General features: G+C 39.1%; 3 protein-coding genes and 1 pseudogene across 6 annotated transcripts; 2 read left to right on the top strand and 2 right to left on the bottom strand.

The window, feature by feature from the left end:
• The first annotated feature begins 18568 nt into the window (after positions 1 to 18568).
• LOC107777754 (peptide chain release factor 1, mitochondrial) lies at positions 18569 to 25930 on the top strand. Of its 4 annotated transcripts, none has more exons than XR_012706553.1 (3): positions 18569 to 19971; positions 20065 to 20222; positions 25709 to 25930. XR_012706553.1 is itself a non-coding variant. In XM_016597886.2 (2 exons), exon 1 carries the CDS (start codon positions 18670 to 18672, stop codon positions 19945 to 19947), a length of 1278 nt encoding a protein of 425 aa, XP_016453372.1. In that variant the 5' UTR covers positions 18569 to 18669; the 3' UTR covers positions 19948 to 19971; positions 20065 to 20309. The 4 variants fall into 4 exon arrangements, 1 of the variants encoding a protein (XP_016453372.1); XR_001646258.2 differs by lacking the exon at positions 25709 to 25930 and adding an exon at positions 21023 to 21386; XR_001646259.2 differs by lacking the exon at positions 25709 to 25930 and adding an exon at positions 21029 to 21386.
• On the bottom strand, positions 21895 to 23684 carry LOC107777742 (uncharacterized). Its single transcript, XM_075247443.1, has 4 exons — positions 23414 to 23684; positions 22662 to 23321; positions 22455 to 22573; positions 21895 to 22356 (listed from the first exon to the last, which is right to left on the bottom strand). The coding sequence occupies exons 1-4, from the start codon at positions 23682 to 23684 to the stop codon at positions 21895 to 21897; spliced, it is 1512 nt and encodes a 503-aa protein (XP_075103544.1).
• A 28491-nt stretch (positions 25931 to 54421) lies between the features above and the next one.
• LOC107771016 (uncharacterized) lies at positions 54422 to 83097 on the bottom strand (annotated as a pseudogene).
• A 37800-nt stretch (positions 83098 to 120897) lies between these two features.
• Positions 120898 to 124627, top strand: LOC142178114 (uncharacterized). The gene is made up of 7 exons (XM_075247444.1): positions 120898 to 120971; positions 122301 to 122742; positions 123012 to 123124; positions 123248 to 123428; positions 123782 to 124069; positions 124148 to 124288; positions 124409 to 124627. Exons 1-7 carry the CDS (start codon positions 120898 to 120900, stop codon positions 124625 to 124627), a joined length of 1458 nt encoding a protein of 485 aa, XP_075103545.1.
• Positions 124628 to 144179: the final 19552 nt, after the last annotated feature.

Genomic DNA, 144179 nt, shown 5'->3' on the forward strand with positions numbered 1-144179 from the left:
GTCTCGTATGTGTTTAGTAGCTTTGGATAGGTTAGGGGTAGTATTTATGGACTTATTGGTATGATTGGACGGGTTCTTAGTTGGCTCGAGTAAGTTTCCGACCACCCAGAGCATGTTTAAGTTGGAAGATTTTGCTGGTGTTTGGTGTGCTTCGCAACAGCGGAGCAGGTCTCGCGATCGCGGAGTGTTATTTCGGGATGATTAGATTTTCTCTTCGTGTTCGTGATAGGGCAGTCGCGTTCGCGAAGAAGGAGCTGGGAGTTGGAGGTTTGGCCTTTGCATTCGCGAAGGCAGGGTCGCGTTCGCGATAGGATGAGTAGGTAAGGCATCACGTTCGCGGGTGGAGCTTTGCGATCGTGAAGAGGATTTTTGGCAGAAGCATATTTGTGCTTCAAATATGAGGCACGTGCCGCGTTCGTGAAGAGTACCCTGGCAGACTATTTTAAGTTGAAATTTCGGAATTTTAGCTCATTCTCTCATATGATGAACCCTGGACTTGGAGAGAAGTGATTTTTCAAGGAAATTTTCACACAAGACTAAAGGGTAAGTTATTTCTACTCATTTATGGTATTATTTGAAGAATCGATATGGATTATTAACCCCTAAAATGTGGAATTTTGAGATAAATTTGAGGTTTTTGCCTACAACTTAAGAGAGTAAAAATTAAGGTTTTGAGATATGATTTGGACTTGGATTTGGACACTAAATACATATTTAGACTCGTGGGACTATGGGTAGTCGGGGTCTACCCTAGACTCAGGTTTTAACAATGTGGGTCCGGGTTGACTTTTGTTGACTTTTAAAAAGTAATTAAAGATTAAATCTTTATTGTTTGGAATTGATTCCTATGATGTTGTTTGACATTATTGAGTATTATTTGGTTAGATTCGAGCCGGTTGGAGGTGATTTCTTAAGAAAAAGCAATTTTGGAAAGTTGATTTTGATTGTTAAGGTAAGTATCTTACCTAACCTTGTTGTGCGGGAATAACTCTTAGGATTTGACCTTATTTGTCTAATTGGAATGTGTGGAAAGCGAATAATATGCAAGGTGACAAGCATATATGCGGGCGCTATGTATGATTCTTGACCAGATTAGACTTTAGGCTTCTATTATGCCTTGTTTGGATTAGTGTTTTAAAAGGCATTTCTGGGACTCGCATGGGGCTCGCCCCTGGGCGGGGCACTTGCAAAACACACTGGGGCTCATGTATGTGGCTTAGTTCTGTAAGGCTTACGCCCCAAGCGCCCGACCGTGTGCCATAAACACGCCTAACGTCCAACGCTCGGGGCTCGCCTAACAGTTCTAACGCAAATCACGTGTTAAATTTCCTAATTAATATCGTTGACCTTCAAAATTCTTTAAAAAATTAATGATAAAAGTTCTATTCATCGATATAAATATGAAGATTGAGCATAACTCTAATAATGAGACATGATATTGCGAATTTATATCTTCACTTGTAATTGGTCGTGTCTTAGTTCATTTGTCCGTCCTTGTTATACACTTTTCTTAATTTGATATCTTAAACTAATTTATATTTATTCATGAAGGAGTAATATTTTAATTATTGTACTAATAAGATTTTATTAATTATTTACTTTTAGGAAGGTAAAATGTGGAGTTTGATCATTTTTCTTAAAGAAATTGTAAGTTTTTAATTATTTGAAAGTTAAAGACGTTATACATGATTTGTATGCATTAGTTATACTTAAGAATCATGCTGGATATTATTCTTCTATAAGTTCCTTTAATTTTCTTTTAATTTTTAACTTTTAATTTATATTTTATATTTTTTTGTGTTATTATGTTATTTTATTAATTTATAAATTAAAATTTTTAAAGATCCATGGGGCTTACGCTCCCCCCCTCCCCCCGCCTCTAGGCTTAGGCATCGCCCCATATCAAGTAAAACGCCCCGCCTCATGCCCCCGCCTTTTAAAACATTGCTTGTAAGTAGCGTATAATAGATTGTTTGACTAGTGTTTTGTGGGGATGGAGCATATATATTTCACATATTTATAGTTTTCTTCAATTTTTATGTAATTTTACCTGTTTATAAATATTTATTGTCATTATATTATTTTATAAAATATTAAAAATTAAATACTTATAGGGCTTACGCCTCGTTGAGACATATGTAAAACGTCTCGCCTTACGCCCACGCCTTTTAAAATACTGGTTTGGATTATGTGCTTTCTATGATTTATGATTTAATCAATTGTATGACTACATAAGCTTATCCTTTTATGCTAATGATCATATTTAGGATTATTATCTCCTATTTGGACAAGATGGGCTAGTTGTGATATTATGATTATACTTGATTTAGACGTAGTCATATTTCACATACCATGCACCCATCCGCACTTCATCATTATTATGTCCTTGTAATCTTTATTGATTAATTGTGAGTATATACCTTTTTTATGATGAAATGTTATTTCGGATTGTTATAATGATAGTACATATGGACATATTGAGCGGATTGATTTGGAAATGAACGAGGTCTTTGCCGTGCGGTTATGAGGATATTGTTATAATTGTGGCACGAGGTCTTGTCATGCAGTTATGATGATATTATTACTGTTTTTGCATGAGTATTATATTGTGTAGCGTGTGAAGTTGGATCCATCCCCTAAGGTTGCTCTCTCATGTTTCTCTCTTGAAGGCGTACACATGGTTTTATGATAAATTGAAAGATGTTGATTCTGATATAGAATCTGATGATGGTGAGTTATGAGCATAAAGATGAAACCTTTGACCATGCAAGTGAATCCTTTATGCATTGTTATGCATTCTATATGCTTTCGATGTTGAATTGTAATATAATACTCGATGCCTCTGTTATATGTTGATGACTTGTTAGTCGAGAATAAATTATCCATGTTGAGTTGATATCTCTTAATATGATATTCGATGATATTGCATCTTTTGTTATAGACTTTTTGTGGATAAATATGAACTGCACATGTTTATTTGATTAGTGAGTATCACATGACTTGAACCTCATTACTACTTCACTGAAGTTAGTCCTGATACTTACTGAGTACACGTCGTCTCATTCTCATATTACACTTCTACACATTTTATGCAGATTTGGGCATTGGCAGCAGAAGACTTCAGGAGCGAGCTTCGTAGCTGTCAGAGGAGATCCGAGGTAGTGCTGCATGTTCGCTCGCAGACCCTTGGAGTTCCATTCTCCTATCTTTCATATTGTTATCTACATATTCAGACAATATTGTATTATTGAGAGATTTTATTTGTATTTCGTTTTCGAGCTCATGACTCCATGCTACCAGGTTTGGAGGAATTTGATATTGTAGTATCTTTGCTATGTATTGTTGAAGATTTATTCCACTATTTATGCTATTTTAGTTAAATTATATATCGTTTGTTTGATTTGATTTATGTTATATAATGGCTTACCTAGTCTTGGAGGTTAGGTGCCATCATGACCATTTGTGGTATTTTGGGTCGTGATTTTTTGACCATTATTTAGCGGAAAATTTTGGAAAATAGCCACTTTAACCCCTCCTATTAAAGTTTAGTCAGTATTTAAAAAGATATTTGTATTTAGCCACTCTTTTGATACGAAAACATATTTGGATAAAAATAACTCCCCCAACAAAGATATAAAAAAACTCCAGCAACGACTACTGAACTATAAAATTTATAAGTTCAAACTCCAGAAATTGTTTCGGGAGTTTAAAATTCTCGTATATGTGATACCTTAGCACTGTATGCTTGAGTTTGGAAGTCTAAGAATGAATCATGGGGTTCGAAACCTTTATAGGAAAAAATTCAACATATGGTGCTGGAATTCATACAATTTTTTTGTTTAAAATTCAGCAAACAATAGCAGCAGAGTAGTATTTAAGATTGCTTCTTCTCCACGATCGTCTGTAAAGCACTTGAGAATTATTGAACATTTTTCTTTCTCGTCTTCACTAGTTAAGCACCCAGTTCTTTATAAAATGTAGAACTTTTAAAGAGTTAATTGTGAAGATATTTTATGAGGTTCACGTTTCTCCAAATTCTGAATCAAGGGTTCAGATTTTAGCTTTTAAGGCTTTGGATTTCCTGAGAAGTGTCCAGTTTGTCATTAGAGAAGTTTATCGCTAGAACTCGTCGAAACTCGGCAACAATAAGAACTAAATGAACTACTGCAAATGGAAGAGGGACAAAAATAAAGCATTAGCATAGTGTAAACTCAAATCTAAAAATATTATGATACGAACATTGAAGCAAAATAACAAGAACGCAAATAAAAGGATAGAAAGTAGAGATTTGACAAAGAACTAATTAGGGAATTGAAAGAACACTTGAAATCTATCTCAAATATTGACGTGTCGTAGAAATGCGGCACTTTTGATACTAATTACATAGACTTTAGCTCATCTTTTAAAGCATTATAAGTCATTTCTTATGTAGTTTTGGTGTTTTGCAGCAAACAAGACTTGAAGAACCAAGAGCATGAAAAAGATGACAAAAACCCATGGAAAGGCATAAATGCAATAGGTTTATAATCGCAAAAGTGATGTGCGGACTGCAGACCCATCACAGAGTGAAACAGACCACCCCACTATCTGAGAGTCAAATCTGCGATTCATTTTGCGGTCGCACAACTCCTATGCGGACCGCATAGTGATCGCACAAATGCAGAAGGGTTTCCAGCAAAGATGATTTTGTGGTACGATATGCGGCCGTGAAACCAACATGCAGACCGCACAACCAAAATGTAATGAACAACTGGAAACTCTGTGATCAGATCTGCGGTTAAAAAAGGGAGATGTGCGGAGCACGAATGCTTTATGTGGCCCATTATGCAGTTGCAGATTTTATCTGCAGGATCATTTTTGTCACTTTCTGTCCACGACTTTTGGACCATTATAAATAGAATGACTAGGGTTTTTGTGAAACATCTTGTCTGAAAAAGAGGCTATACTTAGAGAATTGAATACATAATTATTTTGGAAGCTTTTGAGAGAGAATCCAAGACTTTGTCCTCTTTGTAAGCTTTATGACTTTATTTATTACTTTGTTCTTGTATTCTAGTATGAGTAGTTAACTTTAAATACTAAGGTTGTGGACCCTAAGTGGGTGTAATGTTAATGGGTGTTTACCATTAAATATATATATATAATGGTTGGTTGATTTTTATTCATTTCTCATACTTCATTTATGGTTGATGGTTGCAAACATTGACTAGTGTCATTTTACTCTATCTTTACTTGGAAAAGTGGGTTAGGGTTTGGTAGAATTAAATAGCAAGAACTCAAGGTTTTAAATCTTGTTTAATAGAATCGCTTAGGGATAAGTGGTGTCTAGTTGGCATAAATTGGTTGTTCTTAATTGTAACTCTTTTATATTTGGAAAAATCATAAAGAGGAAATACTATTAAAATCGCCCGATTGGGTAATCATAAAGGGTCATTGTGTATTTAAATATTTATGTTAAAAATATTGGGTAGTCATTTAGGAACTATTTGCATATCAAAAGGACCTTTCATTAGAAATATATCATATTAACACCGATAGCATTACATTCCATTGATAGGGACACAACCTTGGTTTCTTAATCAAATTAATCAAATTCTCTTAACAAAATAGCTTTTCTTGACAATTCACAATTACAAAACTCTTTTTAAACTAACGGAGTAGAACTATGGCTTAAGTCAAGTTTCACGCTACTCAAGTAACCTTTTCACACCTATTCCATGTGGGATTCGACCCCAACCTAGTTGGGTCATTATATTTGACGTCGACCGCCTTACACCATTTATATAGGTATAATTTGAGCGTATCAAATGCCCATTCAATCAAAAGTTAATTAACCCTAGACTATAGGATAACCCTCAAGGATAAGCAATCCCCTTGCCAGTTCACCTTAACAAGTAATCAACCAATATAGGAATTCATTCTAAACACTCTCAATGAATTTTCATTCACAATATCAAAATAAGATAAGTCTAACATGAGAGCCTTAAGGGCTATTTATACTAGGGAGCTAAATATTATAAGTATAGCCACCAAATATAATATAGTCTTTAATTATTGGCGATTGCACATGTAGCCGTCTGGTTATGAAAGTAGCCTCCAATTAAAATCCAAATTGCTCCATGGCTATCTAGATTGTATCATCCTCTCTCCCTTAAAGAACTTTATCCTCGAATTTGGACCTTTAAACAAAAGAAAGAGAGCTTCCATTAGTAAAATTTCAACTTGGACATAAACAAGTTTATGGTAAATTCAAGCATCCAAGACGATAAGTAAGATAAATCTACCATTCAAACCAAAATCTAATGATACACATGGACAAAAAAGAGCATAAAAGCTAACTAAAATATGAAAATTATCATGAAATACCTCCAATCTACACACCAAGTGTGACCCAATATAAGAATTGTCAAGAAAATTATTAACTCTCATAACTTTATCAAGTCCAAGCATAAGCATAATCCAAATAAATAAGTCATTCTTGAATTCAAGTCGACATGAGAAATTAAGAATATGAATGGTATGTTCAAACAAAACAAGTATCTTGGCTTCACCAATATTGTCATTCAAGATAGATTTAGCATGCTTTTTCTTAAACTCATCACACCAATCCACATGAAAGTTATCAATTTATTTTAAACTTAAAGCACTAGTATAGTGGAACAAACTAGCTCTATCAAATATATGAGTTGAAAAGGTTAGAAAGTTTACACCAAGTAAAGAAATTTCTTCTTTTTCAAAAAGTTTAGCTTCCAAAACAATCTCATTAGTAATCTCAAACGACTTCTCAAAAATGGAACCTTTGATTGGTAAATCCAAACCAAACTCAAAAGCTTCTATCTCACAATCAAAAAAGAAAGAATCAAATGGCCTAAAGCTTAAAACTTTATCACTCAATTCACCTTCAAATAAGCAATCATCACCAATTAAATAATGATACTCAAAATATAAAAGTATGAACAATAGGAATCAATGGATCAAACTCAACAAAATCACATAAAGATGCAACCCTTATGCTTTCCTCAACCTCAATCAATGCCTCTTCATAAGCAAATAGGTCATTCAAACCATCAAAACAACTTGAATCATTATTTAGTGTAACTTCACAACTCAAAGAATCAATTTAATCAATAAATGTATCCAAACTATCACTTGAAATATCACTATGCTCATCATAAGAAGAAAGAGTATTAGGCTTAGCAATCATAATGCACTTCTAAAGATTCTATTTTAGCTCCTTGAAGAATGGAAGAATCTTCACTTTGGGCTAGGGTAGATTCGGTCACCTCACTTGGAGTTCTTTCTTGAAGACTTCCTCTTGAATTTTTCGTCAATGGATCTACACAATATGCCAAACAACTAGCAAGAAAAGCATTAGTCATGAAAGAATTATAAGAAGAATGTTACACACTTGAACTCTCTTGTTTTCTCTCTTCTTTCTTTTTATTATTCTTTTCAATCTTTTTCTTTTCCTTATTTCTTGGCTCTCTCACTCAATTCTTTCATATGCCTATAGTCTTACTCTCTTGAAATGGAGTCAAAGGAGTAAGGACTATTTTTTTTTATTTTCTTCAAAAGAATATTTATTAGTCCTTCCATCATTTAGAGAATCCTTGTCATATTGCCATGGCATCCCCAACAATAAATGACATGCTTGCAGGGAACCACATCACAAAGAATATCATCAACATACTTTCCAATTTTGAAACTCACCAAGACTTGTCTAGTCACTTTAAGTTTACCACACTCATTAAGCCATTGGAGTTTATAAGGACGGGTATATTTTTGAGTCTTCAAGTTCAACTTGTCAACCATAGAAGCACTAGCAACATTAGCACAACTACCACAATCAATAATCAAAGAACACACTTGATCTTTAATATTACACCTTCCATGGAATAAATTCTCTCTTTGGTTCATATCTTCCATCACTTGTGCACTCAACACTCTCCTAACAACATACAAAGGTAAATTAGGAGTGTCATATTCTACTTCATCTTCACATTCGGCCTCCTCTTCTTTACATGATTCTCTACTTTCTTGCCTTTTATAAGCTTCTTCCATAAGGATTATGGTTCTTCTATTAGGACATACACTCATTTTATGATCATATCCTTGACATTTATAGCACCTATTAGAGTTAGAATTTTGGAAATAAGGTTTAGAATTGTTACCTCTCACCTTAGCCTCCACCTTTGGTTTGCCTTTGCCATTTTACCACTTGGATTCAACTTTTGGCTTGTTGTCATTAGAAAGAGATTGCCAAATTTTCTTGTTTTTGCTCCATGAAGTTTTGTAACTTTTGGATTCGCTCTCTTTGAGTTGCCTCTCTTCTTGGAGTTTATTTTCAACCTTGATAGCTCCTTGTGGCACCTCATGTATAGTAATAAATTTGTGCAAAGTTATTTGGCTAGAGATTTCATGCTTAAGCCCCTACAAAAATCTAGAAATCATGAGTCTTCCATTATCATCAAGATTGGCTCTAACCTTAGTTGTCTCCAACTCTTCAAAGTAAGCTTCCAAATTTGAAACCACCCGACCGGTCATTTTGAGTTCTAGCATGTCATCCGGCGGTTTAAGGCCATGAGTAGCTTCACTTCGGATATTATGACTTGTACATGTGGTCGGAATTAAAATTCGGGAAGTTCGGAGTTGATTTGGAGAGAAAATTTTAATTTCAGAAGCTTTAAGTTAGAGAAATTGATTAAGGGTTGATTTTGAGCAAACGACCTCGGAATCGAGATTTGAAGGTTCCAACAGGTTTGTATGATGATTTTGAACTTGGGCGTATGTCCGGATCGGGTTTTGGATGAACCGGGAGTATTTCGGCGCTTATTACGGAAGGTTGGCATTTGAAAGAATTTCATACATTTGGGTTGAAGTGCATTTCAATATTATCGATATCCGTTTGGAATTTTGAGTCTGGAAATAGCTTCGTATGATGATTCTGGCCTTAGGAGCGCATCCGAGAGTGGATTTGGAGGTCTGTAGGTCATTTTGGGGTCATTTGGCGAAAGTTGAAAATTTGGATAATTTTGAGAAGTTTGACCGGGAGTGGACTTTTTTATATCGGGGTCGGATTCTGATTCTGGAAGGTAGAGAAGGTCCGTAATGTCAATTATGACTTGTGTACAAAATTTGAGGTCAATCGGACGTGATTTGATAGGTTTCGGCATCGATTGTAGAAGGTTGAAATTTCAAAGTTCATTAAGCTTGAATTGGAGGGTGATTCGTAGTTTCGATGCTGTTTTGGCGTAATTTAAGGCCTCGACTAAGTTTATAATGTGTTTTGGGATGTGTTGGTATAATTGGTTGAGGTCCCGAGGGCCTCGGGTGGATTCCGGATGGTAAACAGATCGAGTTTGGGCTTGAAGGAAGGCTGGAGCTGCTGTTATCTGGTGTAACCGCACCTCCGAGGTTTTGGCCGCAGGTGCGGAGCCGCAAAAGCGGCCGGGAGGTCGCAGAAGCGAAGTCCGCAGGTGCGGACCATTTGCCGCAGAAGCGGATGCGCACCTGCGGTGGGATTTGGCGCAGAAGCGGGCTGGGCAGCTGGGGGACCTCCGCAGAAGATGAACTTTTTGCCACACCTGCAGAACCGCAGAAGCGGTCCACTGAGTGCAGGTACGAAGGTCGCCTGGTCAGAATACATAAGTTAGCCAAATCAGGTTTTGCCTCATTTCTCTCGTTGGAGCCGGCCTTGGAGGCGATTTTTGGAGTGCCATTTTGTCAACCTTCATTATGTAAGTGATCCCCAAACATTATGAGTTAAATACATGGTTTATATATAGATTTAAGCATGAACTTTTGTAGAAATTTGGGGTTTTGAAGAAAACCCTAGAAATTGGTATTTTTGAATTTTGACCACGAATTTGGGCATGAAATTGAGAATGAATTATATATTTTAGTTCGTAATGCTTTGGGTAGTGATTATCTCCAATGAATTTTGGAATTCGGGCACGTGGGCCCGAGGGTTGCTTTATCGATTCTTCGAGCGAAGTTGGAAATTGTTATAAATTAATTTATAATTTGCGTTTGAGTATGTATTTATGGATTTACACATTGATTGACTAGTTTTGGAGCGTTTGGCATCGGTTTGAGTTGTTGGAAAGGCTTGGGAGCCGGTTATGGAATTTCGGAGCGAGGTAAGTCTCCTTTCTAACCTTGTAAGAGGGAATTAACCCCACAGGTGAATTGATTTAATATGTTCTTCTATTTGTAAGGGCTACGTACGCACGGGGTGACGAGAGTCTGTGCATAGCTACTATTATGCTTATGTTCGGGTAGTCTAGGACCCAAATCATGTTATACTTGCGATGTTTGCACCCTACTTGTTAATTTAATTGCTTAAATTATATCAAAACTTGAAAATAGAATTTTTAAAAGGTTAAACTTTATTTTCTTGACCGTTAATGAGATTGATATTTCCTTGATTAATTGCCCCTTAATAAATCTTGAATTGATTGTTTTAAATGTATTTTTCTCTTTTGTGGAGCGGGTCGAACGCTTCGGTAGCAGATAGATGCATCTATGGTTTGCGCCGTTCGACCCTCGGCAGTGCACAGTTTAAATATTTATGTTGGATCGGGTTGTACGACCTCGGCATGACTTGCACATGATAACTCTTTAGAACTAATAATATTTGACATTGCTTCATTAGCTTGAGATATAAGTTGTTAAATGATGAGAATAAAATTCGGGAATTTCTATTAGTAAGAGGATTGTTCATTATTTCTGGTTATTGGGTTTTCAGCTATATTATGAAAATTCATGCTTAATTATAACATCGACATTTTATTGTTAGCCCATAGGAAGTGTCGGAGTCGACCTATCGCCACTACTTCTTCGAGGTTAGACTGGATACTTACTGGGTACGCGTTGATTTACGTACTCATACTACACTCGCTTTAAATTTTTGTGCAGTTACATATATGTCTAGCGTCTTGTGAGCGCAGAGGCGCAGTTATTACGAGGATTTAGGTGAGTTGCATCCCATGTTAGGATCCGCAGCCAGCAGAGTCTCCTTTAGAGATATTTATAGACTTTTCCTGTTCAATTTGTATTCGGGACAAATGCTGTATTTTATTTTACTTCCTAGTTGATGCTCATGCACTTGTGACATCGGGTTTTGGGGGTATTTATGGGTTGTTAAGTATGGTAGTTGTGGAAACATTTCCATTTACTCTGTAAATTTTATCTCTTATTATTTAATTGAAGGAAATTATGATTTCAACAATACTAAAATGAGTAATTAAGTTAATCAATTATTTTTGGCTTGCCTGACAGCTGTGTTAGGCGCCATCACGACCTTTGATGGATTTTGGGTCGTGACAACTTAGTATCAGAGCACTAGGTTCACTTAGGTCTCACGAGTCATGAGCGAGTCTAGTAGAGTCTTACGGATCCGTACGGAGACGTCTATACTTATCTTCGAGAGGCTACAGGACAATTAAGAGCATTTCCCTTCTTGATTCCTCATTGTACAATTTGATTCCTTTAAGGTTTATGCCTACATTCCCTTCCTATTTAATCTTATATGACATGAAGCGCTTGTTATTAATTTGGAATCAAGGAATTTTAATGGCACTACAAATGTAGTGCAGAATGTTTCTCCATGCATATTCGATTGGGCTAATATCGTCGCCTTATGAAAGGATGTTCGGTCATCTCAGCTCAGTAGCTGTATTTCTGATGGTTTTGGGGCTATGCACCAATTGCTATGATGTTCATGAGTTGTTATCGCACAATATTGATATAATTGTAGGATACTTGTCTATGTGTCCGGGTAGTGATGATTTGAAAGGAGGTTTTGTCTCAATGCATGATTCAGAGGTTCAGTGTTTTATTTCCAGTGGAGGAAAGGCAATTGGACTAAGAATGTTCAGGTTTGGGTTGATGGAGTAACGAAACTTGGTATTTTCGAGCATAGTGGAATCTTCATCTATGATGTGGTGTTGTCATCCTTGATTGAATGTGTTAAGTTTGCCGGTGTTATGGCCTTCTTCAAATCGCCTTTGGGGCAGAGTATTATGAATGGTGCCGGGGAAGCGGCTGTCAGAGGTCGCAGTGTGCTGTGGTTTAGAATCAAATCGGTAATCCTAATGTTGATGGCTCAAGGAAGATGATATTCGGGGAGGTTTAGAGTTGGTGGCGATCTGTTGGTTCAGGTGCTACAGAGATGAATTTTGATTTAAGGCAACAATTGGCAGTGAAGGATGAGGAAGGACATATGGGAGGTGTCTTGCAGTAGTTAAACTTCTAAAAGGCCAAGTGTAAGGAAACAAAAGTCGAGTAGTTGCTTAAAGGAGAGGGTTTGACCAAAGTGGGAGAGTGGCAGAGTATCATATGGGTTCTGTGGTAGGATAGCTACACGCCTTGAGGAAGGTTTAGAGTGATTTGGGATTCATGGTGGACAGTGACTAGGTCTACGGACTAATTTGGAATATTGGCTACTATACTGAGGAAGATTGGATATGACAGGATGGAGTTGCTTAATATAAAGAGGGAGGCAACATGAATTTAGATTGGAATGTATCGTTGCACCTTTAGCTGATGTCCATGAGGAGATAACGGACTTGTACAGCTGGTGAATGAGCACGAGCTCAGGATGGTTTATTAGTTTCGTGGTAATTGTACTCGGTGCAACGTTGTTGGAAGATGTCGGCATGGAATTTCTACAGGTGGGTTATCTCCGGTGAGCAAGTTAACGGTTGCGTAGTGTTGATGAAGCTTCTGCGAAGAATTCTACTGGCTACCCGGTAAGAGGTCGAACATGTGAATATGGCTAGTGATTCGGAGCGTTCATGAAATGGTTAACAGGAAGATTTCGAGGAATTTGGCGGGTCGATTGCGCAAGGTCATGTCAGTAAGGAAGAAGGAATCTTGGTAGGTTCCAGAGTTATGTAATGGTAGCTTCAAGCTAAGTGGGAGAGCCTCACTGCCTACAATTGGATTGTATGGTTGTCTAATTGTGAGGTTTCTGGTTATCGGCATATTGGTGGGTTATTACGACTAAAGAAAGAGAACATTAGTGGTGATTTGAGCAAAGGATTTCAGGAATGTGTGCTACAATTGGCCTTATCGATTCATGTTCAGGCTTTGGGAAGACTCATGATTTATGCTTCGTGTAGATGTGATGTACAAGAAAGGTGATTCAGCCGGGTGCTTCTTTGAGAGGGCGTTCATGTGCAAGCAGGGCCTTGGAGTTTGATCGTATTTGGGAACAAGTCAGATTAGGTGACTCTCAACAACGGTCCTAGTGGATTCAAAAAAAGAATTGAAATACGGTGCTTAAGGATTTCGAGTGCGTAGTATGGCTAAGTATCTAGCATTACAGCGGATTACGAAAAGGGGCTTAGAGTGCTCTATGTTATCTTCGGTATGCGGTGTAGCATTGGAGGAAAAGGGAGGAAATAACTTCGAATTCATAGAGGAATTATCATAATGGGTGTACCAGTTGAAGATGCAAATGTGCGCCCAAGGAGGGTATGAGATGGTTCGTGGGTTTTGAGACAATGTGGTCTCGTGAAATGGGGTCATTCGGGATGAGTGTCGATTGAGTTCGATATATTTTGAATGGAGCCATTGTTATTTCTAAGGAAAGTCTAGAGTAAATTAGCAAAAGTCAGATCGGTTAGCAATGGTTGAATTGGCATGATGGTGGCAATGGTTAGTTCCTTCAGCGTGTAAGTTATACATGTGATTGGGGCGGTACGTGTGAGTCTTGACGACCACCATGATTTGATTGAATTGGAGGTATTCGATTATTATGGCATGTTATGTGTAGATGGATCCTAGAAGAGTCATGGTGGTTTCGACCACTACTTGGGGTTGTATTTTCTGCGGTTATGAGAATTTGGTCGCGTGTTGCAATGGTTCTCCTGAAATGAGCTAAGTAAAAGGTTTATATATGATGAAGTGTTTATCCTATTAGTGGTTCAGGAGTTATGGTGAAATTCTTGTACTGTCGTGTATTGGCATGTTAGGTGCAGTGAGCGGCATGGGAATTGGAAGTTGAGGATCAAGGTTGCGATTCGGTGTTGACGAGAATGTCACGAGCTCGGATGAGCAGGAAATAATTAAGATGTTTAGAGTAAGCTGGTATTGTCTTCAACGTCACCTGAGACCGGTGTCATGTGTAAGAGGTTTTGTGTACTGATTTGTGGACTTTCGATTCGCTTTACAACATTGTATAGCTGGTGGTATGGATGTGCAGTCTTTGTTACCTGGTGCGGAAGGTCGTGGGAGTGTATCCCACGGGAAGATTGTATAAGTGTGACATGTAGTCACTTGATTGATTAAAGATTGAAACCAAGTATGGAGATTTTGGTACCATCGCTAATGTGAGAGTTTAGGCCTGAAAGGCGCTCTATTCAGTTGGTTGTGAGTTGTGGAAGTTTGTTCCGGATTCGATAGTTGCTCTTGCGTGTCATGGGAAGAGGGTCATTGTGGATCCTTGAGAGCTTATTTGCCAAGCATGGTATAATCAAAATCGGTTTGAGGTCCGTTGAGGGGTCCAAATGTAGATGTTTACTCTACACCAGCCTGGGTGTGTTCATTCAGCATAGCATTCCTTATGAAAGAGTATTCGGAGGTTGGATGTTAATTCCGTCGTCAGCTATTTCATATAATACTCTACTGTGTCGTGTGGGTTGTGAGGCGATTTGATTATTCGCACTCGTATTGAGATTCTGTGTAATTGTGGTGTTATATGAGCAGAATTGCTCTCGAGATACATGTCATTTATCGCACCTTAGTCGTGCTTGAGTTTTGTAGCATATCGCACTATTTGTCTCCCCAGGGATGGTATTATGCACTTGACGTGCTTGTGGTCGACATTCGGGTATTTTGCAGGCATGAGCATTCTAGCTCGGTAAGTATTTCCTTACAGATTATTATGTGTGGATCGGGTGGAACGTCACCACGGGTATGCTGTTTGGATCGGGTGGCACGCTGCCACTGGTATCATGGTTGGATCGGGTTGCACGCCGCAACGGTATCATGTGTGGATTGGGTTGCACGCCGCAATAGAGGGATGTGGAGTACAGTTCCCCATATCTATTCTAGTGTGTTTTGTTCCTCATTTTCTGAGGAAGGTTCATGACATCTTTTCAGTTGTTTAATTAGTTATGTGGGTTGAGTAGTTCTTTCCAGAGTTCATTCTTCCTTATGTATCACATTCGAGTTTGTAGCTTGGTGGCACATTGTGGCATCATGCGAGACTTTTGGTAGTGTTTGAGGTGGCTTATTGCCTAAGAATCTTGTACTGGGTGAGACGAGATTATTGGACTTGAAATTAGTGTGACCAGATTTATATAAGGTGCATTAAAGAGAAGATATCGTTATTCAGTTCAGAGTAAGGTAATGGTTATTGTCAGGAGGAGAGACTCCACGAATCGTTTATTCGGCAGGTAGTTATGAGTGTTACCCATGTTTTTCGTCATGGCAGTATTGCGAGAGTTGGAACAGTACTTATAGGTATCATGAGGTGTGTTGTGGGCACCAGATTCATGAAATTGCAACTATTATGGTCCGGGGATATTATTATGGTTATGTGAATTATGCGGTGCAAGGTGTGAATTCAGCAAGGGTATACTATCATGTTTTAGTACGGAGTCTGGTGATTGATACGGTGTTCGTGTGTTAGAATCTGGTATCGTGGAGAATTTCATATGTTGCAATTTGGCTCTAAGGCTTATTTGACTAAATAAAAGAGAGGAATTTCATACTGGCTCGAGCTAATGTGACCAACTGAGTTGTGATAGCCCGGTTAGGTGCACGAGGTATTAAATAGTAATTTTGGACAACTCAGAAATAGTTCTTAGGACGATCGAGGATGAACGTATGTTTAAGTGGGAGAGAATGTAACGACCCGATCTGTCATTTTGAGTTCTAGCGCGTCATTCTGCGGTTTGAGGCAATGAGTAGCTTCACTTCGGATATTATGACTTGTACATGTGGTCGGAATTAAAATTCGGGAAGTTCGGAGTTGGTTTGGAGAGAAAATTCTAATTTCAGAAGCTTTAAGTTAGAGGAATTAACTAAGGGTTGATTTTGAGCAAACGGCCTCGGAATCGGGATTTGAAGGTTCCAACAGTTTTGTATGATGATTTTGGACTTGGGCGTATGTCCAAATCGGGTTTTGGATGACCCAGGAGTATTTCGATGCTTATTACGGAAGGTTGGCATTTGGAATAATTTCATAAATTTAGGTTGAAGTGCATTTCAATGTTATCGATGTCCGTTTGGAATTTCAAGTCTGAGAATAGCTCCGTATGATAATTCTGGCCTTAGGAGCGCGTCCAGAAGTGGATTTGGAGGTCCGTAGGTCATTTGGCGAAAGTTGGAAATTTGGATAATTTTGAGAAGTTTGATCGGGAGTAGACTTTTTGATATCAGGGTCGGATTCCGATTTCGGAAGTTAGAGTAGGTCTGTAATGTCAATTATGACTTATGTGCAAAATTTGAGGTCAATCGGACGTGATTTGATAAGTTTCGGCATCGATTGTAGAAGGTTGAAATTTCAAAGTTCATTAAGCTTGAATTGGAGGGTGATTCGTAGTTTCGATATTGTTTGGCGTGATTTGAGGCCTCGACTAAGTTCGTAATGTGTTTTGGTATGTGTTTGTATAATTAATTGAGGTACCGAGGGCCTCGAGTGGATTCCAGATGGTAAACAGATCGAGTTTGGGCTTGAAGGAATGTTGGAGCTACTATTATCTGGTAAAACCGCACCTGCGAGGTTTTGGCCGCAGGTGCGGAGCCGCAAAAGCGGCCAGGAGGTCGCAGAAGCAAAGTCCGCCGGTGCGGACCATTTGCCGCAGAAGCGAATGCGCACCTGCGGTGGGATTTGGCACAGAAGCGGGCTGGGCAGCTGGGGGACCTCCGCAGAAGCGGAACTTTTTGCCACACCTGCAATACCGCAGAAGCGGTCCACTGAGCGTAGGTACGAAGGTCGCCTGGTCAGAATACATAAGTTAGCCAAATCGGGTTTTGTCTCATTTCACCTATTTTCTCTCGTTGAAGCCGGCCTTGGGGGCGATTTTTGGAGTGCCATTTTGTCATCCTTCATGAGGTAAGTGATCCCCACACATTGTGAGTTAAACACATAGTTTATATATAGATTTAAGCATGGAAATTTGTAGAAATTTAGGGTTTTGAAGAAAAACCTAGAAATTGGTATTTTTAGATTTTGACCACGAAGTTTATCATGAAATTGAGAATGAATTATATATTTTAGTTCGTAATGCTATGGGTAGTGTTTATCTTTGAAAAGTTTTGGAATCCGGGCACGTGGGCCCGAGGGTTGCTTTATCGATTCTTCGAGCGGAGTTGAAAATTGTTATAAATTGATTTACAATTAGCGTTTGAGTATGTATTTATTGATTTACACATTGATTGACTAGTTTTAGAGCGTTGGGCATCAGTTTGAGTTGTTGGAAAGGCTTGGGAGCCGGTTATGGAATTTCGGAGCGAGGTAAGTCTCCTTTCTAACTTTGTAAGAGGGAATTAACCCCATAGGTGAATTGCTTTAATATGTTCTTCTATTTGTGGGGGATACATACGTACGGGGTGACGAGAGTCCATGCATAGCTACTATTATGCTTATGTTCGGGTCCTTAACTTCATATGTGCCGTGTAAATGTTAAGGACATGGCATCCTTCACTTCATGTGTGCGGTGTAAATGTTAAGGACATAATGTCCTTAACTTGTATTTGCACCTTCTGTTGTTAAATTTTAGGACCTCATGTTCTTAACTTCATATGTGCAGTGTAAATGTTAAGGACATAGTGTCCTTAACTTCATGTGTGTAGTGTAAATGTTAAGGACATAATGTCCTTAACTTTATGAGTGTTGTGTAAATATTAAGGATAAAGTGTCATGTATTTGCACCTTCCGCTGTTAAATTTTAGGACATCATGTTCTTAACTTCATATGTGAAGTCTAAATGTTAAGGACATTGCGTCATTAACTTCATGTGTGCAATGTAAATGTTAAGGACATAATGTCCTTAACTTGTATTTGCACCTTCTGTTGTTAAACTTTAGGACCTCATGTCCTTAACTTCATATGTGCAGTGTAAATGTCAAGGACATGGTGTCCTTAACATCATGTGTGCAGTGTAAATGTTAAGGACATAGTGTTCTTGACTTTATGACTGTTGTGTAAATATTAAGGACATGGTGTCCTTAACTTCATGAATGATATGTAAATATTAAGGACAAAGCGTCCTGTATTTGGACCTTCCGTTGTTAAACTTTAGGACATCATGTCCTTAACTTAATATATACAGTGTAAATGTTAAGGACATGGCGTCTTTAACTTCATGTGTGTAGTGTAAATGTTAAGGACACTATGTCCTTAATACTTACACAACACTCATGAAGAAAGGGTAACAACATCTTTTCGTATTAATTTTAATAGAGTAGTGACTATTTTTGCTCAGCATTAAAAATACTAAATAAAAACTAAATACCATGTTAAAAAATGGCTATCTCACGCCATTTCTACCATCTTGAACCAGCATGCTTTAACGCTAATAACTTGGATTGGGCTGACCTATTCGGCCCATCTCTATTTCAAACTATTGTCTCTGCTGGGAAGAGCAGTCAGAAAAGAGGGCAGAATAGGAGGGTTCTGAAACAACAATTGTAAAGAAAGAAAAGATTCATAGAATGAGGAGGAATGGTAACCTGACCATCCTTGGATCAATAAAATCTTGGAAGTCACTGTTGGATCTAAAGAGGAAGGACCAAATATCAACTGCTGCACTCTCTACATCGAGCAGAAGAAGAATCCCAACTGTTTTCAATCTTGTTCGTTTATATTCTACAGAAGAGCTGCAGCAGCCTCAATTATCTGTTGACCTAATTAAAATGATGGAACAAAGATTATCATCAATTGAGAACAGAAATCTTCATCTTCAGCGTTTTCTAAATCAGCCAGAGTTAACACCTTCTGAATATTCAACTGCCAACAAAGAGCTCAAGAAACTCAGAGATTCAGTACATCTCATAACCGAGTTAAGGGCAAAACAGAAGGAGATTCAGGAACTGAAATCGGTAATTTCCGAATGCCAAGATGACAAGGACATGCAGAAGATGGCTTCTGAGGAATTGAGTGAAGCCACAGAAGGAGAAAAAGAATTGCAGCTTCTCCTTCTAAAATCATTACTACCCAAAGACGATGCTGACGAGAGGGACTCCATTCTCGAAGTGAGGGCAGGAACTGGAGGGGAAGAAGCTTCTTTGTTTGCAATGGACATATTCAAAATGTACGAAAAATATTCTGCGAAGAAAGGTTGGAAATACGAGGTTCTAGAAATAGCTGAGTCTGATCTTAAAGGATACAAAGAAGCTATTGCCTCTATATCTGGATCTGGTGTGTACGGGAAACTAAAATTCGAGAGTGGAATTCACAGAGTTCAGCGAGTGCCCGTGACAGAGAAAGGTGGACGCGTTCACACCAGTGCTGTCTCCGTTGCAATTCTACCGCAGGCAGATCAGTTAGATGTGAAATTGAGGAATGAAGATTTGAGAATTGATACTTACAGGTCAGGAGGATCAGGAGGTCAGCATGCGAATACCACAAACAGTGCTGTGAGAATCACTCACGTGCCATCGGGGATAACTGTTTCCATACAAGACGAGCGATCCCAGCATATGAACAAGGCCAAAGCACTAAAAATATTGTGTGCAAAACTATATGAAATCGAGCGACTCAGATTTCAGTCGAGTAGATCAAAACTTCGATTAGAGCAGATTGGCAGTGGGGACAGATCTGAACGGATCCGCACCTATAACTTCCCTCAAGGACGGGTTACTGATCACCGTGTTGGCATTACAACTCATTCCATAGATGATGTTATGCAGGGAGAGGATTTGGATACTTTCATTGATGCTCTCCTTTTGCGGGAGGAAATGGACGCGATTGCATCCTTCAGCTCCACCTAATGTTAGCTGTCAGCAATCTCACTGGTTAGTGGTGGTGGGATTGTGCATTGTTAAATTGTTGTTTCCATTGTGCTTCAAACTGTTAATTAGAGCAACAATTTTTTTTTTCCGATGAAGCTACCTGTCAAATACTTTAGATGGAGGGAAGTTTTTTAGGTAGGGAAGCTGGAAATAAATGAAGTGCATGCTATGTGCGCGGCAGGTCCTTTTATTTCTTTTCCTTGGTTCAGCCTCCAGATTGGGCTAGAAGATCATCTTCTTGACTTTGTGTTCATGTGAGTACATTTCAACTCATTCATTTGTCGTTTACACCAGAACATGTTTATTTGTTAGTATATACTTATGTTGGTTACCTGCTCTTATACCTAAAAGAGGTTATCATCTGCTATATCCTTGAATCTGAGTGCTAAGAGTTGTTGAAGTTTTGATGTTCAATCAGTTTTCTTTCTTGCTTATAATTTTGGGAAGAGTACTGCAATCAGTCTTTAAAGTGTTTGATATGCAGTTCTATGTCTATCTCTTGTGAAACTTTTTTGTGAGGAACGGAACAAAGGGAAAAATGATATACAGACTGCTAGTTTGGAGAATGAGGGTGTGGTTCTTACACATGCTGAATCATTTTAGTATGTACTTCTGTTAATTGTTTGATTCTGGTTTATCCATTAGTCATTCCACTGAGTTTTTCCTTTTTGGTCAATGATAGATTCTTGAAATTTTCTGTGCTATGAATGTAGTCATCCAATACTAGTAATTCGCCTAGGCTTTTGGCTGGAAAATTTGTCAAATCTTAACGTGAATACAGGCACCAGAAGACGAAAGTTCAACTGAACTCCATGACTGCTAGTCAATCAATTTTGAGTGTTCCTCCAAGGAATAAAGAGAAATAAGTAGGACAAAGTTTAATCTATCATCTGTTGTCTTGAACCCTGTTCTACCGGTCTAAAGTAACTCGAGAAAAGTTGAGAATGCTAAAATCTTAGGCTTTTCTAGTGATGGGAATTGCTTAAGAAATATTTAAAGTCAAAAGATATCCATCAGGGGGAATTCAAAGTTTCTAAAACAGAGTTCATTCTAGTTACAGGGTCGCCAGAAGGTAGGAGCTTTTTCCAGGAGAGAAAGATTGAGGGTTTGGAGCAGCTTCTCGAGTGTCCGTTGATTCAACCTATGGCATGAGAAGATGGCAAACTAAAATCAAGGATAAGTTTGATATCAAAGAGATCTAAATTCATCGAGCACTGCAAAAGTATGTGCAATCGAGTAGTTTCTGACAATATACCATACTAGAATAGTCCAGTTAACTCCATTCACTTGCTTGCGATTTTTTAAGTATTTGAGACTTGACTCTCGTTACAAGAAAATGAGCAACTAAGAGAGATGATGTGGATTCATTGTTAGACACCATAGAGGTTCTTGTAAGAAGAACAAGGACATACTTTTTGCTCTTTTTGATCTGTTATATGGCTACTAGCACAGTCCTTTGTGCTTAAGATATATAAGATTGTTAACCTTCTCAAAAGAAAAGAAGATGAGCAACTAAGAGAGCTGCAGATGGAAAAAGAGTTCTTCTCTTTCATCAATATAAAAAGAGGGAGCAACATTCTTTGAACACACTATCTCACTGTAAAAATATAACTTGCAAATTCTAATTTGTTAATCATCCATGCTTGATCAAACATCAAAACATGTCAAGACAATTCAATCTAGCCCAGTGATTTTAAGAGCGAGAAGCGCAAAAAAGCGACAAGGGCTCGCCTCGCTTCAAAAGCGAAGCGCAATTCTTAAAAAACATAATGTAAACCTTGCAAAGACACAATTTAAAATTATAAATAATCAAAAAGTTCAATTTATAAACTTAAAAGTAGGTACTAGGTACCACCAAATCCTCCACAAACCATAGGACACGCAAAATCAAAGCTACTAAATTACTAGAATCAACATCTTATTCTTCTACTCTTCTTGTTCTTCTTCAAGATTGTCAAAATCTTGAATTCCTCTATTATCTTCATATTGCTCGTCATCTTCTTCTTCCCCCTCCTCTTCCTCTTCATGATCACTTTCATCTTCATCAATTAGGGATAGGGATCGACTTGTAGTAGCCACACTTTTTCCCTTCCTAATCGAGCTTGAACTTGAAGTATTCCCCCTTAGACCATAAGGATTCTCCCCAACTCCACTAGCAACCGCAACATCACCCCAAGTGAAATTAGAGTCGCCTTCAAATACTTCTTCATCTTCACAATTTTCGGGGACTCCGGTTAGCCACTCATTATCCTCATCAATATTGTCCAAAATAATTGGATCAATTAGATTGCGGTGGTTGTAGCGACGCCTCAATGCTCTATTGTATTTTATGAACACTAGAATATGGAGGCGCTTCAAGGTTAGTCGATTCCTCTTATTTGTATGAATCTGCAAACAAGATGTGTCAACTAATTAGTAGGAGTTGGGACAATTGAGATATAATTTACTTTATCTCAAAACACGAAATAATTCTTTTTATTTCTAACGTGTTCAAAAACGCCCCAGTTCCTTTTACATCCGGATGAGCTACAAGTTAAACTTAGAACTTTGATGGCGAAAGTCTGTAAATCCGGAGTCTCTACACCATATTGGTCCCACCACTCAACTATAGAAGTGAAAAAAATATTCAAGAGTTAATAAGTATAAAGAATACATTAAAGTTAAAGCTATAAAATATAAAAGCACTTGGTCACCTGGCGACTTCGTCTTTCTTTGTTTAATAGCAAGTCGGGGCTTAAAAAGTCCCTCAGCTGCCTTGTAAATAGCAAGTTGATCTACTATCTTTTTTTGCAAGTCTTCATCTGGGGTCAACTTGATAACAACCTCATGGAATCCTGTCCACACTTCTCTAGCCAATGAATTATTCTCATGCTGATCATAAAAGAGTGACGGGTTCAGAATAAGTCCAGCTGCATGCAAAGGTCTATGAAGTTGCTCACTCCATCTTGCATCAATGATCTGAAAGACCTTTGCATATTTCTGCTCATCAGTGAATGATGCTTGAATAGCCTCCTTAGCCCTTTCTATAGCTTCATAGAGGTAGCACATTGGTGGTTTTTGCTTCCCATCCACCAAACAGAGTACTTTAACCAAAGGGCCACCAATTTTAAGAGCATGAATGACATTATTCCAAAAAGAATAAGAAAGAATAATGCGTGTAACATCTTTCCCCGCACTTTCCTTTACAAATTTACTCTTGCTCCATTCCTCTGAAGTGAACAACTTTCTCAAATTGGATTTTTGCAAGTGGATACTATGCAAAGTCAAGAAAGCAGTGGCGAACCTTGTCTTGCCCGGTTTCACCAATTTTTTTGTCTGATGAATCTTCTCATCATATTCAATAACAAGGGCCGCTGAGAAATATAAGAATGTACCCTAACGCCCTGGCCAAAAACTGTAGAGAAGGGTTTTTCCTTGAAAATGTCCCCGAATATTAAGTTGATACAATGAGCCGCACATGGAGTCCAATAGAGATTCTTGTACGCTCCTTCCACCATGCCACCCGCTTTCACATTTTCACTCGCATTATCAGTGACCACTTGAACAACTTTGCTTGGGCCAATCTTTTCAATGGTGTTCTGAAACAATGTGAACATTTTGATGTGGTCAGTGGATGAGTCGCTAGCATCAGTGGACTCAAAAAACAAACTTCCCTTGGGAGAATTCACCAACACATTAATAATCATTTTCCTAGTTCTTGTCGTCCACTTATCCATCATAATGGAGCAGCCATACTTGTTCCACACAACTTTATGTTCCTTCACAATTTTATTAGTCTCCTCCACTTCCTTATTTAGATAAGGACCTCTGATTTCATGATAAGTGGGAGGCTTCATTCCAGGTCCGTATTGACCAACGACCTCAATAAAGTCTCCAAAAGTGTCAGTATAGTTGACACAATTGAAGGGGAGCCCATCATCATAGACCCATCGTGCAAAAGCTCTAACTGAACGATAGCAATTTTTTGTACATCTTTTCCACCGCTCTTTCCTTCCGGCTTCTTTGGGAAATAGCAATCTATAGGACCTTTAGTCCTACTCGTACCCGTCGATCCATGGCTTGAAGAGATTGCATCTCTTCCCTGTTTTGTTGGAAGTGACAATTCTTCAATATCATCATCATCGTCATCAAGATTGGTCACCAATGGTTGATGACTCATTTGATTTTTTTGCTCCTTCTTCTTTTCAACAAAATTCTTTATTTCATCCCTCACCTCCGGTGGGCATTTCGGACAACTTGTGACGTTTCTATCGCCACCAATAAGATGAAATTTAAAGCGATAAATTCTACCCGTTGTAATCTTGTTACAAAACTTGCATACAACATTTGTATTCTTCTCATTAACTCTATCGCCATATCGCCAAGCCGGGTCTTTATCTTTCGATCTTTGAGACATTTTGAAATCCCTATTAAGATATAAGAAAATACATAATCAAATAAACTGAAAATACATATAATATATATAATAATTAATTTTATAAACCGAAATACACATTAAAAAAATCAAATAAACTAAAATATAACATATATAATTTTCTAAAATGAAATACATATAAAATTAATCAAATAAACTGAAAACATAACATATATATAATAATTAATTTTATAAACTAAAATATAAATAAGAAGAATAAAAGGGGAAAAAAAAATAGAATCTGGACGGGTTAGAGATAAAAGGAAGAAGAAGAAGAAGACGCAGAAGTCTGAACAGTGTGCAAACTGGACTGTCAGAGATAAACAAAGAAGAAGGAAGAAAGAAGGAAAAAAAAAAAAAAAAAAGCAGAATCTGGACGGGAACAAGAAGAAAGAAAGAAGAAAGAAAAAAAAGAGAAGAAGAAAGGAGAAGAAGAAAATTACCAGGACTGGTCAGCAATGTCGATGAAATTGAACCCTAGGCTTTGGTCGACGTCGATTGAAGAAGAAAGAAGAAGAAATGGTCAGTTTTTGTCGATTTAGGGTCTGTTTTGTATAATAAAAAAACAGACCCAAAGTTTTTTTATTTTAAAAAAGGGCCCTCTGCCCTTTTTTAACGGAAGCGATCGCTTCATCGATTCCTCCATTGAAGCGTGCGCTTCCCTCGGTCGAGTCGCCTCAGGCAGCTAGAAGCGACACTGGGTCGCGTCGCGTCGCTTCGCGCTTAAAGCGACGAAGCGATCGCTTTTCTAAACACTGATCTAGCCTCACTTCAATGTAAGGGATGGATAAATTTTCCGTCACTGTTTTGAACATCTTTCAGATCTCCTCTGAAAATCACGTTGTAGAAGATAGAAAAGAGTTCGTCTCTTCTAAGGCGTGTGGTTCATTGGAGGTGTGAGACGTTTTGTGGTGAGATTGATGATATTATAGGTGTACTCTTGAGAAACTCTTTTTAATCAGAGGAACAAATGCTTCTTCATATTAGGTTCAAGGGTTTGAATATATGAAACCTTTGTTTTAACAATACTGTTCTGTAGGATCTGTTGGTAACAACAACAACAACAACATACCCAGTATTATCCTACACCATGGGGTATGGGGAGGGTAGTGTGTACGTAGACCTTACCCCTACCTTGTGAGGACAGAGAGGATGTTTCCAATAAACTGTAGGATCTGTTGGTAAGACTCGTATATATGAACAAAATTCTTTAAGGAGCCAGTTTGCCGTTCAAGGGCCAACTAATGTATATTTCATGCTGTATGGATTGCCTCTATCAATAATACATTTCTGAAGTGACTAACATAATACCAAGTTCATGTGTAGAGTTTGAAGCAGCAAGTACAAGGTATACACGATTTGATTGATCTTGCTGGCAGAGTGATATTTTCAAATATGCAGTCCAAGAAGACAAATTGATGGGGCATAGCACTTTTTTCCCTGTTATATCCATTTTTAAGTGTCTTTCTGTTTCAACCTCTTCTGTTTATTATGTTTAAAATATAACAAAAAAAATTTAGCTCTCAGTAATTGAACTTTGCTTTGCACAGAACTCAGAAGCAACAAATTCTATTATTCTTTTGTCTGCATTAATGGCATTGCACTGTACCTAGTAGCCATAGTAGATAAACAAATATGGTTTTGATCACTTCACTAGTTGATGCTGAGTCTACACTCCACATATATAAGCAAGTAATTCACCGGTAAGAGAGACGATATCCTGAAATGATGTATATAATTGCCATATGAAGGGATTACATTATACAAGCAAGAAGGAAAGTAGAGGGTTGGCTCCAAACGGGATTTCTCCAGTCTTAATAAAATAGTATTAGTAGTTATATATTATTCTCTAAAATGACAAGATATACATCCCAAATTCCGGAAATAAAACATATATGTATTGATATCCAAAGTCGTCATTTTGATCATTTCGTGTTCTTTAATCAAGTAGCTAGCAATTTATTTCCAAAACGTCAATAAGCTAGGCTTGAGCAAATAAAGTATAAGGTATATAATACCACATGAGAATGAATTGGAAAGAAAAGATACATCATTTGAACGAATGCTTTAACGATCAATACACATTTAGAACTGTCAAATTACTACTACTATATAGAAGCCGCTTGGGAAGCAGGTCAGGGTCGTCATACCTGCTTGCTGATCAGGGGACACTTTTGTCATTTCAAGATGATTTTGCTTTAGGGATATTGTACTAGATTGTTTTATGTGTGTACTTTGTCTGTATTTGACAAAAGAACCAGATAATTACTTTACTACATGTGGGTCCCATAACTGCTTGCGCCTACTCTATATGCAGCCTTTTGAATTTTTGACAGCCACATGACTGTTTTACTGACAGTTTATTTTCTCTCTCAGTCTTAGCTATTTTGGCAAGCACATGACTATTTCGTTGTGTCCAACAATACATATCAAAGTTAGTACAGGGATTGTGAGGAACAATTATGTTAACTCTGTTATAAATTCTTTGCTATACAACTTTGTTTGATACTATAATAAATTGTAGTAATACATTGCGATCGTTTTTCTTTCAGTTCACGATCTGCTCGCCTAAAAATAGTAGCCCAATAAATTCTATTTCATCTTTTAAGATCAACAAAGAAAATTCGATCTCAAGTCTTATTATTTTGTATGGATTTCTATACAAATTTATTTGGCTGAAACTGTGAGAGTATATGAAAGAAAATATGTTTAGTATTCTAGAAGATAAATTAATTATTTTCAGCGCAAAACTTGAATTTTAACTGAATTTCTATGCCAAAACTAACATTCAATAATATATGACTAATGTATCATTTCGGATGAAGATGAGAATCAACTCTTATCGTAGAAAACTCATTAATTTAGTTAGTTGATCATATAAGGTTTAAATTTCAGCAAACAAAATCCTAATATTATTACTCCATCCGTTTCAAAAAGAATGAACCTATTCTTTGACCATATATTTTGTAAATAGTGTTAAATATTTTGAGTCGTTAACTATTGTGACTTAAATTACTTTTTTACTTAGTTTTTAAATATGTAAGTTTTATTTCAAACAACTTAAAGAATTTATGTCCAAATTCACATTAAAAATTAGTCAATTTATTTCGAAATGCTTCAAACAAATTGAAACAAAGGGTGTATGAGTTTTCTTGTTCCAAAAGAAGAAAGTCATACTTGGTATCGTTTTTCTGATTTTGTTAAACTTGAAGTATAAATATAGATGTATGGATAAAGCAAATAGATTTATTTAAGTTTAGCAATAGAAAGCTTTTTATGAAGACGTCAATTCGAAGGTATCCAACGAAATTGTAGCGGTGAACACGTCGAGCTTCTAAACCAAATGTGTTGTGACCCTTTCGTTGTCATTTGAGGGTGCTAATCTTTGCACTAATACTGTGTAGTACTTGGATGTCCAAAAGTGAAGTAGTTATATTTAGTAGACAAATTGACATTTTATTAGTAGTAATTATTAATATATTAAATTTTAATTATTTAAAACCATAGACAGGTTTTATGTTATGCATCGTATATCTTAATTTTAATATGAATAAACAAACAATTGATAATTAACATAATAGTTTTCTTATTATCATATTTATCTTACTATAATTCACATAAAATTTGGTAGCAAACCAAAATATCTTAATTGCTTTAACTTGAGAATCTTTTCGACGAAAAATGTCACAATTCATTGCAATCAGATATTAATTAAAAAATATTTCACGTTAAATTTGACTTTACAATTCTAACCGTCAGTGAACTTATCGCACAAAGGTAGATTTCACATGAAGCCCCAGTTATTACAGTTACGCAAAAACCAGTCTTACTTGAAAATTTGAGATAACATAACAAAATCATATTCTTCTTTTACTATCCTGGGCCAAAAACATATTTGGTTTTTATATATTTGAGATGTAATTATAAATGAGAAACTCTAAAAACTTTAATACCTTAATTTTTTTCCTAAAAATGTATCTGCATTTTACGAGTACAATAAAAAGTAAAACACAAATTATTGGGCCCGTGCAATTGCATCTAGTATTTATACAAGCCCACAAGTTTCATCTAAACAGAGGGAGAAAACGAGTGCATGAAATTAAAATACGACGTAATTTGTACAACACTTCGCAAAATTTGATAGAAACCCAACCCTTTTTAGATCAATCACAAATTCTATTGGATCAGCTCAAGTAGGTGATATGCAAACAAAGAATTTTAAATTTGATTATAATGAATAAACATGCCTTCATGATATTTTGACTAAGAAATACATATTCTACGTTTCAAATATGATGCAAACCTTTATTTTTCCTTTCACATATTACGTCACAAAACTAAATTTAGTATACAAATAAAGAATATCTTTCATTTTGTACTATCATATAAATATAAATATTTTATCAAACAACCGCCAACAACATATATAAACTATGTGACTGCTACCAATTAGGCTGGAAAGAAGACAGTAAGCGCCGGATAAAGTGACTTACTTGAATGGTGAGCTATCCTATAAGACTAAGAAGCCGGGAGAGAAGGATAACCTCTTTGAAAAGGACAGAGCCGCTTGGCCGCTACTTACACATCTGGAGTTTCGGATTGAACTAGGAAACATAATTAAAGGGCAACGAAGGCCCTTAGATAGGACTTCATCTATGAATAGAAGAGATTTTCTTTCTAGTAGAGCTCATCACGACCATCATAACCTAACTCCAGGACTGCTACGGGCACTGATCCTTCTATTCAAAGTTTCCTTTCTCTTCTTGAATGTAGTTTGTCCTACAGCTCACTAAAGTGAAGGTTATTCAGTAGTGTAAGCAAGTCACTCTTAATCCTATAGTGAATTCAGATATACTGCGCTAGGAGATAATGAAAGTCATCTAGCTCATCTAACTCAATAGGCTACTGGTGCTTATTATGTTCCCAATCTATGAAAGAAGAGTTGAATTCTCCGAAAAAAGATTCGCCGAACAGAGAATAAGCTGTAAATCTTAGTTCTCGAAAGCGAGTGAATCTGTCTTCCTTATGGCTCTTTCTTCCCTTTGCTTTGGTTGTGTTGAACCGCGGTTAAACACATAGAAAGGGTTGTTTAGCTAATAGTAATAGTTCAAGCGGGTAGCAGTCTGAAAGCGAATGAGCTAACTAATATATAAGTATATAGAGCTGAGCGAGTAAGCAAGAAGAATATATTGACCATACATGCATTCCCCTTCTTTCATCACCATCGAAAGCGCTTTGTCCCGCCTATAAAAAAGTCCCCACCCATCTCTCTTACTTCAGAGAGCCGCTAAATAATGAAGTTCGGCATCTGCTTGAGCAGGAAGAAGAAAGGTTTGATCCGCTCGGTTTAGATAATTTTCATGGGCTAATAAGACGGTGTCTAGAATGGCAGCCAACTATCTTTCCGTAGGGATTATCATTTCCTGTCTGGCTCTCAAAGACTCAATATCAGAGGAAGTTCTTTTGCAAATTAGTCCCGCATTAGTATCTGAATTAGTCGAATAAAATTCTAATATAATAGAGTAAGGTTCAAGGCTCACTATCATAGGCAGATATAAAGTCCTATCTTGTAGTTACAGATGAAATAGATTTATCTTTCTCTTTGAGATCCAGTAGATGTTGAAGGTGCAGTTGGCTTCCATCGAGTAGATTTTGTTCTCTATTGTATTCCTTTTGCCTTCCCATCCTTATGTTGGCTTCGCTTCCACTGATCAAGTGAGAAAACAAGTCAGAAATTCTTTTCATTGAGATTGGAACAAAACTGATTTGGTTCAAAGAATTTCAACGCCAAGGTTCATTTTTTATTGAGCCCTAAGTCTCGCATGAAGAATTCTTGTTGCATCTTTATGATGAGATCTTAAATGATAAAATTGGACTAAACAAAAAGTGGAAGCTTATTATAAAGAAAAAGGGCTTGAACTCTCAGCTGATTCAACTCAAGCTTTTAGCTCTTCTTCTACTCTTCCTAACGCAACTCAGTGTCTTAAAAAAGTTTCTTTACCAGCAAGGGTCGGGATCAACTACTCTGCCATTCCTTTATTGACTGGTCTAATAAAAGAAAGATTTTTTAGAATCCTTTAAATCGTAAATAAAACGAGCCGAAACGTTTTAGCATTCAGAATGCTCTTATGTGTAGGATTCAATTCCAGTATAAAGATCTTCAATAATTCCAATTCCTAGAAAGCCTAGAAGTACTCTTCCTCTGGTGGACCCAGACTCTCTCTTATTAGACTTCTAAGTTCATACCAGATCCATGCCTATCTACACTAATAATTCATGAATTAATCCCAATCTCTGCGTTAACAAGGACGAGTATGGATGGATTTTGCTGTGGAGTTAAAAGAGAGACACAAGCATCCTTATTTTATAGAGGGGCTGAACAAGTCTACCTCCATTAACAAAAACAATGGAATACAGTGGAAGGGTACTTTATTCCGATATCTCCCCCCGAGGATGAGTTAGACTTCCCTATCCTTAAGGATAAAATAAGATCTCTTGCTTTGCCCACAAGCCCTACTAGCGTAGCAAGTCTGGTCGTGTCACGCCCAAAACTCGGGGAGTGCGACCGGTGCTCAACCGAGTGAATCCGGCCGAGCAAGCCTGTTAGATTTTCTTCTACCCAAACTCATCCATGAATAAAGAAGAGATGTACTCCATTAATCAAACTTTCAAAAGATTTCATTAACAACTCCCATTTCATATTCATTAGCAACTTCATTCATAATTTTTAAATTATTACAAGTTTGTAGATATAATAAAAATATTATTTTCCAAATACCAATATTTCTAGTTCAATTCTCCACATCAAACACTACCCACAATCTGTCTACGGAGCCTCTAAGTATAATAGAAGAGTAATATAAAAATGCCGGCAACAAGACCCCGGCTATACCTCAAAACACAATACATGAGAAATAAAAGATACTTGACCCCAAAATGAAGTGGGGCTCACCAAATCAGCTGAAAAGAGTGTACTGCTATCACTAATCAATGCCGCCTACTGTAGAACTACCTGCATCTATTAAAGATGCAGCGCCCCCGGCAAAAGGGACGTTAGTACCGTCGAATAGTACTAGTATGTATAGCTAAAAGTCCTCTTTCAAAATAGAATGCCCATATAAGAAAAGGCAACACATAGAAACAGCAAATCACAATCAACAATATCCAAATGTCCAGTTAAAACATAATAATTTTCAAAATACGAACTTCATATACAATTTTGGTTGGGAGATCATTAGCATCGATATACCACCGTCTTTGTTAGCACGGAGTCCGATCACGCCCGATCGGCTAGGCCATCTCCCCACGAACAATGTGGTTTGACATGTGATACGAAAGAAAGTTGTTACCAAGAGTAGTACCACCATGTGCGCAACATGGCATCCGATCTCCACCCGATCAGCTAGGCCGCCTTCCCACATATGTCGTGTGGGTCGACTTTTCCAATTCACTTGTTATTACCGGTTTCATCCCAATTAAGGGGAATAATATCATAATTTTTCCAATATTTTAATTTCATCCCAAATAAGGGGAATAATCACAATTCACCCCTACACCGACACGTGTAGTATCATGTGTGGGCCTTATGACCCACCCTTCCTCGGTTTTTCTAATGATGCTCCCAAAAATATTTTGGATTTGATTTGCACACGGAGGTAATATAAATATAATAGTACTCACATCAACATATTTCACATTGTATAAATTCTCATTAGTATTTCCAGTCATTCACAACGACAATATTTTCTTGGCTCATTTGGCCATTCACAAGATTCTTTATTCCTGGCACGATGGCCGTATTTCATATTCCACACTTTCACCTCTTTCAATTTCAAAAATCACCATCAAATATCAACATATAGAATATTCCTAAAATCACAACTTTAAGTTCATTAGAATTGAATAATTTAAGCACAATAGATTTCTTTCCGAGAAATGGAGTAAAATAATTGGCAATTGATGCGCAAGTTACAATCATCAACAAATAACACACCATTTATTATTGAAATACTTTTTCCCAAAAGGGGTAATACACAATTTTCATTCACGAATATCTAAGAAAGCAAAATACATTGAAAATACTCACAAAGCATAGTATTTGTTAAAACAGCCACATATGGCATGACTTGAGTACAAAGGCTTTTAGACAATTCTATTTTTGAAGTCATTTTAAAACAGTTGAGTCGAGGCTCATTTCATATTCTTTATCACATCATATCACTTCAATAGCACCATTGGCCACAAGTATAACCTTCTGTTATATCTCATACTTTTCTACGTTGGATTTGTCATAAAATAATTGACATAAGTTAAATAACAAGACTATTTTTGAGGTTATAAGAGCTTATGATATTTATATCAAGTGATAAGTAAGTATTATCAAGGTCAGGGGGTAAACGAATCGAAGAAAGCGAGTTTTGTTGATGTTTGATATTTTGGGATAAAATACGGTCCAAGCTGTAATACTCCGTATTTATGGACTAGTGTCATACAAGGTACCACACGATCATGATAGTAAGGTATATTTAGTATATTAGTATTTAAGTGAATAGAGACCTAGAAATTATTATGTGAATAATTGGTTAATTGTTGGTATAAAGTCATGGAATATGGAATTAGTTATAAGTGGATAAGTGTCATTCGTATGAATCCACGTGGAATCATGAGGATAAAGGGGGCTCATGACTAATCAACTTTATAAAGATTAAGGTGGCAGCAAGTAGGGAATTCAATATTGACTAGGAAAGTCTTGGAGCTAGGTGGCAAGATTAGGGAGTTTTGGTGGCTTAGTCATCAAATTATTGGGGTGGATAAGTAATTAAAATGTTTGGATAGGCTTGACTTGATAAGCCTCCCAACGTGGCAGCCAAGGAAAGCCCAATAAATGACTCTTAAGTCATAGAGCAAGATGGACATTTAGAAAATTGGTGGATAAGTTAGGTGGGAACATCACTCCCCACGTGGCAACAAGTGAAAATGAATCAAACATCCAAATGGTGACTCTTTGGTTTATGGGATTTGGTGGGGTTTTAGGGGAAATTGTGGGCTGCCACATGGCATGAAGTTGGCCAAGGGTGGAACCAATGTGCACATGAGTCATAGCACTTGGTGTGCCTTGTTTACACGTGACAATGCAAGCATTTAAGCCTTCATATTATACTTCTTTTGCAGTTAAGATGTAAGAAGGAGGTTGAAATCTTTCCTTCTATTATTAGGGAGTCTCTTACTTTAGAAACATAGCAAAAATATACATCCATGATACTCCATATGTCCAGCAACATGAAATATGCCATGATCATAAGAAGTGCTTAGTTCTTGTTCAAAGATTTCAAGGAGCAAAAATTGTTCTTGGAAAGCTCAAGTGAAAGTAGTTGATAATTTCTTCAAGTAAGGTATGTTAAGGTTATCCCTTATTTTCTTTTGGCATGATCCATATGATACAAACGAAAAGAGAAAACACACAACTTTCATAAATGACTCTATTCATAGACGTTCTAGGTGTGCCTATGTTCTTGATTCCCCATGTGTCCTACTATCATATCGTCTGTTCATGGGTCTCATGACATTTCAAGAGATCGCATTGACTTACTTCATTATACATTGCATTCATTTATACATATATATTTACCCATGACCATATGGCATTATATACGTGCATATTATATGTATATGGGATATGGGAAAATGTTACGTCGTTATATATGCACCACCACCTGATCAGCTAGTATACGTTGATGATTTTGCCCACAGTGACCAGGATGATATGATGGGATGCCCTCAGAGGCTTAATGATGTTATGTACGTACATACCTATGCATTATATGACATTTATATGCATATGCATGACATTATAAATATTTCATGATTTACAGAGCTATCCAGACTTACAGGTTGAGTCCTTTATTCCATGTTTCTTCCATGTCCTTCATATACTAATCTACATGCCTTACATATTCAGTACATTATTCGTACTGACGCCCTTTTGTAGTGGACGCTGCATTCATGCCTGCAGGTATAGATAATCAGTTTGATGAACCCTCATAGTAGACGAGGTTAGCATTCAACGAAAGATCGGTAAGACTCCACTTCATTCGGAGTGCAACCGAGTCTATAAGTCATCGTATCAGAGTTTTGCTATAGACTTATGGGTAGGCCGAGTCTCTGTCCCGTCCATGTTTTGATGTTGAATAATCTTAGTGGCTTTGCAGACACACAGGTTCATCATGTACAATATGTCAGAGGCCTTGACGGCCCATATGTATTCATGTTTTAAGAACAATGGTTCATTGATACAACGTTTGCCCACTTATAGTTATACATTACGAGTCATGGCCATGTTGGCCCATGATAGTTGCAGAAGAAAAAGAAATGAGTTACAGAGTGGTTCGCTCGGGCCAGTACGGCACCGGGTGCCAGCCACGCCCCCCAGGTTTGGGGTGTGATACCTTCACTCTTGGCACGTTGGCCACACTTTATATCCCCAATTCACTTATTTCACTTCTAACCATTTTTATAGAATATCAACAATAAGACGTTTCCAATCAAGACTTTAGGTACACATATGAGCAATTAAGAGTCTTAAACATATTAGGATTTTCTCACATAATTTGGCATCATAACCTTCATTTGAAACACAACTCAAAGACATAGCATTTTAATACACATATCATTCTTGAACACATTCCCAAAAGATAACATAATGTGATAGGAACATTCAGAACACGTTTTGAATATATAATTCTCGACACTTTGGTTATTCGGGACAATCGAATTATTGGGGACAACTCGAAACATAGAATAAGGAACTTGGGACAACCATATTTGGAACTTACGGGAACATCATGGAATTGAATTCTAAGAGAGAAAGTTTAGCCAACATACCTTGATGGAGCTCTTTAGCGATATTAAAATCACCCACTACTCTTACAACTTCAATATACATCAACATAATTCAATTGGACTAGTATTAGTAAATATTTCTAGGTTTTTGGTCATTTTGGCATTATATCAAGCACCTGGAGTGCATAGTATTCAACTACCTCTAGTAATGGTGTTTCTTCATCCAACAATACCTCCTTACCACCAACAAGAGATACTACGGCATCCTTTGTCCACTAACTACCTTCTTAGCACCTTTATAATCATCAATGAACTCACATCTACCAAATTTTACTAATTAACTCATTACAAAATCTCTACCATACCTAATAATCTAGTTTAAGTATTTATGGCTTCCAATCACCATCTCATAAGTGCTATTACTTATTCCTTGATCATTTATTCACTAACAATCTATGCATGTAGGTTTAAGGGCAAAAGATTACCTCTTGTAGACCAAATCTTAAAAATCAACTTTTGGTGTGTTCTTGAGATTTTGAAGAAATCCTATGGAATCTAATACAAAACCTTGTTGTAACTAGTGATTGAGAAGTGAAATCATCATAAAAACACACTTAAAAACTCACCTTAGATGTGTATTTGAAGCCTTGGCCGGATGGGTGGTGGAGAGAAAGCCCTAGTCTTGAAGAAATGACTCAGACCCTCTCTCTACCTGTCCTTGGGGTTATTTAATGGGCTTCTATGTGCGCGGCCATGCACCTGGGAAGGTGGCCGCGTATCTGGCCGCGCACCTGAGGCAGAAAATCTCAAATATGCGCGGCCGCGCATCTGGGTGCGCATATGACATAGGTCCAGTAAAATGGCCATAACGTTCTGTATACATATCCAAATGACGAACGGTTTGATGAATTGGAAAATAGACTCAAAGGGATTTAATTTGATAGGTTATAGTCATAAAAATCTTCATATCTTTAGAGTTATGATCGTTTGAAGTTAGGTCTTGTGCGAACTCACTTGAAACTTTATCCCATCATATAATTTTCAACTTGACTCAGCCTTAGGGATCTTCTTAGACCATAAACCATTCTTAATGAACCTCATACATATATTATCATGATCAATTGATATCATTCAAATTATCAGTCTTTTTCATGCCCGAATTAATATAATTAGCACCCGCCAATCTTCTTAATGGTCTTAAAACACTTCAAATTTTTTCAGAGTGTTACATTCTCCCCCACTTAAGAACATTCGTCCTCGAATGTTTTACAAGTCATTATTAGGCACAATATTATCCTCCTTTCACCTTAACCACCATCTTTAGTCGTTCTTGATTTCATATAGATCTTAGATATTCTTCCAACATTTCAACTTCCTTAAGACCCCAAAATTTGGCTAACTCCCAAATTTTTCAGAAATTTCGGCAGAGTGTCCTCTGCAATTGGGCCTAACCACCTGCTAGAGAATCACAAAAACCAGTCCTAACAACATATACATGAACCAACAACACAAAATAATATTAAAATAATGCCAACTGTGGCCTAACGAGCAGTATACTATAAAAAGGAACACCTTTAACATCAACTATACAGTTGATGCATAATTCATAGAAGGTAACTCTTAGCATTTTCGTAGAACACAACTTTATAAATACATGACTATTCCAACAAATGAGGGTACTTCTTCTTCATTTCTTCCTCGGCTTCTTAAGTGGCCTCTTCAACCTGCTGGTTTTTCCATAACACTTTTACGGAGGCAGTTTCTTTATTTCTCAACTTTCGGACTTGCCGATCAATATTAGAAACTGAAATCTCTTCATAAGTCAATTTCACATTAACCTCAATAGTCTAAACCGGAACAATGAGTGTCGGGTCTCCAACTACTTTCTTCAACATAGACACATGAAACACCGAATACATGGAGGACAATAATAGAGAAACATCCTACTCATAGTTTGGCCTATTTCCTTCAAGATTTCACAAGGCCTAATGTGACTACACATACTTTACCTTCCTTAATAATTCACCCAATATATTCATAGAGAAAATCTTGAGAATAACCCATTCACTTTCTTCAACTCTAAATCTCTACACCGAACACCCAAACTAAACCTTCAGCGACCTTCATCAATTATTCTAAGATGCGCTAGCATGAATATGACCATAAAATTTCCTATCCAATATATTTGATCACGGGATGATGATTCTTCTTTGACATGTTTGAACCTTCAACCCCTACATGTTACTATAAATAGGAACAACGAGGTCCGAGATTTGGCTGGAATTATTCAAGAATCCATCAACATGCCGAGAAGGGTATTTTAAGAGGTTATATTCTAAGAGACACGAGGGTGACCACCAATAGTGCTGCCATGATTAATCATTGTGACGAAATCATCGATTCAACAAATTAAGCATAGAGTTGCCTAGTAGGCATTTATAATGTAGGGAAAATCAGTTTAACTCGAAATGAGAATATTCTGGCACCCTGAATGTGATATGGGTTTCAAAATACATATAGTTGCATTACGCTCTTAACATTAACTAACACAAGGAATAGATATGCCACAAGCCCATGAGGATGAAAAAAGAAGTTGAACACTTGTGAGATTATTATCATTCTGGCAGCTTAACCCCTTTCCGATAGTTGATCCTATATAAGATAACTAGAGATGCGACAAACTTGTCTTCCAAATCAATATACTCATGATATGTGCCAAAATCTGGAAGTATCTAATTTCAACCTTTCACGAGTGAAACCACATAGCTGGGACATCTTAATATTTGGGATGAAATCATAGAGAAAATAAACACTTTTCTATGAGATAGACATGTTTATGGCATAATAACTCTCAGGCTGCAATACCAGGCCACTTCATGGGCAACTACAATATTAGGAACAAAGTGAGTTACTCACTGAGGCATGATCTAAGTGAACATTAAAGTCATACTGAGATGGGCAAACAAAAAGATCTTCCTGTGATGAATTTGTGAAAATCTCAAATTTTACAGAAACTTTTATACGGACAAGTGACCCCTTTCAATTGACATCTACACATATGATAGGTGCTGATATATGCTCTCATGTTACTTGTCACGACCCCATTTCATCATAGGCCGTGATGGCGCCCAACACCGTTGTTAGGCAAGCAAACACTGGTAGATCTAGTGATTTTCACTTTTAATATGTTTGCAAAGTGAATAATTTTCCGCATTTATAAAAGTTTTAGAAATTTACTGCTGTAAAGTAATTAAACAAAAGCAACTGAGTGCAAATCAAAGACATAAAAATAAATCTAAAATCATAAGTCTACTAGTGTGTGCCAAGACCTGGTGTCACAACTGTGTGGGCTACTAGCAGAATATACAAAAGAATACTAGTCTAATGTCTCAAGGAAATAGATAGAAATATAAATCCAAAAGAGAGACTCCGGCTGCTGCTGAATGGCTCGGAAGGGCCGCTCACCGTGTAGTCTTGAGCTAGAAGTCAAGCGTGCACGCCAGACTGGTAACCAGATGCACTTGCCTCAGATCCTGCACATCAAGTGCAGAAGTATAGCATGAGTACATAAACAACATGTACCCAGTAAGTATCTAGTCTAACCTAAAAGAAGTAGTGACGAGGGGTCGATTTCGACACTTACTAAGGGCCAAAACATAATAATGTGAAGTTCTAATAAAGCATGTAATGTACAATAATAATAGAGCTCAAAACAGGAAGTAAGTAAGAAAATCCTTCTTTCAAGTAAGAATCAAACCATTTCTTTCATCTATTCCTTTCACCTTTAAAGTCCATGAAGCATTTTAAAATATAAAGAGGGATTTCGGTATCACTACGCACGAGTTATGCCGAGGACATACGGCCCGATCCAAATATACATAATAATATACTGTGCAGTGCTGAGGGTCGAATGACCCGAACCAAATAATAATCAATAAATCCTGCCGAGGTGAACGACCCGCTCCCATGAGAGTAGTGGAAGTTTACCCCGCTCGCGGAAAATATTTGCGAAGCGGTTGAACATATAATTTCTCAATTTATCGTAGTATTCCTCAATTCCTTTATAAAAATAAGAAATTCAACTTGGGGCTTTAAATATTGAGACCTTCAACTTTCACTTTAATCCAATAACTAGTAAGCATAAACAAGCAACGGTATCAATAAATCATGGTGTAAGCCTAGATCTACCCGGACATAAGCATGAATAGTAGCTACACACGAACTCTCATCACATCGTTCATGCGTAGCCCCCACAATATGAAGTACATGTTGATTTAAGTTCACCTATCGGGTTAATTCCCTCTTACAAAGTTAGAAAAGAGACTTACCTCGTCTCAAAGTCTACTTTCTGGTTCAAGTCGGTGTCGAATATGCGCTCACACCCTCAAGTCGGTGCCGAATCAATCCAAACTAATCAAATAATATACAAACTAATCAATACGTGCTCAAGAGTTTGTATTCCAACTATTAAAGAGGTTGCCCAACCCTAAATGCAAGATTCTAAAAATTCACCCCCATGCCCACTTGCCCGGATTCCGGAAATGTTCGAAGAAAGTTGTTACCCATAACCTTGGAAACATAAATATATGATTTTCACTAAGTTCCATAACCATTTCCGTGGTAAAATCTCATTTTTATTAAACCCAAGGTTTTTCATCTAAACCCATAATTTCTACCAATTTTCACGTTAAAACCTACCCATAATCTATGTATTAAACTCATATTAAGTGGAAATTACTTACCTCACAAAGCTAGGTCGAAATATCCTCCTTGAAAGCTCTCAAATCGCCCAAGAGTGGATGCAAATGTGATAAAAATGGCCTACGTCCCGTATTAAATGAACCCTCACTGCTCAACGACTTTCGCACCTGCGGTGCTTTGGGCTGCATCTGCGGTCCCGCACATACGGCAAATGCCTCACACATGCGCCTTTCCATCACCTGGCCGGGCACCGCATCTACGGAAAAGGGGGCCCGCTTTTGCGAGCCTAGCCGCACCTGCGACCATAGCTCTCGCACCTGCGCTCACGCAAGTGCGCCTAATCTTCCGCATCTGCAGATTCTGGGCTGCCTTCCATTTCTCGCTTCTGCGGCTCGTGGCTCGCACCTGTGAGCCCGCACCTGCGGATGGCCAAGCGCAGGTGTGATTATGACATATTTGGGAGCTTCAGTTGTTGCTCCAAGCTCCCGACTTGGTCCGAGCCTCGTTCGATTGACACTTGGGGCCCCCCGGGGCCCCGCCCGAACATACCAACAAGTTTAGAATCATATAGCGGACTTGGTCAAACTCTCGAAATGCCCGAAACAACATTAAAACTAAGAATCGCACCCCAAAACCAATTGAATCAAACTTATGAACTTCAAGTTCTTCTATTCACTCAAAATGCGCCAAAACGTACTTAGACTACTCGGATTGACACCAAATTTTGCGTGCACCAAAAAGAACTAGGAACAAAGTGAGTTACTCACTGAGGCATGATCTAAGTGAACATTAAAGTCATACTGAGATGGGCAAACAAAAAGATCTTCCTGTGATGAATTTGTGAAAATCTCAAATTTCACAGAAACTTTTATACGGACAAGTGACCCCTTTCAATTGACATCTACACATATGATAGGTGCTGATATATGCTCTCATGTTACTTGTCACGACCCCATTTCATCATAGGCCGTGATGGCGCCCAACACCATTGTTAGGCAAGCAAACACTGGTAGATCTAGTGATTTTCACTTTTAATATGTTTGCAAAGTGAATAATTTTCTGCATTTATAAAAGTTTTAGAAATTTACTGCTGTAAAGTAATTAAACAAAAGCAACTGAGTGCAAATCAAAGACATAACAATAAATCTAAAATCATAAGTCTACTAGTGTGTGCCAAGACCTGGTGTCACAAGTGTGTGGGCTACTAGCAGAATATACAAAAGAATACTAGTCTAATGTCTCAAGGAAATAGAAATAAATATAAATCCAAAAGAAAGACTCCAACTGCTGTTGAATGGCTCGAAAAGGTAGCTCACCATGTAGTCTCGAGCTAGAAGTGAAGCGTGCGCGCCGGACTGGTAACCAGATGCACCTGCCTCAGATCCTGCATATCAAGTGCAAAAGTGTAGCGTGAGTACGTAAACAACGCGTACCCAGTAAGTATCTAGTCTAACCTCGAAGAAGTAGTGACGAGGGGTTGACTTCGACACTTACTAAGGTCCAAAACATAATAATGTGAAGTTCTAATAAAGCAGGTAATGTACAATAATAATAGAGCTCAAAACAGGAAGTAAGTAAGCAAATCCTTCTTTCAAGTAAGAATCAAACCATTTCTTTCATCTATTCCTTTCACCTTTCAAATCCGTGAAGCATTATTAAATATAAAGAGGGATTTCGGTATCACTACGCACGAGTTATGCCGAGGACATATAGCTCGATCCAAATATACATAATAATATACTGTGCACTGCTGAGGGTCGAGCGGCCCGAACTATATAATATATCAATAAATCCTGCCGAGGCGAACGACCCGCTCCCATGAGAGTAGTGAAAGTTTACCCCGCTCGCGGAATATATTTGCGAAGCGGTTGAACATATAATTTCTAAATTTATCGTAGTATTCCTCAATTCCTTTCTAAAAATAAGAAATTCAACTTGGGGCTTTAAATATTGAGACCTTCAACTTCCATTTTATTCCAACAACTAGTAAGCATAAACAAGCAACGGTATCAACAAATCATGGTGTAAGCCTAGATCTACCCAGACATAAGCATGAATAGTAGCTACGCACGGACTTTCATCACATCATGCGTTTATAGCCCCCACAATTAGAAGTACATATTGATTTAAGTTCACCTATATGGTTAATCCCCTCTTACAAGGTTAGAAAAGAGACTTACCTCGTCTCAAATTCTACTTCCCGTTTCTAGAATGTGCTCACACCCTCAAGTCGGTGCCGAATCAATCCAAACTAATCAAATAATATACAAACTAATCAATACGTGCTTAAGAGTTCGTATTCCAACTATAAAAGAGGTTACCCAACCCTAAATGGAAAATTCTAAAAATTCACCCCCGGGCCCACATGCCCGGATTCCAGAAATATTCGAAGAAAGTTGTTACCCATAACCTTATAAACATAAATATATGATTTTCACTAAGTTCCATAACCATTTCCATGGTAAAATCCCATTTTTATTAAACCCTAAGTTTTTCATCTAAACCCATGCTTTCTACCAATTTTTATGTTAACACCTACCCATAATCTATGTATTAAACTTATATTAAGTAGAAATTACTTACCTCACAAAGCTAGGTCGAAATCCCCTCTTTGAAAGTTCTCAAATAGCCCAAGAGTGGATGAAAATGTGATAAAATGGCCTAAGTCCCGTGTTAAATGAACCCTCACCGCTCAGTGACTTTCGTACTTGCGGTGCTTTGGGCCACATCTACTGTCCCGCACCTGTGGCAAATGCCTCGCAGGTGCGCCTTTCCATCACCTGGTCGGGCACCGCATCTGCGGAAAAGGAGGGCCGCTTTTGCGAGCCAAGCCGCACCTGCGACCATAGCTCTCGCACCTGCGCTCACGCAGGTGCGCCCAATCTTCCGCTTCTGCAAATTCTGGGCTGCCCTCCATTTCTCGCTTCTGCGGCTCGTGCCTCGCACCTGACTTGGTCTTTTAGTTCGTGGATCGTGGCTCGTACATGTGCTCACGTAGGTTAGATTATGAAAGATCTGGGAGCTTCAATTGTTGGTCCAAGCTCCCGACTTGGTCCTAGCCTCGTCCGATTGACACTTGGGCCGCCCCGGGGCCCCGCCTGAACATACCAACAAGTTTAGAATCATACATCAGACTCGCTCGAACTCTCGTAATGCCCGAAACAACATTAAAACTAAGAATCGCACCCCAAAACCAATTGAATCAAACTTATGAACTTCAAGTTCTTCTATTGACTCAAAATGCATCGAAACGTACTTAGACTACTCGGATTGACACCAAATTTTGCGTGCAAGTCTTAAATGACATTACTGAACTATTTTCGGTTCAGAATTCGGTTTAATCCTCGATAACACCAAAACCCGCTCCAAACCAAATTTAAAGAACTTCAAAATTCTTCAAGAACCAACTTTTGATATTAAGCGCCGAAATGCTCCGGGTCACCCAAAACCCGAACCGAGCATACGCCCAAGTCCAAAATTATCATACGAACCTATTGGAACCATCAAATCCTAATTTCTAGGTCGTTTACTCAAAACATAGACTGAAGTCAAACTTAGCCTTTTAAGGCCATCTTAAGGGACCAATTGTTCCAATTTCAACCCGAACCCTTCCAAATCTCAAACTAACCACCCCCGCAAGTCATAAAAAAATAAAATCACATTTGGGGAGTCTTATTTAGGGGAACGGAGTTTTAGAAAGCAAAATGACCGGTCGAGTCGTTACATTACTAGACAGTGGAAAGGTTCCATGATATTACTCACAAAGGAGTAAAATATATGTTCCAATCATAGGAGCCACATACACCGGAGAGAAAAATAGTGGCTCAAGAAAGATCTCAACACTAGGCTGCTTTACATTAGATATGATACCACATAGGTAAATATTATGATGGTGTGTGCATAGGCACATGTGAGCAGATGTTATCGATTTGAATCAAAATGTTTTGTAAGAAATTCATCAGGTATAGTCCCTTGTTTAGAATTTAGGGAAGCAGTGGGAAGTATTAACCTAGGGTTATAACCCAGTTCAAGGAAGTCATTATAGAACTCAATTCCTCAAGAGGTTGTGAATAAGAGAATTGTGATCAAGAGGCTTCACGAATATTGCATCTCGTTCAAAGAGTAGGTACATGCAACATTTTGTGATTCAATGTTTTGGTTAAGACCATATTTATGTAGGTCCCTTCAATATGGATGTACATATACAACAAGGAAAATAATGCGGTGTTCATAATGATGTACTAAGGAGTGACTTACTTGATGACTTAAGATTGACAGGGTAGTACCTTAATTGATACCCCTCTACTCCACATCCAAAACATACATTAGTACCATAGCTCCATACCCCTGAATGACATCTCATACACTTCATACAACGAGGATGGGGTCCGCTAAACTGACTCGCCCCACTTACCTAATATTTACCATTTTGCATACATCATAAGCATTCCCCTTAGTCTTCCTCCAAGCTTTCATGACAGGAGTAACAATATCTGTAACAACTCGTTGTATGGACTTTTGGAATTGCCCAAATCTACCAACCCTAACACGTTTCAGAGCATACTCACAACATGACGCACAATATTTTTGCCTACATATCGGGCAGACCGAGATGGGTGTATCCAACCTAAGGGAATTTGTTCTTCTTGTGCCCCCCTCTTTCCACAATCATAACATATTTCAAGAATCATCCAACATAAACCCGAGTGGCTAAACCCGAGTGGATCTTCTTTCATATCAAGCATTCCGCCTTATTGGTTCCAATAATCCTCTTTCATTTCTTAGGTGCTCTCACCACATAATCCGGTGGCGCGGTAACATTAATAAGAACAATGACACTTCCCTTAGCAACTGGTTCTTTCATTCCCTCATCGCTTCCTCGAATCCGTGGGTTACTCATATAGAAAATGATACATGACGAGGAATTTAGCTTCCTATCTTGAGCTCTATCTCACGATCTGGAGTATCAAAGAAGTGTGAAATTCCTAAATGTCCAATGAGCCTCCTCATTATGGATGTGGTCGACAATACACCGATAAGAAGGACTCTACTAGACACGGCTCCGAGACATCCTAGGACACTTTAAAACCTTAGGCTCTGATACCAAGTTTGTCACGCCCCAAACTCGGGGAGCGCGACCGGCACTCAACCGAGTAAACCCGGCCGAGCAAGCCTATTATATTTTCTTCTACCTAAATGCATTCATGAATAAAGAGGAGATGTACTCCATTAATCAAACTTTCAAAAGATTTCATTTACAACTCCCATTTCATATTTATTAGCAACTTCATTCATAATTTCCAAAATATTACAAGTTTATAGATATAATGAAAAATATATTTTCTAAATACCAACATTTCTAGTTTAATTCCCCATATCAAACACCACCCATAACCTGTCTACGGAGCCTCTAAGTATAATAGAAGAGTAATATGGAAATGCCGACAACAAGGCCCCGGCTATACCTCAAAACACAGTACATGATAAACAAAAGATACAAGACCCCGAAATAAAGTGGGGCTCACCAAATCAGCTGAAAAGTGTGTACTGCTATCACTGAACAATGTCGCATGCTGTAGAACCACCTGCATCCATTAAAGATGCAACGCCCCCGGCAAAAAGGACGTTAGTACTGTTGTATAGCACTAGTATGTATAGCTAAATTTCCTCTTTCAAAATAGGATTCCCATATAAGAAAAGGCAACACATAGAAACAGCAAGTCACAATCAACAATATCCAAATGTCCAGTTAAAACATAATAATTTTCAAAATACGAACTTCATATATAATTTTGGTTGGGAGATCATTAGCACCGATATACCACCGTCTTTGTTAACACGGAGTCTGATCACGCCCGATCGGCTAGGCAATCTGCTCACGAACAATGTGGTTTGACATGTGATTCGAAATAAAGTTGTTACCAATAGTAGTACCACCATGTGCGCAACATGGCGTCCGATCTCCACCCGATCAGCTAGGTCGCCTTCCCACATATGCCGTGTGGGTTGACTTTTCCAATTCACAGTTATTACGAGTTTCATCCCAATTAAGGGGAATAATATCACAATTTCTCCAATATTTCAATTTCATCCCAAATAATGGGAATAATCAAAATCCACCCCTACACCAACACATGTAGTTTCAGGAGTGGGCCTTATGACCCACCCTTCCTCGGTTTTGCTAATGATGTTCCCAAGAACATTTTTGATTTGATTTGCACACAGAGGTAACATAAATACAATAGTACTCACCTCAACATCTTTCACATTGTATAAATTCTCATTAGTATTTTCAGTCATTCACAACGACAATATTTCCTTGGCTCATTTGGCCATTCACAAGATTCTTTATTCCTGGTACAATGGCTGTATTTCATATTCCACACTTTTACCTCTTTCAATTTCAAAGATCACCATCAAATATCAACATATAGAATATTCTGAAAATCACAACTTTAAGTTCATTAAAAATGAACAATTTAAGCACAATAGATTTCTTTCCGAGAAATGGAGTAAAATAATTGGCAATTGATGCGCAAGTCACAATCATCAACAAGTAACACACCATTTATTCTTGAAATACTTTTCCCCAAAAAGGGCAATACACAATTTCCACTCACGAATATGTAAGAACGTAAAGAATATTGAAAATACTCACAAAGCATAGTATTTGTTAAAACAACCACATATGGCATGACTTGAGTACAAAAGCTTTTAGGCAATTCTATTTTCGAATTCATTTTAAAATAGTTGAGTCGAAGCTCATTTCATATTCTTTATCACATCATCTCACTTCATTGGCACCATTGGCAACAAGTATAACCTTTACTCTTGGCACGTTCGCCACACTTTATATCCCCAATTCACTTATTTCACTTCTAACCATCTTTATAGATTATCAGCAATAAGATGTTTCCAATCAAGACTTTAGGTACACATATGATCAATTAAGAGTCTTTAGTATATTTTGTTTTCTCACACAATTTGGCATCATAACCTTCATTTGAAACACAACTCAAAGACAGCATTTTAATACCCATATCATTCTTGAACACATTCCCAAAAGATAACATAATGTGATAGGAACATTCGGAACACATTTTGAATACATAATTCTAGACACTTTGCTTATTCGGGGAAATATCGAATTCATTGGGGACAACTCGGAACATAGAATAAGGAAATTGGGACAACCATACTTGGAACTTTTGGGAACATCATGGAATTCAATTCTAAGAGAGAAAGTTTAGCCAACATACCTTGATGGAGCTCTTTAGCGATATTAAAACCACCCACTACTCTTACAACTTCAATCTACATCAACATAATTCAATTGGCCCAGTATTAGTAAATATTTCCAGTTTTTTGGTCGTTTTGGCATTTTATCAAACACCTGGAGTGCATAGCATTCAACTACCTCTAGTAATGGTGTTTCTTCATCCAACAATACCTCCTTTCCACCAACAAGAGATACTACGACATCCTTTGTCTACTAACTACCTTCTTAGCACCTTTATAATCATCAATGAACTCACATCTACCAAATTTTACTAATTAACTCATTACAAAATCTCTACCACACCCAATAATCTAGTTTAAGTATTTATGGATTCCAATCACCATCTAATAAGTGCTAGTACTTATTCCTTACTCATTTATTCACTAACAATCTATCCATGTAGGTTTAAGGGTAAAAGATTACCTCTTGTAGACCAAATCTTAAAAATCAACTTTTGGTGTGTTCTTGAGATTTTGAAGAAATCCTATGGAATCCAATACAAAACCTTATTGTAACTAGTGATTGAGAAGTTAAATCATCATAAAAACACACTTAAAAACTCACCTTAGATGTGTATTTGAAGCCTTTGCTGGATGGGTGGTGGAGAGAAAGCCCTAGTCTTGAAGAAATGACTTAGACCCTCTCTCTACCCATCCTTGGGGTTATTTAATGGGCTTCAACGTGTGCGGCCGTGCACCTGGGCAAGTGGTCGCACATCTGGCCGAGCACCTGAAGCAGAAACTCTCAAATATGCGCGGCCGCACATTTGGGTGCGCATAGGACACATGTCCAGTACAGTGGCCATAACTTTCTGTATACATATCCAAATGATGAACCGTTTGATGAGTTGGAAACTAGACTCAAAGGGAGTTAATTTTATAGGTTATAAACCATATAAATCTTTATATCTTGAGAGTTATGCTCATTTGAACTTAGGTCTCGTGTGAACTCAGTTGAAACTTTATCCTATCATATAATTTTTAACTTGACTTAGCCTTAGGGCTCTTCTTAGACATAAACCATTCTTAATGCACCTCATACATATATTATCATAATCAATTTATATCATTCAAATTATCAGTCTTGTTCATACCCGAATTAATATAATTAGCACCCGCCAATCTTTTTAATGGTCTTAAAACACTTCGAAATTTTTCGGGGTGTTACAGGTCGCTGTTGTGTTGTTCGTTCTAGTGATAAGCTCCAAGCGTAATTCTGATTCTAAATGCGGTTTTTTGTTCTGGAATGAATTTGTTCTAAAGAAAGACCTGCCTGTACTGAAGATGGACTGGTTCACGGTAATGAATGGTGATATCGGTCAGGGCAAGCAACCACTCGTTCCTCCAACCCTTGTTGCAACTGATAGAATCAAAAGATAAGACAGTTCCCGCCCTCAGGTCAGGGACTATAGCTAACTGCATCGGATAAAATAGCAATTCCTAGTCTGAATCCTGGACCTGGTTCACGCTTGAAAGCAACAATTCTTCTTCCAATTTTGTACATCAAATTGTGTATATAAAGAAGAGTTCATCCTTATTCAAAGAAATAAAGTCACATGACCCCTCAAGATAGAGGCTTTAGTCATCATTAGAATCCCGGAGCGGGCCAAATTACATAAAGAAAGGTGACTTATTTCAAAGTGGTTCAGGTAGCTCTTTTGGACTGAAAATCCTTGTGTGGTTCGAATCCACATCCACTTCACAACAAAGAAAGAGAATGCGGGGTAGAGGAATTGGTCAACTCATCAGGCTCATGACTTGAAGATTGCAGGTTTGAATTCTGTCCCTGCCTAATCAGTGGAACATTGTTCACCGGGATAGAAGGCCGATCCCAACGTGTCTACAAAATGAGGCTAGTGTTCAATCTTGGTTGGTTCCACCTATTTGCAAGGTGATGACACCAGTAGCTGTTACGCACAAATGACCATTTCTTAGACTATTTAATTCCAACTTAGAGCTCCTCTCCTTACAGTCAAGTGGCTTTCACTTCTTCTACTCTAAACTACTGTGTGCCTATTTTCTGCTTTTCACAGTCAAAGTCAAAGGTTTGTTGGTGGCAAGATCGGCATGCCTTCTAGTTGTAGTTGACTTTAAGCGCACATGAACTACCCATAGTTGTCTATTTACGAGCTTGCACTCAATAGTCAATCAATTTATTTTTCCGCTTTCTATCGCACGCTTCAACTATTTGTTTATATAGTGTGTGAAGTCTAACTAATGGAAAGTTCCTATGAATTAGTCCCAAGAAAGCGGCCGTTCACGTCAGGAATAGAGTCCGTTAAGGATGTACTTGCTTTTCCTTTTTTTTCGTCAAGATTGGGTTGGTGTTCAGTGTACTCTTGTGATGCCTATGCTTTGCAAGCCTACATAGGGTATAATATAAAAAAGAATGCATTGGATGGATACCCGAGCATTGAGAAGGAAGGACGCTTTCAGAGGCGAAAGGCCATAAGGAGATACCGTCTGTGATCCATGGATCTTCGATCAGGAAACCGTATCCAAGCTCCGTGTCTAGTCTGCGCTCTTTGGAATTTTCAAACTTAGTAAACTAAAACATCTTAGTAGCTAAAGGAAAGGAAATCAACCGAGACCCCATTAGTAGCGGCGAGCAGGAGTGGATTGGGAGTGTGAAGAAAAACAAACACGAAGCTTCGTTCCTCAGCAAAGTGTTCACTTCTTTTTCGCCAGGTTTCATTCGATTTGTTGTGGATTGTATGATGGAAAAACCAACAAGCTACGACTTCAAAGCTTACCTTATTTAGAAAATGAAAAAGGGCTTTTTTTAATAGATGTTGAGGTTGAGTAAGAGGGGCAGAGCTTGAAGAGCGAAGCGAGCCGCGCTAGCCTAGCAATGTTTTTCAGCAGCAAGCTATGGTCTAATGACCCCCTAACCTAGGTTGGGGCAAAAACTCCAAAATTCAAAATGTTGGTTAGGGTTTCAAACCTTTCTCTAATAATAAGGTAAACTTTCAAGCCGACGCCCTTTAAAGGAGTGGGGCGCAGTGAACTGTAATTATGAAAAGATTGGAAGATCTGGCCAAAGAAGGTGATAGCCCTGTAGATTTGTTCCCATGGTTCGATCCTTCCCAGTAAAATGCGACGTGTTTGAATTCTAAGCCTAAGTATTCCTCAATGACCAATAGCGTACAAGTACCGTGAGGGAAATGCGAAAAGAATACTATTTAGGGAGTGTAATAGAGAACCTGAGATCCGATGCAAACAATCAGTCGAAGGAGCGGAGCTTAGAGCCATTACTTTATGTAAAATTCACTTACTCTAACGACATACCTTTTGCATGATGGGTCAGCGAGGAAATGGGAACCGCGGCTTTAGCCATTAGGTGTAGGCGCTTTCCAGAGGTGGAATCTTCTAGTTCTTCCTATTTGACCCGAAATCAATCGATCTAGCCATAAGCAGGTTGAAGAGAGCTCTAATAGGCCTTAGAGGACCGAACCCATGTATGTGGAAAAATACGGGGATGATTTGTGGCTAGGGGTGAAAGTCCAACCAAGATCGAATATAGCTAGTTTTCTGTGAAATCTATTTCAGTAGAGCGTATGATGTCGATGGCCCGTGGTACAACACTCAATGGGCTAGGGTGACCTCAGTTTTCCTTACCAACCTAGGGAAACTCCGAATACAGGCCTAGTTCATTTGTATAAATAGACTTTTTGGGTGCTAAAATCCAAAGTCGAGAGGAAAACAACCCAGATCGTACGCTAAGGTCCCTAAGCAATCACTTAGTGGAAAAGGAAGTGATCGAGCGATGACAACTAGGAGGTGGTCTTGGAAGAAGCCATCCTTTGAATAAAGCGTAATAGCTCACTGGTCTAGCTCCATGGCACCGAAAATGTATCATGGCTCAAGTGATTCACCGAAGCGACGAGACCTTGAAAGATGCTTTTTTAAGTGTCAGTAGTGGAACATTCTGTCAATTGGGGAAGGTTTTTGGTGACAAGACATTGAGATATCAGAAGTGAGAATGCTGACATGAGTAATGAAAAATCCTGTGAAATACAAGTTCGCCTTCCAGTGGAAGGTTTTCTGCATTCAGTCAATCTACACAGAGTGGATCGATCCCTAAGAAACCCTCGAAAGGGCTGTCATCTAATGGGTACATGAAAGTGACGAAGTTGCTTTGACTACAGACCCATGCCTGTCTATTCGAGAGAATTGGATGATCGGGCCGAGGGCTGCCCCCTCTTCCCCTCACCCTCTTTTTCCTAATATGAACCTTGAGTCATCAAAGCCTTTCGGACTCGAACTGTCCAGGTCGCCCTACGCGACTCGCACTTCAAAAGGCAAAACTCTCGGTCGTAGTTTGACAACTTATCTTCAGTGGCGGCCTTTAGTCTTTTGATTATAGTAGGGGTCGCGAGAGAGTAGAGCGTATCGCCCTACCATAGTCATGAGTCTGTTTATAGTCGCGACTGTTGTCATAGTCAACAAGGTTGAAACTTCCAGGAAAAAACTTTGAATTGGGAGGGCGATCCTCCCAGTGAACTGACCGTACCCCAAACAGACACAGGTGAATGATAGAGTATACTAGGGCGCTTGAGAGAACCATGTCGAAGGAACTCGGCAAAATGACCCCGTAACTCAGGGAGAATGGGTGCTCTCCTATCTTTTGATTAGGAAAGCTACACATAACAGGGGTTAGCGATTGTTTATTAATAACACAGGACTTTGCTAAGTGGTAACATGATGTATAGAGTCTGACACTTGCTCGGTGTTGGAAGGTCGGGAGGAGAAGTGTTATAAGCTTTGAATGGAAGCCCCGGTAAATGGCAGCAGTAACTCTAACTGTCCTAAGGTAGCAAAATTCCTTGTCGCATAAGTAGCGATCTGTACGAATGGTATAACAACTGCCCCGCTATCTCCGACATGGACCCAGTGAAATTGAATTCTATGTGAAGATGCGGAGTACCAAAGGCTAGAGGGTAAGACCCCATTCACCCTTAACTATAGCTTCACAGTGACAACCTTAATCGAATGTGTAGGATATGTGGGATGTGGTGGCACACAATGACCAATCCTGAAAGATCACTCTTTCATCTAAGGATGCCTAACCGTCGCACCGATCATTCGGGGGGAGGCGGGACACTGCGAGGTGGGTAGTTTATCTGGGGCGGATGCCTCCTAAAGAGTAACGAAGGTGTGTGAAGGTAGGCTCAAGCTAATATTCTGCTCGTGAGCGTAATGGTATAAGCCTGCCTGACTGTGAGACCGACTGGTCGAACATAGACGAAAGTCGGCCATTTTGATCCGGGAGTCCCGTATGGAAGGGTTTTCGGTCAACGGATCAAAGGTACGCCGAGGATAACATGCTAATGACTCCCAAGAGCTCTTATCTATGGAGTCATTTGGCACCTCGATGTCAACTCATCATATCATGGGGTTGAAGAAGGTCCCAAGTGTTCGGTTGTTCGCCGATTCAAGTGGTACGTGAGTTAGGTTTAGAACATCGTGAGACAGTTCGGTTCCTATCTACTATTGGTGTTAAAGGGAGAACTGCGAGGAGCCAACCCTAGTACGAGAGGACTGGGTTGGGCTAACCTAGGGTGTACCGGTTGTTATGCCAATAACAGCGCCGAGCAACTAAGTTGGTATGGAAGAACTGCAGCGCCGCGGGAAATTCTTTTCTATACAAGTTCTCGGACGAGGTTTTTAAATAGAACTTCGATAGGTGAGAGGTGTAAGCACCGCGAGGTGTGAAGCAATATCGTACTAAATAAAACGACTTTCACTTTCCATAATAAAAATGAAAGAAAGTTAACGTATTCCTGAAATTGCAGTCAGTCTCGCTACCTCTTTAGTTCTCGCCCCCTACTTGCTCATTCACAATTACTACCATAAGAAAGTCGCCCCTATCTCTAAAGGGGCTTATACACTCCACGACTCTTATACACTCCACGACTTTCTTATGTTATGGGGTCTCGAAGACTAAATTTAGCTGCCAACCCTAGTCAGCAAGCTGAAAAACTTTCTCAAGAACATGGAGAGCGGAGAATCTTTTACGTGACAAAATATAGATAAAGAAATGAAAAAATGGGGGGGGGGGGTCGTGATCTATGTTGAATATTTTTTCTTAGATAGAATGAATGGAAAAGGGGTGCTTGTGTTGTGGTTTTCGTAGTTGCAAGAATTCTTTTCTTTTCGAGAAAAGGTCCACTCCTTCAATATCATGATTGGGTCGACTAGGCCAGATCATGAGTGAATAGAAAAACAAATTGTATATAGCTGTTCCAGCTGAAATACTTAGAATAATTCTACCACTTCTACTAGGAGTAGCCTTTTTAGTGCTAGCTGAACGTAAAGTAATGGATTTTGTGCAACGTCGAAAGGGTCCTAATGTAGTGGTATCGTTTGGATTGTTACAACCTCTAGGAGATGGTTTGAAATTGATTCTAAAAGAACCTATTTCACCAAGTAGTGCTAATTTCTCCCTTTCTAGAATGGCTCCAGTGGCTATATTTGTGTTAAGTCTGGTCGCTCAGGCCGTTGTACCTTTTGATTATGGTATAGCATTGTCAGATCCGAACATAGGGCTACTTTATTTATTTTCCATATCTTCGCTAAGTGTTTATGGAATTATTATAGTAGGTTGGTCTAGTAATTAGGGGGAGACCGTTCGGTCTCCTATGATACTAGGACCAATAGGTTCAAAATGGGTTAGTGCCGCATGTGTTGAATGATCTACTCTACACAGGTGTGGGCTTATAGGGCTAGGGCTCATAAACCCTTTCTTTCATTTATCAATAAGGCCCTTCCCTGATCGATCACTTTTCTGGGCCGGGATCGCTAAGTGGAAGTAATAAAGAAGAAATTTTTCTCTTCGCACCTCAACTAAATAGGAAGGGTTGATTGTCAAGCCGCTCTATATATAATAATAAGAAATTTCTTTCTATTTTATATTATTATATAATTATAAGAGAAATGGAAAGATTCGCTTTCTTTTAACCGGCTCCTTTTTCTTTGTCAATGTTACTAAGGACCTATAGGTTTGCCTACTTTACTTATTAAAGATAATGAGAATGGGTTATTCAAAAAAAGAAAGAAAGAAAAAGGCCCTACTTAGTTGATTGACAATGACAAAGGCTTGCGAAACTATGTAGGGCCGGAGGCCCGCAGCGAATCCATAAATATGAGGAGCATGCCGCAATAAAAACATGGTCCCCTATGCATTTCATATTTTCCTTAAGGGACAAAAAAGTACCCCCATCATAGTGAACCTCTCCTTGTGATCAGGATGAGGTAGATGCCTCCCAGCCGGGGGGTGGATCGAATCGGGGTTTTCTTAGGTCGCCACTGACCTATAGTTATCCTTAAACTTCCATGATTGGTGGAGAAAAAATGAACAAAAGTATGCTCGCTTGCTGTCTTGTTCTCTGTCGCGAACTGGGATCTCTCGCCAACTAGGTCAGATTGGAGGAAGATTTTATGAGAATATATTCCCCATATTCAGGGACAAGGGGCGGAACGACCTCTCGATCTACTTACTACAGCCCAGGAAGAAAAACATCATCTAGGCGTTCCCTGTTGCTCCGATCTCCCCTACGCCTAGGACGTTGTCTGGGCCAAGAGCCATAGTTAGTTTCTATTTCCATTTGGTTCTTTCTTCCTCATTGTTGATACTGGCAAGACCCAGCCAGATGATGTGTACTGGTTGGTAGTGAGAGGACTCTTTATACTTGCATACCTAAAAGAGGGCACTGATTAAAAAAGAATCATTTGATTTTCTTTCTTGATCTCCCTTAGCAGCGGGAAAGGAGTCTATCTATTTGCCTAGCTTTGGTGGATTTCCCCCAATGCAATCCACAAAAATTCCACGAATCCCTTGGTAGATAAGTCCGACGACTCAACAGCAGTGCAGAATTGAGTTTCTTGTATGGTGGATCTGATCTATAGTTAGAGGGTAATACATACCAAAATGTTCGAAGAAGGAAGGCGCATAAGAGTATATAACCAACATACCGTTATGTATAACCTATTCACATTAGTGAAGCAGTTGGATGCATAAGGGAAGTGCACGTTTGTGAGACCTTAGTCAGGATGCATAAGTGAGTCAACCTACGAGTACGGAAGAGCATGGTACCGCTACCCCTCTCTAAGTAAAGGTAAGATTCTTAGCCCTGCAGATGACTCCATCTAAAATACAATATGGACAGCTATTTTCGGCTGCTCGTTTTGTATCTTGAAGAAAGAGTAGGCTTAAGTAATGTAATAGGGGTCAGGTCTATAATAGCTATACTATTGCACTATTAATTTAAGGCCTCCGCCCGATCTCGAATGCACATATTTTTAGGTTCATCTTCAATTGATGTTTTCTTAACCTTTCAAAGAGCTTGCGTAAATTTTTGATGTGGTCGGTTCTTTCTTTTGAAAAGACTACCAAATCGTCCACGTAAGGCTCGCATATGTTATGTAGGAGGTTACTGATAATTTGTGTTATCGCTCTTTGATATGTTGCACTTTCTTTTTCTTTTTTTTGGGCATTACTTAGATGTGAAACTTGCAGATCTCATAGGTTGTAATACGTTTCTTACGGGGGGAACAAAATCAAAGAATATATAGACTAGTAGAGAGCCTCTATGTAGTTCTCTATCTAGGGCGATCGATCTACATCTTTCCCCAGAGCCCTTGGGTTGTGTCTCGATCTCCTATGTGGGAAATATAAGGGACTAGTTCCTATAGAGATTCCCCCTGGTCTTATTCCACGCTTTATGACGAAAGGGGAGTCGACGTGGCATAAAGTGAAGATTGGGGGGAGTAGAAAAAATTCCCTTATGAGGTATTCCGAAAGTTTAACCTAGGCAACAAAAATGGGGCATGGTACTTCAACTAGAGGAGCGACCAGTTGGTTCACCAAACCCCGACCAAGCGTCACACATTCTCCAGGTCTGAAAGGATCCAATGCCCAACTATCGACTCCTCTCGGAATTGCGTTATCAGAGCTGAGCTAGGAATGGCTGTTAGTGGACACCCACCACTTTTTACCAGTTAGAGAGACCCTCTTTAATAAATTAAGAAAAGATGTTCACGGGGGCCAGAAAGACTCGGTCATAGGAATATAGAACACCTACGTGCTGGTAAACAAAAACCACCTCATCCAGATCAGAGTAAACAAGAATGTCGAATCAAGCCGCCCTTTGCCTTGAAAGAATTCACACGCGGCCACCAGCTTTCCCAAAATAAGGGGAGATATACTGCTTACTGCTCACGAAAATATCCGACCTGTACTATAGTCAAGTTGTTCACCTATCTTTCTGATCTCCTTTCCTTCTGTTCATCATATTTTAGGCTTTGACCTAGTGAAAAATGGGGTTGATGGTGTTGGCTAAAAAAGGGGGAGAGAGGAGAGCCTTAGGGTATGCTCACTTCTGCATTTTTGTTTAAATTATCGAGATTCTCAATCGCTCTTTTTAGTGGGGAGGAATAGTATGTGAATGGCGGTTCTTAGACGAGAGAATCATTCCTCTCTAAATAAAAAGAAGCTAGAATCTTTCTATTGATAGTGCTTTCACGTTTGCGCATAGAATGGTCTTTTGCCCTTCCATTCTGTTCTTACGGTAGTTGGGTCGGAATCTGTGTGACAGTTAGAAAGTTGTTTCAAATATTCTTTGCATCCCCAGAGAGATAGATTGTTTCCATTGTGCCTTGGTCGTCAAAAGGGTCACGAACAACCTTAAAGTACTGTTCCATGTCCGAGAGGTATTCGAACCTTGGCATTTCATATCCCGTTGAATGGCTGTGGTTCCGGGACTCAAGTTCGGAGTCGCCAGGTGAGACATTCGGTTCACGAACAGGAAACCTATCTCCACAGCAAGCTCCTCAATTTGACTCGGTTCCTCATGCTTTGGACATCACCACCTGGATTGTTGAGGCCCCATGAAGACGGCTCTACTTCACTGGGAAGACGCGGTACTCATTAGCGAGCGTCTGGTGACCAACGATTCCTGATTCCCATGCCTTTCTGCCATAGTCTACACTTGTCCGTCCAAATGGTCGACCTTGCCATCAAGTTGGGTCACTCGATCCTTGAGTGTTTCCTTAACAACAGCCACCGCTGACAGCACTCCACTGCTATCATCATGTACATGGTACAACAAGAAGAGAATTAGCAGAAATCGAAAGGTTTTTACCCAAACCTCCGCTCTGATACCTCCTAAAGCAAAATAGGCATGCGCATGGGTAGAGAGTCTACCTGAGTAGTGCGGTCCCAGGTAACGCCTAGTTTAGTGTACCACCTAGGTTCCGCCTTCTCCTTGCCTTGCCGAGTTTTGCTTCTGATCTCTCTCTGAGTCTCTAGTTCATTACCTTCTACTACTGATCTTCTCCCTCTGCTGCTACTTGAGCCATTGGATATCTACCTAAGAGATACTAGACAAGGTGCGAGAGGAAGGGATGCTGCTATTAATGGACCGGTGGTACCTCTGGGTCTAAGAATCATGGAAGACGTAATTGAAATATGCACCTAGAATTAAATCACATTGGTATAAAGAGCTGAAAAGGAAAAAGAGGAGGAAAGAAGCAAGGGACTGAGCGACGAAGCGAGGTTTGGAACCCTTCAATTACAAAGTGGAAGATGCCTCTCACAATGTGTAGGATTACTGCATTTTTTATATTTGACACTTCTATTTGATAATATATATAGGGAGTTGGGGAAGGTTTAAGGGGAAGGGAAGTCAATTTAAACATAATGCCACCATAATCCTATGAAAACGAAATTGGGTTTGTGTGTGTAGAATATCCTTGGAAGTGTCTATTCTACCAAACCAGGGGACGCAACCGTAGATCGAGCCCTGGGAGTCCTCTCCTCATGGCTCCCTACGTTGATATTGGAGGAATTTGCTCTCAACACGAGGGATATACAAGAAAGACCTGCTCTAGATCCCCAAGTCTCCATGGTTGTTCTTTTTAACATCTCTTTCTATTATTATAATGTAATGCTATCAGTCACCTCATACTACCCCCCATTACGCATCCTGTGTAACATCAAGGAAAGGGAAGGCTTATACTACCGCGGCGGGAGGTCGTCTCCCAACACATTCCCCCTATAGTTGATCTTCCACAGATTGAGGCATTTCTTTTGGAGATAGACATGTCAGCGGCATCAAGTGGATCATTTATGCACATGCTTAACTAAAAAAGAAAGATTCCCTTTTGTTACCGACCTTCTTCCCTTGACTGGTGTTTTAGGTATTCATATCCAAAAGGACACTTTAATCTTTCTTTAGAGGCCCGAATACTTCTCATTCTTGCCTTTTAAACTTCTTTATATCAAGGGATGTGGAACCATATTATCCTGCATTCCTTAAACCTATGTAGTGAGTCGTGTAGGTGGCGTGTTTAAATTAGGACCATACATTACGATTCTTTTCTACTCATCGCTAGCCAGTCAAGATGCTATCTCTCTTCTCCTTCATCACTCAACCATCAAAATATGGTATATAATTAACAAACTCATTTTTTGATATTTACTTAAACATATACTGAACCACCTATCTCTTCAATTTTTGGCGCTATCCTGACACTAATGAGCATCACTTAGGCCTTCATTCATGATACTCTGCTAGGATCTGCAGCACTTCAGTAGGCCCTAGGCACTAATGTGAGGTTAAAGTTTTAACCAATGCAACATACTATCCATAAACATTGTACTCCTATAATATAATAAGGCAAGAAAGCGGAAAATTTCAAAAAAGTAAAATGGAAAATGTGCCCCCTTTTGATTAGCCTGTTTCCAAGAGGGAGAAGGTCTTATGGCAATCGTAGGCATACTTAAAATCGGTTATTTGGACTGATCGAGCAACCTATGAACAGTTGCCACCTACATAACCTACTTCCCAGACTAAGGGAAGAAGGTATCGGATCACTTTTGAGAGCCGTTTTGTTAAACCAGTTCCTTTACTCTTTTTGATTGAATTACAGTCAGTAAAGTAATCTGGTGGAAGGGGTCCATAGAATAAAAATTGGTTTCTTTTTCTTTTTTCTATTTTTATAGTAGAGAAAGATTCAAAATTAAGGGTACGCTCTTTAGAAGATTTGCTCGAAGCTTTTATTTTCACTTGGTCGCCTGGTATCTTGAAACCTGTTTGCTTGCGGGGGCATGAGTGGAAAGAGCGCTTCACAAAAGAATTGTGTGGCATCGTGAAAGGTTTCCCATTGGGGTTTTCGACCCTCAAGGTCTCCACCTACTTGTGGAATGGGGGGTGGGGTGGGGTGGGTGGGTTCCTTGATATTAAGGTGTCAAGGCAGTCGAAGAAGCAACCGATGCTTTGATGATTCAATTGACTCCTTGATGCCAGTCCATGCTTGCTGTCATGCTCGCAAAAGCAAGGGTTTCGGTCAGTTTTACATGCTATTGGATTTGAACCAATGACTCTCCCCATATGAAAGCGATACTCTAACCGCTGAGTCAAGTAGGTCAAGCTGAGTCAAGTCACCCTATAAGAAAAAGCCGCACAACCAAAGTATCCCTTACTATAAAAGGGGGGCATAGCGCTAAGAAAGAGAAAGCGTTATCACTATACGAAATGAAGCAGTGGCTAGCACGCTAAGCTAATATCAACCAATGTTCGAATGTGGAGCCTTTCTTTCTCAGTCGTCTATCTTAATAAGTGGATTCTGATTCATGCAGTCGTTATCTGCTACATTGGTCTTTTCACTCCCCACTCTCCACCATAACAAAATATTTCCACTATATCTCAGGAGTAGTCAAAGGAAGTACGGCGGGTCCGAGTAGGAAGATATTTACTAAGTAGGGCATACAACAATAGATCAATTCAATCAACAAGATCTATTCGGATCAGACCAGGATGAATGGGATTGGTTTGACCTCTCACTCGGATGTAAGACTCCCGCCGCTAACAGATGTCCCATGCCATGTTTCATGAATAGCTATGCCCGAGAATGAATTGTGATATAGAGCCGAATAAGCCACTGCTCTATTCCCAACTCGAAATTCATAAAGGACTTTAAGGGAGATAAAATAGGAGGGGCCTATACCATACATCCTGCTGCCTTGGGACGACTGCACGTTACATCATAGCAGCACGACCAAATGGAGGTGGAAAGCCCTTGTATAGGTTGGGCGCTAGCTAGCGCCTTCCTTATACTAATATAAAATGTTGGGCCTTCCCCTTATTTATTAGTATTAGGCAAGTTGCTCGAGGACTTCTACTGGGAATGAAAGTTCCCTATTATAGGATCCCTAGTAAAGCCAATTTAATGATGGCCGCTTATCTGAGTAAGAAGACGATGGCTCCTATTATTGGTGAGCGATCTCCTCTACATGCTATCTTTGGGCGTTTTACACTCTTTCAAAGAGATGACTATTCAAACCATAGAATATTCGGATACCGTGCTTTGTTAAAATTCCATCTCCTGCACAAGACAAACTGAGCCCTACATCTCACTTTATGTGTTTTCATGAGTGAGGTTGGGGTACCCCTCTCTCAAAAGGGCTACAAGTGTTAATGTTCCTTTTACACTACGATTCCACCTTTCTCGACATGTCACCTTTTCCGAACATGTGCCTTACTATGGAGCTCGGGGCTTTGAGATTCCCTGTGATGGTAGACCATTATGTTCCCTTATATCCCCTTAGAGGGGAGGGGTGGATCTATTGAGGAGTTTATGTGAGACAACATCAGAATTCTCCGATTTAATAGAGTCAGCAAGATCCGGGTGACCAGAGTGATCAGTAGCTTGATCAGGTTAAGGGGAAGTTCCGCAGGTTTGTGAAGACAGATTCTCGTCACTCAGTTTTCTGAGCAGAGCCAACTGATTCAGTGGTCTCCCTCTCTCCCTATACTTTGAACCAAGACTCTTTTTCAAACTTAGGTTCTCTAGTTTCTATTATCAGAGTACGGATATCCACCCGTCTTCGTTTTCCTATTCATAGGTTTGTAGAAACTAAGTCTCTGTCTAATTCCCACGAGTCTTTTTTGCAATTTCATCCATCGTTTTTAACCTGACACATTTGCAGAGGCCATATATCAACCCTGCTGGCAGCTCTATGCAGAAAGAGATCGTAGCACTAGAATGGTTTGCTACTTGGGATTGAGTCTCTCTTCCTCTAGGGAAATCAATAGTGGGCTACAAGTGGGTCTATAAAGTCAACAAAAAGTTGATGGAGCTGTTGAGGGGTTGTAGGCTAGATTGGTGGCCAAAGGATACATACAAGAGTATTGAGTCGAACCCCTTTAGAGATAGAGGAAATATTTTGCCTAGCTTGGTGAATCTCATCCCCGCACAGTGAATTGCATTGCCAACCTTCTGATTATCTTCTTATCATTTTTCGTTGCATATTTGGGATACGTTTGGTGTTCAATATATTTTCTGATGTCAATAAACCATGGTTTACCATTGGGTGCCCTTTCAATGGCCAAAAGATCACTATTGAACATGCCAGGAGTCAACTCAAAAATTTCTATTAGGTTGCAATACACCAGGCTGCTTTTTTGTTCTATCATGATTTGGCGGACTTTCCCTCAGGAATTATCATGGAGGCCAGTATTGCCAATGCATCCTCGAACTTATTTTTTCTCTAGATAGTGGAGAGAAACTGATTTTCTTGAATTGCTCAGTCAGCTTTTCAAGATAAGCATGGTATGTCAAAAGTTTTTCATATTTTATTTTCAATTTCTTTTGAGTTTGGCAGATGATAAGCATCGAATCCCTAAATACTTCGATTTCTTGTATTCCCAAGGTCAAGGCAGTCTTTAATCCATGGATACATGCTTCATATTCTGTGGTATTCTTAGTTCCTTAAAAGATCCGCTTAATGGCAATGGGGGTGTGCGATTCATCAGGTGAAATCAACAATGCCCCTACTCTGTACCCATTTTGATTAGTCGTGCCATCAAAGTCAAATTTCTATTCCCTCCTCATCTATGACAACTATTTCCTCGTTTGGGAAGTAATCCTTAAACTCATGTTCCTTCTTGATAGGGTGCAAGGTGTTCTGCTATCGCCCTTCCTTTTTGGTTACATACGTGATGTCGAATTCAGACAAAAACAGTAACCATCTTGCGGTCCTTCCCATTACGTTAAGGCGGGTTTCTCGAACAAATACTTTTTTATATGTCCATGGAAGCTATTAAATGTACTGGGTAAGACAGCATGCAATGCCTCAATTTCCTCCTTACCCAAACCAAAGCCGAGCAGGTTTTCTCCAAATTGGTTTACCTGGTCTTGTAGTTAGTCATTTTCTTACATTGGTAGTATATGGACCTTTACTTCCACCTGTCTTCATCGTTTTAAGCCAACATAGACCCCATAGTGGTTTCAGTGACTGATAGGTATAGTAATAAAGGCTTCTTGGGGTTCTAGGCACTAAAATGGAGTCCTTCATTTTATCAAAAGTTTTCTGGCGGGCTTCATCCTATTTTCCTACTACATTTTGATTTAGAAATTTATGTATCGGCTCGCAAGTGGTTATACAAGAGAAAGTCAAAGTATGATGGGACTATTCATCGCTACAAGGCTTGCGTGGTAGCCAAAGGCTACAACCAACAATATGGTATAGACTATGATGAGACATTCAGTCCAGTTATCAAGATGGCATCAAGGGTGATTAGGTGTGACTTGCTTGATAAGGGAAAGAAAAGACGTCCCTCAAAGCCCCATTAACGCAAAACAAGTTGATTCCTACGTTTTTAAATTATGAGAAGCTCTTAGCTACTCAGCTATATTGTAGGCTCTAAAGGCATTACTTGACTGAAAGAGTGCTTATATTATGGGGCTTCCCTTTTCAACATCTGACTTATATACAGGTCAACATCGACTTAAGAAGCACAAAAAAAAAGTATCTACCTCGGGAGAGGGATGAGAGTAATCTTTTTCCAATAGGGTAGCTACCTATTGCAGGAGTTCCTGACCTGAAAGGACACCAGCAAGCTGCTACTGAATGTGAACAAAGTCAAGGAGATGGAATCAACTTAATAGAATTAGTTTTTTTATGACTGCTGAAGTGACCAAACGTAATGTTAGATTGATTCAATACCGAATCCCAGATCTCCAAAGATGACTAATAGTAGGGGCTGTATTTTTCGAAAAGAAAGATAGTGGCAAAAAGATGTTAATCAAGAACCGACGTCTCATGCCGACCCCGTCTGCAGTTGCTACTACACTGTTACATCCGGATAAAGTGACCCGGCTGGTGGAATAATTGCAATGCGACTATACCGCCTGCTGTTAAAGGGAAGAGAGTATACCAAGCTTGTCCCATCAGTCAGATTTGGTCCTCCGGGCAGCAACCCGACTGGTATACACCCCATAGAAGAAATTGGGCTGTGATGTGAGTAACTATACTCAACAATCATTTTCCAACATCGTTCCTAAGCCCTACTAACTAAAGGGGATGCGCATGTTTCGTTACACCTTTTCCTCAATTTAGCTATAAAACTAAACCATCTCGGTTAGGGGGAGGATGTCAAAACCTTACCCATAAATAAAAGTACATAGACCTGCTCACAAAGAGCTACAAGACAGCCAGAAATATTACTACTAATAAAATAAAAGTGAACAAAGCCAAACCAATATGATATTCAATAAGTCAACTTTTTTGAGAGAAAAAACCTGAATTTGTTGAGGAAGATATGCTGTAGAGGAAGACCTATAGTCAAACTGAGAATCGCAGCTGAAGTTTTCTAAAGAGTCTGCCACTTTATTGTTTTCTCTAAATGTATAGACAATTTTGAAATGGCCAGCCGAGAATTTCGATAAAATGAAGCTCCACCATGAGTCTAGGTATGGGTAAGTTTAGGGGCTTCTTTATTTTCATTGAAGCAATCAACAATGATTTTGGAGTCAATTGCGAGTTTACGAGCTTGATGAATATAGAGCGCATCCATAAGAATAGAATTAGTAAACGTCCAAGATGATCTGATGTCAAGAAGTTGAGAATAGTATTCCAGCTAGTCCGTAATTTTTTGAATAATAACAGCCAATTGAGATATTGGATTTTCTAATTTACTGCTATTGCCTTCCTTCTAGAGTTCCCAAACTGAAAAAATAGTAAGCATAGACGTGACATAGCCAACTTGGGATTTTCTGCGAGATCTGTTAAACCGCCGGGAGTGAATGGAATCCATTTGGAAGGATCTTATATTGAAAAGATGATCAAAATGGTTCCAAACATCCATAACAAGCTCACTCTTGATGAATAGGTGATCAATACTTTATTTATCATGCTCCGAACAGCACAAGCATTTGCTTGCTAATCTTATACCTTTCGTCTGAATTTATTCCCTTAACTGATTCTGAAATCCCCGCATACAAAGTCAAATAAGAGCTTCCACGCAACAATGCTAATGATTGTTGGAATTGCTTTATCCCAGACAAATTGAGTCCAAGCTTGAATGCCCGTTTGATTTCTTACCGATTCCCATCCAGCTTTGAGAATAAATGACTCACTACGATTCTTTTTCCATATCCCTCTGTCTTCCAGATGAGATGTGAATATACCACTATTCCTGATATCATAAACCACTATGTGAGGCAAAAATACTTTGATATCATTGAAAAAGCAGTTTTCATGTGTGTCAAGCACATCTATGATGTTGGAGAAATAACTAGTAAAGGAGTTGGCCTGGTCAATAAGAGGGAGTCATACTTTGGACTTCTTTTTTCAAAAGAAACTATCTGAAAGCCCCTATGGTTTGCTGCTTCCAAACCTGGTTGTCAGGACTTGGAGTGAAATCAGTTCTATTTTCAGCCAACCCCACCGATACTTAAGGGTTCAAAATGGTGGATTGGAAATGGAGCTAGCACTGATTTCTGGTTTCACCCCTGGCTCTCTGATATTCTTCTCATTGAAAGTACCCCCCTCTTATTGACCAGGTAAACTTCATACGAAAAGCTTTTGAAAGCCCTTGAAAATGTCTTGTAGTAGGAGGACCCAAAGCCGCTTCCTGAATAGGAAGGCACATAGTATCAAAAAATATTCAGTGAAGCTTTCTTTTATCTTCATCACCACCTCACCAAATGTTAGCTAACATTTTTTACAACTGATCAAGAACTCCCTTTGAAACTGGAATCCCTGCAAGAAGGTGTATAGGCATCGAGAAAAGAACATGTTTGCAAAATAAGCCGCCCTCCACTGGATACCAATGCTTTCATCTCCTACCACTTTATTTTATACTCTATCCAGAAGATGAGAATTTTTTTTATTTTTAAATAGAGGTAGTCCTGGATAAAAATATTAGGAATCAAAGCAAGGAAAGTAGCATTGATGGAACGGGGGATCGCACCTTCAGCGAAGAAAAAAGGTGACCAGTTGGATGTTTTTGAAATCCCAATAATATTTTCTAATTAAAAAGAGTCCGAAAATCCATCAGGCTTTAAAGGATAGGGGAGACCATTTTTTGGGTTAGTGCGCTGCGACATGCTAAAAAATTACCTTTTGAACTTCTTCCAAATTAGGAGGGCTCATAAGCATCTTATTATCTTCCTCTGTGACTAGAGAGGGGATGGTATCAAGGATCTCCTCTTAAAGCACTGAACCTTACGAAGAAAGTAATGTATGAAATACATTGAGAGCGTCCTGCCATACAGAGACAAGTTCTGAATTTGGTTCAAGGTGTTAATTCTCTATCTTTCTTCGCAAAGCAGAAGTTTTTTCAAGGTTAATATTGGCCGAATCTAATGAAATTTTCTTATCAGCAGACCAACTGTGTTCAAGAGAAAATTGGCCTTCTTCATTTTTGGGATTTCTATATTATGAAATAGTTCGCCAATTCAATGCTTTATTTGTCGAGTCAATCTTCCTGGAGAAGACTTGAAAAGGATTTCCCGAGCATGGTTGAGATCAATGTGAAAATCAGAATGCCGAATCTACATTCTTTGGAAACGAAAACCCCCAGGCCTATGAGTATTATTATCTTCTAAGAAGATTACTAGAGGAGAGTGATCAGAGGATACTGTAGGCAAATGGTCAACTCTGGTGGAAGCAACATGACTTTTATATAGAAGCGGGCAGTCTCCATTCAAAAGGATTCTGTCTAGTCTGGCCTAGATACAATATTGACCGGTTTTATTATTGCTCCAAGTCAATTTGCTTTCATTGAAGGCCCAATCAAATAGTCCAAATGAGAAAATCATATCTTCAAAGCTCATCACTTCAATAAAGGCATTGAAGTCAGGAGGCCGGCCCCCAAGTGTTTTCTAATGGATCCGCAATTACATTCTCCTTACTAGCCACGGGAAGTTAATGCAAGTTGATAGGTCCTTCAATCATCGAGTACACTATCGACTTTCCACACTTATCATGATAACATCACCGATCTTTGGCGCTTATGGGGGGACCTATCATACACATGCACCACTAGAGTCTTCATAAGAACTCTGGGGCGAGGACCAAGGTGAACCCGAATTAGCAATGAGAAGCGGTCAAATCAGTAGCAAAGGCACCAGGATAGATGGTTGGTTGAACCGGATAATACCTTCATGATCGATAGCTCAGTGAGGTACGCCACCCACCCTACTTTTAATGATAGATAAAAAAGGTGGGAGGGGGCTGAGGGATGGCAAAGGTACAAAAACAAAAACTACATGACATACGTACATTAAATGGTAGGCTATAATCTCGTGTTTTAGTCGCTTATTGCACTTTAATTTACTGCACTTTACTTGTGTTAAGCTTTAATTGGTAGTATTTTACACTTATTGCATATTTTATGCCGTGTAGGAATGATTCTGAGTTACGTAGATGTTGTGAACTAATTCAAGCTATTTGGAGCTTTGAAGTCCGAGTAAATACCCAAAGGATTAAGCCGGGATCATGTTCGGGGGTCAAAGATCACTTCTGGACGTCAAAAATCAAGGAAGACGCAACAACTGAAGAAATGCACTAGTGCGACGCATAAGGTAAATTTATGTCAGAAGATTGACAAAGTTCAGAGGATGGGTTTCTGAGGTCTAGCAGAAAAATACACTAATGCTAGGCATAGTGCGTGGCATAGTGTAGAGCATTAGTATAAAATTCTGTCAGACAAGCTAAGTTCAGAGAGTTTACGACCGAGACAATTGCACTAATGCGACACACTATGCGTCGCCCAGTGCGTCGCACTAGTGCATTTCTTCAGCTGTTGCTTCTTCCTTGATTTTTGACCTCCAGATGTGATGGTCAACCCCCGAACACGATCCCGACTTAATTCTTTGGGCTTTTACTCAGACTTCAAAGCTCTAAACAGCTCAAATTAGTTCCACAATATCTACATAACTCGGTATCATTCCTACACGGTATAAAATACGCAATAAGTGTAAAATACTACCAATTAAAGCTCAACACAAGTAAAGTGCAGTTAATTAGAGTGCAATAAGAGACTAAAACATGCAATTACAGCCTACCATCATAGGCCCATTACGAACAATCATTAAGGCGGTCTCCAATCTCGCTCGACTTGGGGCGATCACTTGAACAAGGCGGGATTGATCGATCTACATCAATAATTCTGGCTTCCATTCCCAGGAGCGCATCTACAGAATAAAAAAAGCACGCACCACACTCCTACTATACCAGGGCCTTTAGCTTTCACTGGGAAGAATAGATTAATTCCAACTAGATTTTTTCCCTAACCCTAAACAATGAATGATAGGCCGGCTTAGGATAATTGAAAACGAATTCACTTTCAGTAATCAGAGGTAGGTCAGGGGCCGGCGGTCATGCCCCCAGCTTCTTAAGTTTGGGAATTGTGCCAGAACAATGCTACGAGCTTCCAAAATCCAATGGGATCTTCATAAAGCCGATCATTATGAGTGTTACGATTCATTCAATTAGCAAGTTCAATCAATTCATAGCCTCTCGACCACAACCCATATTCATGCAAGGATTGGTAATTGAGGATCCATACAGAGTTTTATGAAATATCTTAGAGATCCAGGAACATATGCTTTCTTCAGGAAATATGAATACTTTATGGTAGGGACAAGAAATGTTTTGGCATTGAATTGGGTTAGGAAGAACAAGTTGTTCCAGCTCCGGGGAAAGGATTCATCTTCCAATTTTCTCTTCTTTCCAATATTTTTTATTTTAGCTTCCCTCATTCCTTTTATTGAGCATAATGATGCGAATCGGGCTTGTTGTATTTAGTATACATCGTCAAGCAGTTTCGCTTTCCCATACTTATGATGTGTTGAGAAGTTCATTGTTGGAACTGGGTTGGAACTTAAGACCATAAGCTCTAGATTTGGGGGATTCCGCTATAGCCGAACACAAGGGAAAAATCATTTTTTTTTTTACCGAAAATGATCATTTTATCAGGTAATGGATACATTATAAGCATTCCTTTAGTTCTGTATTATGTATAAGCCTTCCAACAAATAGAAAGACTTGTATGCATCAGGTTCATAGGGGAAAATACATTCAAAAGGGAACTATTTTAGCGGCACATATTCCAAATAAAGATCATCGCGTGGAAAACTCCTTTTTTGGGGGGTTGTCCCCACTAGTTTGCGAAAGCAATGAGAGACATGCTCCGTAGACCCCCCCCCCCCCAAGAGACTTTTGTCCCCAGTATTCTCTATGGGCAAAGGCGCTTAGGTGCGCTTAAAGTCTTATTGCCTATATGTTATCTTAAGACGACGTTGCCACCCCGTCTGCTTTAGTCTCAAATAGGGTGTAAATTGAGGTGAATAGACTGGACTGAACCTCCCTACGTCAAGAGATTTTGGCTCTTCACAAGAGAGCACCAGGTCGTAACACTGGAAGACTGCACCGTTATTAGTTATTATTAAAATGATATAATTTCTTTGTAGGCTTCGTCATCAGTGGCACAACCTACAGGCTAAGTAACACCTTAATGGGAGTATTTGTTTCCTCCTCGATAGTGTAATACCAAGACCAGTAAGAGAGAATGGACTTCATCCATTCGGACAAAACCCATGCCCCCCTAACCAGTCGTACTCTGACTAGGCTTCGAAAAACTTCGAGATCACCGAGTTTCTCGGGAATCGAGGGGTCAAGAGCCTAATCAGGTCTCCTCACCATACCTTGTTGATAAGAGGTAAAGTGTTACCAGTGGTTACGCTTAACTAGATCCAAAAGGGGAGAGGATACATACCGTTCGGTGAGTTAAATACGAGGAAATGCCAATTCCAGTGTCTCCTAGGAGGCGTCGTGCGTCGAGTATACACCCGGTACCTAAATTCCAGGAACAAGAGATATGGAACTAACTAAGGATCTTAACATATGACAGGAGACAGGAAAAAAGTCCTTATTCACTCCACATACGAAGAACCGCTTAGAAAACTCCAAAGCACCAACTGATGATACTAACGATTTCTCTAACGAAAATTGAATATTCAGTGGCAAAATTAGCTCGCGATAACGCTCAGCCACCCGCTCATCTGTGAGGATGATATTGTCGTGGAGGATAGAGTAGCATGTAAAAGGAACTCCTGGATATACTTGGGCTGCTACGAACCAAATCACCAAATGGTGAGTTAATGTGAAAGCATGCCAAGCTCCGTAAAAGCCTAACGAGGCTCCAAGTACAAAACGAACTCTATGTCGAGAAAGTCGACGACGAGAATTTTGAATTGTCAGAAAAGAGTAGTAGGCATACTTTCACAATAGTCTTGTCCACAAGCAAATCAATGTTCGACAGTGAAAATTCATCTTCGGGAACATGCTTTATTGAGATTTCAAAAATAGATGCATACGCGAACACGTCCATCCCTGTTGGGCACGAGGACGATGTTCAAAATCCAATCGGAATAATCTACTGCCTTAATGGAATCAATATAATAGTAACAAGACAACTGAAGAGAGGATGACATAGACAAGAATCAACCTCTTCCATGTGAGGTTTTGAGTATCGCAGAATCCGAAAAGCATTTTCTAAGTAAGATGATCTCGGCTTGTCCATATATAAATCGGCTGATCACTCCCTCCTATGTTGTAAGTGTGAGCAATGTCTGGGTGATAATTAGTCAGGTAGAAAATAGTCCCAATAAGTCTCCTTGCAAGTAGATGGGTCATCTAATAGCTCTCTTGCATCTGAGACTAATTTTAGATCTTATTCCGATTTGCATGCAGAAAGACCAGATTTTGACAATAAATCCAATGAATACTTGCACGGGGTTCCAAAACTCTTTGCGACCTCATCACTTTAATCTCCAGAAGAGACTCGAAGTCTCCTAAATCTTTCATATCAAACTGGGTTCTTAATATTCTTTTAAGCTCATTTATCGAAGCTATAAAGCCAACAATCCAAAGTAGATACATAACATCCCAAAACTGGTAGTACAAGTCATAAGCTCTATTGAGTTTACTAGAAAATCTCTAAGTAAAACTGTTCCGGAATAGAAATAAACAATATAAAGTAAAATTTTAGAAGGTGACTCCGAGGCATGCGAACGCGATATCAGGTATACCTTGAAGTCTCTACAGCAATACTCGATCAGCTATCTAATGATCAACAAGCTCCGAGGTACCTAGATCTGCACAAAATGCGCAACAAGCGTAGCATGAGTACACCACAATGGTACCTAGTAAGTATCAAGACTAACCTCGGTGTTGTGTCATGACTCAATTTCCACTAGAAGCCGTGATGGTGCCCAACGTCGCCACTAGGCAAGCCAACGATGAACTACCCATTTAATTGCTCATTTTAATATTTTTAAAGTCTTTGATTTTTATTTAATAAGGAAACAAATAGTAAGTGAGCGTAGTAATATAAAGCATAAACTAAACATGAAAGTAAGATTGTGAATTAAATAATCAAAACTCATGAGTGTCTACTAGAGTTTCCAAAATCCGGTGTCACAAGTGCACGAGCATCTAGTAGAATATACAAAACTCTCTAAGAACTACTGTCTGAAACAGAATAGATAGAAATGATAAGCATAACAAGAGAAGGCTCCGGGTGCTGCGGAAGCACGTCTGGACAAACTCCAGATGTACCTGCCTCAGAACCCACACAACATATGCAGAAGTGTAGCGTGAGTACATAAACAACGTGTATCCAGTAAGTATCTAGTCTAGCCTCGAAGAAATAGAGACGAGGGATCGATATCGACATTTACTGGTGGGCAATATACATATTGTACAAGAATATTAAATAGGCATGAAATACAACATCAATAATGGAATAAGAGGTAATAATTAAATGATCCTTTAACAAAATAACAATTAAAAGTTCTCAAATATCATAGGCTAATCTCAACAAGTAAGGGCCAACATGTATTTATAAATTCTCAAGTCATGAAAGATATATCAAGTATAATCGGACTCCTAGTGACAACACACATGAGTTATGCCGAGGTTGTACGACCCGATCCATAATAATCGTGTATATACACTACCGAGGTCGTACTACTCGATCCATGGATGCATCCCATAATATATATAAATATTGCCGAGGGGTTCGGCCCGATCCACAAGAATAGGAAAACTATTTGAATAAAGAATTATGTATTTACAACTCCAAGGTAAGCCCATAAAAGAATATAAATTGAATAATTAAGCATTCCGCCAAATCTCTAAGTTTAGTTATTAATACAAGCAATTAAACTAGCAAGTAGAGTTCAAATATTGCAAGTAATAGCATAATAAAGGCCAATGTCTACCCATACATAACATGAATTTTAGCTACGCATGGACTCTTGTCACTTCGTGCATACGTAGCATTCACAATTAGTAGCAATTAACAATTTAAACACCTATGGGGTTAATTCCCTCTTACAAGGTTAGGCAAGAGACTTACCTCGTTTCCAAGTCCACTTTTAGGTCCACAAATCACTTTAAAAGCCTCAAGTCGGTGCCGAACAATCCAAAACTAGGCAAAGGTTATACAAACTAATCAATAATTGCTCAAAAGTTCATAATTTAACTATTAGAGTGATAACCCAACCCAATTTGGAAGGTTCCTAAAATTCACCCCGGCCCTACGTGCATGGATTCTGGAAATTATTATAAATAATTGTTACCCACAACATCACGAACTCAAATATACAATTTTTACCCAATTCCATAATCAGTTTCGTGGTCTAATCTCATTTTTATCAAAATGAAGGTTTTTCAACAACTACTAAAATTTCCATATTTTTACATGTTAAAATCTACCCATAATCTATGTATTTAACTTACATTATATAGAAATCACTTATCTTCAATAGCTAGGTGAAAACCCCTCTCCAAGAAGCTCCAAAATCGGCCAAGGGAAATGAAAATGAGAGAAAATGGCATACGCCCCGTTTTAATAAAGCCACTACCCAGATTTTTCCTTCTTCGCGATCGCGACAATAGCCTCACGATCGCTAAGGCAAAGCGGCCAAGGGCTGAAAAATTTCACATCGTGAATGCGATACAAACCTCGCGAACGCGAAGAACAAATTTACCCATCCCAATTTTCCTTCATCGCGAACGCGAGGCCTTCTTCGCGATCATGAAGAAGGAAACCAGAACAACAGATAACAGATTTTTGAACTCAACTCTGGGTGGTTCGAAACTCACCTGAGCCACCCGGGACCCCGTCCAACTGCATCAGTAAGTCTATAAATAATATACGGACCTGCTTGAACCCTCGAAATATGTAAAACAACATCGAAACTAAGAACCGCACCCCAAAATCAAATTGATCAACTTATGAACTTCAAACTTCTTCAACTAACTCTGAATGCGTCGAATCATACTTAGACAACTCGGATTGACGCCAAATTTTGTGTACAAGTCATAAAATACAACAAGGAAATATTCCTAGGATCGGAATCCGAAACGGACATCGGTAATACCAAAGTCCGCTCCAAACCAAATTTAATGAACTAGAAAACCTTCAATGAACCAACTTTCATCATTAAGCGCTGAAATCCTCCCGGATCACCCGTAACCCAATTCGAACATACGCCCAAGTACAAAATTATCATACGAACCTATTGGAACCATAAAGTCCCGGTTTTGAGGTTGTTTACTAAAACTGTTGACTCAAGTCAAACTTGGCCCTCCTAGGACACTATTAAGGAACTAAGTGTTCCGATTTCAACCCGAACCCTTCCAAACCCAAACCAACCACCCCCACAAGTCATAAAACAATAAAAGCACATACGAGGAGTCTCAATTAGGGGAATGGGGACCTATAAAGAAAAATGACCGGTTGGGTCATTACATTATCCACCTCTTAAACAAACGCTCGACCTCGAACGAGTCTAGTATCATACCTGGAGTGCGGAATAAGTGTGGATATCTATTCCGTATGTCCTCCTCGGCCTCCCAAGTCGCTTCCTTGACTGGTTGACCCCTCTACTGGACCTTTACTGCAGAATTCTTCTTGGACCTCTACTGGCGAACCTGTCTGTCAACACTAGCAAGTGGCTCCTTCTCATAACCCAAGCTCTCATATAGCTGAACCGTGCTGTAATATAACACTTACGACCTATTGGCATGGTACTTCCTGAGCATAGATACATGGAAGACCGGATGAACTCTCGATAGACTGGGAGGCAAAACAAGCTCATAAGCAACCTCCCCAACTCGCCTCAACACCTTAATTTGGCCAATTAACCTCGGACTCAGCTTGCCCTTCTTCCTGAACCTCATGATACCCTTTATCGGCGAGACTTTCAAGAGAACCTTCTCGCTTACCATAAATGATAAATCATGCGCCTTCTGATCCTCGTAACTCTTCTGTCTGAACTGTGCTGTGCGAAGTCGCTCCTAAATTAAATTTACCTTCTCCAAGGCATCTTTCACTAAATGAGTACCATATAACCTAGCCTCACCGGGATCAAACCATCAGATGGGAGAACGACATCGCCGACCATATAAAGCATCAAATAGAGCCATCTCGATGTTGGACTGATAACTGTTGTTATAAGAAAAATCGGCCAAAGGAAAGAATTGATCCCACTGCCCTCCGAAGTCAATCACACACGCTCTTAGCATATTCTCCAAAATCTGAACTGTCCACCCCGACTGCCCGTCGGTCTGCGGATGAAAGGTTGTGCTGAGCTCTCCCTGGGTGCCCTACTTGCTCTGTACTGCTCTCTAGAAATGATAAGCGAACTGAGGGACTCTATCTGAAATGCGGCCGCACAATTCCATGCGTGGTCTTTACTTTTCTTCAGCTTGACGGAAGTGGAAATCTGCGGTTGCATAATTCTGATCTGCATCCGCACTGCTTTCTTTCTGCGGTCCGCACAATTCTGAGTGCGGCCGCACCTTGCTCATCTGCAGTCCACACAAATAAGAGTGCGGTCGCGTGGCTCTTCTTCTGCGGCCACACAATAATTGTGCGGTCCGCACTTTGTGATGTAGGTTCTTTGAACTTTTGCTCTGACCCAGCTTCTGCGGCCGCACAATTTATGTATGGACCGCACTTTGCACATTTCTCTGATGGGTATTTCTTCACAACCTACGGCCATAGATGATATTCTGTGGTCCTCACTTCTGAGATTTTGTGCCTGTTTTTGTCCTTGAGTTCAGATTACTCCTTCTTGAGTTGGATTTCATCTTGGGAACTCATCTTCTAATATTTCTACAATTAAACACATTTCATCAGCTTTAGGGAACATAATTAACCGCTTTTGGACTACAATTATTGTGCGGCCGAAGAAGAAGAGCCACACGGCCGCACTCACATTTGTGCGGACCGCATAAGAGCAAGGTGCGACCGCACTCAGAATTGTGCTGACCGCAGAAAGAAAGCAATGCGGTGGTAGATCAGAATTATACAACCGCAAATTTCCACTTCCGTCAAGCTGAAGGAAAGTGCGGACCACGCATGGAATTGTGCGGTCACAGAACCTTCGAAAGGGCATTTTTGTTCAAAAATTCCCGCTTTGTATAAATAGAAGAGTTTCACTTTTTTAGGTTAACTTTTGACATCATCTGCTACAGTAGACGGTTTCTTTTACTCTTTTAGTAGTTTTTGCTATTTTGAATTATTTGAACATAGATTTTGTCATCTTAATTATCAATATGGGTTTAATTATCATTTCTTCTCCTATTTCTTTTAGTTTTAGCATGAGTAGCTAAATGTTTACTAGGGTTGTGACTCAACCCTAGTATGTAAACGTAATGGGTGTTTGATTTATTGCTTGTTTATGGTTGGGTGTTTATTATCTAGCCTTGTTTTTGTTTTTATTTGAAGAATTAATGGTTTCAAACATTAATTCATGCTTATTTGACTTGGTATCTACTTGAGAAAGAGAGACTTAGTCCAAGAAAACTTGGCTAGCAAGAAATTAGGTCAATTGAGAGATTGATAAGCCCAATTAAAGGGTTGAACCTAGACATAGTAAACCCGACTTGAGCTTCTTATCAACTATTTTTTTCAATACCCATTTGGACTTGAGAAAGCCAAATTGGGAAAAATCACTCTCTGACCGAGAGGTATTGAGTGGGTACTTGAGTGTTGATAGCTATAATACACCCCGACCAATAAAATAAGCTTTAAAGCTTACAACCCATTAGGAAAACACCTAGGTAAAGCTCATAGCCCTAGGCCTTTTATAACATTTGAAAAATAAAAAAATCAATTTCCTAGGGTCAATTTTTTGAATCGCAATCGTAGTTTAATTTAGATTTTCAAACAAAACCAAATATTGCGGAAGTGCAAATTTAGATATATAAACTCAGACGCTAAGATATATACTACTAACACCCATTCATATAGCTCCCTGCGGAATTTGACCCCGACTCTTGTTGGTTATTACTATTGCATCGATCATTTTCATAACCTCAAAGAGAGGAGTGAAATTGGACAAGATCAATTTTTGGCGCCGTTGCGGGAGAGCTAAAAAACAGTGTTAGCTATATAGTTAGGTGTGTTTTTGGGATATCTTCTTTTCCTTCCTTGTTACTAACGTGTGAGTGTTATAGGTGCAATCATGGAAAACAACGATCTCGGAAACATAGACTTGGGGGATGTGGATATTGAGAATTCTCAAATGGATGAGGTCCCTCTTGAACCTCAGGCCAATAGACGAGGCCGACCACCTCAAGACAATGTACCCGCTCCACCCCCACCTCCACCACGAGCGGCTCCACACTAGCTGTTACCGAATGAAGGATATGTAAGTGCTATAGGCCCTCTCCATATTAGGGTGGGAAACTTCCAAATAACTAACATGATGCTCACTTTGCTCGAGCAACAAGGGTTCTTCACCGGTGCACCGGGTCAAAATGCATATAAACATTTGAAGGGGTTCGTAGATATGTGTTGGGGGAACAAACAAACAAACGTCTCCAAGGATGCTTTGAGGCTAAGGCTTTTTCCCTTTTCTCTACGGGGAAAAGCTTTAGATTAGTTGGAACGTTTGCCAAATCATTCCATTCATACTTGGGCTGAACTAGCGGAGATATTTTATTTCAAAGTACTTCTCTCCCGGGCACATGGATATTCTTCGGGATGAAATTCTAGCATTCAAGCAAGAGCCCAATAAACCACTGCACGAGATATGGAAAAGGTATAGAACAATGGTGAAAGAGTGCCCCAACAATGATATGACGGAGAACATGATTTAACAAACTTTCTATCGGGGAATCAATACCACCAACCAATGTGTAGTGAACCAACTTGCCGGTGGGAGCTTCATGACGACGCCCTATGCGGAGGCGTATGATATTTTTGATGAGATGGCAGATACTTCATCGGCATGGCAATCTAGAGCCAATGTTTCACAAGGTGATCCAAATGTGATTCTTCTTCATAAAGAGTTACATAACCATGGGCAAGCTATAGCCGAGTTGACAACCACCATGAACCAATTGGGAAAGGCTCAACTTCAACAAGTGCAAAACCCGAGGCAAGTCAATGCTTTGGAGGGAGTCAATATGATAGTAAACAAGAAAAGAATAAGAGGTCCACAAGGGCAACAAAGAGTGGACAATTTTTTATGCAAGATGATAGTGGATTTGATCAAGGTGATTATTACAATGATCAAGAAGAAGAGGTCCAATATGTGAACAACTTTCAAGGGCAAAGAAACAACTTCCAATGCCCTAGTCAACAACAATGGAGACCATCAAATAATCAAGGCAATTGGAATTCTAACAACCAAGGTAATTGGAATAGTGGAAACAATCAAGGCAATTGGAATAACAATAATCAAGGCAATTGGAGTGGAAGCAATAACCAATGGAATTAGCAAAACAATAATAACCAAGGCAATTGGGGAGACAACAATCAAGGCGGGTGGAACAACAACCAAGAAAATCGGAGGTCGGGTTTTCAAAGGCCCCCGATGAATCAACAACTGAGCAACCCACATCCTTATCCTTTTCATGGTCCTAGTACCTCCAACAATGAAATGAGTCATATTGAGAACATGTTCAAGCATATGATGGAGAAGAATGCCGATTCCGATGCCCAACTTGCTTCACACGATGGGTAGGAACAATACGGGGCATGCCATGGCCATTACTACAAGAAGTGAAAGAGGTGGGAATGCACCTACCTCAAGTCAAAGGCAACTTGTGGATGATGAGCAACTGGTAGAGGAAGAGGAGATCCCAAACAATGTTGTGCACGCAAATGAGGAAGTGCGGATTGATATTGATGACACGATTGAAGAGACTCAAGATGATGTGAACCCGTCTAGGGATCATGTGATTGACATACCGGAATCGGTAGTGCAAAAAGCTAAGGCACCATTGCCTAAGCCACCTCCTCCATATCCTCAAAGGCTTGCCAAGAAAAATGGCGAGAATCAATTCAAAACATTTATTGATATGATGAAGACTCTCTCGATAATGTTCCATTACTTGAAGCCTTGGAGCAAATGCCCGGATATGCAAAGTTTATGAAGGACTTGGTGACAAAGAAGCGGTCGATGAATTTTGAAACTATCAAAGTCACTCACCAAGTGAGTACAATTGTGCATTCGATGGCTCCTAAGTTGGAAGATCCCGATGCTTTCACAATACTTTGTACTATTGGAAGTGCGGAGCTTGCAAAAGCTCTTTGTGATCTTGGGGCGAGTATCAATTTGATGCCTTATTCAGTTTTCAAGACATTGGGAATTGGGCAACCAAGACCCATATCTATGAGATTACAAATGGCTGATCGTATAATGAAGAGACCGTTGGGGGGTGATTGCGAATGTATTGGTTCGAGTTGACAAGTTCATTTTCCTGACGGATTTTGTTATTCTTGATTGTGAAGTGGACTATGAGGTCCCGATTATTCTTGGTAGACCTTTCCTTGCTACGGGGAAGGCTCTTGTTGATGTGAAAGCCGGTGAACTCACCTTCCGGGTGGGTGATGAAAAGGTAGTGTTCCACATGTGCAAATCTATAAGGCAACTGAATAGCAATGAAGTGTGTTCGTTCGTGGACTTGGTAACAGATGTGATTATTGATGATGCAAGTGCTGCGATTAATGTGGGTGACATGATGGAGGCCGTCTTGCTAAATTTTGATGATGACGAGATGGATGGCTTCATGGAATATGCTAATTCTTTGCAAGGAATGGGGTCGTACAACTATGCACCCCAGAAACTTTCCTTGGATCTTGAGAATAGGAAAACTCCTCCTACAAAGCCTTCAATTGAAGAGCCTCCTATCTTGGAGTTGAAGCCATTGCCTCCACATCTCAGTTATGAATTCCTTGGCCCTTGTTCTACTTTACCAGTTATTCTTTCCTTTTGTTTGACTAACGTGCAAGTTGACTCTACATTGGCAGTGCTCCAAAAGAGGAAGAAAGCTATTGGGTGGACTTTGACGGATATTCGGGGAATAAGCCCTGCATTTTGCATGCACAAGATTAACATGGAGGACGATGCCAAACCGTCCATTGAATATCAAAGGAGACTAAATGAAGCCATGTAAGACATGGTCAAAAAGGAGATTATCAAATGGTTAGATGCTGGGGTGGTCTACCCTATTTCCGACAATTCATGGACTTCTATGGTGCAATGTGTCCCGAAGAAGAGGGGGCATAACTGTGGTCACCAATGATAAGAATGAGTTGATTCCCACAAGAACGATGACCGGGTGGAGAGTGTGTATGGACTATCGGAATCTAAACAAAGTCACAAGGAAAGACCATTTTCCGCTCCCCTTTCTTTACCAAATGCTTGATAGGTTGGCCGGTCGTTCTTACTATTATTTTCTAGATAAATATTCAGGCTACAACCAAATCCTTATTGCCCCGGAAGATCAAGAGAAGACAACTTTCAGTTGTCCATATAACACTTTCTCTTTCAAGCGGATGCCATTTGGCTTAAGCAATGCACCGGCCACTTTTTAACGGTGTATGATGGCGATCTTTACGAATATGGTAGATGACTACCTTGAAGTCTTCATGGATTACTTTTAGGTAGTCGCGGATTCCTTTGATGATTGCTTGGCAATTTTGGACAATGTATTGGCAAGGTGTGAAGAAACGAACTTGGCGTTGAATTGGAAGAAATGCCATTTCATGGTCGAGGATGGTGTTGTCCTTGGCCACAAAATTTCAAAGAAGGTCATTGAGGTCGACATGGCAAAAATAGAGGTGATTTCTAAACTTCCACCTCCAACATCCGTGAAATGCATGAGAAGTTTCTTGGGTCACACGGGGTTCTACTGGCACTTCATAAAAGATTTTTCCAAAGTGGTGAACCTCTTGTGCAAACTTTTGGCCAAAGATGCTAAATTTCACTTCAATGACAATTGCATGAGAGCTTTTCAATTGCTCAAGTTCAAGTTGACAACAACTCCCATCATCACCGCTCCTAATTGGAGTATTCATTTTGAGCTCATGTGCGATGCTAGTGATGTAGTGGTTGGAGCAGTTTTGGGGCAATGTATCAACAAGATTTTTCATCCTGTCTACTATGCTAGTAAGACCATGAATGATTCCCAAGTCAATTACACTATTACCAAAAAACAACTCCTTGCCATTGTGTTTGCTATTAAGAAGTTCCGCCCATACTTGATGGGTGCAAAGGTTATTGTTCATACAGATCAGGCGACACTTTGCTATCTTATGAGCAGGAAAGATTTAAATCCTCGGTTGATGAGATGGGTGCTATTGTTCCAAGAGTTTGATATTGACATCCAAGATTTAAAAGGGAGTAAAAATCAAGTGGCGGACCACTTGTCTCGTTAGGAGGAGGAGGGGAGGCCGCATGTTAGGCTTGAAATCAATGACTCCTTCCTCGATGAGCAAATCTTGGCTATTTCAATGAAGGAGGTTCCATGGTTCGCCGATCTAGCAAACTTCCTTGCGTGTGCAATCATCCCGGATGAGTCCTCTTCAAATCAAAGGAAGAAGCTCAAATAGGATTGTCAAGACTATTATTGGGACGAGCCTTACCTCTTCCAGATTTGCACGGATGGGGTAATTAGAAGATGTGTACCAGATGAAAAGCAAAATGTTATTCTTGAGGCTTGTCATTCTTCGCCTTATGGTGGTCACCATGGCGGAGTGAGAACGGCGGCTAAAGTTCTAAGTTGTGGTTTCTATTGGCCCACTCTTTACAAAGATGCAAGTGATATGGTGAAAAGATGTGAAGAATGCCAACGGGCTGGTGGAATCTCGAAGAAGAATGAAATGCCTCTCACTACCATATTAGAGTGATATCTTTGATGTGTGAGGTATTGACTTCATGGGTCCTTTTGTGAGTTCTTGTGGAAACACCTACATCTTAGTCGCGGTTGATTATGTGTCTAATTGGTTTGAGTTCGTTGCTCTACCCAATAATAAAGCGAGAAGTGTGGTGGTATTTTTGAAGAAGAATATTTTCACAAGCTTTGGCACGCCGCGGGCTATCATAAGCGATGGGGGGTCGCATTTTTGTAACAAGGCCTTTGACACCTTGCTTAACAAGTATGGTGTCACTCATAAAGCTATGACTCCCTATCACCCTCAACCTAGCGGTCAAGTGGAAGTCTCCAACCGAGAGATAAAGAGTATCTTGTCCAAAACAATGAATGCTAACCAGATAGATTGGTCGAAGAAGCTTGATGATGCATTATGGGCTTATACGACTAATTTTAAAACTCCTATCAGGATATCTCCATACCGGTTGGTATTTGGCAAAGCGTGTCATCTTCCGGTGGAACTTGAGCACAAAGCCATGTGGGCTTTAAAGAAGTTGAATATTGATTGGGATGCAGCCGCTAACTTGCGGGTTGCACATTTGAATGAATTGGATGAGTTCAGGTACCATGCATATACAGGTTCGTCCTTGTACAAAGAGAGAATGAAGTACCTTAATGACAAATACATCCAAAACAAGGAGTTTAAGGTGGGTGATCTTGTTTTGTTGTTCAACTCACGATTGAAGATGTTTCCTGGAAAGCTGAAATCCAAATGGAGTGGTCCCTTTGAAATTGTGGGTGTGACACCTTTTGGTGCATTAGACTTGAAGAACAAAAATGATGAGGTATTCCGAGTCAATGGTCACCGGGTGAAGCATTATTTGGGACAAGCTGATGATGAACACGTGGTGGCAGTTATTCATTTGAAGTGATGGTAATCTGCATCATGCCGCGATGTTAAATCAGGCGCTTCTTGGGAGGCAACCCATGTTTTCTTTTCCTTTTTGTTTTCTTCTGTTGTAGATCGGTGTTATTCTTTGCTAACTGGATTTAAAGTGTGTTGCAGGAATGAGTGTGCTTTACAGGAACTGGGCCCAGAAAAATTGGCTAAGTGTGAAGAAAGTGTGGGCCGCACAATTTTGAATGCTACAACAGAAGGCAACTATGGCCGCACAATTCCTGTACGGACCGCACAAATTGAGATAGGGAATTACAAACTCTCTGAAGTTTGGTATTTCAGAAGATTGGCCATTTTGTGGCCGCACATCGAATTATGCGGTCCGCAACCAAAATCTGCGATTGTACCACAAATTGTACGGACCATAGATCAACAAGGCTATTGAGCCTTCAGGTAACAGAGTGCGGACCGTAGAAGGAATTCTGCGGCCGCACTCCTCCTTTGATTCCCCAAGTTTGCATCTAAGTATAAATAGTAGCCTTAGGCTAGTGTACAAGTTTTTCCCTTTCTAAGCACTCTAAATTCTAAAACTTGGAAATCATCTATTGAATCATCTGCCACACTCCATAAACATATGTGATCACTTAGTTGCACTCCTTCATATCTGGTATGTTTAATTTCTCATAGAATTTTTCACTTCTTAGTTAAATTTATAATTTGTTAGATAGGTTTAGGCCATTTGTCAATAGATTTCAATTTTACTACATTTGGGGGTTAATCTGTGTTGGGTTAATTGCTAATTGCTTTATGGGGATTGGGTAACTTGATTTGCATGCATAATTGTTAATACCATGTTGAAACTATGCAAAAAATTGAAAACCCTAGAGGTCTGATCTAGTTGATTTTGAAATCTGCGGCCGCACTAGCAATTGTGCGGTCCGCAGAGTTAAGATCTAGGTCCTTGGTCAAGTAAGATTGTGCGGCCGCACTTGAAATTGTGTGGATAGCAGAAATTCCACCGCGGCCACAGAAAAGTGTGTGCGGTCGCTGATCAGGCCAATCTCTGTCATCAGAGAGTTGGCACTTTTGGGAATTCTAATGTGTGGCCGAAATGAGAAAAGTGCGGACCGCACTTCAATTCCGCGGCCGCAATCCAAATTTTGCGGACCGCAGTTCCATCTCTGATGCTACACTTCCAAATTATGCGGTCCGCACCCTGCACTCATGTTCTGCAATGTGATATATTGTATGTGTTCAACTGAATTACAACTAACCTCTGCTGTTGCTTGTTACAGAAAATGGTCAGATCGCGAGGTCATGGTGACACTTCAAAGGGGAGGGGTGAGCCTTCTAGAGGCAGAGGCAAAAGCAATTTACCCCTTGCCCTCCAAAGGGTAATCAACAAGAAAGCTACAATAGGACGAGGATGACAACTTGAGCCCTCCGAATCTAGCTCATATGCCCCATCTCGGGAAGCATCGGAGGGCGACTCATTGCAAGACCAGCTTGATATTCAATCACAGCCATAACAGCCACAGGGCAGGTACAACCTTAGAGACAAACCTTCCTCCTCACATAGCACTTTCGAGGGTTCGGAGAGTGCAAGTCAGGATTTAGAGCCCTCTGCTACACCTATCCCTGAGGTACCAGAAGCTGCTGTTGATGATATTCCGGATGATGGTCGAGGGGAGTGTCACTACAGTTATCGGCCTTGAGAGGTCGAAGAATAAAAAGGTCTGGGAGGAACGTTTTATGAGCCTAGCTGCCTTCACCAGCTTTCGTGAGTGGTGGCCAGTGAGATCACTCACTCTAGAGTGATAATTCCAACTCAAAGTTCTTGACAAGTACAATCCAAAAGTGTTGAGGTAGTTCCGAGAGAGAAAATGGTGGATGTGGTTCACCCAGTCAGTTGTGGACGCCAAAGAGTATTTGGTCTGAGAGTTCTATGCCAATGTGGTATGTATCAAGAAAGGGACCAAAGTTACAAAAGTGAGAAATCTGAAGGTGCGGTTCGACCAGATCACACTGAACTCCTACTTGGGGTTTGAGGATGTGGTGCCAGTGCAGTACTTGGAGAAGCTGGTTATGAGTGATGCAGCTCGCTCTTGGCTAGCTAAGCTCCTTGCAGCCCAACGGCCACCGCCACCATGGATCACTACAAGAGTTCCTATTCAGCAGAACACCCTAAATTTCGAGGTGAAGGGATGGCAGACCTTCGTATACAGCAGACTAAACCCATGCAAGAATGAGACAAACTTACCTATTCCACTGGCAGTTCTAGTCGCCTCTATTATGGCCGGGTACCTGATCAATGTGGGTGCCGTGATGTCGACCAACATGTCAATGGTCGCCAGGCAGGCTAATACTTCCTACCCGTACCCCAACACCATCACTGAGTACCTTACGGAGGCACAGGTAGAGCCCAGACACTATGGCACGCAGGTTCGGGCAAAGAAGCCCTTCTCTTAGTATTCTGTGATGGATGCACACAACCCAAAGAGAAAAGGTCAGCCGACTACCACCGTAGGCCAGTCTGATGAGCCATCTGTGGTAGGTACAGAGAAAGTTGATATGCCATCTGCTTCAGCAGAACTTTCTACCAGTGCAGCTACCATGCTTCCACCTTCAGCCTCAGTACCTCCCACCTCGGCTTTGAAGCCGGTACCGATGCCATCTGCTCCACTCTATGCACAGCGAGTCTCCCAGACACTGGCGAGCCTCAACAACTAGATGCAGACAGTTACTGCAAAGCTGACTGACATATCCAGTCATGTTGCAGCACAGTCATCCTCTTCGGCACCCCAAATTCCTTCCACAGCCGAAGAAACATTGAAGAAGATCCTGGACAACCAGAACACTATCATGGCTACTCTGGTATAGCATGGGTCCGTGATTGAAGAATTGGGCAAAGAAGTAAAGAAGATGCAGAAGTCACAGGCTTCGTAGAAATCGATGGATAAGCTCCGGCGACAGGTCACCAAGCTAGCAGCAGCTGGAGACATTCCACTCGACATGTTGATAGACCCGTACCACCCAGGCCCAGATCCTATAGAGCCCACCACAGCAGTTGGCCAATTTGAGGAGCCAGACCAGTTGTTGACACTGCTGAGGCAATCCGTTAGATATTTACCAACCCAGCTACTCGCAGACTTGAGGATGATGAGATCCAATTGGAGACTGAGGTTGGTGCCACTTCTGGGGACACAGTGATGGCCACAGAGCCATAGGGAGTTTTCTTCAGTCTCACCCTTCTTATACTCTTATGTTGTTAAGCATTGGGGACAATGCTTATTTTTATTCAGGGGGTGGAGTTTCTTTGACATTTTGATGATTTTGATTCTGTATTTTGATAACTATGACACATTTGGCCCGTAATTAACTTATTTCTATTTTCTTCTTCTTTATCATTATGTATATATTCTCTCTATTCCCTCATTGTGTATATTTATTTAGCTTTCAATAGTTTTTGTTTTATAGCTTCTTTATCTTTTTGTTTGTCTTCCTTTTGACTTAGTAACTTCTTTTGGATTTGCTTTTTGAATTAGTAGCTTCTTTTTGCTTTAATAGCTTATTTTTATGATTTAGTGGATAATAAACCTTTGGTTTCTTAATTCCACGGTTCTTTCCAAAGGTGTTTTGTGTGAATCGGGTAACCTTTACCAATAATGGATAGCGTAAAAACCTTCTTAAAGATTGAGTCCATTTTTGGTGTTTAGGTAAGAATAGTAGTAATAATGAATAAAAAGACCTAATTGAGTCATGCTCGAAGAGTCAAACATGCTTCACTTGGTACCAACACACTTAACTACATGCTTATGGTTAAATACAATGTTTTCTGAAAGAAATAGCTATAGTTAGTGACCTTTTGACTCTTGTGTTGACTTAGGCAATCATCGAGTTGTTTAGTCGAACCATAGTGATTTTCAATCTTGAATATGGTTGTTGTGGGCCCTCGACTCTATCCTCAGTAACAATCCAGTTGCATGAGAGGTGAGATGTTGTTGTTGCAAGTCCAACTACCCATGTGAATGGTCTAGAAATTGCCCTGAATGTGTTTATAGGCGAAATTTTAAGTTTTGCTTGGCTTGAGAAGTGATTATAGGCTCTCCTTGACCCGTTTAACATTTTTCATTGCCCACCAATGTTGTTATCCCTAGTCAACCCATTTGATCTTGAAACCTTTCTCATTTTATAACCATGTTACAAGCCTTTACCCGTTTTGTCGTGACCCTCTCTTGGCACCCGAGCTTTCCTTAACACTCTCGTGAAATAATTGGCTAAAAACGTAAGTTTGGGGGAGAGAAGAGGAGTTTAAATTTTAAAAAGGGTATCAAGGCACAAAAGAGAAAATAAATGAAGAGAAGGAAAGGTAAGAAAAACAAATAGCAAGAAAAAAAAGAAAAATGCAAAAAGAAAGTGAATAAGTTGAAAAGTTGAAGGGATTCAACGAAAAATAATGATGCAAAGCATGGAGAAAGAAAAGAAGAAAAAATAAAATAAAAAATGAATATCATGACCAAGGAAGAGTGATGTTAAGTCTCTCTAGTTCCCCTAAGGAAAAGAAAATTCCTCAAAGAGTTGACAAAACATAAGCCGATAAAAGAAAATGGAGTGCTTAAGGAAAGATGAACCCATTCTATCATAGCATATCCACCCTTGGTCCAAAAGCCTTCATTGCATTCCGAAAAAAGCCCTACGTGATTTCAAGCTGAGTGAGCTTACATTAGTGGTTATTTATACGAGGGGCAAGCCTATGGTACTTACAACCGTACTTGCGATATTCTTTTGAGAGAGATGAGCGAACCTTTCACAAATCTGTGGATTGAGTTCCAAACTCTTAAGTGAGATAGGCAGACAGAGAGTAGAAGAGGAGGAGTTTTGGATCCACAATTACCTAGATGAAAGTGCGAGCTTCCTTGATGAATAAATTCAACTCTTGATGCTCAAGTGTCATATTAGAACTATTTGTGCTTAAAAGTTTAAGTTGTTGCCTTGTTAATAATTCATAAGTGATGTGGGTAATTGTTGGTCCCAATTGATGTGTGATTGATTCACCTTTGATTAGCTGGAATGGCTCATAACTTGGGGAGTTGGATACTACTTTATTTGCTTAAGGACAAGCAAAATCTTAAGTTTGGGGGAGTTGATAGGTGGGGATTTTTACTACTTATTAGCGCCTTTTAGCTTTCGTTTTAGTCTAAAAGCGGTTAATTGTGTTCCCAAAAGTTGATGAAATATGATTAATTGCAGGAATATTGGAAGACGAGCTCCCAAGATGAAATCCAACTCAAGAAGGAGTAATCTGAACTCAAGGACAAAAACATGCACAAAAGCTCAGAAGTGCGGACCGCAGAATATCATCTGCGACCGTAGGTTGTGAAGAAATCCCCATCAGAGAAATGTGCAAAGTGCAGTCCGCACATAAATTGTGTGGCCGCAGAAGCTGGGTTAGAGCAAAAGTTTAGAGAACCAGCATCTCAGAGCCACAAGACCACACTCACATTTGTGTGGATCGTAGAAGAACAAGGTGCAGCTGCACTCAGAATTGTGCGGACCACAGAAAGAAAGCAGTGCGGCCGTAGATAAGAATTATGCGACCACTGATTTCCACTTCCGTCAAGCTGAAGGAAAGTGCGGACAACGCATGGAATTGTGCAGTCACAGAACCTACGAAAGGGCATTTTTGTCTGAAAATTCCAGCTTTGTATAAATAGAAGAGTTTCACTTTTTAAGGTTAACTTTTGACATTAGCTGCTATAGTAGACGGTTTCTTTTACTCTTTTTAGTAGTTTTTGCTATTTTGAATTATTTGAACATAGATTTTGTCATCTTATTTATCAAATCTTAAATATCAATATGGGTTTAATTATCATCTCTTCTCATATTTCTTCTAGTTTAAGCATGAGTAGCTAAATTTTTACTAGGGTTGTGACTCAACCCTAGTGTGTAAACTTAATGGGTGCTTGATTTATTGATTGTTTATGGTTGAGTGTTTATTATCTAGCCTTGTTCTTGTTTTTATTTGAAGAATTAATGGTTGCAAACATTAATTCATGCCTATTTGACTTGGTCTCTACTTGAGAAAGAGAGACTTAGTCCAGGAAAACTTGGCTAGCAAGAAATTGGGTCAATCAAGAGATTGATAAGCCCAATTAAAGGGTTGAACCTAAAGATAGTAAAATCCGACTTGAGCTTCTTATCAACTATTTTGTTCAATACCCATTTGGACTTGAGAAAGCCAAATTAGCAAAATCACTCTCTGGCCGAGAGGTATTGAGTGGGTACTTGAGTGCTGATAGCTATAATACACCTCGACCAATAAAACAATCTTTAAAGCTTATAACCCATTAGGCAAACACCTAGGTGAAGGTCATAGCCCTAGGCCTTTTATATCATTTGAAAAATAACAAAAACAATTTCCTAGTTTCATTCTTTGAATCGCAATCGTAGTTTAATTTAGATTTTCAAACAAAACCAAATATTGCGGAAGTGCAAATTTAGATATACAAACTCACGCGCTAAGATATATACTCCTAACACCCATTCATATAGCTCCTTGCGAAATTCGACCCCGACTCTTGTTGGGTATTACTATTGCATAGACCGTTTTCATAACCTCAAAGAGAGGAGTGAAATTGGATGAGATCAATAAGCCCCCTTATCTCGCCACGTGCGCATCACCATGAAGATTTCCCCTTATTTGCAACACCCGTATAAGACCCCTTATCTTGTGGTATGCACATCAATAACACCACCCTTATGCCATCACATGCACATCTTGCCACACTTATACTCCCTACAATAGCAATTAACCCGCACAATACGTACACATGTGCCACAACATCATCACAACAACAACACCAAAGTTACAACAAGATATAACTCATGGCTCAATACCAATTTGTACAAGAATCATAACAATATCATAAGGGTGTGGGAGTGAACAACAATAAAACATATTTCATATAACAAACTACTCCAAATAATTTCATATTAATAGCCTAAGATCTAATCCGGTCACAAATAATATATACGCATGTGCACACACTCATCACCTCATGTACATGTTGCTTCACCTAGCACAAATATAGAAAATTAGAACAAATCCTAAAGTAACAATTCCCCCACACAAAGTTAGTCAAGCTACTTACCTCAAACAAACTAAGTAAATACTCTAAGAAGCCCTTCCCGTATGAATCAACACCGCGTGAAGCCATTCGAGGTGTTGGTGCGAGTTGTTGAGGTTGCATACAATCTTGATTTTCCTCCTAGTATATTGGGAGTCCATCTGGTATTCTACGTATCTATGCTCTGGATGTACCATGCCGACATGTCCCATGTGTTGGATTACAACACATTTCAACTAGATGAGAACCTCGGTAATGAGGGGGAGCTAGTTGCCATTGTTGACAAGCAGGTTCACAAGTTGAGGTCTAAGGCAATTGCAGCAATGAAGGTCAGTGGATGGGTCAACCATTTAAGGAGGCGACTTGGGAGGCCGAGGAGGATATGAAAAGCAGATATCCACACTTATTCGGCACTTCAGGTATGGTTATTAACCCGTTTGGTGACGAACGTTTGTTTAAGAGGTGGTGCATGTAACTACTAGACCGGTTGTTTTTCTTTCTAGATCCCTGTTCTCCTATTTAAGACTTCTCGTATATGCTTTTCCTATTATATGACTTGCGGGGACGGTTGGTTTGGCTTTTGAAGGGTTCGGGTCGAATTCGGAACACTTAGTTCTATATTAGTGGCCTAAGGTGGCCAGGTTTGATTTGAGTCAACACTTTGAGTAAACGACCTCGGAATAGAGATTTGAAGGTTCAAATAGGTTCGTATGATGATTTGGAATTGGTCGTATGTTCAGATCAACTTGTGGGTGGACCGGGAGCGTTTCGACACTTATTGTTGGAAGTTAGCATCTTCAATATTTTAGACTTTTCAAAGTTTGATTTGAGGTAGACTTTGGTGTTATCAATGTCCATTTGAGATTCCAAGTCTTGTAATAAGTTCGTATAGCGATGGTGATTTGTGTATAAATTCTAGAGTCATTCAAAGTTGTTTAAGTACGATTCTTCGCATTTAGAGTTAGTTGGAAGAAGTTTGATGTTTAGAAGTAGATTAATTTGATGTTGAGGTGCAATCCTTGGTTTAGATGTTATTTTATATGTTCTGAGACTCCGATAAGATTCGTAGTATGTTTATGGACTTTTTGGTACATTCGGACATGTCACGACCAAAAATCCAACCTTAGGCGTCGTGATGGAACCTAGCCTCTAAGACTAAGTAAACCGATTTCACACAACAATTAAGCCAGTTTAACAATAATATTTTAAAACAAACTTTAATATAAAAAATGAAATAATGGTGAAACAAGCCTATGCGGTAATAACCACAACAACCTCCCAAGACTAGGTAATACAGAGTCACGAAATCTAGCTGGATATATAGAAAGATCTAAAAATTTGAAATACAATACTATTTGGATAACAAGATGATAGTGCAATAAAAAAGGAAAGGACTCCAAGGGACTGCGACGACCAAGCAACTCTACCTTAGAATCCTCGCGATCAAGAAGCTAAATCCGCCTGAGTCTGATATCTCCAATACATAGATCTCCACAAAAATATGCAGAAGTGTAGTATGAGTACACCACAGTCGGTACCCACTAAGTATCAAGACTAACCTCGGTGGAGTAGTGACGAGGTACAAGTCAAGATACCTACTAGTCAAAATAACATGTGTAGTATAGAAGTATAAAGCTAATAAGGAAAGAAGGAATCAGTAAATGGAAACAGGAATCAACATGTGATATAAACAGTAAAGTAATAAAATACCGTTAAATTACTAGTGAAACCAAATTAAAAAAACAAATAACAACCAATTAATCGAGTCGTTCTAACACAAGTCTCACGACGAAACTACTCCGAGATACCTCATCTCATAATCACAAATCTCGAGTCTGAAACCACAAATGATATGTTCACGGCACCTTGTGCCTACATTATTAATCACAACCACATGGACAACTCAAGTGCAATACCTCAATACACCCGACATGATCATAGGCTCAATACCAAAATCCGCCTGGCATGATCAGAGGCTCACTATCACAATGGAAGCAGATAATACAAGAATACATATGCATGATCAATGAATGTCAAGTTTCATGTTCCTGAACTTGTATAAATGGCATGCTACGGTGTATGCTTGTGCGAGTATACTATCATAGTTCAAGTCAACAAGTAATATCAAAGACATCGAGTAGCTCATTGAAAGCAATGCAACAAGTCACATAAGGTTCATGACATACACAAGGAAAAATCATATCATCACACGAATATCATACACATAATACCCCCAAGCCATCACATATCATCCTTGACATAGCCACCCTTACCTCTCAGTATTGATAACATCATAATATCCACCATTATCGCTCCACCCAGAAATTAACACAATAGTCACAATTATCACTTTGATAGCCACATGTATCACCCTGCCCTCACAATAACATTATCCACCCGTATCACTCTGCATAATAGCCACCCTTATCGCTTTGCCCGGACAATAACACAATAGCCACCCGTATCACTCCGCACAATCAACAACAATGAGATGCCACCCTTATGCTCTGCGTAATAATAGTAGTGAGATACCACCCTTATGCTCCGCATAACAACAATCAATCCACACAACAAATTCACATGTGCTAACATCACAACAACATGACATATCAGCTCGTACTACAAGTGCCCATAGGCCACAACCTTTCCAATAAAACAATCTAAATATCACCACAACACATAGCCCATGGCTCAAACACGACGTGTACAAAATCTCAATAGCAACAAAATGATTGTTGTTAGTAACTCAACAATGAACAATATCCCATTCAACAACAACTTCAACTACAATGGGTTAATGGCTTTTAATAACTTCAACTTCAATTAATTTCTTAAGAATAAACTTAAAAATGAAGGTATTTCCATGAAATGACAAGCTCCAAATTCTAGTGTGTGAAATAAGCTGACAATAAAAGAGATGACATGGACTAGCAACTACGTCTAAATGCATGAGAATAACCCGACAACGAAAGGATATCATATAACAACAATTTCAATTAAGAATAACTCAACAATAAAGGAAGTCTCATAATAATAAAAATGGTAACAACTTTAAATAAGCATATAATAGTAAACTTGACAATTAAAAGATGTGACATGTGCTAACAACCCCAAATATAGTATGTAAGAGAAAATTCGGCAAATAAAAGATATAACATGTGCTAACAACTTCAAATACATACATGGAAGAACAAACTTGACTAATAAAAGATATAACATGTGCTAGCAACTTCAAATAAATACATGGATGAACAAACTTGACAAATAAAAGATATAACATGTGCTAATAACTTCAAATAAATACATGAAAGAAGCCTAAGAGTCTAAACCGGTCATGTTCCACATATAAGCCTGAGTACGCACTCGTCACCTCACGTACACGTCCTTCACATAATTCAAATAATACAATCAACCCAAATCCTAAGGGGTAGTTCCCCCACACGAAGTTAGGCAAGATACTTACCTCAAAGAAGCTAAATAAATACTCTAAAATGACCTTCTCGTGTGAAACAACCTCCGGACGGCTCAAATCTACCAAAAATGACTTAATATCATAAATAAAAACCATAGAAAATAATTTCGGATAATAAAGCATCGATCTTTAATGAAAACTAAAAAGCCAACCCAAAAAGTCAACCTCGGGCTCACACCTCGGAACCCGACAAGTCATAATACCCAATACGAAGCTACATGAGATCTTAAGCCATCGAACAGGACATTAATTCTCAAAATGAGTGGCCAGGTCGCTACAGGACGAGATCTCGAGTGGCTCGGGTGAGTTTCAGACCACCTGATGACGTCCAAATCCACTACTAAAAAGTAAATGGACACGGTCGTATGCAATATAATTTATCCAACTATGAGTCGGGGTCGAACCCCACAGAAAATAATATGTAGGCGATTAGGCATGTAAGAGAATTATCACTTATTATGTTAATCCAAACATTTAGAAATGTTTTGAGAAAATATTTATGTCTAAATGCAAAAATATAAACTAACCTAGAAAGAAAATAAAATGATCAATGGATACAAGCATGGATGCATTGGGAATTACACTCAAGTAACGATCCAATGTATTTCACGATTTTACAAATATGAGCGAGTTTATGTTAATTAGCCTCGGGCAATAATTCTATATTAGCTTCTTCCGAAGACTAACAAGACATCCTAATTGAATTATCCCTAAAACAATTAAGAGATTAAGCACACCCGAATATGGCTACAAGTAGTTCAATCCTATCCCTAGGTAGAATCTATAAAGTGAGTGTTAAAGCCTCAAGTTCTTGTTAATTAATCTTTCCCAACCCCAAATTATCTTTTCCAAAATTAATTCGAAGTAAATGGGCGAGTCCTAGGGTTAGCTAATTCCTTTGGGAATATTAAAGAACAAGAATAATTAAAGAAATAATAACTCACTTCATAATAAATAAAAATTATTCAATACATAAGCACAACAAGATATTTTATCCACACTTTAAATATGAATATTCCTATAAACAAGATTCAAGTATTGGAAAAAATACTACACATTTTAATATATAATACAAAGCAAGGAAATGAAGAAATGAACATAAATGGGTAAGAAATTCTCAACCAAAAGCTTCAAATCTTCAAGACCCAAGTATGTGTGCAAGAACCCTAGCTCCAAAACTTGTCTTCTCTAGTTAAGAAACTCAAAAATAATTCAAAGATATGCCAAAGATATGTTTCCAATAAGCTAGGTCGTGTATTTGTGGGTTTGGAATGGAGAAAATTATCCAGGTCTGAAGCCCGTTGACCGCACCTGCGGAAGTATCCTCGCTGGTGCGGTTTCGCAGATGCGGATAGCCTATCGCAGAAGCGAACTTTGAAGGGAACACTGACTTCGCAGAAGCGGACTTGCACACGCATATTCGCAATCGCAGATGCAAACTTTGAGCGCATATGCGCTACCGCAGATGCGGTGAATCGATCACAGAAGCGGTTTCTGCCTTCCAGGCCTTCTTTCGCAAATGTGGCCATTTCCTCGTAAAAGCGACAAATGTTCCGTAGATGCGGAATCACTGAAGAATTTTGCATTGTTTAAACTCTTTTTTGCTCAATTCCACTTCAATTGAATTCAACTCTCTTCATGGCACCATTTACCTGAAAATCTAGCAATACACACCATAAACAACCTCATATTATAATTAAAGGACGCAAAATCTAAAAAAAGAGAGACTAAAATAAGTGGTAAAATCACCACTCATCAACACCCCCAACTTAAAGCTTTTGCTTGTCCTCAAGCAAATCAAAACCAACAATTCAATGAGGTTCTACCATTTAAAGCACAAGTAGTATTACTATCATTTACAATTCACATTCTCCAATTAAGCACCATACTTATGGATTTGGTTGGTACTATTAATTAGGCTCGAGCATGTGAATCTTAACCAAATAACTCCCTCATTTAGAAACAACTTCAAGAAATGCAAAGGAGTTTCAAAATAATCAAGTGACAACAAAAAGCCTCAAGAAGTGACTCAAAAGCATTTTTCTACTACATATGCTCAATTTACACAATTCGGAATCTATCAATGTCACCAATCCATCCTAATCCATGTGCCCTCACAAGAAATAAAGTCCCAAAATCATCATATTTACAATAAAAACACAAAGGACAAATGCACAAAGACACTCACTTTCAACAAAGAATTTCAAGTGTTACAAAATATCACGCCATAAGCTTGCCCTTATTTTAATTCGCCGCCTATTCAAGAACATTCAGTTGTAGATCCCATAAGGACTTTTTAAGCTTGTAATGTAGGTTTAGGGAAGGGTCGGATAAGCATTTGGGATACAAGTGACTATACCCTCATTGAACACTACTCACATTTGTTTTTCTTTTGCACTTTGCTTCTTTTTTTTTAAACCAAATAGCCCTTGTTGAAATCTAGTTGCCAATATAGAACCACCTTAAAGTACCTCTCTAATTTTCTCAAGACTCCATTTTTTTATTTTTTTATATATATAACTACTTTCTTTTGGAGCTTGAGTATCTTCATATAAACAACTTTGAGGTATATGTTTCTACAATCAATGTACAACCTTACCAATTTCTAACTTGACACCCATACCCCCAACATAGGCTTTTAGCCTCATTCTCAAAATTTCAAGGAGGGACGGGTTCAAAAGAGGGAATTATTTTACAAAAGGGTAAAGGTTTGTAATGAGGTGGCCAAAGAAAATGTTAAAGGCTCAAATGGCGTAAACTAGTGATAATATTTATGCAATGGTAGACTTGAAAGGCTAAAGAGGCTTTTTCAAAGATCACAAAGAATGCCTAAGGTCATCCTTCCAACCAAACATAATTAGCATTAGCATTGAAAGACCAACCAGGCAAGTTCTAGTTGATAGAAGTAAACATAAAAATTATTTTTAACAAGAACTAACACACATGGCACATGAACTAATCAAGACGGCTAAATTTCACTTCTTAATAAGAGCATTTAGAGCAATATTATGCCAACTAGTGGGTAAAAAGTCACCAAATGAGCCAAAATGTTGTCACAAAAATTATTCTTCCCCATGCAACTTACTTTTTCAATTTCAAACCAAAATTCGGAGGGGTATTCTTAATTCACACTTCACATACAAGAGACTAATTTTATTAGTTACAAATAATCCAAAAGTCTCCACATAACAAAACAAGACTAATTCCCTTAAGAAAGTCGTCACGCCATCCATCATAGGGAAAAGTCACCCGGCTCAACACAAGAAACGTTCCTCGGGAAAGAACCGTAGCATAAATAAAACCCAAGGAAATACTACTAAATAAATAAAAATAATATAAACTAAAACTCCTAAAGAAGATAAAATAGACACTAAAGACATAAAAATAAAATAGCAAAAACTACTAAAGAAAATAAGATAACAAAAGCAACTAATACTAAAGGAACAAAATAACATAAACTACAAACCACTACATAAAATAAATAAATAAATAAATAAAGAAAAATAAAATAGAATAACAAAAGTGACTAATCCGCTAATATTTCATTAATCACAAATTACGCTCGGCAAGAGCACGTGATAAGCAATACTAAAACAAGCCCGGCAAGGGCACACAATATACATACAAAAGCATAAGCCTGACAAAGGCACAAGTTAAGTACGAATAAAGTATACTCCCTAAAGCCACCCCCAACTAAAAACATTGCAGTGTCTTTACTGCACAATATCAAAATGAAATAAGAGTAGTTTAAGGGTCTCCCTGAGGTCTACACCAGACTGGCAGACTGCGGGAGAAGGGCTAATCACTGTCGTGAAGAACTCTTGGCCTCATCCTCATCAGTATCAACAACATCATCACCAGCAGTACTCGACATGAAGGAGTACTCCTCGCTATCATCGTCATCTGGAATAGGTATCTTCCTATTCGGCTGCCCCCATTTGAAGATGGCCTTCATGCCTCTCCATATCTTGATCTTAAACCTGCCCTTCTTCTTGTTTCTCGCTTTCTCCTTTTGGAAGTCCGACTGAAGATCTACATGTGCCTTGGCCAAGTTGCCATAGGCTGCCTCGAGTCTGTCAACAATAGCTGCCATCTTCTCATGAGACTCTGCCTACTTTGTCTGTGAATCTAGGTAGGTCTTCATGTCTTCCTTGGAAAAGTACTCTGGAGTAGGCTGGGAGTGTGAGGGGGCATTAGGGAGATGTGACACTAAGTCACGGATGGAGACAAGCTGTGAGTTCAACATCCCAAATGGTCCCTCAGGCAGGGCTGTCTGTGAAGAAGACTCTGGTCTGGTAGAAGTGGTAAATTTCCTCTTCTTACTCTTTACTACACTACCCTTGCCCGTTACTCTCAACAGATGAAATGGTTTGTCGGATGGTAGACAACAATCGGTGCTACGCACCTCTACATCTGCCCGCCTGCACAACTCTGTAATCAGTGAAGGAAACATCAAGCCTGGGTTGTCGTCTAGCAAATACTCTCTTAGCTCCTGCAAGATATAGTGGTCGACATTCACATGAATACTGTCCAATATGCATGCAATGATCAAGGCTCTGGTATATGAGACATCTGAAACATTTCCACAGGGTGATACTCTGTTGCAGATGATTTAGAGCCACATTTTGGCTTTAGCTGTGAAGTCGATAAACCTCAAACCCTTCCTTTTCTTTGCCCATTTTGCTCTCTTGTCTACTGGGTAGAATTTGGAAACTAGCCAATCTCCGTTTGAGCAATGATCTTTTTCTTGCACCGGCTCAAGTGAATGGTCAGGCATCCCTAGAATGTCATTGATTTGTTCCGTTCCAAACCTCACTATTTTGCCTCTGATGGTGAGTTGTGGGTTGATGAAATTTGTACGCTTTAGGTTTCCATAAAACTCACAAACCCACTTCTCATTGGCCTTACATGGAGTAAGAATGAAGCCGGAGGTTTGTAGACGACCATAGAATTCTGGAAGCAGCTCGACCAATTTATCTTCGGCGATCCCCTTTTCAAGCACGATCTTTTTTGTGAGAAGGTTGTCATAATACCGGTGATGAAAATCAACAGACATGAAGCGTGAGTTATAAAATTGTTCCTCCACAGCCTCCTCCTCAATTTCATGATCAAGCGGAGGATTTTCGTTCATGTTCGAGTCCATTTTAGCTCAAAGTACCTTCAAAAAATCAAAACAATATTAGTCGGGCAGTAGAATCATGTTAAGCAATTCAAAACAATGCAATTAGGCCAAAGAATCAAGTCGAATAGGCCCCAGAAGCTCCAGTTGCAAAGCTACTGGAATTGCAAAATCTGCCTAGTTTTTGCACCTGCGGAAAAGACATCGCAGGTGTAGGTTTCCTATCGCTTCTGCGGTTTTGCCAAGCTGACCAAAAATCGCACCTACGGAACTGTCAACGCAGGTGCGAGGCCACATATGCGGCACTTCTCGCGCATCTGTGACACTTCTCGCGCATCTGCGGTGTTCATCAGAGGGTTCAAAAGCCCAGAAATGTTTCGACTCTTTTCACTTCTAAGCCTGATTTTAGCACATAATTTATATTCAAGAATTCTAAATTAGTGCACTACATGAACCTACGACTCTACTAAACCTGATTTTATGGTACCTAGCAAGAAACTTTCTGTCGGACAATTAGTCGAATACATGACAAGCAACGAGAAGTTATGCTTCTTCACACAAATTGGGTACTCAGATTTCCCCCAAAATTATTGTTCAACAACAATAGCACACATATGTACACTCTCATCCAATTTCCTCACCCTAATATCAACCCTACTCAAGACTGTGAAAAGCGGGACTGGGGAATGACTCTGAAGAAGAAGAAAAAGAGAATTGAAAAGAAAGCAGCTGAGAAAGAGGTTGTTGAAGAGAGTACCTGATTAGCTTGTGTGCGATCAGTAGAAATCGAGAGCAATGGAGAATTTGCGTAGCAGTTATGTGAGAGATGGGGGAGTTTGAGTTTGGGGAAAAATTAGAGTATTACCTGATGAAATGAGGGCTTGGTTCATTAAACCTGCCCAATTTATGCACCTGCGGTAAAACATGTGCTTTTGCGAAGCTGCATCTGCGCCTGATTATTCCATTTCTGTGGAAGCGCACCTGCGTGCCTTTGTCAGCAGGTGCGGTTGCACCAGAGTTTAGCTGGCCAGTTCTGGGCAACCACTATTTTGGCTTGTTCCCACACCTCAAACTCCTTAATTCAACTCCAAAAAATCTGAAACTTTGCAGATTAGTCAATAATAACATATTAAGCTATCCTAAAAAGGAAAATTTTAAAAACGACTACAAATTTTGAAAACGATGGGTTGCCTCTCACCAAGAGCCGCATTTAACATCGTGGCACGACGCGGATCAACTTTACCACTTTTATCGCCACTTGGACGATATGAATTGGGCACCTAACGTGGAATCAAGTTTGTGACCACGAGCGGTGGGGGTGGTAAGTAGATGATCAAGTCAAACTTTAATTTCTTCATTTTGTATTTCTTGGCTTTCATGTGAGGAATGTCATTTTGCCTTCTTGTTCCCTCAAATTGTAAGATGTACGGCCTTTGTCTTTCTTCCTCGCAATCCCTCATTGACTCGTGTAGTTCAATTCTCATATCACCACATAATTCAAATGTTGAAAAATGCTTGAAATGTTACATGAAACCTCCAAATTGCAATTCTTCCCGGATTTTGACCTCCTCTTTTCCCCCCGGACTAGAGTCAATCTCAACCATATTTTCGATTACACCGGTTGACTCTAATTCCATATTTTTCTTGGCATCACTAACAAGCATGGAGTCGGTTGGCGGATGTTCAATTCTTGATTCCTCAAAATAAAGCTCACTTTCTTCCTCGATGTCGGACGCTTCTTGATCTCTTTCCACACTCTCAAGTTGGTGGGCATAGTGAGCCTCAACCAATATTTTCATTTGCTTTTCCAAGATGCGGATATCATCATCATTTTGAGTTAGTTCTTGTTTTAAGTCCTCGAGTGCCAAGTTGTGCTTCTCCTCATTTTCAAGAATGGACTCCAACATGAGAATCATCCTCTCATTTTGAGCATTTGGGAGTTCTTCTTGGTTTTGATCAAGTGCCAAGGAAGGATTTCCGGCTTCCACATCTAAGGGAGGTTCTTGGCTATCATTCACTTCCAAGGCTTTTTGGACCTCTAAAGCTTCAAGCATTTCTCCCATTTGTAAGTTCAACCTTTCAAGGGTCAAGTTATTTTGGAGGCTATTTTCCAAAATCTCCTCCAAGGCATTTTGCTCTTTGTTTCCTCCTTCAAGTAGGCATTCTAACATGAGCTTGAACTCTCCATTTTTACCATGCTCAAATTCTTCCACTTCCATATCCCTATACTTGTCATCACAAAAATTGCAATCATCATAGCGGGGGTTTGGGGAAGGGAAGGACAAATAAGCACAATTATCCCAATGACCATTTTGACGACCACACTAATCTCAAATACTCCACTCATGGGTTTGAGTTTGTGCGCACAATCCGCCCCCGGGAGAATTTAAATAATTTTTCCACGAGTGTGGTCCTCCATAATAAGGACAAGGGTCATCAAAGTATGAACAACTACCATCCGACCGATTTTCATTATATGATGCCACTTTGTTTTTTTCAAAAACTAAGAAAATAAACAAGAAAACAAATAAGAAGATATACAAAAATAAGAAAATAATTACACAAATATTTACAAGTTTGGACCAAAGTACTTACGCTTACTTCTCAAACAACCTAAATACGCCAAATTGTTCCCCGGCAAAGGCGCCAATTTTGATGATGTCCAAATCCACTACTAAAAAGTAAATGGACACAGTCGCATGCAATATAATTTACCCAAATATGAGTTGGGGTCGAATCCCACAGAGAATAATATATACACGATTAGGCATGTAAGAGAATTATCACTTATTATGCTAAGCCAAACACTTAGAAATGATTTGAGAAAATATTTATGTCTAAATGCGAAAATATAAACTAACCTAGAAAGCAAAGCTTTCTAAAATGATCAGTGGATACAAGCATGGATGCATTGGGAATTACACTCAAGTAACGATCCAATGTATTTCATGATTTTACAAATATGAGCGAGTTTATCTTATGTAGCCTTGGGTAATAATTCTATATTAGCTTATTCTGAAGACTAACAAGATTTCCTAATTAAATTATCCCTAAAATAATTAAGAGATTAAGCACACCCGAATATGGCTACAAGTAGTTCAATCATATCCCTAGGTAGAATCTATAAAGTGAGAGTTAAAGCCTTAAGTTCTTGTTAATTAATCTTTCTCAACCCTAAATTATCTTTTTCAAAATTAATTCGAAGTAAATGGGCGAGTCCTAGGGTTAGCTAATCCCTTTGGAAATATTAAAAAACAAGAATAATTAAAGAAACAATAACTCACTTCATAATAAATAAGAATCGTTCAATCATAAACACAACAAAATATTTAATCCACACTTTAAATGTGAATATTCCCATAAACAAGATTCAAGTGTTGGAAAAAATACTACACACTTAAATATACAATACAAAGCAAGGAAATGAAGAAATGAACATAAATGGGTATGAAATTCTCAACCAAAATCTTCAAATCTTCAAGACCCAAGTGTGTGTGCAAGAACCCTAGCTCCAAAATTTGTCCTCTCTAGTCAAGAAACTGAAAAATAAGCCAAAGATCTATTTTCAATAAGCTAGGTCGTGTATTTGTGGGTTTGGAGTTGAGAAAATATGAATTGTCAATCATGTCCAGGTGTGAAGCTTGTTGATCGCACCTGTGGAAGTATCCTCGCAGGTGCGGCTCCGCCAAGGTGTAGAAGCCTATCGCAGAAGCGAACTTTGAAGGGAACACTGACTCCACAGAAGTGGACTTCCAAGCGCAGATGCGCAATCGTAGATGCGAACTTTAAGCGCAGATGCGGTGAATCGATCGCAGAAGCAGTTTCTGCCTTCCGGGCCTTCTTCCACAAATGCGGCCATTTCCTCGTCGATGCGAGGTCGCAAAAATGACCAGTGTTCCATAGATACGTAATCACTAAAGAATTTTGCATTGTTTCAACTCTTTTTTGCTCAATTCTACTTCAATTGAATTCAACTCTCTTCATGGCATCATTTACCTAAAACTCTAGCAATACATACCATAAACAATCTCATATTATAATTAAAGGATGCAAAATCTAAAGAAAAAAGACTAAAATAAGTGGTAAAATCACCACTCATCACTACCTGGGGCAAGGTTAAAGTGGGCAGATTTTGCTGGTGTCTGATGTACATTGCGATCACGGAGAGCTATGAGGGGCCGAGGAGGTTTTATGCTTCGCGATCACAGAGTGGGCATAGCAATCTCGATGCTTGGACTAGCAATGCTTTACGTTCGCATGACAAAGCTCACAAATGCGATGAGTTAGGGGTGACGGCTAGGGGTGTTAGCTGGTCTATGTGATTTTGTGTAAGATTTCGCGATCGTAGAAGAGGAATTATGGGAGGCGGCAGTGGAACCTACATGTTCGCGATAGAGGGCTCATGTTCGCGATGTGTCCAGCTTGGAAGCCTTCGCATTCGCGATGGCTTTTGTCGCGTTCGCGAAAGGGAAATTGAGGTTAGAAGCAAGACTGTGCTTCGTGATCGCGAGGCTTTTTCTGCGATTGCGAAGGGTAAAACACGGGAAGAATATGATTTTTAATATGGGACTTAGGCTCATTTACCCCATTTTTCATTTGGCTTGGGCGATTTTGGAGCTCTTTGGAGGAGGATTTACATCAAGCGTTATAAGGTAAGTGATTTCTACCAATTATGAGTTAAATACAATTAGTAGGTAAGGATTTTAACATAGAAATTAGTAAAATTTTGGGATTCTATTGAAGAACCTAGGGTTTACTAAAAATTGAATTTGACCATGAAATTGATTATGGAATTGTGTACAAGATATATATTTGAGTTCGTGATGCCATGGGTAACGTTTATGTCATGACCCAAAATCTAACTAGTAGTGCTGACACCTAACCCAATCTATTAGGAAAGCCAAATAATAGTAAATATAATTTAATAATAAAATTAAGAGTCAAAAGTGAAATAATTGAATCTTTATACAACTCTCCAAGGATTGGTAGTACAAGTCATGGGCCACTAAGACTTGGATTTACAACCTGAAATGAGAAATGATACAACATCTTTTTGAAATGTACATGAACAAAATCTCAAATCTAGAACTATCAAGAACTAGTGGTAGCGAAATCTAGAATGTGGTACATCTACAATGCTAGCTCCCCCCATTCACAGCAACATGAGCTCCAAAATCTACACGCAAGGTGTAGAAGTATAGTGTGAGTACAACCGACCTCATGTACTCAATAAGTATCCTAACTAACTTCGGTGAGGTAATAGAAGCAGGAACTATAAATGATACTCGCTAATCACCTGTGTAGTTCATAAATTCAACTAAGTATAGAACAAATATATGATCAAATCAGGTAAATCACGGGTAAAAACCACCATGGTTCTTACAATTCCTTGTATTGAAGTGTTCTACTCAGTCAACAATCCATCATATAAAAAAGATATGCAAGTAAATCAGGTAACCAATCAAGAAAATTACAAGTAGAGATGAAATGGAATAATTAAATATCAGCACGTTGTGGCGCGCAACCCGATCCAAAGCACAATAAGCCAATAAGGCATGTTGCGACGTGCAACCCAATCCATATAATAATAACCAGCTCTCCCAGAGCACACATCAACCACAAACCCGTCTGTTTCTCACAATCTATGTGTACACCATCAAGAAAGAAACATGAGAGAGTGACCCTAGGGGGATGGATCCTTATCCGTACACAAGCACGGCCAATTCAATGTGCTACCAGCCCGGTGTGGTCACAAGCTAAATATCATAATCCGCCCGGCATGGTCATAGGCTCAATATCATAATTTGACCGGCGTGCTCACAGGCTATATCACAATCCGCCCAGCATGGTCACAGGTATATCAACCCAATTCGTCCAGCATGATCACATGCATATCAACACAATCCGTCCAGCGTGGTCACATGCATAACAACACAATCCGCCCGGTGTGGTCACAGGCATAACAACACAATCCGCCTGGCGTGTTCATAGGCATAACAATGCAATCCGCCCGGCATGGTCAAAAGCATCCAGTCAAAATCATATCACACAGAAGCAAGTATACAAGAACACATATATATATGATGAATAATTATCAGATTTCCTGCTTCTGAACTGGTATAATAACATGATAAAGTGTAGGCATGTGAAAAGTATGCTATCATAGCTCAAATCGGTAATGTTTTCCAAAACATAGCAATTACCAAGTTTATTCAGGGAATTAGCCTCTTCGTAATCTCAAACATGGCTCAAATAGTTCACAACAATGAACAAATATGAGAAACATTATAGCTTAAAGCTTAACAGTCAACTCTAGGCATATCATAGTCTAAGCAGCACCCCGAGCATGGATAAATACCCCAGTGATCACACTTGGGATCAACCCCACACATATGCACACCCATAGCACGCAGCTATCACAAATAATTCAGGCAACGAGTGTTTCAACCAAGTTTAGATAAGATATTTACCTCAAACAAGCCAAATCAAATACCGAGCAAGCCAAACAATACTCAATAAGCTCCACCCCGCACAAATCCACCTCTGAATGGCTCGAAACTAGCCAAAAGAAACTCAAAAACATTGAATAGTGCCATAGGAGACAAACCCAAACAATAAAGATCGAATCTTTAATCAATCACTCAAAGTCAACCAAAACGTCAAACTCGGGCCCGCACCTCGGAACCCGACAAAACTCACAAATTCCGACAACCCATTCAATTACGAATCCAACCATACTAAAATCACTCAAATCCGACTCTGAATCGATGTTGAAAACAAAAATAATCACTTTAGGAAAGTTTAGACAAAAACCGCAATTTCTCTTTCAAAATCATCGATCAAATGCCAAGATCGAAGATGAAATCATGGAATAAAATCAAAACCGAGTAGAAAATACTTACCCCAATCCATATGGTGAAAATTGCCTCCAAAATCGTCCAAATCCTAGCTCCATAGCTTAAAATATAATAAAATGACTCAAGGGCTAGAAATAGAGTACTTATAATCACTGCTCAAATATATGAATCGCTATCGCAGAAATACCATCGCGATCGCGAAAAAGTAATATTCACACTACCCTGAGACACTCTACACATTCACGAGCCTACTCATGCGAACGCGATGCCCACATATGCCAACGATCCGCGAACGCGGCCAACTCCACGCGAACACGAAAGAGGATTCACCAGCTCCCAGCTGCCCAGCTCAACACTATGCGACCGCGATACCACATACGCGAACGCGATGCTCAAGTCCCCACAAACTACGCGAATGCAGTCTCCCAGTCGTGAACGTGATAAAGAAAGTGCCCAACTCTGGACTTATCCTATTCGATCGCGTCTATATCTTTGCGGTCCCGAAGAATAACTGTGACACCAGATAACAGCAGTACACCGGCTATGCATGAAGCTCCAAAATTATCCAAAATTTACCCGAGCCCCTCGGGACACCGTCCAAATATGCCAACAATTTCCAACACATAACACGGACCTACTCGAGGCCTCAAATCACACATAACGACATCAAAATCACAAATCGCACCTCAAATCAAACTTTATGAAATTTCAAACCTTCAACTTCCAAAACTCGTGCCGAACCATATCAAATCAACCCAGAATGACCTCAAATTTTTGACACAAGCCCCATATGACAGTACAAAGCTATTCCAATCCCCGGAACCACAATCAAGGCTCGATATAATCAAAGTCAACTTACAATCAAACCTATAAACTTGCCAAACTTTCAAATTGCCAATGTTCGCCAATTAACGCTATAACTTTCAGGAAACATCAAAATGCAAATCCGGGCATACGCTCAAGTCCAAAATCACCATCTGGACATAAGAAAACCATCAAAACTCCGATCCGTGCTCAAATACATAAAAATCAAACTTGGTCAACTTTTCCATCTTAAAGTTTCTAACATGAGATTCATTCTTCCAAGTCAATTCCGAATAACCTAAAAACCAAAATTAATGACACACACATCATAATACATCATACGGAGCAACTCAAGACATCAAATAACTGAACGTAATGCAAATGCACTAAACGACATGTCGGGTCATTACATTCTCCCCTACATAAACATATGTTCTTCCTTGAACATGCAAAGAGTCATTCCAAAGCCATCTAATCACTGTGTAAACTCACCATGCCCATATCTGTGGGTGACCCCACGTCACCCCAATCAATATAAGCCTAACAACACAACCTAACTGAATTTCCTTACTTCAACCTTAGTCCATAAACCTTAAAACCTAAATCTCCAACATCTGGAACTCATTATATGACCCGATTCTTGCATGTATACTCTGCGCAAGTCTGGACAAGCCTCATCAAGCCCTAACCATAACCCAAGATGTAATAACATGATATACCACATAACTTGCATACTCGTATCAAATATTTCCAATCATAGTAACTTCTCAAAAACAAACCTTGTACTGGTAATAAACCTCATATCAAACAAAACCTCATTTAAAACCTTCGCACACTGCCGATGATGAAAGAAACACGCAGAAACGCGTAACCACTCATCAGATCAACAAGTCATGGAGCTTTCGCATCCGACAAGAACCATATCAAAACTCTAAGATGATCAGTGACATTATCTTTCCAAATATACCACAATCAAATCTGTTAGTACTCATTCCAGGTCAGATGACCTCACCCCATCAAATACAGTTACTCTACTGACACGCCACACCAATACAACCTCAAGCTACATACCTAGCAATCCGTGCACCAAATGAGCAACAACTTAAATGGTCCCAGTAATGGAAATAGAATCAATGAGAGAATCGCTCCGAAAGTTCAACAAATACCACCACAAGCACAATGCTACGAACCCATCACCATAGTAGAAGTAAAACACACGAACCTCACAAAAATGATCATATCCTAACATAAATTTGCCGCAGTGTGTGACCCAATCCAAACACCTGTCCACATAAACTACCTCGAGCCATAATGCTCAAAATCCACAACCCTATGCAAATCAACAATAACACACGAAGGGCATGACCATAACCATGGAGAAACGACTAGCACAATATACCACCAACAGGAAAGACCATAACCAAGGTGCAATTAGCCATTCGACATCCCAAGTACCATCCCACTCAAATTCCACCACAAGGCCCAAACAGAACCGCATCATGTGTATAATTAGCCAACAGATCACCACCCATCTTAGTATAGAAGAGTAACACATACAACATATCCTAACACTAACAAGCTTAACTCTAACCGAATTACACACCCCTCAACAATAACCATGCTGAGTCAAAATACCCGACCTGGTGTAGAATAAAAATCCTCATTAGGCTTACCAATGGCCTCTAAATCGATTCCAATCCTTCCGAAATAAGTAGATAACCTTTCCAGAGATCCATTAGAACCTATCCGCAACACATACCATCAGCTGGCCAACTTGGTCATATCTTTGCAGTCCGCAACCAAGAAACAATATGCCTCTAAGACTCCTAGTCTCCCAACTATAAGAATATAAAAGTTTTGCTATTTCTGATCCCAGCACCACGACTCAAATAACTGACACATCCTTCATACATAATCATACCACAAGAAATACTTCCATAATTCTTCCGTGCCACATAGAAAAATCCAAACATCAACAGTCGATCAACCAGACGAGTATCGCACTACTAATGAAGCATGAAACACAAGGTGCCTTCTAAAATGCACACCCTTCTCAGGTAATACCAAATAGTTATAGAATTCATCCAAACATCCGAGACCGCCTATGTTGTATAAAATTCATGACCTTTCCTTCCAAACTGAACTGCATCCTAGTACATGCAAACCCCAATCCCACATGATGCACCACATCTATCATGCAATCATATGAAAATATGATAACCCCACTATCAACTCTGAGTCATAAGTAGAATACACACTCGATCAGTTGGAAACCTTCCACTTGATCCTATCTATTAGAAAATCATAATACGCAACATACTCCTCATGCCGGTAGAAAATATCCATCCCAAATACTGGTAGAAATAATCAAGAACACTACAAAACCCATATGCACATAACTAAGCCTTAAGAACTAAATCCCTTTAATTCAACCAAGTCACACAGGTCGCCAAACCAAAGAGTATTGCCACAAAACACCTGTAGAGACTCACCACATCATAAGAACCAAAAGAATCGATTATACCCATTACCATGGTGATCCGCTCTACCACCAAGCTGTCTTATTTCTCTGAGTTTCTTCTGAATTGCCTTCAAGTCAACACCTCTCCTTGCCAGAACACCATAATCCTCAACCAAAGCTCACCACTAGAGATCCTAGCATGAAACTATGTCGTCCTAAGCCCATAATCCAATGTAGCCCCTCTTCAACATCCAATAGTACCGCAACAAAGTTGTCCACTTTGAAGAGATCTTATGTGAATCTAAAGTTGTTTCTTTAGCCTATTAAATGCTGAAATATATAATCCATAATGATACAGAAATACCACGAGTACCGACACCATCCAATGCAAAACTCAAATCTTAGTCGCATACAAATTCGGGAAATTCTCAAATACCACAAAGGAATCTTGAACTCTTTAGAACCTTCTCAAGCATTTTCCACCCCATTCAAATCTCAAATGCACCGCCCAACAAGCCGAGCGACTTGTGCTCCATTAGCACATCAACACCCAAAGAAGTAATCCACACCTCTAAGCAACCGAGTGAATTCCTTTTCTTAGTACATTACATCAATCATGAACAACAAACCAAAACCATTCCATGACTTTCATATATCCATAAGGTGTAATACATCATGAATCCAAAAACTTCCTTGCTTAAGTCATCCTCAAACCAACCTCTGCAAGTCATAACCGATCCACAAGTATACCTCCGACCGAAACCAATACAACACATAATCATGCAATCAAATCGTCGATAGCAGATTCCCCCACTTGGCTCAAAACCATAGAACAAAACATCTAATAACTCACAATACCCATACTTTATTACTGCCATAATCCTGCACTGAAATTTAACTAAATCCTTCATAAGCTCATGCAACACAAACCATAAAATACCTTAAATCATCTGCTAACCTCGCACTAACCCTCATGCCAGTCAAGTCAACTTTCGCAATCGATCCAAACTCAATCGCAACACATATAACCCACTGGTAGAAAGAAACTATCCACACAATATCATAAGTATCACACATCCGTAGACCATCCCGTAAGAGATAACCCTCCTTCTTAGCCTCAAATTGGTATCTCTCAATGCCCTTTCACGCCCATAACTAACTACTCAATTACTTAATCTTCCTGAGACTAAGCTCGTCAACACAACACAGCATAAGGATCTACTTCGATCCATAAATGATCGACATGAAAGAACTCTCAACACGCACATAGCTCAAGACTGTACAATGCATCCAGAAAATCAAGCACCCATAGTCCTTTTTCACATCCCAAGAAAAATCTTCTTGTCATATCAAAGCCATCTGAACACATACCGTAGTCACATCATACTCATCACATAGCCATCCAAACACTCACCGAGCCATATGTCCCACTCCTAGGGACACTACCAGACATATAAGTCCAAAGGCATATGCTCACACAACTGGAACCATTGAGCCCGAACTGCGGTCTAAACCTGGCATCAAGTCCTCCAGACTGGCCCATCATCAAAACACAAAAAACACATATTGTACTTCAACCATGGAATCAGAAGTCATCGATGCACAGCTGATACCGAGCGCTCACATAACATACGAGTGAGTGGAAGGAATTCAAAAAGAAATGCTTCAAGCTGATTCAATGTCGTACGATAAAGAAAGAAAAATGGGAAGTTTATCCTAGATGCCATGTAGCTTCTCGAAGATAGGTATGGACGTCATCATACCGATCTGCAAGGCTCTACTAGACATTTGATCATGACTCATAGAACCTATGAACCTAGAGCTCAGATACCAACTTGTCTCGACCCAAAATCCCACTAGTCATGATGGCACCTAACCTAACCCGCTAGGTAAGCCAAATAAAAGTAAACATAATTCAATAATAAAATTAAGAGTTAAAAGTAAAATAACTGAATTTTTATATAACTCCTCAAGGACTGAATCTTTACAAATTGAAATGAGAAATGATACAACATTTGTTTGAAATATTCATGAACAGAAGCTCAAATCTAGAACTACCAAGAACTAGTTGTAGCGAAATTTGGAACACGGTACATCTTTAGTGCCAGCTCCTGCCATTCACAACAACATCAACTCCAAAATCTGCACGTAATGTGCAGAAGTGTAGTATGAGTACAACTGACCCCATGTACTCAATAGGTATCCTAACTAACCTTTGCGAGGTAATATGAGCAAGAACTATAAATGATACTCGCTAAACACATGTGCGGTTCATAAATTCAACAAGTATAGAACATATATATGATCAAATCAGGTAAATCACGGGTAAAAACCACCTTGGTGCTCACAATTCATTGTTTTAAAGTGTTCTACTTAGTCAACAATCCAACATATAAAGAAGATATGCAAGTAAATCAGGTAAACAGTCAAGGAAATTGCAAATAGAGATGAAATGCAATAATAAAATATCAGCCCGTTGTGGCGCGCAGCCCGATCCAAATAACAATAAGGCCTGTTGCGGTGTGCAACCCGATCAAAATAATAATAACCAGATCTCCTAGAGCTCACATCAACCAGAAACCTGTCGGTTTTTCACAATCTGTGTGTACACCATCAAGAAAGAAACATGAGAAGGTGACCCTAAGGGGATGGATCCTTATCCATACGCAAGCACAGAAAATTCAACATGTTTCCAGCCCGGCGTGGTCACAGGCTCAATATCATAATCCGCCCGGCATAGTCATTGACTCAATATCATAATTCGATTGGCGTGGTCACAGGCTTAATGTGATGAATCCGCCTAGTGTAGTCATAGGCTATATCACAATCCACCCGGTGTGGTCATAGGAATATCAACACAATCCGCTTGGCATGGTCACAGGCATATCAACACAATCCACCCAGCGTAGTCATAGGCATAACAACACAATCCGGTCGGTGTGATCACACGCATAACAACACAATCCCTCCGATGTGGTCACATGCATAACAACGTAATCCGCCCCATGTGGTCATAGGCATAACAACACAATCCGCCTGGCGTGGTCACAAACATCTAGTCAAAATCATATCACACATAAGCAAGTATACAAGAACACATGTATATGATGAATAATTATCAGATTTCCTGCATCTGGACTGGTATAATAACATGCTAAAGTGTAGGCATGTGCAAAGTGTGCTATTATAACTCAAACCCTTAATTTTGTCACAGAAATAGCAATTACCAAGTTTATTCAGCGAATTAACCTCTTCGTAATCTCAAACATGGCTCAAATAGTTCACAACAATGAACAAATATGAGAAACATTATAGCTTAAAGCTTAACAATCAATTCTACGCATAGTATTGCCTAAGTAGTACCCCAATCATGGATAAATACCCCGGTGCTCGCACATGGGAGCGCACCCATAGCATGTAGTTATCGCAAATAATTCAGGCAACTAGTGCTTTAACCGAGTTTAGATAGGATACTTATCTCAAACAAGCCAAATCAAATACCGAGCAAGCCAAACAATACTCAATAAGATCCACCCCGCACAAATCCACCTCTGACTGCTTGAAAGTAGCCAAAAGCAACTCAAAAATATCAAATAGTGCCATAGGAGGCAAACCCAAACGATAAAGATCGAATCTTTAATCAATTACTCAAAGTCAACCAAAAGGTCTAACCCAGGCACACACCTCAAAACCCAACAGAACTCACAAATTCAACAAGCCATTCTGTTACGAGTCCAACAATACTATATTCGCTCAAATCCAACTCCGAATCGATGTTGAAAACTCAAATAATCACTTTAGGAAAGTTTAGACAAATACCCCCAATTTCTCTTTCAAAATCATCAATAAAATGCCAAGATCGAAGATGGAATCATGAAATAAAATCAAAACCGGGTAGAAAATAATTACCCCAATCTATGTGGTGAAAATCGCCTCCACAATTGTCCAAATCCGAGCTCAATAGCTGAATATATAATAAAATGACTCAAGGGCAAGAAATAGTACTTATAATCACTGCTCAAATATATGAATCGCGATCACAGAAATACCATCGCGATCGTGAAGAAGAAAAATTCACACTGCCCTAAGACACTCTGCGTGTTCACAAGCCTACTCATACGAACGTGATACCCACAGATGCCAACGATCGGCGAGCGCGAAATAGGATTCCCCAGATCCCAGCAGCCCAGCTTAACACTATGCGAATGCGAAGAATAACTGTGACACCAGATAACAGCAGCAAACCAGCTATGCATGAAGCTCTGAAATTATCTGAAAATCATCTGAAACTCACCCGAACCCCTCGGGATCCCGTCCAAACATGCCAACAAGTTCCAAAACATAACAAAACATAACATGAACCTACTTGAGGCCTCAAATCACACATAACGACATCAAAATCAAAAATCGCACCTCAAATCAAACTTTATGAAATTTTGAACCTTCAACTTCCAAAACGCGTGCCGAACCATATCAAATCAACCCAGAATGACCTCATATTTTGCACAAAAGTCCCAAATGAGATAACAAAGCTATTCCAATCCCCAGAACCATAATCCAAACCCGATATCATCAAAGTCAACGCCCAGTCAAAACTATAAATTTTCCAAACCTTCAAATTATCAACTTTCGCCAATTAACGCCAAAACCTTCAAGAAACATCCAAATGAAAATTCGGACATACGCCCAAGTCTAAAATCACCATCCGGACCTAACGAAACCATAAAAATCGATCCGGACTCAAATACACAAAAGTCAAACTTAGTCAACTCTTCCAACTTGAAGTTTCTAACATGAGATTCATTCTTCCAAACCATTTTCGAATAACCAAAAATGATGACACACAAGTCATAATACATCATACAGAGCTACTCAAGACTTCTAACAGTTGAACGCAATGCAAATGCTCAAAACGACCGGTCGGGTTGTTACATTCTCCCCCACATAAACATACGTTCATCCTTGAACGTTCCAAGAGTCATTCCAAAGCCATCCAATCACTGTGTAAAATCACCATGCCCATATCCGTGGGTGACCCCACATCACCCCAATCAATATAAGCCTGACAATACAACCTAGCAGAATATCCTTACTTCAACCTTAGTCCATAAACCTTAGGATAAAATCTCCAACATGTGGAACTCATTATAAGACATGATTTTTGCATCTATACTCTATGCAAGTCTAGACAAGCTGTATCAAGACCTAACTATAACCCAAGATGTAATCATATGATATACCACATAGCTCGCATACACGTAGCAATAATTTCCGATTACAATAGCTGCTCGAAAACTAACCGTGTACTGGTAATAAACCTCAGATCAAATAAAACCTCGTTCAAAACCTTCGCAAGCTACTAATGATAAAAGAAACACGCAAAATCTCATAACCACTTATCAAATCAATAAGTCATGGATCTTTCTCGTCTGGCAAGAACCATATCAAAATTCAAAGTCAATTAGTGACATTATCCTTCTAAATATACATCAATCAAATTCGATAGTACTCATTCTAGGTCTAATGACCTCACCCCATCAAATACAGTTACTCTACTAACACGCCACACCAATACCACTTCAAGCCACATACCGTGCAATCCGTGCACCAAACGAGCAACAACTTAAATGCTCCCATTAATGGAAATAGAATCAATGACAGAATCACCTCGCAAGTTCAACAAATATCACCACAAGCACAATGCTACAAACCCATCACACATAGTAGAAGTAAAACACACGAACCTCACAAAAAGGATCATATCCTAACATAACTCTGCCGCAGTGCATGACCTATTCCAAACACTAGTCCACATGAAATACCTCAAGCCATAATGCTCAAAATCCACAAGACTGGATCTGATCACCCAAAACACAAACATTCATCTGAGGTTCCTTTTAGATATCTGAGTATCCACTTCACAGCTTCTCAATGTTCTTTTTTGGGGTTGTCAAGAAACCTTCTAACAATACGGACAACATGAGCAATATCAGGTCTAGTACATACCATTGCATACATCAAGCTCCTGACGACAGAGGAATATGGAACATTAGCCATACTTTCTTTATCTTCCTTTGTTGTAGGACACATTGTTTTATTCAACTTCATATGACCAGCAAGTGTAGTGCTAACTAGTTTAGCACTCATCATGTTGAAGTGTTTAAGTACACGTCAATATACTTATGTTATGATGACAACAACTTATTATTTGTTCTATCTCAGAAGATCTCCATCCCTAGAATTTGTCGTGCTGGAAGCAATTCTTTCAAGTCAATTGACTTGGAAAAATCTTCCTTCAACTTGGAAATCAACTTCTTGTCTTGTCCTACAATCAACATGTCTTCCAGATATAATAACAAGATGATAAAGTTATTGTTAGAGAATTTCTTATAGTATACGCATGGATCTGAAAGATTCTTTGTGTACGTTTGACTTCTCATGAATGAGTCAAACTTCTTGTACCACTGACTCGGCGCTTGTTTCAGCTCATAAAGACACTTTTTCAACTTGCACACCATGTGTTTCTTTGCCTTTACTTCAAAACCTTCCGGCTGGTCCATATAGATCTATTATTCCAAATCTCCAAGTAGAAATGCGGTTTTCCACTTAAACATTTAGGCTTGGTGCCAAGCTCAAGATTTTTCGAATAGAAGTCATTTTGACAACAGGTGAGAGAATTTCATAAAAATCAATACCTTTCTTTTGTTCGAAACCTTTTACCACCAATCAAGCTTTGTACCTGACCAGCTTGCCATTTCCATCTTTCTTGAGCTTAAAAACCCACTTACACTTGAGTGGTCTTTTGCCTTTTGGAAATTCAACCAGTTTGTATGTGCTATTCTTTTGTAGACAATTCATCTCTTCTTGCATGGATTCCATCCACAAGATTTTTTCCGAATGATGTAGCACCTCCTTGAAATTCTTTGGCTCCCCCTCATCAGTGACGAGGATATACGCTGAAGAAGGATACCTCTTGAACTCTACCTTCTCTCTTTAAGATCTTCCCAAAGGTTGTTGTCCTTTTTCTTGTTGTTGTTGTTGCTCTTATTCTTCCTCTTGTGGAAGGGTTCTCCCCCTGCTTAGCAACCACTTCATCTACGCCTTTTGTGTGCCATTATTTGCCTGTGGAAGGATTACGTATTGATATTCAACTTAAATTATCTATATTTATATGCATATTGCCTCACATTTTAGTCGTATTTTGTGGAATTTAGATGTGGCATGTATGATTTATTCTAATTCGTTATATTTTTATGTGTAGGAATCACCCAGAGGCAATGTGGGACGAAACTATACGACTTGAAGCAAAAAGTTAACAAAAGGAGAAAAGTGGACAGTGTAGCGCCTAAGATAGCATGGGGCGCTACCTGTGGCGCAAATTCTAGATGCAAGATTTCTTCTAGTGCCAAGGCTAGCGCCCCACGCTACCCTAAGCGCTGGGTGACGGAAAATTGCCCTACTTGACCCAAAACAAGGTTATTTTGACCCAACACGCCCCCAATGTATATGAAAACAAGTCTAATCCTATTCTGGAGGGGGAGACGCCACGTTGAGAGAAAAACACAAGTATGCAACACTCAGGAGCACGAAATTCATCAATTCTTTCATCCTTCATCTAGTATTCATAACTTTTATGTTTAAAAATAATATTTTGATTATTATTATGAACATGAGTGGCTAAGAACCTCATTATTCTGGGGTTATAGTCGTTCTTGGCTATTGTAAATTGACGGTTAATTTGTTTTCTTGAATTATCATATTTATTTATTTATTTAATCTTACACTTAATTATTCTATTACGTAGCTAACAATAGAGTACTATCTATGAATTTCTAGTTGAACTCAAAAGTGGGAACTATAGATTGCATATAAGATTGGATAGAGTAAGTTCTTGAATCCAGGCATCGGAGGATAGATTCGCGATTATGATAGACATATTCTAGTTTCCTTACTTGGTTATTTTTGTAGGAAATATACATGTGTTCTTGTAAATTTTGATTCTATAGACATATAGTCTTAGGTTTTCTTGAATAGGCGAGCAAAATGTCAAAAGCCGTTAATCCCATAACCCTGGAATATCTCTATCTCATTGATTTCTTTCTAAGTGTTTGTTTGTTATACTTGCGATCTTATTTTCTTGTTTGCTTATTAGTTTCGTAGTAATTTAGATAATAAAACCACAATCATTTTCTTCCCACTCACTTGAACATTAAATTTCTAAATAGTTTAGATTGGACAATAGTTGATCATAAATCCTCGGGGGAACGATACTTTCTCATCACTTTATTACTTGTCGACCACGTATACTTGCGTGTGCGTTTGGACCTAACATGTCTTTGGTGTTGTTGTCGGAGATTTAAAAATTATCTATTTCTCTGAAATAAGCTTTTATTTCTTTTTGGTCGAGATTTAATTTGTTTTGATGTTTCTTACTCTACATGTGTTCATATTGAATGCCAAGAAGTTACAGTTTGAACGATCTTCCACCTTTTGATCCTGAACTTGAAAGATCCCTCCACAGGTTAAGTATAGAGGCAGAAGCAAGAGTTAGAACAGCAGAATTATGCATTGTAGTCCAACCACAGCCAATCAAAATGGCAGAGAATGATGAGAGAGCGGTGATTGAGGCCGCAAGGTCTAGTCTCGTGAACATGACTCAAGATATCGTGAAGTCTGACATAACTAGGCACTTTGATTTTAAAATGTACATGGTGCAATTGATCCAATCCATAGGGCAATTTGTGGGTTTACCGAGTGAAGATACGTAGAGGCATATACATAATTTTTTGGAGATTACGGATATATACAACTATCCGAACGTCCCCAAGGACTATGTCAGACTGACCTTATTTCCCTTTTCTCTTTTGGGGGAAGCAAAGGAGTGGTTGGAAAGAGAGCTAGCAAACTCAATCTGAACATGGGATGATCTAGCACGAAAATTCCTTATCAAATTATTTCCCAAAAATAAAACAAAGTCACTGAGAAGCCAAATTCTGGTGTTTCAACAAAAAGATGGCGAGACTCTATGCCAACCTTTGAAAGATATAAAAATCTACTCAGCGATTGCCCACATCACTGTCAGATTGATGAAGTCTTGGGTCATACTTTTGTTTATGGGTTAGATGAAGCATCCAAGATGAATCTTGATTCAGCTTGTGGAGAAAGTTGCATGCAAAAGCCATACAGTGAGATTCAGACTCTGCTGAACAATTTCACCGTAAACGATTATAACAGGCAAGGTGAGGGTTAACCAAGAAGAATGATAAAACACAAAGCATCAGGTACACTCGAACTGGATGAGGTGACAGCCATGCGAGCAAAAATTTTTAAATTAACCAACCAAGTGGCTAAGATGGCAATGGGTCAAGGGCATCAGAAGCAACAGGATCAGAGGATGTCCATATGTTGTGAAATTTGTAGAGATGGTCATCTGAGTGACCGATGTCCGGTGAATCCTGAATTTGTTTGTTATGTGGGCCAATAAGGTAGAGGTCCAATGAACTAGAATACTCAATATGGGAATACCTATAATCCCAACAGGAAGAATCAGTAGGAACCAGACAACTCATAATCAATACAGGCGTCAAGGGAACTATAATCAACCTCAAAAGCCACCTCAACAGGTAGAAGAAATCACTAATGATATGTTGAAAAAGTTGTTGATGGACAACTAGCAGCTTCGAACAAACAAATAACAATTCAGGACTAAATTTCGAGGTAGATTGGGCAGTTGGCTACACAACAAAATACTCAACCTGCAGGGGCCCTTCTAAGTGATACAGGTAAGAATCCTCAAGTAAATGATGTAACTTTGAGGAATGGTAGAGAATTAGAAGAAGTACCAAAAAAACAAAAGTCACTCCTAAGGATGAACTAGTTCCCAAAACAAAAAAAGCGTCGAAAGATGGGCGGCTGAAAACCCTAACGCTCTCTCCTCTCTCTAGGACTGGCGTGAACAGTAGCGCCGCTACTGTTCAAGGGCAATAACTCCACCATCCGGTGGTAGAAAATCACAAGATTGATCTCAAAAGAAGCTCCTACTCTTTGCGCACCATTCCCAATTGGTTTCATCCTCAAAATCGTACCCAATTGCTACAAATCGAATGATTAGCATCACAGTTACTGTAGCGCTATAGAAGATGCCATGGCTGCCATCGTCTCTCCCCAGCTCCAAGCTATGGGAGAGTCCATTCAAAATAATAGCGAAACAGATCCTAGTCATAATCCAAAACAGTCATATGCATCGCAGCTCATACCAAAACAATTTACCGCAAAATCGTCAAAGGTCGAGCTATATCCAGTAACGTTGGCGAATGGAGAACCAACTATAGAATTTACCATGGATGAGGTTAATGAGTTTACAAGATAATAAGGATTGCATCAAGCAGTTGTAATGAAGTTTTCATACGGTAAACCTGAGCTACAAGAATTTAGAAAAATGTTTTCGTCGCAATTCGATGTTCAAGGTCGCTGCAATATTGGACTGCTGGAGTATCGTCATCTGTTGGTTAGATTTGATCTCTACAATGATTATGTTCAGTTATTATCAAGATCAACTGGATATGTCAAGGCAAAAGGTGATGAGCTCTTTTTCAGAAATTTTTCATGGACGTTAGGATTCAATCCAAAAGAGGAAACGTCCATGGCAGTGGCATGGATCTCGTTTCCAGGTTTGCCGTCTAATTTTTTTGCGAAGAGGTCGTTAATGTCTATAGCTTCAGCTGTGGGTAAATCTCTTACTGTGGACAAGGAAACACAAGAAAGAATAAGATCTAGTGCAGCGAGGGTGAAGGTTATACTTGATCTTTTGGACAAACATCCTAAAAAGGTTAAGCTACTTATTGTGGATAGAATTTCGGGTAAAACTATCGTGCATTACCAGGAGGTGGTGTATGATAATATTCCTAAATATTGCACTTATTGCAAGCATCAAGGACATGATGAAAAGGTTTGCCGAGTGATGAAGGAACAAGCAACAAAGGAGGTGATGGCAGAGGAAGTAACAGTTGGCAGTAATCTGCCGATCGTGGAGGTGATCAATACTGAGAAGTTACAAGGGGATGCTAGAGATTATTTGAATGCTAAAAGAGATCTCCAAAGTGTTGTGGAAACAATAGTAAAAGACACCAGTAATGGGCAGCAGCAGGTACTGAAGATGCAACCTAATGAAGTTCAAAATGGTATGGCTAATGCAGGGCATGATCGTGAAGGGGTTATGAGTACTGTTGTTGGTGTGATTGACAATACAGCAGCACCACATGATACATATACAGTTGTGTCTATAGAGGATGTATTAAAGTTGGACAAGGGGCCACCTAAACCTTCAAGAGATGTTCCTGCCTCTACTATTTTTGCAAGAATGTATCTAGCTACTGTTGGTGCAATGCAGGCTGATGCTGATCGAGCAAAATATATTATGGTACCTGGTGATCGAAATTCGGTGGGGCAAGATAAGATAGGTGTAGGGGAAGTAGATTCTGCTACTGCTACAGATGCTAAGGGTAAAGAGAATAAAACATCTCCTGATGCATTGAAAGACACTACTGATCACGTTTCTGTTAGTGCACAACATGTGAATGGAACAATTGATAGGGCAGTTGGAGATCTAATTACGGTGGGAAAGGATAAGCTTGATGTTGGGGCTATTTCCTCAGGTGGTAAGGTTGGTATTGAGGCTAAACACACTCAAGTACCAGCTAGAGGGGAGCAGCTAACGATTGCCAAACAGACCTCTGATAGAGATGCTGCTGCCCAGAATTTAGGGGTTATAAATGATGGGTATAAGGGCAGATTAATGGAAGATGGAACTGGGGATACAGTGGAGGATGCTAAGGGTGTTAATACCAGCAAAAAGAAAGAAGTTTGGAACGTGGTAACTGCTAAAAAATCATCTGCTAAGAAGTTTGAGGCATCGAGGTATGCAGCTTCAACAGGCACTAAGTTGGGGAATGCAGAGACTAAACAACTTCAAGGTTCAGCTGGAATTATGCAGGAAGCAAATGGGGAATTTAAACATACTGTTTCTGTGAAACAAAGGGTGAATCAACATACTCCTACGCAAGCTCATTCATTTAGTACAAGTGCAGGGCAGGTTCTTGATAATACAGTGCATTCAACTAATGCTCCAAGAAAATCAGATATAAAGGGGAACAACTACACAGGGGTGACTATATCACCTAGCAAGAAGCAATCTCTAGTCATTCAAAATAATATTGTACCGTCAACAACAATTGGGATTTCAAATTGTTTCGACACTTTAACAAATGACGACGAGCAAGCTATAAATGGGTCAGACAATGAGGAGCAACAGATTGATGATGAGATAAAACAAATCATGGATACAGAAGGCACTACAGCGAGTGAAAAAAGCAGAAAATTGCAAAAGGCATAGGTTCACAACTTGAGATCGCATCTGTTAACGATCGCACTTGTGAGGCAAATCAAGAACATGCTGCAGTTACTCCTACAATGAAAATTTCCAATCAGGAGCTGGCTAAAATGGTAATGGATGCACCTGCAGCTATGATAATGAACACAACTACAAAGATTAATGCACCTCTAGTCACGCTGAATACTTCAGTCTTTGAGATACCATCCCAATCGATGGAGTCTTTTGGTGAACATGCTGATGATTCTGGACTGCAGCTAATCTCAACGGGCAACAACCAACAATCAAAGTCAGGTATGATCTCACTCTTTCAAGCATCAACAAATGATATAACAGGCTATAAGGAGCAACAAGGAGAGACGAGTGCACTGACAGCTAATAAAAAGATTTGGGCTGATTAAGTTGAGGAGGAGGAACACGATTCTGCATAAATGTATTTAGGTACTAACGAATATGCAGCATCACTGTTACCTGCCACCCCACGATCAAAGGAAGCATCAGAAAAGGTACAAAAAGAGCAGGTTTCTATCTCAACATCAACTGCTCCAGAGAGGAGAGGTTTGAGTCCAAACACTGTTGTATTTGTACCTTCGGGACAGCAACATAAGACAAATAATTCAGCAGATTCAAAGGAGATCCAAATTTCATCCTCAAACATGGCAGTAGCTACTGGAATTAGCATTTCAATAACTGCAACATACAATTTGACACCAACAAATATCATCAACGCTCTTGTTTCACATAATATGGAAACATTGAGAGGTCTTGATAATCAGAGGAAAGAACAAATAGCACTGTCGAATGAGTATAGACATATTGACGATTTTGGGATGCATATGGGTCAAGATTTTTATGAAAAAGGAGAACATGATGCACTACTGGATGCCACCTTCAACATTATAGCTAGGGAGGGAGATCTTTCACCAAGACATGTGCGAAGCGGATCCAACAAATATAAGAAGAAAGCACTAGACAGGCAACATAGTTGGGACGACAAAGCAACACAAGAGATTATCATTAGGAAACCTCCAATGAGAAATGCAAAGCAAAAGGCAGTTGTACCTACGACCTCTAAAAGGTCAAATAGGTCAAAGAGGAAATGATAAAGTTTGAAGAATTTTTGAAGACAGTGGAAGAGGAAGCCAATGAGCTACAAATTGCAGAGTTCACAAGGTTGAAGAAAGAGGGGCAAGACTCAATTTTTTACATTATTTTACTTTATCACTTTTTAAGTATCATCAATTGTAATATCATCATAGAGTATGTTATAAACTCTGTGATGATCATACAGTACCTAGTTCTTTCCAGTTCTTTTTTTCTTCATGCTTGTTAGTATATGAGGTTTCTTATCACTCAATAGGATCTGTAAGGTAAGGTCTAGCACAATATGTGTGTGCTTATATTCTATGCCTTTGGGAAGAAAAACGGTTGTGAGGTTATATGCCCTCGTGAGACTTGCCAGCAGCTACACTATGATCCTCTATATGAGGCTGTCATCTTAAGGCAATGAAGGCGCAGAGGAGTGATTATATAGCCAAGGCATAAAGTCAACACTACTATAGCTTTTGCCCTCCTTACTTGTACTCCCCCGTTGTGGTTTTTCTTTTCTTTTGTTATTAATAAAATAGCTACTAGGCAACCCGCCTAGTAGTATATTTGCCAAAAAGAAATAGTTCCTAAAACTGTGGTGGAAACTGAAAGAAACTAAAGAAAGTTAAAAGTGTCCAATTTCAAGGCCACCACCTCCCTTCACACAAATATTGAATAAGAAAAGTGATGAGAGGATGTTCAACAAATTTATTGATATGTTGAGCCGAATTCAATTGTATCTACCATTGGTTGATATGCTATGTGAAATCCCAAAATATGCTAAGAACATCAAAGATATTGTGGCTAACAAAATAAGGTTGACAGAGTTTGAGATAGTGGCACTTACTGAAGAGTGCACCTCGAGAATTCAAAGAAAGTTACCGCAAAAGTTAAAAGATCCGGGGAGCTTTACCATACCTGTTCGAATTGGTGAGGTAGTTATTGGACGACCATTTTGTGATTTGGGGGCTAGCATAAATTTGATTCCCCTTTCAATTTTCATTCAATTGGGGTTGGGAGCCCCAACGCCAACCACAATCATGTTGCAGCTTACTAATAGAACTATTGTCCATCCCGAGGGGGTGATTGAAGATGTGTTACTACAAATTAGGCAATTTATTCTTCCAGCATATTTCATTATACTGGACTATGAAGCAGGTGAACAGGTCCCCATCATCTTGGGACGACCACTCTTAGACACCATTGATGCTGTCATAAAAGTTTGTAAAGGAAAAATAATTCTCCGGGTTGATAATGCGGAAGCAGTTTTTAATGTGTACAAGGCAATTTAGCTTCCAAGTCACTATGAGGATCTAGCTACGATATATGTGATTGAAAAAAAAAACAAGAAAAAAATGATGTGGGTGCATATCTAGATGAATCTCTAGAGAATGCACTTATGTTGTATGACAGCATTGACTTGGACGATGAGGTGAAGGAGATAGTGCATCATCTAGATGCATATGCTTACATCAAAGGAATGATCGATTTTGAGCCTCTAGATAGACCAACTAGGCCACCCCCCAAGTCGTCTATCGAAGAAGCTCCTAAATTGGAACTCAAGCCCTCACCCTCTCATCTTTATTTTGCGTATTTGGGTGTTGATGAAACTTTACTTGTTGTTGTATCTTCTGATTTATCTGTTTTGCAGGGAAAAAATCTACTTCGCGTGCTTAGAGAGGACAAGCGAGCGATTGGATGTACCATGGATGACATTCATGGTATTAGACCAGCATTTTGTATGCATAAAATTCTCGTGGAGGATGGGCACAAACCAAGTGTAGAACACCAACGCCGCTTGAATCCAGTCATGAAGGAAGTGGTAAGAAAGGAAGTCATAAAGTGCTTGATACAGGTATTATCTTTCCCGTCTCTGATAGCAAGTGGGTAAGTCCAGTACAATGTGTGCCTAAAAAGGGTGGAATCCAGGTGGTCAAAAATGATAATAATGAATTAATTCTAACTAGGACTGTCACATGTTGGAGAATTTGCATTGACTATCGGAAATTGATTAATGCTACTAGAAAGGATCACTTTCCCCTTCCCTTTATTGATCAGATCTTAGATAGGTTGGACGGACAAGACTATTATTGTTTCCTTGATGGATAGTCCGGCTATAACCAGATATCAATTTCACCAAAGGACCAAGAGAAGACCACCTTCACTTGTCCTTATGGTACTTATGCTTTTAAGCGAATGTCATTTGGGTTGTGCAATACACCTACGACTTTTCAAAGGTGCATGATGGCAATCTTCATTGATATGGTAGAAATATTTGTTGAAGTATTTATGAATTATTTTTCGGTCTTCGGACCTTCTTTTGATGAATGCTTAACGAATTTGATTAAAGCGCATGTCAGGTGTGAAGAGACGAACTTAGTGTTAAACTGGGAGAAATGTCATTTTATGGTACGAGAAGGAATTGTACTTGGACACAAGGTGTCCAAAGATGGGTTGGAGGTGGATAAGGCAAAAGTTGATGCAATTGACAAATTGCCACCTCCAATGTCGATCAAAGGAGTCAGAAGCTTTTTGGGACATGTAGGTTTCTATCACAGATTCATTAAAGATTTTTCCCCCTTGAGCAGGTATCTTGAGAAGGATGCGCCTTTCAAGTTATATGAGCATTGCTTGAAGCCGTACGAGGAGCTAAAAAAGAAATTGGTTACTACATCAATTATTACTGCCCAGACTGGGGAGAGCCTTTTGAGTTGATGTGTGATGCTAGTGACACGACAATTGGGGTCGTATTGGGCTAGAGGAAAATTAAAGTGTTCCACTCAATTTACTACGTTAGAAAAACTCTAAAACCATCTCATATGAACTACACAGTCACAAAAAAGATTTGCTAGCGGTAGTATGGGCGTTTGACAAATTTACGGCTTATTTGGTAGGAACTAAAGTCATCATCTACACAGACCATGCAGCCATCGGGTATTTGTTTCAGAAAAAAGGATGCTAAGCCTAGACTAATTCGTTGGGTTCTTCTTTTACAAGAATTTGACATGGAAATCAAAGATCGAAAAGGGATAGAAAATAAGGTAGCGGACCATTTGTCGCGCTTGGAAACTCGCGCACATGTTGAGGAAGGGAGCGAAATTCAGGAAAGTTTTTCTCATGTGAAATTGCTAGTTATCAAAGCGGGCATGGCCCTATGGTATGCTGACTATGTGAACTTCATTGTAAGTGGGGTGACTCCGTTAGAGTTGTCACCGGATGGTAAGAGAAAATTCATGCATGATGTTAGACTTTATCTATAGGATGAGTTGTTCTTGTTTAAGCATTGTGCGGATAAGTTGGTGAGACAATGTGTTCCTGAGGAGGTGATGGAAGAAATTTTACATGATTGTCATGCATCAACGTATGGGGGACACTATGGTGGAGACAAAACGGTTGCAAAGGTGTTGCAGTCGGGATTCTATTGACCCAAGTTATTCAAGAATGCACATGATTTTGTGAAAAGATATGCTAGGTGACAAAGGACGGGTACAATTTTGTGAAGGCATGATATGCCATTGAAGGGCATACTTGAGGTCAAAATCGTCGATGTTTGGGGATTAAACTTCATGGGACCATTTCCAGCATCAAATGGCCATCGGTACATTTTGGTTACAGTTGAATATGTGTCAAAGTGGGTTGAGGTTGTGGTTGTGCCTACGAATGATGCTAAGGTGGTGGTGAAATTTGTGAAGAAAAACTATTTTTACGAGATTTGGAACTCCGCATGCTTTGATCAATGATGGAGGTACTCACGTTTTTAACAAAATGTTGGGCAACATCTTGGCTAAGTATGGGGTGAGACACAAGGTCGCAACTGCTTATTACTCGCAAACCAGCGGTCAAGTGGAGGTTTCAATTAGGGAGGTGAAGAAAATTTTGGAGAAGACAGTGAGCGCAAGGAGGAGGGATTGGGCTAGCAAGCTAGATGACGCTCTACGGGCATATCGCACAGCATACAAAACTCCAATTGGCGCTTCACCGTACAGGTTGGTTTATGGAAAGGCTTGTCACTTGCATGTTGAGCTTGAGTACAAGGCATATTGGGTAATCAAGAAGCTCAACTTTCATATGGATCTAGCTGGCGAAAAACGGATGGTGCAACTAAATGAGCTCGAAGAGTTTCGCTTGCATGCATATGAGAATGTGAAGCTGTATATAGAGAAAGCAAAGAGATGGCATGACAAAAACATTTTGCATCGTGAGTGTGAACCCAGTCAATCCGTTGTATTGTTCAATTCAAGGTTGAAGTTCTTTCCTGGGAAGCTCAAGTCTAGATGGTCGGGTCCATTTAAAGTAGTGCGGGTTACAAAGCATGGAGTTGTTGAGCTGAGGATTCGAGAAAGTAATGGCATATTTTTAGTCAATGGGTAGAGAGTGAAAGACTATTGGGGTGGTGGGATTTGTCACAAAACTTCGATAGACTTGGTGGATGTGTGAGAAAATATGTTATGTCCAGTCGCGACGTAATATCAGGCGCTTGTTGGGAGGCAACCCAATATTTATTGCTTTCGTAGCTTAGTTTTTCTCTTTTTAGTTAGATTAGACTAGAGTTTGTTTTTGTTTTTCTTTGTAGTCATAAATAATGTAGGTAGGAATGGTGTGGGATGAGTATAATAGATGTACTAAGTGCTCGGGTGGATCAGTGATTTCATTAAGAAAATCAGAAAATCAGCAAATCAGCGCCTAACACTGCCTGTGACACAAAAACCAGGCGTGAAATTTCCCAAGCACCAGGCCTAGCGCGACGCGCTGGGCTGGGGGGCTGGTAAGTTTAATTTTTTTTTCGTTTTATTTTATTATTAACCCTTGCCTCAACCCGGATACCCGTTTATACTAACTTAATAACACATGCCCACTACCCATACCCATACCCATTCTCAATCTAATTAAAATAACTCTAACCCCCAATTCCCCCTCTCTCTCTTGTTTTCTCTCTCCCCGCTCGTTCCCTTTCTCCCTCTGTCTTTCTATCAATCTCTCCATTGATCTTGCTTGCTTTCTATGCCAACTCACAAGTATATGTCTTCTTCTTCTTCTTCTTTCTTTTCTTGTATTTTTTGGTTTTTTTGAGCTGTAATCCCCCTCCCCATCCCAAACGACCCCCACTCCCAAGTTTCCCCTAGTTTTCTCTTTAGCACTTGTGTTGCTATGGTGGGTGATATCAATGTGAAAATTGGTTTGTAACTTTGGTTGTGAATATGTTATACGGAGTAGTAAACTACAAATCCCTCTACTTCGTTAAAAATTTGGGAGGGTACTCATGATCCACCATTGTTGAAATTAAGAGACACACAATTTATGCCTACCGCCTATTTGATAAATTGCTTGAAAGAATAAATTGTGCACCGGTGAAGTCTGAGTAGCCGAGTGTGTTTGTATGTGATTTTGGGCTAAGTGTGGGTTGTTTGGGGGTGGTTTTACATAATTCAAAGCTCGTGTTCCATGTTCAACTTACTATAATCACACTACCCACACCTTGTATCATATATAATATAACTTGTATCGTCTTGTTAGAAGTAGTTAGTGTATTATACTAGTTGTAGTAATGGGAATCAACTGTTGCTTGCTTGCACTACGGCTAAGTCATGGCCGTAGTTGACTACTTGTATGTGAATGGAATAACACTTGGAATATAATTGTGTTGCATGGGGGAGTCTTGAGTACCCATTGCCTTGTGGTGCAACAATTGTTCACTTGTTGAACAACTATTGTGAGTCTATTGCATAGAGCCTTTGGGTAAAAGTGTGGGATCGTATTTGACTTTCTTTTTAACCTTTGGCGGACTTCTTGAGTGATTCTCACATCCAAGTTGATTGTTTTGTAGGTTGCAATGGCTCGTGACGGTGCTAACAAAGGAAAAGGAGTGGGGAAGTCCCCTACTACTGCTCCTCCTTCTAAAAAGCGCAAGCAAGTTACTAACAGGTCAAGGAGAGCACCTTCGGGACCGCGACCCCAATTGGATTTTGTTCGTGAGTATGTTGTCTAGTGGTACCACAACTTCGAGCCATATGGGCAGTATGTATCTGAAATGGGAATCAATATGACCACTTTGGAGAGGAATTTCCCCGATGTGCTTGCTCGTTTGAAAAGTATGAAGATGGATAAGTTCGTTAAGTGCCTAGGACATGCAAACTTGAGCATGGTAAGGGAGATGTATGCGAATTGGAACGAGCACAGGTTTATGTCGTAGGTAAGGGGGAAGGAAGTTCCATTGGATAGGGATTCGTTGTGCGAGTTCTTAGAGGTTGATTGCCCAAAGCCGAGGAGGTTGCAAAAGTTTGTAAAGTGCCCAAGCTACACTGTTATTCATCACACTATATGTAGAGTAGATTCTAATGCTTAATGGACGAGGACAAAGTGTGATACACATAATGAGATGATCCGATTTGACTTCAACAATACTGCCAAGGTGTGGCAGAACTTTGTGCAGGCCAGACTGATACCAGTGGAGCACAACAACGAGTGCACTCGGGCAAGGGTGTGTTTGATCTTGTTTTGATGACTATGAGACCCATAAATGTTGGTGAGATTATGTTGGAGGAGACGGCCCGCACACGGGTTGGGCGAAAGATAAAAAGTTGCTTCTTTGGTAACATGTTGACGCAGTACATGCTCTCTCGTGAAGTACCTGAGTACCTTGGTTATGATGATGTGGTGGAGGCTCCGACGGGACTAATAAACATTACTTCTTTGTTGGAGTCTACTTCTAAGCTACGCCCGGTTGCTCGGAATGAGTGGGAGAAAAATTTCAACAAATATCTATATGGCTCTCTTAACTTGATGATGAGCAAGATGGGTTTGACGGATGAGGAGCAGATGCAGCTACGCAATCATCTATCTAGTACGTCAAAAGAAATATTGGGGATTGCGCCTGGCAGTCCCATTCACCCATCAGAGGATGAAAACGCCAACAAGGGCTCAGATGATGAGCATGATATTGGTGTTGATGTCACGAGGCCAATGGCTTTGGTGCCTCTAGGAGTAGATGATGATAAGCCTAGAGCTTCGGCTAGTGGGCGTTCGGAGGATGAAGGTTCAGATATGACCCGAATGGGTCCGAGTAGCAGGGAGTTCTTCTCTCCACTTTACTTTTGTTTTGAATTCTTATATACATCGGGGACTATGCATAATATAAGTGTGGGTGGGGAAATACTTTATGAAGGGTAATTGTAATAGTATAAAACTGTTTCTTTTTATTAGTTTTTCTTTTAGAACTCGTAGTTAGACATAGTCTTTAGAGTAGTAGTAAACAAATATAAAAAATAAAATCAGAAAGAAAACTCAAACTTTTCCCAATGATGGATCTCTTGGACAACTTTCTTGAGAGATTAAGGTCCGATTAAAAATACCAAAAAGATTTTCTTCTATTTTTTAGAATAGTTAGGTAGTATCCCTTGGTTTTTCTTTGGGCGCCGGTTCTTTTCCAAGGGTGTAGCTTGAACCGGGTATTTTGCTTTTAACTTTTTAGGAGTAGGTTAGGAAGAAATATGAATTGCTCTAGATACCTATTGACATGGTTGATGCTGGCACATTAGGCTATGTTCTACGTCCTGTCGTCCTGTAATATTTTATTTGAATTGTAAAGCATAAGTGAAATAAATAGCCTACTCTATGATGCATGTTCTAAGTTGTTGGACTTGTATGTCACCTAGTGCATTATTGCTTGAAACTTTCTCAACTATATGTGCTTTCTTGAGTTGAACAGAACCATCTTAATTGTGTCATGTGCAATATGTGTGTAAGGATTTGTGTTATTTTGTGCTAACCTGTGTAGTCTATAACTTGCCATGTGTGTTATTCGAAGAAAAATCATTAAGTGTGCTAGTCTAGGAGATGACATAGGCATTTCTTGCTTGATCATAGATGTGCTTGTCACTTACAAATAAAAAATTTCCATTGCTAGCCCCTTTGAGCCTATAGACCTTTTCCTTGGCACCCACATTACAAGTCATATCCCGATTTTGTTTGTAACTTGAGCTTGTTGAAACTTTACCTCTGAAGGCACTTAGTCACTAAAAGAAGTAAGGCGAGGGATTTGGAAAGTAGCTTTCTAGTTGAACCATGGGAAGCCCCATAAAACAATACCGCTAGCCGATGAACCTTAATGTATGGAGAGTGTGTAGAAAAAAAAAGAGAAAAGAAAATTGCAAAGAAAAAAATTATAAATAATGTGATAGTCAAGAAGAAAAGAAAAAAAAAATGCGCCTCCTAATCTTACTAATTCGTGATAGTGGGAATATAAAAGTGCTTAATTGAAGAAAGGAATATATTGTGTATGGTTTGTAGTGAGTGAATTGATTGAGAAGAATATGTGCTCGATTCTTGAGTGTAGTATATTAAAGTGATTAGGAGGGTTAGTCACTATTCCTAAATGTATCCTACATGTTCCTTAGCCTACATTATAACCCATAAAGTCCTAATTGATCCTAGATTTGGCTATCTTAGATTAGTAAAGATGTACACTACGGAAAAGATTATGGTACGACCACGGGATGCACACGAATTTCTTTGCGAGAGTGAGCAAATTTTATTCAATTGTGTGATGTCCTTAATGTATGTTCAAAGTTATACTTGAACGTGTGGACTATTTCTATATTTACTCTCTTGTTAGTTGGTGAGGGCACATGATCTCATGACGGATTGGTAATGTGGTTTACTTCTCTTGTTGGGTGAGTGCACGAGTTGAGGGTGCTTAGAGGTAACGAGTCGGCTCTTGAGGTAGGGTGGTTATGGATAGGTTGTTTGAATTGGTTGAATTGAAATGTTTATACTTGGGCATGTGTAAAACGGGAAGAATGTGAAATTCATATGTTCATGCTTTATTGCCGGTATTGACCATAGTCAAAGGTAGAGTGTATGGTTGAAAACTTGAATTACTCTTTCCTAGTTGAGATGTACATTGTTGGAGTGTAGTTATAGTTCCATTGCTCGAGGACGAGCAAGAGTCTAAGTGTGGGGTGTTGATATTCGGCTTAAAGTGTGTATATTTATATGCATATTGCCTCACATTTTACTCGTATTTTGTGGAATTTGGATGTGGAATGTAATGATTTATTCTAATTCGTGGTATTTTTATGTGTAGGAGTCACTCGGAGACAATGTGGGACGAAAGTGCACGACTTGAAGCAAAAAGAGAACAAAGGGAGAAAAGTGGACAGTGTAGCGCCCAGGCTAGCTTGGGGCGCTACCTGTGGCACATATTCCAGATGCAAGATTTCTTCCAACGCCAGGGCTAGTGCCCCATACTACCCTGGGTGGTGGGTGGTGGGAAATTCTCCTACTTCGCCCGGGACAAGGTTATTTCGACCCAACACGCCCCCAACGCGTAAGCAAGTCTAAACCTATTTTGGAGGGGGAAACTCCACTTTGAGATAAAAATACAAGTACGCAACACTCGGGAGCACGAAATTCATTGAGCCTTCCATTCTTCATCTAGTATTCTTCGTTTTTATGTTTAAAATAATATTTTGATTATTGTCATGAACATGAGTGGCTAAGAACCTCATTATTATGGGGTTATGGGTCGTTATTGACTATTGTAGTTTGGCGGTTGACTGTTTTGCTTGAATTATCATATTTATTTGTTTTTTCAATCTTGCATTTTTATTATTCTGTTGCGTAGCTAACAATAGAGTACTATCTACGAATTTATAGTTGAACTCGAAAGTGGAAGCCATAGATTGCATATAATATTGAATAGAGTAAGTTCTTGAATCCGGGAATCGGTGAATAGATTTGCGATTAGGATAGACATATTCTAGTTGCCTTACTTGGTTATCTTTGCAGGAAATATACATGTGTTCTTGTTAATTTCGATTCTATAGACATATAGTCTTAGGTTAGCTTGAATAGGCGAGCGAAGAATCGAAAGAACTTCTCAAGCATGATAAACCCTACTAATCAACAGATTAGATAAGTCAAGTGATTACATCAACCGAAAAACGCAATATGAGAGACGCTAATACGATAACCCTGGAATATCCCCATCTCATTGAATTCTTTCTAAGTGTTTGTTTGCTCTACTTGCGATCTTATTTTCTTTTTTGTTTATTAGTTTTGTAGTAATTTAGATAATAAAAATCACAATCATTTTCTTCCCACTAACTTGAACATTAAATTACTAAATAGTTTAGATTGGATAATAGTTGATCATAAATCCTCGTGGGAATGATACTTTCTCGTCACTTTATTACTTGTCGATCGCGCTTTTGGTGTTTTTAATCGAACCTTAATCCCTCAAGAAAGTTGTCCAAGATATCCATCATCAGGAAAAGTCCGAGTTTGTTTTCTGATTATTATTTATTTTTATATTTGCTTACTACTGTCATGATGGCGCCCATCACGGTACTAGGCAAGCCGACAATCACAAAATAACTACTCATTTTAATTTAAAAGCATGATATATTGAGTTTAATAATGAAAATCTAATAAATAACCGAAAGGACCAACTGCAACTCAAATACAAAATCTCCCAAAATTCGGGTGTCACTGAGTACATGAGCTACTAAATATCAACATAGTTAAAACTTCTAATACAATTGTCTGGAAAGATCGAACAGTGCTAAATAAACCGAAAAGAAGGAGAGTCGAGGTCTGCGGATGACAAAGCAACTACCTCAAAAGTCTCAAAGCAGGAAATGACCCAAGTCTAGCAACCACCATGCCCAGAAGTACCTGGATCTGCATACGAAGTGAAAAGTGTAGTATGAGTACTACCGACCCAATGTACTCAATAAGTAACATGACTAACATTGGGCTGAAAGAAGTGATGAGCTCAGATAGGTACAGTCCAAATCCAGATAATAACAGTATAGATATGATAGGAAAAATGATAGTAATAGCTCAAAGAAATCTCATAATCAGTTTGTACACAATACAGAAATGTAGACATGCTTTCAAGTTTAACAGTTTAAGCTCAACACGGATAAGATATGCCAAGTATGACTGATATGAGGAATGTTACATCTCTATATCTACATATGAAATGTGCATGTCACATGTAATGTATCACAATATCTCAGAGTACACAATCTAATTGTCTCAACTCTTACTCGTCATACTCAATCACTCAGCACTGTACGGTACCTGCACTCACTGCTGGTATGTCAGACTCCAGAGGGGCGAATCCTTCCCATGCGCTAATATAAAGCCAATATGGCCTGCTGCGGCGTGCAACCCGATCCCATAATAATAGATAAAGCCTATAAGGACTACTGCGTCATGCAACCCCATCCGTAATAATAATATATATAAAGCCAAAAGGCCTGCTGCGGCGTGCAACCCGATCCCATAATAATAGATAAAGCCTATAAGGACTACTGCGTCATGCAACCCCATCCATAATAATAATATATATAAAGCCAAGAAGGCATGCTGCTGCATGTAGCCCGATCCATAACCTCACTCACAACACGACTCTCAGGTCCTAACTCAATCATCAATCTCTCTAGTCTCTCGGGCTCACAAATATCATGCTAATCAGCCCAAACAATGATACATGATATAACAATAAATAACAACAGAGACTGAGATATGATATGCAAGTGACGGATGTGACCGAGTACACAACTACAATTTAAGCAAATAATTCAACAGTAGAAATAAACTTTATGGGTCCCAACAGAATAAGCATATAGCCTAAACATGATTTCTAACATAGATTACAACTCAATTACTCTAACACGTATGGATTTCATGAATAGCAACAAGGTTTGATAACTACACAATACCATGGAAACAACCGAGTCACAATTACCACGGTGCACGCCCACACACCTGTTACCTAGCATGTACGTCACCTCAATACTAACCACATAACACATATTTCAGGGATTTATACCCTCAGAACCAAGTTTAGAAGAGTTACTTACCTCAAACCGCACAAATCTCTACACCGACAAGCCCTTGTATAGGGAATCGTCCTCCGAATGACGAATCTAGCCACAACCAACTTAATACAATCAACACAAGCTATAGGAATTGATTCCATACCATAAAGCTAAGTTCTTTAAGCAAAGTCAAAAACTCAACCCAAAAAGTGAACCCCGGGCCCACATCTCTGAATCCGACAAAATTTACAAAATCCGAATACCCATTCAATAACAAGTCAAACCATACCAAAACCACCCAATTCAGACCACAAATCGACACTCAACTCCCTAAATCTTACTCTCATTTCCCTTCTCCAAAATTACCCAAATTCCACCTTAAAAACACATAATCTAGGTGGGAAATTCAATGGGTATTCAATATTAATGAATAAAAATGATCAAAAGTGGCTTACCTCTTGAATCCAGTGAAACCCCTCTCAAAACTCGCCACTACCCGAGCTTGCAAAGTCCAAAAATGAGAAAATCCTCAAAACCCTCAATTTTTATCTTCTGCCCAGGCATCTTCGCACATGCGGACTCACCAGCTGCACCTGCGGCTCCGCTTCTGCGAAAAAAGGTCTGCTTCTGCGGAATTCATTAAGGACATGACCAGCCGCACCTGTGGCCCAAAGCTCACACCTGCAAGACCACTTCTACGGTCCGCACATCGCTCCTGCGCATCCGCGCCTGCGGATTCCAATCTGTTTCTGCAAGTCCAGCCCCACCTATCAAAATTCGCATCTGCGGAGACTCGTCGCATCTGCGGGCTCGCAAATGCAGAAAGCACCTCACACCTGCAACCACTGCCCAACACCCACAGGACCACTCCTGCAACTCTATGCTCACTTCTGCGGTCACGCACCTGCGACCAATTCATCGCAGGTGCGATCGCACCAGACCTGAAACTCTTCAGCATTTCCACAAGTCCAAACCTTAATCCGATTACATCTGAATCATACTCGATGCCCCCGGGATCCCATCCAAACATAACAACAGGTCCTAAAATATGATACGAACTTAGTCAAGGCCTCGAATTACATCAAACAACATCAAAAACACGAATCGCATCCCAATTCAAGCCTAATGAAACTAATGGATTTCCAACTTTTACAATCGATGCCGAAACCTATTAAACCAACTCCGATTAACCACAAATTTTGCGCCCATGTCATAAATGACAACACAAGCCTATTCCAACTCCCAGAACCAAAATCTGAGCCCGGTAACCACAAAGTCAACTCTCGGTCAAACTCCTCAACTCTCTAAACTTTAATTTTTCCAACTTCTGCCAATTCAAGACGAAATCACATATGGACCTCCAAATCAATATCTGGACACACTCCTAAGTCCAAATCACCATACAGAGCTATCGAAACCATCAAAACTCCATTTCTGAGCCATTTACATATAAGTTAGCATCCGATCAACTCTTTGAACTTAAGCTTCCAACCTTGGGACTACGTGTCCCAATTCATTCCGAAATATCCCTGAAACCAAATTAACCACCTCAGGAAGTCACATAACAACAAACGAGCACAAAATAAGCAATAAATAGGAAAACAAGGCTACAATACTCAAAATAACCGATCGGGTCATTACAACTACTTAAAAAGATTAGTAGGATCAGTAACAAAGCTAGTAACTGTACCATTATCATGTTTGGTCATTTTTGATTGCCATCAATTTCGACCACATATTCTCTAAAGATCACATCTTTGCTTATGATGATCCTTTTCCTTTGTGGGTCCCACAATCTGTAGCCGAACTCTTCATATCCATAATCGATGAAGATGTAGGGAATAGCTTTGTCATCCAGCTTCGTTCTCTACTCTTTCGGCACATGTGCAAAATCTTTACATCCAAACACTTTCAAATGGGAGTAGGACACCTCTTTGTTGGTCCAAACTTTCTCTGTAATGTCAAACTCCAATGGAACTAATGGAATTCTATTAATCAAGTAACAGGTTTTGCGAGTTGCTTCACCCCAAAATGACTAAGGTAGTTTTGCCAAGCATACTTCTCACTTTTTCGACAATGGTGCGATTCATCCTTTCAGCTACACCATTGTGTTGTGGGGTTCTAGGAACTGTCTTCTCATGTCTGATTCCATGGCTTGAGCAGTAGTCTTCAAACTCCTTTGAAGTATACTCTCTTTCATTGTCTGTCCTGAGATACTAGAGCATGGAATTTCTGAAAAACTTGAAATACCTGGTCTTTTGTTCTCAAGAAATAAACCCACAATTTCCGTGAAACATCATCAATAAATGTGAAAAATTATTTGTTAACTCCTATTGATTCTACATCTATTGGACCAAAAATATCAGAATATACAAAATCAATTATATTTGATTTTCTTCCATGAGTTGCTTGAAATGATACCCTATGTTGTTTTCCAAATAAATAATAATCACAAGAATTCACTGTTGTACCATTTACAAATGAGATGAGTGACTTCCTGATAGGATATGCAGTCCCTTCTTACTCATATGACCCAATCTCCGGTGCCATAAATCTGCAGGCATATCATCTACAGCCGTATGTAATCCACATTCACATATCTCAATGGTTCTCTTGTAGGGAGAAACTCCTTTAGCAATCACCAATGATACCTTGATGAGTCTCCACTTTCTATTGGCAAAGTGATTCTCGTACCCCTCTCGATTTAGAGCGATCACTGAAATCAAATTCATTCGCTAATTTAGTACGCATGTTTTAAAACTAATGTGCATCGGACATTTGTCTTGATTCAAATGTCACCAATCCCCACAATCTTTGAGTTACTGGTATTTCCCATTTTGACCATCCCAAAGTCTCCTGCTTTGTACCGATAGAAGAATTCTCTTACCGGTGTGGCATGGTAGGATGCTGTTGTGTCAACTACCCATTCTAACTCTTGGCTTGCTAAGTACATGTATTCTTCCTCCTCATGCACGAAGAGAACAACCGAATCATCGTTGTGCATTGTAGCAGTTGTGTTGTCATCATTCTTCTGGTCACTGCTATCTCCTCGACCTTTCTTTGGCCACTCTCTTTTGAAGTGACCGGGTTAACCGTAACTGTAGCAATTCCTACCCTTTGATCGGTTTCTGGACTTTCCACGAGCTTTGGATTTATCACGGGTACTCGATGCTCTATAAAGACTTCTTCCTCTGTTTTCTATGATAAGAGCCTACCCCTCGTGTTCAGGCTTATTCCTCATCTTAGCATTGAGTAGGATGGCTGATGTGACCTTCTTTAAATCGATAGTATCTCTACCATGCAGGATGGTTGTTGCCAAATTATAGTAGGAAGATAGCAACGAGTTTAGAAGTAAGATAGCCTTATCTACGTCAGTGATTGTTTCTCCGAGATTTGCCAACTACATGACTAATCCATTAAACATATTTAAATGAGATAAAAAATTTGTACCTTAACTCATATTAATGGCATAAAGTTACTTTCTAAAAAATAACTTGTTTGTTAAGGATTTGGACATGTGTAGACTTTCTAGTATTTTTCCAAATACTACATGCACTATTTTCGTCTCCGGCATTATTGAGTACTTCATCGGACAAGTGCAGTCTGACTGCACTAGCCGCCTTCTTATCCATGTCTGCCCAATCTTCGGCTTTCATGGTGTCCGGCTTTACCTCTTTGCCATCTAGTGCAATGTCTAACCCTTGTTGGATGAGTAGGTCCTTCATCCTTCTTTGCCATATGGATAAACCGTCATTACCATTTAATCTTGTTACTTCATATTTTACTCCTGACATTTTTTTTATCACAGAATAAAATTGCCCGTAAATAATATTTTTGTGAATGAGCAGAACCTGTGCTCGGATATCAATTGATAGAAAAATAACCCCACAAAAATAATATTTACGGTATACAATTGTAATAAAGGATGATTACTAAATACAGTAACTAACAGCAATAATAAGAGAAATAATGACACCGGAATTTTTACGTGGAAAACCCTTCTAAATAAGGGAAAAACCACGGCCCCAAAGGAGCAAACGATTTCAATATAGCAAAGATTTTGCAATTAGTGGTACCGAGTAGAATACTCCAAGATCACTCACACTCGAAAAAAATAAAGCTCATTTGATTTTTCCATCTCACTACAATACCGCTCAAACTCTCTATATTTTTTCTCACAAAGTATTTTTCTTCTTATTCTGTGAATTCTCTCTTACTCTATCTGTTTGGTGTATTTTACAAATGAATGTAGAGGAAACTATTTAAAGTTGCCGAACATGTGATGATGTACATAATGACATCAACATTTACTATATTTCTAAATGTGAAATCAAAGAACAATTGCTGCCCAAATCTTTTCCACTGTTGATTTGGTTGGCTTGAAATTTTAAAGTCAAAAAAAACTTCTCTTCTTTCACATGGCCCATGGGATGGACCCGACAATTATCAAGGCCAAAACTGCACTAAAACCGTAATTCTTCCATTTTTGTTTCCTTAGTTTAATTAGCAGGATGCTACTTATGCTTGTTGGTATTGGTGTTGGTGTTAGTGCATTTTAATTTTAAAATTATAACATTAATAGCATTATTTCTTGTGAGATATTGATTATAAATTGTCAACAAAGTGGTCATAACTTAGACAAAGAGCTTGTGTAGTTTTGAAGTTGATCCTGCTATTGGGGCTGATGTCCAGTAGGCCCCTGTTTAAAGTTTTTGTACAAAACTCCAATTGGTTTCATAATATTTATAATGACCTTTTTCTTAAGACTAAACTGTTCTACCCAATAAACTTTACTGACTAAAAAAGAATTCCTTATAACATAGGAGCATTCTACTGTGACACAGTATAAAAAGGTCAGTACTTTAACTAAGAAACAAACAAGGACAATCTATTCTAATTAATTAGTGTAAAACATGTGTGTATATAACTCTTTATACTTTAACTATAAATAAATGACGTACTTTTACTTTAATTCTTTTCCTATTCTTTATACTTGTATTCCTTAAATATATAATTGAAAATGAAATTCTATTTCAGATGTTGTTAACTTCTTTGGAATTTTTCATAAAGTTTTCGATTTAAAGGTTTTCTCACTTCTCTTTAGTATTTTTCTTGGTTCATTATTTTTAGTATTATTTTTTCCTGAATTTGAACTTCTTTTTAATTAGGATGTGCAATGGAGAGATCAGTCTCTACTCCCTATTACTTATACCATACTTATTCCATTTAAAGTGTGAGGAAGATATCAATGAAGTTGAATTCGATCTTTCTGGTCTTCTTTGGTTTATAGAAACTATTTTGACTTTCTGTTGTGTATTTGTCGTTTTACGCCTTTGCCTTTACTTTTTTTCCCCTTCTTGTGTGTTAGTACTATAGCTAATGATAGGGAGATTTAGGAACTTTCTTTCTTCTATGCGAATTTATCTCCCATTAATAAATTTTTTGGTGTTAAGTTGATTATCATTTGGACAAATATACTCCAATTTTTATGCTAGAAAACTGGTATAAGCGTATGCATATTGCATACTTTGTAGATGTAGAGTACACTAGAAAAACGCTATTGTCTTCTAAAATTCCCCTCTTGACCATGCAGAGACCACAACTGACAACGAGACGGGATGTTAACATGAATAAAATAGTCATAATACAAAAAAAAATAAAAAATAAAAAATAAAGAAGAAAATATGAAAAAAGGTCCTTAATATGTGAATTTTCTAAATTTCCAGAAATTGGTAGAAGCTTAAGAGTCATGACATTAATTCATACATGGTGAGGAGAAGCAAAGAAAAAATAGAAAACGAGAAATGAAAGAAAGAAGGAGGGGAAAAATAAGAACTAAGGGTTGTAGAAATTAATGAATGTTAATTTTTATACTCTTTTATAGGAATTTCTTCAAATATTACAATTGTTAAAGAATATGTTTAACTTCGTGATAAGTTGATAAAATGTTTATTTTATATATTTACTAATGTTTTTAAAGATCGCGCGAAGCGCAATAAATTCACTAGTGGTGGGATATTCCATAGGGTAGGACATCCCATGGGATTAGCTATCCTACTTTCTATATGGGATAGTTAGTCCCACTATTTTAGTGTAAAAGTTATCCTGAGATTAGCTAAATCCAAATCAAACATGAGTTAAAGTTAATCTTAAACTTTATCCCAGGATTATTATCATTATCCCATGTACCAAACGATCCCTAAGGTTCCTCTCTTGTCATACATGTTGGGTTTAAGCTTGTTATAACTTAAAATAGAATGAATGGGAAATGGAGGGGAAAATAAAATATTTGAATTTTCCTCTTTGACAAAGGGACATTGTCCCATATTGGAGGAGGAAAAGTGTTTTGATGGGTATATACACAATTGCTCTTCTTGTAACTCTTAAAGAGTTGAGAATAAGGCAAGCCTCACGCCATCATCGTCGCTCGCTCGGCTTCAAATTTGGATATGGATTTGGTCAAATGATCTGATTGATTGATTAATTTTTTAGACCAAATTTATTTGTTAATATTAAGGTTAACATAATATTATTATAATCCACAATAGCCGTTTTGTAACGGTAAATTAATTTTCCTCCGCGTTTGATTTTTCCGTTTTATTTTGTATAAATAGTCATTTAAGTAATAGCCGTTTTACGTGAACGGTCATCTTGAAGAGTTGCACATCTTTGTTTAAACCCAACCTGTTGGTTATAAATAGCAGACCATTCCCTCAGATTTTCCTTACGAAAATTCTGAATTCTCCTTCTTTCTTCTGCATTGTTTTAACTGAAAGAAAGCAACAGTAAGTGTGATTTGCTACCGATCATTTGTGTTCGCTGAAACATTGGGGTTTGAAGTACCGCTACACCAATGTGTAATTCGTTCTATCCTGAAGAAATAATCGATAATCTCGGGTACTAGGATGGGATTAAGTTCCTTCAGAAAATACTGTGAATTCAGTGGGCTCAGATTAATATCTGCTTCTTCTATATTTCTGTTTTTACGTTATTTTATTTTCAGAATTACTTTGCAAATACAGATCGGTAACAATAAATAGTAGACACAACATGCTAATGTCATTCTATAGATATGCACCCTAGCATTCCTTCCTGTAGATAGATCAAAGAATTGACCTTTTCGAATTCTGTCTGCAAATCATTAGAGGCATGGGAAACAAAGAAAAGATGTGTACGAACAAGATATCTAGCAACAAGAAGGAAAAGGAATGAATAGAGGAACTCCCGAGCATTGGCGATCTCAGATGTGTCGATATCAATGGTAACTCATTATTTCGATGAATCATTTCTTCATTCATCCAAGCTGTTCAAATGTTTTTATGTAGTAATAATTCAATTTCTTTTCAAATAATGAAGCAAACACTATTTATGTAGCAATAGTGGAGCTACATATTGAATTTATATGAAATGTCTCCAATTGACATTGGCTCAAGCCTGCAACTCAAAATAGAAAATATTATCATCTAAAAGAATAATTACCTCAAGCCCGTTAGCATGTGCAGCTGCAATTCTAACTGGACAAAAGATGGACACATATAATCAAGGCAAAACTTGTGAGAAGACACAGTATCTCGAGCAGGCAGCTTCTAGATGTCATAGATGATTAGGAGGTGGCTGGTGTTAACCGGTTTATCAGCGCATCTTTTCTCTTGCGCCCCTTTTCTTTTCCTTTGAAATTCAGCTTTCATTAGTTCAGAAATAGTGAAGAAGACTAGAATGGAGATCGTAAGAGATTGAACGTTACTAAAAACAAAAGGGCTAAAATGCACCTGACGTCTTTCTTTCTTTCTTTCTTTCTTTCTTTCTTTATTTCCTTTTTTCACTTTCACTTTGTCTTTATTCAGTCCATCCCTTCAAGATCTTTAGTCTAAACATTAAATAACACACCCTCCATAAAAGTTGCAAAAGATGCATATGTATCTGTTGGATTATTTCCTATTATCTGCTGAGCAATAAGCGTGTATTATTATGAACATTACCACTACAAACCAGCAAATATATACAACCAATATCTCCAAAAGATAAAGAAATTGAATATATCTCCAAAAGCTGGTGTGAGTAGCTCTTACGGCGTCTAGGTACAATAATAAATTAAACACATAAAAGGCATATTATATACAATTATATTACTAGTTATTTTCAACCAAACCTGAGTGTTACAAAAACTCAGAAGTTGACCTACGCAAATATGATCAAAATAGTGCCAATCAGTTACTCTTACACTGCAAGTTCACTTTTGAGATTTAGAACCGCTATTTAACATTAAGGGAGTAAGATGGGCAATGCCATGATCGACACTGGAACTACTGCAGTGTTGGAAAAGAAAAGGGCTAAGGAAATCACACATGAAGGATTGGAATTCTTCTATCGGCAGTATGGTGGACCTCTGGAAGGAGAGAAATACAAAATTGTTTGAAAAAATCTGAATCTGTTCTTATAGTTATGCAGTTTTTTTTATGCAACATGGTTGTGCAAGTGACATAGATGTCATGTATGACATTTTGAGCCCATTACAGGCGTTGTTAAAGGTTATTTGCTGGTCCTGATCAATGTAGTTACCCTTTTACAGAGAAGGAAAAAAAACTATGATCCAAAAGTCTGTGTGTCAACCACTAGATTTTCAAAACCTTGAGTTTCTAGATCATGTGTATAAATTGGACAAGAGATTGTATAGATTAAAGCAAGCACCAAGAGCCTGTCAAAATTTCTCCTAGAGAATGGGTTCTCATGCGACAAAATTATCAGTACCTTGTTTCTGATGAAAAGTAAAATGAATCTACTAATCATCCAAATACACATAGATGATATTATTTTGGTGCTACTAATGAAGTGTTGTTCAATGAGTTTCTAAAACTTATGTAAAGTAAATTTTAAATAAGCATGATTGGAGAATTAAATTTCCTTCTTGAACTAAAAGTTAAGCAAACTGCTAAAGGAACTATAATACATCAACAAAAGTATATCAAGAAGTTGCTCAAAAGGTTTTATGTAGATAATGCAAAGATATTCGATATCCCCATTGCAACTGCAACCAGATTGGATATGGATGAACCTAGTCTCTCTGTTAATGGAAAAAAGTATGAAAGTACAAGGGGGGAGGAGGGAGGGAGGGGGGGGTGAATTGTAAAAATTCTTTAGTCGACTAATTTTATTATTGGTCGACTACTTTTGTTTTGCAAGCTATAGTTAGTTCAACAAATATATGTAATAAATAGTAAAGCAAAAAGTAGGAGAGACAGATATTTTTATACCGGTTTGTGTACCGATGTGGCACCTACATCCAGTTTTCTTGGGTCACAAGAGTTCTCATAGATCTTCAATCGAACAGTTACAAATGAAAGTGTGGGTTTTTTCACGTTTACCGCTAACGAATTACAGTACGAAATCTTGACACACCCTTTCTTTTCTTTTTTCTCAATCTTTTGAGACACTAGTAAGCTTAGGAATATAGTATTTTTTTACGAAGTAGAAAGAGCGAAAATTGTATGAAAGCTGCATAGTTCTTCTATTCTTCCTTCTCTTCTTATATTGTTCTTGATGAGGCGCTTTATTCCTTGCGTTGAGACTTGGAAAATCATTGATTATGATTTTCCCTTTCGAGGCATTGTATTCTAAAGGGCTGTCTCTTGAATCCAGCGTATGAAAAAGGGCTGGATTCAAACTCAATCAATTCGTCAAATCCCCCTTGACGGTCTTGGACTTAAAGGCCTTCTATTCTTGTAGTGTTCTTTCCGGATACCTGATTTGATTCTTCTGATTTACTTCTGTGGGCCTTGCATAGTTGATTGATTTACTTTCCTTCCATATTTCCTTGATGTACGCCTTTGATGGAAGGATCTTAGTTAAATAGTTGCCTGCCTCTGCCGTTGGACATTCTCTATTTTCTTTCCTATTCTACTGCACTAATTTTAGTAATTTCCCTTCTTGTGCTCTAGATAGCTGACTTGCATAAGCAGTAATACATTAGTAGAGTGCCTTTGACTTTTGTTTTGGTCATCTTTAAAATTCGAAACCTAATAATATCCCCTTTTTGATGATGACCATACACAAAAGAGTTAAATATTTTTAGGAGATTATTTATTTGAAACTTCTCTTCACAATTGTATCCATTTTGCTTTCTAGTCATCAATGCATCAGTGCTCCCCCTGTATTTGTACTATTTCTCTGTGTATTTCTCCCCCTGTCTTGATACTCTTTTTCTTCTCCCCTTGTGACACTAATCAAAAAGAAAGAAGAGAAGATACCCCAAATAATAATAGATAATAAAATACGGAGAAGATGCATGCAGTACTTATATATACATTAGTTAAGTCGCCATAGTCAAGCAAAAACAGATATAGTCAAGCCCATAGTTGACCATATGCCTCGCCAATCACCACAAAAGATAAAGTCTTAACAAAAAATAATGTATTTTAAACACTCCACATAATCAATTCCTTCCACGAATGTACTTCAGAGTGTTGATCACTTTTGTGCATAAACTATCATCGGAGGTATCGATCTCCTTGGAGAATTTGTCCAATTGATCAGTGACATCCTCTATAGCCCTGATCTCTTGTTTCTTTGTGGTATGAAGATTAGTCCTTAGTCTGGACACATATGCTCCAGTTTTCTTTGTTACATCCAGAATTTTGTCCACCTGTCCCTGCGTTGTGCTTAGCATGTCCTCGATACCTATAATACTTTGATGGATTAGTAGTAACTGATCTGAGAAAGAAGGTTGGTTGGCTTCAGACTTGACTCCTCTAGTACCCTATTGAGTTGGGGGTGTAGTTTTTGAGGCTTTGTCTTTCTTGACCCAAGTCCCTTCAACCAAGGTATATCCCATCATAGCAAATATTATTTTGTCATAAGTGCTAGAGATGACTTTAGGAGCCAAGGGAGATAAGTCCACTTTCATCACTTCCAGAATATGAGAGATTAGTAGACCATATGGCAGACTATTAGCAGAGGAAACTTTCAAGCGTGTATTGACGTATCCAGGAAAACCAATCGATAGCTTTTTCATTTACAAGACAGTACAGGACAAACACATCTCTTGTAGACAAGGTGGTAAGTGACCCAGTGCGCTGTAGGAGGGTGATAGAAATAATGTGGGCAAACACACGATGCTCAAACTTTAGATTTTAAGGACCTATATCGGGGGAAGGGGGGGGAGAGCAAGAATGATGCGACTTCCCAGTACCATGTATTCTAAGTTATCTTTGTCATTCACAAACAAGTTTGCATAAAACATACACACATGTTCCTCATAAATAATATCATCAACAATTGCAAATAGAGATAATAATTTTTGATTTTCAAACACAGCAACAACATCACAATAGAAATTTTTCATAGATTTCAATCTTACAGTGCATCCGTAAGCAATGGAATTCTCGGGACCAAACTTCACGCTTTCGATTTTGCCTTTCTTATGTGTGGATTATTTGGAATTTGACTCCATTGGACATTTGCAAGTCCT

This window comes from Nicotiana tabacum, chromosome 24, assembly GCF_000715075.1.
Source record: "Nicotiana tabacum cultivar K326 chromosome 24, ASM71507v2, whole genome shotgun sequence".
Taxonomy (NCBI): domain Eukaryota; kingdom Viridiplantae; phylum Streptophyta; class Magnoliopsida; order Solanales; family Solanaceae; genus Nicotiana; species Nicotiana tabacum.

Coding starts and splice junctions, on each gene's coding strand:
- LOC107777754 (XM_016597886.2), top strand. CDS start 18,670: ATGAGGAGGAATGGTAACCTGACCATCCTTGGATCAATAAAATCTTGG.
- LOC107777742 (XM_075247443.1), bottom strand. CDS start 23,684: ATGGATAAGTGGACGACAAGAACTAGGAAAATGATTATTAATGTGTTG. Junction 23,322..23,413: donor GACTCCATGTGCGGCTCATT/GTATCAACTTAA, acceptor TATATTTCTCAG/CGGCCCTTGTTATTGAATAT. Junction 22,357..22,454: donor ACTGGGGCGTTTTTGAACAC/GTTAGAAATAAA, acceptor TCTTGTTTGCAG/ATTCATACAAATAAGAGGAA.
- LOC142178114 (XM_075247444.1), top strand. CDS start 120,898: ATGATAAAGTTTGAAGAATTTTTGAAGACAGTGGAAGAGGAAGCCAAT. Junction 123,125..123,247: donor ACACCTACGACTTTTCAAAG/GTGCATGATGGC, acceptor AGCGCATGTCAG/GTGTGAAGAGACGAACTTAG. Junction 124,289..124,408: donor GAGACAAAACGGTTGCAAAG/GTGTTGCAGTCG, acceptor ATGCCATTGAAG/GGCATACTTGAGGTCAAAAT.